Source organism: Nerophis ophidion, linkage group LG11 (assembly GCF_033978795.1).
Source record: "Nerophis ophidion isolate RoL-2023_Sa linkage group LG11, RoL_Noph_v1.0, whole genome shotgun sequence".
NCBI lineage: Eukaryota > Metazoa > Chordata > Actinopteri > Syngnathiformes > Syngnathidae > Nerophis > Nerophis ophidion.
This window is the reverse complement of record NC_084621.1, coordinates 38856978-38979477: the sequence shown is the minus strand read 5'-3', so window position 1 is coordinate 38979477 and position 122500 is coordinate 38856978. Positions and strand designations below refer to the sequence as shown.

General features: G+C 39.1%; 2 protein-coding genes and 1 non-coding gene across 5 annotated transcripts in view; 1 reads left to right on the top strand and 2 right to left on the bottom strand.

Moving 5' to 3' along the window:
* deptor (DEP domain containing MTOR-interacting protein) overlaps positions 1-41526 on the bottom strand; it is a 90420-nt gene extending 48894 nt beyond the window's left edge. The window contains exons 1-5 of one of the 2 annotated variants that reach the window (XM_061915886.1): positions 41230-41526; positions 41064-41153; positions 21210-21388; positions 15249-15372; positions 3123-3301 (exon numbers count right to left, since the gene is read on the bottom strand). In XM_061915886.1, the coding sequence (XP_061771870.1) occupies positions 3123-3301; positions 15249-15372; positions 21210-21388; positions 41064-41153; positions 41230-41243 (586 nt within the window). In that variant the 5' untranslated portion in view covers positions 41244-41526. Of the gene's footprint in view, positions 1-3122; positions 3302-15248; positions 15373-21209; positions 21389-41063 lie in introns of both variants that reach the window. The other variant, XM_061915885.1, reaches the window with a different exon arrangement.
* A 5477-nt stretch (positions 41527-47003) lies between these two features.
* On the top strand, positions 47004-47076 carry trnar-acg (transfer RNA arginine (anticodon ACG)). The gene has a single exon. It is a non-coding gene; the product is annotated as a tRNA-Arg (tRNA).
* A 2555-nt stretch (positions 47077-49631) lies between these two features.
* limd1a (LIM domains containing 1a) lies at positions 49632-107303 on the bottom strand. Of its 2 annotated transcripts, none has more exons than XM_061915879.1 (8): positions 105835-107303; positions 84345-84446; positions 64162-64229; positions 62149-62211; positions 61904-62034; positions 58172-58223; positions 51179-51250; positions 49632-50914 (listed from the first exon to the last, which is right to left on the bottom strand). In XM_061915879.1, exons 1-8 carry the CDS (start codon positions 106832-106834, stop codon positions 50777-50779), a joined length of 1626 nt encoding a protein of 541 aa, XP_061771863.1. In that variant the 5' UTR covers positions 106835-107303; the 3' UTR covers positions 49632-50776. The 2 variants fall into 2 exon arrangements, with proteins under 2 accessions (XP_061771863.1, XP_061771864.1); XM_061915880.1 differs by having other exon boundaries at positions 51179-51247; positions 105835-107302.
* Between the last annotated feature and the right edge of the window lie 15197 nt (positions 107304-122500).

Here is a 122500-nt window from a genome sequence, read left to right as displayed (position 1 = left end):
GTTCTTCCCGTGACTGCGTGGGTTCCCTCCGGGTACTCCGGCTTCCTCCCACCTCCAAAGACCCTAACACACCTTAACCACGCCTGCCCAACCCCGCCCACTTCAACTTCCTCATGTTCTCTCAGGAAGAGCATGTCCCAAATTCCAAGCTGCTGTTTTGAAGCATGTTAAAAAAAACAATGCACTTTGTGACTTCAATAATAAATATGACAGTGCCATGTTAGCATTTTTTTCCCATAACTTGAGTTGATTTATTTTGGAAAACCTTATTACATTGTTTAATGCATCCAGCGGGGCATCACAACAAAATTAGGCATAATAATATGTTAATTCCATGACTGTATATGTCAGTATCGGTTGATATCGGAATCGGTAATTAAGAGTCGGGAAAAAAGCCATTACCGGACATCTCTATTTCATACATTACAATTCAATTCATCCAACGTGATTTTGTCATTACTAATTTGTGTTTATCCTGTGTTTGCTTATTTTTCTGTTCTTCTCTTTCTCTTCTAAGTTGCCATTTCCTGTGTTGTATTTTCCAGCCTTGCTTCTAAGACGAGGTTGGTGCATTGTTTTGCATTGCTTGAATGCACATTGGCAGCGTTGCGTTTTGTTTAGGCCTTTAGTCGCGTTCACGCCGTGTGCATGTTTTTCACCCGACTACAAGTTTTCTGTATTTACCTGTGGTCTCTTGCTGAGCCACATTGGTGCTCCCTTCTTTTTGGACCATTTAACCACATTTTACCTGCACGTCGCCTGCTGTCTCTGCATCTTGGGGTCACGCCAACAGCCAGCATACGGCACTGTGACAGTTGCCTCGGTTTAGATGAACAATTGTACTTTGAAGTATCCAAACAAGACTGAAGCACAGAGGACCACTGTGAAGCCGTTACCATAGACTCAGTCACGACACACACAGCATTGCGATGTGTGTTGTAACACACACACGCACACACGCACGCGCGCACGCACACACGCACGCACGCACACACGCACACACACGCACACACACACACACACACACACACACACACACACACACACACATTCCATGGCCTTGGAGATATTTGGCTCTTTCATAGCTCATGAAAGATGGGACACACAGACAGAAAGAGAAATAGTTCTTTGCCTTCATTCTCTCCCCCGGAAAAGGAACATACAGTATGAACACTGCACAGTCACTTAGTGTACAAGCTATGGAAGACATCAACAAGATGTGAAGGCCAGACTAACTTAATGTTGAGTAGATGTGCATCTCTAACATCTGCGACAAATTCAATTTGATGTCATGTGCAGACCTGACTGGAAGTCATCCAGGCCACAAATTGCCTAATTCAATAAACTGTACAATCAGAACAGTGGATTTCATGTTAAACATAGTTCTTCTTTTTTAGTGGTTTTAAAATCATGTTATTATGTTCTGGTCCCTATTTGATCTGCTTTTTTTGGCCACAACATTAGGTACTAGGGGTGCTCAATTCAAATTCCAAATCTTGTTTTTTTTATTCCAATTATAAACAGATTCATAATTTTCAAGAATCAATAAAAAAATAAAAACATTTTTTAAATGTTGTGCACTTTTTTTTGCATTTTTTCTTAAAGAAAAATTTTTGGGAGAAAAAACATTAGACAACTATCATTAGATAACATTATAATTTATACTGTTGATTTTATCCATTTTTTTTTTTTTTGTCTTGTTTTTAATAAATATTAAATTTTATGTTCTTTTAATTCAGTTTATAGCCTATGTATTGTAAAACTGAGATTGGGTTGTGGTTGTGCTGTTTTATTTTATTAGTTTAACATTCTGTGATTTTTGTAATTACAATTTTTTTTAAATACATTTTCAAAATGTTGTTTTTAGACCAACAACCAACGTGTGATAAGTCGTACATAGGCAGCCAAGAAGAGCTTTTTTTAACCTGTAACTATTTTTTAAAATGGTTTTGTTATACCGTATTTTTCGGACTATAATTCGCAGTTTTTTTCATAGTTTGGACATATACCCTGGAGCGACTTATGTGTGAAATGATTAAAACGTAACCGTAAAATATCAAATAATATTATTTATCTCATTCGCGGAAGAGACGAAGAAAATGTCAGCAATCCTCACACACACATCAGCCAATAAGAATTTGGCGGGGGAGGGTCATGGCAGAAGTGCATTGTGGGTCATGGAATGCTAACTGCTATATGCTATATGCTAATGCCGTAGCTATTAAAATGGATCATTTCAACGTTGGCGGTAACTTATAAAAACTGAGAAGGGCTGAACAAAAATGGCACCGAAAGGGAAATCATGTACTGCAGATTACAAACTGGATGTCGTGAAATATGCAGCAGAAAACGACAAGAGGAGGCGGCACATACCTTTGGAGTTGGCAGAGTTGTTTAGAAGCGACATCGAGGAAGAATATTTCATCGGATTTATCGATTAGAAGTGACAGATTGTTTGGTAAACATATTGCCTGTTCTATATGTTATAGTTATTTGAATGACTCTTACCATAATATGTTACGTTAACATACCAGGCACCTTCTCAGTTGGTTATTTATGCGTCATATAACATACACTTATTCAGCATGTTGTTCACTATTCTTTATTTATTTTAAATTGCCTTTCAAATGTCTATTCTTGGTGTTGGATTTTATCAAAAAAATTTCCCCCAAAAATGCGATTTATACTCCAGTGCGATGTATGTATGTTTTTTTCCTTCTTTATTATGCATTTTCGGCTGGTGCGACGTACACTCCGGAGCGATGTATAATCCCAAAAATACGGTACTCAATTTTATATGACAAGAATCATAGAATGGCCACATCAAGAATTGGAATTGAATCGAATCGTGAGGTGCCCTAAGATTCCCACCTCTATTAGGTACACTTGCACCATCTAATGAGATCCATTAGAAGATTGGGCCTTTATTAATATAATAAGATGTATTGTAAGGAATAAAACTTTAATAGCCACTCCCCATTGCCAATTATGTAAATGGGGATTTTTGAGCGCTATTTCCTCAATCTGTTATAATTTTGTGCATATTTGTTTGTGTAGTAACAGCTTTGAATTAAAAACAACTCACAAAAATGAGATGAAATCAATGCCCCCTGCCCCCTCACCATGCTGGATGATGCCATGCTCGAGGAGGCGTCGTCCCAGCTGCTCCGTCTCCTCCCTGGTCGCCATCTCGCCCTCTTGGACCAGCCAGTCAATGAACTCGGCGGCCACCAGCGTCCGCTCGAAGGTCCCGCCTTCCTCCTCCCTGGTCTGCAACAGGCTGTTCTCTGTGTTCATCAACCTGGACAACATTGAGGGGACTTTAGTGATGGAAGAAGCAGTTATTATATAACACCTGAAATGCAACATTTGCAAAAACAATGTTAAAGGTGACTGCCACTCAAAAGAATGGTGTAGCAGATTTACAAGTCAGTATTTTTGTTGAGTGTTGAAATTATAAATGCATGCAAAATGTGACGGAGCAGCAGCTCAGACACATTCCGGAGATTATAATCTGAATAATTGGAAATGCTTTGAATCTAAAATGTTATTCTGCTAAACTCTCAAATCTTTTAAGATGCTGATTAACATAACTCAATGTGTTTCAGCCATGTGTATAAAATATTGTAAAATAAATATAGAAATGTTACATCATATTTTTAACAGTCTAATTAAATGTATTCCTATTTTTTAAAATAATACATCACAATTTATGTTTTGTCTTTACAGAGTGTTGATTGATGCTGTCAGAGGTGTTAATGTAACAATAACAGGTTTATTATTGCATTACAGCACACTTGGGATGTAACTATATGAAAATGTAATTTCGCTATTATTGTGAACTGAGAGAGGCACCAGCGCCCCCCGCAACCCCAAAGGGAATAAGGTGTAGAAAAATGGATGGATGGATGGATAATCACATTGTTTTTATTTTCATGGTATTGTTGAACATGCTACTACAGACACTGAAAACTTACGTGTTTCATTGAAAACGTCTTCATGTCTTGTATTCATGCTAGCATTTAAGCCAGCAAGCGATTAGCGCACTCGCTGCTTCTGTACGAAATGAGCAGCATCACTGCAAGTTTTGCGATGATGAAAATTTTAAACGGTTAATAATAAAGTGATTTAATGAAGGTCGAAACACATCATTTACATATATTATAAAAACATTTTCTTCCTCAGAACTGTACAGCGTGTGTAATTTACTTGCATTTGCAACTAAAAATAGGCTGTGCCAATACAAAAAAAAGGGGTGCATGTGCAAATACTGATTTTAACCCCTCAATTTGCATTTTGCTCTTAATATAAATCTATTCAAATTGGACTAAACTAAAGTAAAACCTTTGCACATTTCTATATAATGTTTGAAACTACCTCAAACATAACCAAATGGACAAGTGATTGACGCGGAAGTGTCACTAACTACTGCAGTGAAGTGTGTGTCCCTCCTTCTCCTCTTCCTCCTCCATGCACAGAAGGGATGGGGGATTTCACACACTCAGAGTTTTCAAACACGGAAGAAACATCTTAGTTGGAGGAACAGTTCAGTAAAAGCAGCGTTAATTTTGTTCACTAATAATTTTTGTCCTTTCTTATCGTCAACGACCCATTTTCCTTTGAAGAAATTAGGACGATAACGAATGAAAACAAAAGTACGATTTTTATATTTTTACCCGTTAAATCAAGACTCCTTACAAGACATCAATACAATATGTCTTTTTCACCAGAAAGAAAGACAAGCGAATACACAATTCACTTTTCCCGCAGTAGACAAGAAAACATCTTGTGAACCCCCTGGCTCATTTTCTCCCGTAAAAATAGAACCAACTTGAAGTACAGTCTGCAGACTAACCATCGGGACGTTTACGCAACAGTAAGTAGGCCAAAGCTAATATTTGGAAATGACCCACATTGTACTTAATTACTGATACTATGAGAGCTGGTAGAATAAAAGCAACACCGCTTTCTTTACCAAAAATCAATACTGACTTCAAAACAAATTGCTTTTGTCGTGGAGCATGATGCTGTGATCAGCTGAGCCGAGGAGGCCTAAGTATTTATTAAAAACAAGGCAGAGGTTTTATTCAACAATTACATTCCATATTTTTGGCCACTGTAACATATGTACACAGTTAAAACAGTAACACAGTGTTTGAATATAGGAAAATAAAACCCTGTACTTTCATCAAGTGACTCTTTAAATGGAGCCATTGTACCACTACCATGGCTTGAGTCACTGGTCTAAATAAATAGTACATGTTCCATCATTAAAATTACATTTTAATGATGGAACAGAAAATAGTTACAGTGTTATTGAGCATAATAGTTAAAATATGATTCATGTAAGTTATGCACTCCGAATTTCATGTATAAAATATTTATGTAAATAATGTAACACTGTACTATAGCACTTCTCACTACATTTTTAATGCTAGGATTTGAGCGTCAAATACATGTTTATGTTCCATTTTCATTATTTCCTGTTAAATAATTTAATTACAAGTGTACGCAATGCGCATAATTATATTATATACTTCGGTCAGAGCAAGTGAATATGTTGTACTCCATCATGCACCTACAGTAGCTCTATTAGTGTTAGTTTAGTGGTGTTCTCGGCGTTTAATTGAGTGTTGCAGTAAGCCTTATGATGGCATTCTGTTTATATGTATGAATAAGGTGTTAAGAATGAAATTGGGATATTTGAGACATTTCACATTACTCCTAAATATCATCTGTGCTGGTATTGTTTTCAAATTAGTACCACCGGTGCTACTGGTGAAAAAGCAAAGCATACAGCTCTGATTCTGACATTTTCTGCAAATATGTGCAATGCAATGCAGATACATATCTTGTTTAATTTTTTTCCATTTTATTTTTATTTTCAACACGACTCCATGGCCTTTGAGCTCCCCTTCAATTAGCTGAATGTTGAAGAGACTGTGTTGGTGATCCTGAACCTTTCTCTGTTGTTTATTGTTAATGTTATTGTTAATTGGTTTTCTATGTATACACCAACCTGTCTTGGGACTACAGACAGAAACCAGCCTTGGGCTAAAACCTGACATATTTACATATAGTAGATACTGTATTATCATCAATATGTGCTGTCCTTATTTTAAATAAAGAATAAACCAAACCAACAGCACACGGATATATTTATCATGTTATGACCTTTTGTTGAAGCTGTAAAAGGAAATTAGGTGCAGCTCTACACTACTGCAAGTGGGTCAGTGTGTGTGTGTGTTTGTGTATGTGTCAAGGAAAAGTACCGTCCATAGTTAGGACATAAATCATGGTCCCAATAAGGAAAACTATTGCATCTAATAGAGAATGTCTCTTTTGAACCGTTGGTGGTGAAATTATCAAAATTAGGGTGGTCACAAAAAGGAGGGATTTTTCAAATTGACTTTGTGTTGGTTTGAAAAGTGCTCCCCCAATGGTCAAGATATGAAATAATAAGTGTGTGTAAAAATTTGAAGTGCTCCCCCTCTGGCCAACATATGTAATAACAAGTAATAACAAGTGTGTGTAAGAAATTGGAATGTCAATTAATCAATCAATGATTATTTATTTAGCCCTAAATCACTAGTGTCTCAAAGGGCTGCACAAACCACAACACAAACCACAACGACATCCTCGGTAGAGCCCACATAAGGGCAAGGAAAACTCACACCCAATGGGACGTCGGTGACAATGATGACTATGAGAAACCTTGGATGTGTCCCCTTTGGCCAAAATTAATACAAAAAATAAATAAATATGTATATAGAGACATGCTGTAATAACTTTAAGTAAATAATGAAGATTAAAAACCAGTTAAAAACAAAAAAATAATTTAAAAAATACTAAAAGCTCCCCTTTCTTCTATTTGCGTGGTATGTACGTATTATTAATGTCGTAAATACAAATCTTTATATATCTAGAAAGGGTGGTCCTAAAAAGGTAGGCATTTTTCAGAGGTCCCAAGAAGGTAAGAAATACAAGAATGTATGTGTGTGTGTGTGTCAAGGAAAAGTACCGTCCATAGTTAGGACATAAATCATGGTCCCAATAAGGAAAACCACTAACTAACTAGAGAATGTCTCATTTGCACCCTTGGTGGTGAAATTATCAAAATTAGGGTGGTCCCAAAATGGAGGGATTTTTCAAATGTACTTTGTGTTGGTTTTAAAAGTGTTCCCCCTCTGGTCAACATTCGGAAATAACAAGAATGTGTAAACATTTAAAGTGCTCCCCCTCTGGCCAACATATATAAAAACAAGGGTGTGTAAGAAATTGAAATGCGTCCCTTTTGGCCAAAATTAATTAAAGCAATAAAATAAATATGTATGTAGAGACATGCTGTAATAACTTGAAGTAAATAATAAAGATTAAAAACCAACTAAAAACTAAACATTATACAAAAAATATTAAAAGCTTACCTTTTTTATATTTGCGTAGTATGTACATATTATTAATGTTGTAAATAGAAATCTTTATATATCTAGAAAGGGTGGTCGTAAAGAGGTAGGCATTTTTAGGAGGTCCCAAGAAGGTAAGAAATACAAGAAAGTATGTATTTGTGTGTGTGTGTGTGTGTGTGTGCAAGTGTGTGCATGAGCGTGTGTGTGTGTGTGTGCGTGCGTGTGCGTGCGTGTGTGAGTGCGTTTCCTTGAATCGGCAATAAATGTGATAGGACGTTGCCGGTGTGAAACATGCACAACAAAAGCTACACACAAACTAACAACAGACCAGACAAGTACACACATGCACAAAGCAGAACTGCTGACTGCTGTCACTGTCTCAACCCTGCACAACACACACACACACACACACACACACACACACACACACACACGCACAAACGTCATTTAACACCAGTGGCCAAGTCGGTGAGACAATGTCCCATGCAGACACACCGCGCTGGTACGGATCAGCCACCTTTGAATGGGTTCATGTCTCAACATGTCAGTAAAGTGCACTAAACCTGGGAGTATCTTGACAGGCCATTGATCACACACTAGAACTGTCACTGTTGACTGACATGCCTAAATCCGAAGCAACTGCAAGCCATTTATCTGACACATGTTACAGCTAACCATCAGTCAAATTAGGATGGGAAAGCAGAGAGAATAACGTCAATGAAAATATTGCTGCTAATCGCCAGCAAGTGTTCAATAAATGTAAAAGTGATGTTAAATGTTAATGTGTCCATTCCATTCGTCAATTCTATGTATTTTGCAATGTTTTCTGCATACTAAACTATAAAATGTGTTGTATGTTCATATTTTTGGGTGTCTGGACTGATTAGATTTGTATGAATTGTTAAGTGAAAATTTGCTTCAATTTTTGTACGATTCCGTTTTTTAATCGAAAAACCAAGTAAACTGAGTTGTGGCCTCATAGAGACTTCCACTCGTAATCATGAAGCATAAAATGGCTAAATTAATTTAAAATATCAATACTACAGTAGTATTGCCCACTAGATTTGACCAACCAATCACGCACATTGTTCAGTATTGTGGCCACTGATTGGCTCAGCCTCAGTCAACATTACTATATCGGAATAAACAAGTGTAAATATAACTATGTGGGTGTTATTTCATGATTGGAGTGCTCTCCTAATGTTACAAATTGTGTTTAGAAGTGTGTGTTTTGAAAAAGGTGCCGAGGGTCTCGTGGCTTGTGCAGCCCTTTGAGACACTCGTGATTTAGTGCTATATAAGTAAACTTTGATTGATTGATTGAAAACGGTACTATACCAGCTTTGAAAAATACCGGTACCGTTTATGCTGCTATGCGGCCGTGACTACCGAGCCGAGACGCATGATGTTGAGTGCATCAAAACGCACACACAAAGAGCATACAAGCAATAACATCGCGGGGAGGAAGAATTGCAAAAAAACGGCATTAATACTAGTTACCAAAATGGGTGCATGAAACGAAACATGGAGGTATTTGGGCTTAAAAACAAATGATAAAGGTGTTCACACCCAAATGGAGATTCATATTTTTTTTAATTTTATACAAGTTTTTTAAAATTTTATTTCTGCTTGTATTTTATTTATTTTATTTTTGTATTTTTCTGTGATATTCTGGGTCTGAAATAAAATGACTACTAGTACTACTACTACTATTCTAAATTGATTCATGATTTAAAAAAATGGGGAAAAAAAAGTATATATAATATATATATATTTTTTAAGAATCTTTTTTTTTTTCATTTTAGGCTATCTCCATGCAACCAAAAGTTGCATTTGTAACATGTAACCTGTTTTGAAAGTGTCAGTATAAGAAAATAAACAAAATAAAAGTTTCAGTATAATTCTTATAAAATCGTGTTGAATCGAGATTCAATTCTGAATCAAATTGTCACACCAGGAATCTGAATTGGATCTAATCATAGAGTACTATCTGGATAACAGTTTTTGTTATGTTTTAAATAGGGGTGTAACGGTACGTGTATTTGTATTGAACTGTTTCGGTACGGGGGTTTCGGTTCGGAGGTGTACCGAACGAGTACACATGCTAGCAGCAACCGGGCTAGGACAACATGTTAAAGCCAGAGCTGGAAGACCCTCCTGCCTCGTTAAGATCTCCCGTTTGGGAACACTTTGGCTGTGCGATTAAACAATGGAGGACGGAGGTTTGCCAATATTGTTTAGCAGCTGCTTCTGACAACACGTCAAACATGTGTTGCACCTTTCCTGCTTCCGGCTCCCAGACCGTAGTCGAGGTCTTGCACACAGCCAATCCAACAAAACACCAGCCACTCCCCGCACTCACGCTACCGCTCCCTCACCCCACTCGCCCACACACTCACCTCACATGCTGTCACATATTAAAGGGCCACACACACACATACGCTACTCTCATAACACATGCTAACCCATTTGAAGCGTCACCACCCCATTCAAGCAGCCTCTCCTCGGCGAGTCAGGCAGGGCTAAAGCAATAACAAATGTTTTTATCGCAGCAGATTTAAGTCCATTTTGCATTAAAAAATTGATTTTGACCCACTTCTATGGTGGAAGAACAATGAGCCCATATATCCTCTTACTGCCAAGTTAGCCAGGCTGGGGGCGGGAAGAAAAGTTCATCTGAGGCTGCGTTGACTTGAAACTGTTTAATGTTGCACTTTTTATATGTAGAAGAAAAGTTTTGTCATCTTATTTACCGTATTTCCTTGAATTGCCGCCGGGGCGCTAATTAATTTAAAACCTCTTCTAACTCTTGCGCTTACCAAAGGCATGCGGTAAAAGTAAGCATGCGCTAATTATTTAAAACTTCTTTTCACTCCGGCACTTACCAAAGGTATGCAGTAAAAATTTGAGTGTGATGTAAGTTTGGACCTTAAATCCTACTGAATAGCTCTTAATCTTCTTCCCTTTATGCGATTTCAAATTACCGGTATTGAAATCAGCCTCCTCCGTTTTGAAAATGATGACAGGGGAAGTGTCACTCGTGATGTCACGAGTTTGACCAGGCGGTAATACTAAGCATGCGCTAATTATTTTGGGAAGCAACAACTTGAGGCAGTTTAACGTTGATTAACGTGGACGCCGACTTAAACAAGTTAAAAAACTTATTGGGGTGTTACCATTTATTGGTCAGTTGTACGGAATATGTACTGTGCTTTGCAATTTACTAATAAAAGTCTCAATCAATCAATAAAAAAAAGCACCTTATATGTAGAAAGAGTTTGTTAAGAACCCATTTTGAGCCTTATCTTATTTAGTTTTTATTTTATATATGTTGACCACATTAACCCTGTCAATGGACCCTGTGTGTATATGTATGTTATGCCATTGTTTACAAATTTGGTAAATAAATAACCAAAAAGTGTATATTTTGTTGTTTTCTTACTTTACCGAAAATGAACCGAACCGTGACCTCTGAACCGAGGTATGTACATAACCGAAATTTCTGTGCACCGTTACACCCCTAGTTTTAAGTGATTTTGTTCTCTCTTGAGAAAATTAAAAGGAAGAGTGTAGAAAGCAGTGGAGAAAAAAGGTATGGGTTGTATTATTAGGGCTACTGTCTGCCTGCAGCATCCTCCCAGAGGGGTTCATTAATATCAAAACTCTGTTGTTCTGTTTAATCCCAGTGGTGATGCACTGAAGACACACAACTTGTTTGAACGTCATATTGAGATAGATTACAACTCTAAGTGGTAAAGCCTTTCTGCCCAATAATGCAGGTACAAATTGAGGATGCAATATTCCATGAACGCTGACTGTGTGTGTGTGCACAGTGTCATCCAGGTTGGTTTAAGTCAACAGCACATGTTAGCTCAAGCACAGTGGTTTCAGCAATAGCACCTCCAGGGTTGTGTAAGACATACACACCGTATGTATGGCTAACAAAGCAAATGGCTGTGACCTGAATATGCAGTGTGCATTATTAAGTCTCTGCAAATAACACACTGGACTCCATCTGGGTGCACATTTGCATGTGTACCAAATTAAACTAACAGTATCTGTTTTAGTGTTTCCCCTATATTCATTTAGATTTATAATGTGGTGGGTCGCCACAAGTAAATGCACAGCAAGGATAAATTCGGACATCCTCACTTGGCAATGATGTAAAGTGAAGGTAAAAAAAGAGTACGACGGAAACAGCACGAACAAAGATAGTGTGTCTGTACGTTTGTCCTAAGCATAAAGAATTACATAAAGCTGATGATTTGAGAGCAGAGACAACAGTTGTTCTGCCTGGGACTCTTATGCAACTATGAGGACAGTCTGTGTGTATTCTTAGTCTGTGTGGTGTCTAGAAACACATGAAAACCAGGGCGTGTGTTTGGAGCTGGGTGTTCATAGAGGTGCAAAACTGTAAATTTGTAGTGTAAATGCATTTCAGTACGTCTAATGAAAGGACTTGATAAACCAGCCAAGAGAGAGGTGGAGAAAGTAAACCATTCTAGGAAAAAAATCAACAGCTGAGGACAAACAAAAGCAGTTCCATTAGTGATGTTCCAGTCAGCCCTAATTGGACAAATACTCTTAATTGAACTTCCAATAATCTCTCATTCCCCCCAAACTGAAAAGCTTCTAAAATAATTAATTTTAAAACAAGCTACTGTCCGATTTAGCAGCAGAATTATGTTTGAAACATTCATGGTTTTGGTGCGTTAGATTGCAGAGGCCATCGTGTCTCCTCAGAGAAACAACAGGAAACTGTAGGCTACACATTGTAATGTAATGCACCACCTCAAGCTGCACCATGTAATGCACCACATAAAGCTACACAACATTATGTAATGCACCACTTGAAGCCAAACAAAGTAATGCAATGCACCATAAAAAGATACACATTGTACCGTATTTTTCAAATTATAAATCGCTCCGGAGTATACGTCACAACTGCCGAAAATGCATAATAAAGAAGGAAAAAAACATACAAACCCCGTTTCCATATGAGTTGGGAAAATGTGTTAGATGTAAATATACATGGAATACCAATGATTTGCAAATCTTTTTCAACCCATATTCAGTAGAATGCACAACAAAGACAATATATTTGATGTTCAAACTCATAAACTTTATTTTTTTTTGCAAATAATAATTAACTTATAATTTCATGGCTGCAACACGTGCCAAAGTAGTTGGGAAAGGGCATGTTCACCACTGTGTTATATCACCTTTTCTTTGAACAACACTCAATAAACGTTTGGGAACTGAGCAAACTAATTGTTGAAGCTATGAAAGTGGAATTCTTTCTCATTCTTGTTTTATGAAGACCTTTAGTCGTTCAACAGTCCGGGGTTTCCTGTGTCATATTTTACGCTTCATAATGGGCCACACATTTTCAATGGGAGACAGGTCTGGACTGCAGGCGAGCCAGGAAAGTACCCGCACTCTTTTACTACGAAACCACGCTGTTGTAACACGTGGCCTGGCACTGTCTTGCTGAAATAAGGAGGGGCGTCCATGATAATGTTGCTTGGATGACGACATATGTTGCTCTAAAACCTGTATGGATCATTCAGCATTAATGGTGCCTTCACAGATGTGTAAGTTACGCATGCCTTGGGCACTAATACACCCCCATACCATCACAGATGCTGGCTTTTGAACTTTGCGCCTATAACAATCCGGATGGTTGTTTTCCTTTTTGTTCCGGTAGACACCACGTCCAGTTTCCGAATATAATTTTAAATGTAGACTCGTCAGACCACAGAACAATTTTCCACTTTGCATCAGTCCATCTTAGATGAGCTCGGGCCCAGCAAAGCCAGCTGCGTTCCTTGGTGTTGTTGATAAATGGGTTTTGCTTTGCATAGAACAGTTTTAACTTGCACTTACAAATGTAGCAATCAACTGTAGTTACTGACAGTGGTTTTATGAAGTGTTCCTGAGACCATGTGGTGATATCCTTTACACACTGATGTCGGTTTTTGATGCAATACCGCCTGAGGGATCAAAAGTCCGTAATACCATCGCTTATGTGCAGGGATTTCTCCAAATTCTCTGAACCTTTTGATGATTTTACAGACAGTAAATGGTAAAATCCCTAAATTCCTTGCAATAGCTCGTTGAGAAATGTGGTTCTAAAACTGTTCGACAATTTGCTTACTAATTGGTGACCCTCACCCCATCCTTGTTTGTGAATTACTTAGCATTTCATGGAAGCTGCTTTTATACCCAATCATGGGACCCACCTGTTCCCAATTAGCCTGCACACCTGTGGGATGTTCCAAATAAGTGTTTGATGAGTATTTCTCAACTTTATCAGTATTTATTGCCACTTTTCCCAACTTCTTTGTCATGTGTTGATGGCATCAAATTCTAAAGTTAATGATTACTTGCAAAAAAAAAAATGTTTATCAGTTTGAACATCAAATATGTTGTCTTTGTAGCATATTCAACTGAATATGGGTTGAAAATGATTTACAAATCGTTGTATTCCGTTTATATTTACATTTAACACAATTTCCCAACTCATTTGGAAACAGGGTTTATACATACGTCGCACTGGAGTATAAATTTCATTTTTGGGGGAAATTTATTTGATAAAATCCAACACCAAGAATAGACATGTGAAAGGCAATTTAAAATAAATAAAGAATAGTGAACAACAGGCTGAATAAGTGTACGTTATATGACGCATAAATAACCAACAGAGAACTTGCCTGGTATGTTAACGTAACATATTATGGTAAGAGTCATTCAAATAACTATAACATATAGAACATGCTATACGTTTACCGAACAATCCGTCACTCCTAATCGCTAAATCAGATGATATCTTCTTCCTCGATGTCGCTTCTAAACAACTCTGCCAACTCCAAAGGTATGCGCCGCTTCCTCTTGTCGTTTTCTGCTGCATATTTTACTACGTCCAGCTTGTAATCTGCAGTATGTGATTTCCCTTTCGGTGCCATTTTTGTTCAGCCCTTCTCAGTTTTTATAAGTTACCGCCAACGATGAAATGATCCATTTTAATAGCTATGGCAGTAGCATTTAGCATATAGCATTCCATGACCCACAATGTACTTCTGTCATGACCCTCCCCCGCCGAATTCTTATTGGTTGACGTGTGTGTGACGATTGCTGACATTTTCTTCGTCTCTTCCGCGAATGAGATAAATAATATTATTTGATATTTTACGGTAATTTGTTAAAAATTTCACACATAAGTCGCTCCGGAGTATATGTCGCACCCCCGGCCAAACTATAAAAAAAACTGCGATTTATAGTCCGAAAAATGCGGTAATGCACCTTAAAATTTACACAACATAATGTAATGCACTACAAAAAGCTACACAATGTAATGCACCATGTAAAGCTACAGCCTATTGGTTAGAGTGTCCGCCCTGAGATCGGTAGGTTGTGAGTTCAAACTCCGGCCGAGTCATACCCAAGAATATAAAAATGGGATTCCCGGGCGCGGCACTGCTGCTGCCCACTGCTCCCCTCATCTCCAAGGGGGTGATCAAGGGATGGGTCAAATGCAGAGGACAAATTTCACCATACCTAGTGTGTGTGAGAATCATTGGTACTTGGACTTTAACAAGTAATGCACCACATAAAGCTACACAATATAATGTACCACATAGGCTACACAATGTCATGTAATGCACCACGGAAAGCTACGCAATGTAATACACCAAGTGAAGCTACACAATCTAATGTAATACACTACTTACACAATGTAATGTAATGTACCACATAAGGCTACACAATGTAATTTAATGTACGATGTACTGTAAAGCCCCATAATGTAATGCTATGTACAATAACACTGCTTTTGCGACATACTTCTCATAGATCCTTTGCCCCCTCATGAACACTTTGGCCTCGTTGTCCAGCGGAAAGGTGCCGTCGTCTTTGCGGAAGCGGTAGAACAACTTCATGTCTTTGAACTCCCGGTGCTCATCACACACTGGCAACATATGAACACAAACAAAACATACAGTTTAGCTTCAACCTTAAAAAATGTGAATTGTGTGTAGCAAACACAAAACAATTGAAGAAATGCTGCTACGGTGGAACTTCCAAAACAATAACACAATCTCAAAATCGTATTTGTTTTGCATTTAAAACCAATTTTTCAGGGAATATTGCGGTGAGCCCTGTCAGGTTCACTGCAAAAACTGAAATCCAAGTAAGATTAAATATCTCAAACAAGGGTGATATTTGCTTATTTTCTGTCTGATAAAAATAATCCCTCTCACTAAGCAGATTTTATGATATAGAGTGTTTTACTTGTTTTAAAGGTTTTGGTCCAAATATATCTCAGAAAGATATTACACCTTGTTGCTGAGATGTTATGTCCTATATTGAGTAAAACATGCTTGAAACTAAACTATCAACTGATGCAAAGGTGTGTCATTAACACTCACAAGTATAAAACTACTTTTTTAAAGTAATAATTTCTTACTTCAAGCATGAAAAAAAAAATCACGATGCCGAGCACATATCATTATGTAAAAATAATGGCACTAGGATTTAGACTTAGACTTAGACTTAATTTTTATTGTCATTCCAATTTGAACTTTACAGTACAGATAAGAACGAAATTGTGTTGCAATAGCTCATGGTAGTGCAGGATAAAAAAAAGCAATAATGTGAATATATAAATAAATAGATTACTGTACAGATAATGATATTGCACTTTTTCATAAGCATCCACGTTTATGGATGTATGTTATGTTGTCTTTTTATTCCAGTGAGTTAATCCATTTTGGGGGAAATTGAGGGGATTATGATACGTCCAAGAGTCTTATAGCCAGAGGGAAGAAGATGTTACACAACCTGGTGGTTCTGCTTTGGAGGCTGCAGAACCTTTTTCTAGAGTCCAGCAGTGAAAACAGTCCTTGGTGGGGGTGGGAGGAGTCTCTACTGATTTTCTGAGCCCTGGTCAGGCAGCAGTTTTTTGCGATCTCCTGGATTTACTTAATTTAAGAATATTTTTCAACATATTGAGCAAAAATGTCTCTTTTTTTTCTACCAAAAAACGTGCACTTGTTATTAGTGAGGATATACTTATTTTAAGGTATTTTTGGGTTCATTGAAGTTAGCTAATTTTACTTGTTTTGGAATGTCTTGACAAGCCAAATTCTCTTGTTCTATTGGCAGATAATTTTGCTTAGTTCAAATAAAATACCCGTAATGTGTGTAGTTTTTTTTCTTGTTTTTGAACAATGACTTTTTGCAACGTTGACAAGGGCCTCTCACAGCAGTCCCAGCTGCAGTCAGAGCACTAATGAGACTGCAAATTTGAAATGTGCATGTTGCTAAGCTGCAACTGTTTCTGCCTTAGTTTGAGTGAGATGTAAATGTCAAAAATAAATCACTGCAACGTCCAATCCCGTTGTTTATGTTAATGAGCCAGGTATTATTCAGTTTGTTCATGAAGGTCACAACTCTCCAGTCTTTTGATACTTTAGCATTTGACAATGCATATTTAAAACAAAGAAAAGTTCATTTTCAGTTCTGATTATACATATATATTTTTTTTAACTCACTTTTTATCTCTTGCACTACCGTGTTATTTCTCTCCTACGGCATCCATTGCAATTAATTATGTAGATGGTGATGTCGTCTTGTAAGGAGGTTATTTTGTGTCTTTTTTTAGAAAACCTTATTTTTTACACAAAATTTATGTAACTGATTTTTTTGCGTTAGAATTTTGTGAATTAAATTTCTTTACATCAAATTACGCAGACAATTTCATTGAAAAAAATTCAGGGTTTTAAAGTTCAATGTAAAAAAATCAGTTAATCAAAATTAGGTGTAAAAAAATCAGACAGGATCGATTGCTTCAGTCTCAATCAGCTGAAGAGAATCAATAACTCCACGGTTACCAAGAATGCCAGTGTAAGTTAATAATAACACAGACATTTGTAAAAGTTTTAGCATATTCACTATTGCCAACAACCGTAGCTTAATTACATTACGATAGCACGTACTAATATCCGAGAAAATACTCCTACAGACATCACAAAGGGACAGTTTAAAGTAAAGTTAAAGTACCAATGATTGTCACACACACACTAACTGTTGTGAAATTTGTCCTCTGCATCTCTCTGTGTGGAGTTTGCATGTCCTCCCCATGAATGCGTGGGTTCCCTCCGGGTACTCCGGCTTCCTCCCACCTCCAAAGACATGCACCTGGGGATAGGTTGATTGGCAACACTAAATTGGCCCTAGTGTGTGAATGTGAGTGTGAATATTGTCTGTCTATCTGTGTTGGCCCTGCGATGAGGTAGCGACTTGTCCAGGGTGTACCGCGCCTTCCGCCCGATTGTAGCTGAGATAGACGCCAGCACCCCCCGCGTCCCCAAAAGTGAATAAGCGGTAGAAAAATGGATGGATGGATGGATATTGTAACACTTACAAATGTTACTTGGACTGATGAAAGAAGAAACTTATCGAGCAGAAAATTAATGGACATATATACTTTCGGCACAAAACGCAAGTATATTGTCAATGCGTAGCACTTGTAGTGAAAGATCTTGTCCAAAAGATGGCAACATAGCACAAACCTTTAACACATCTTTTCAGTATCTCTTTTGGTGTAATATGAAAAAAAACTATTTGTGGAATACAAAACACTATGGCCTTTAGCGAAGAAAAATCCATAAATTAGCTGCACCATTTTATAAGCCGCATAGTTCAGAGTAGGGCTGGGCGATATATCGAATATACTCGATATATCGCGGGTTTGTCTCTGTACGATATAGAAAATGACTATATCATGATATTCAAGTATACCTTCTCACGCAGTTGTTTTAGCTGCGAGCATTACACTACAGGTGTTTCTCACTTTTTCTAGTCTCTATTTCTTACTAAGACATAAAACAAGCGCACCTTCTTACATACGTCACATACTGTCACGCGTGCAACGTTATACGCCCTCCCCGAGCTGAGAGGTAACGACATGGGTAACATTAGCTGTGATGCTAGCAGTGCGGTGCGAGTGGTAATAAGAGAGAAAGAAGGTGCCGATCTGGTAACAAAATGAAGGAAGAATTAATTTACAAGAAATACAGCAGAGGGTCCATTGCTAGCTGTGGTTTGGCTTCAAGCGGGAACATGTTGAACAGACAACCGTAATATGTCAAGTATGCGGCTAAAGCGTTGCTACAAAAAGTAGCAGCACTACTAATGTGTAGCAATATTTGAAAAGTCACCCGCTTGAAGAGTGCTTGAAACTCTGCATGTCAACATCTCTGTTCGGTGCCACAGCCAACAAAAGGCCGAAGCAACTATTTCCAGATTATCACCATATGAAAAAATAGTCAACAACAGAAGGAGATAACGTACGCAGAAACCTACCACATAGCGAAGAACATTCACTATTTGATTTCCTAAAATGCAGTTTATTTTTATTTGACAGTTAATGAAATATCTTGTGTGACTTCTTGCACAAAAGTGCCCTTTATTTGTTTTAAACTATTTTAATAGTGTTCTGTACAAAAAGTACACTTTAACGTTGTGTTGTTTTGATATCATCATCTTAGTGACATCATGCACAAAAGTGCACTAATAGCTTGTTTTAAAATGTCTCTGACAATCTTGAAATTTCTGTTTTGAAATGAGATGAATGTTTGTGCCACTGCTTAATAACTGTTTAATAAATACAGTATTGGTAAATTTACTTAATTGTGGTTTCCCTCTCTGCATGAAACTTTAAAATGAGCATATATTAATGCAGTATGAAGAAGAATGTTTTAATGTAGACACATAGAATCATCATACTGCTGTGATTATATGCATCAAGTGTTCATTCAAGGCTAAGGCAAAATTTCGAAATATATATTGTGAATCATGACAAGGCCTAAAAATATCGAGATATTGATAAAAGGCCGTATCACCCAGCCCTAGTTCAGAGTGTTGGAAAAACATAGCGGAAAATACGGTATTATTTTGTATAGAATAAATTGTTAATCTTTCATTGTAGTCACCTATCATTATTTTAGACAGCCTTAGAACTAAAGAATCTGGGTGGACTCATACCTACTAAAGCAGACCTGGACAAATTAAGGCCCGGAGGCCACATGCGGCCTGTTAAGCTTTTCAATCTGGCCCGCCGGACATTCCCAAATAATTTTTATCAATGCTTAAAATGGAAAGTGTAGTTGCCATTATGATGTGCAGTCATGTTTTCTAATTACCATAAGTCTTGAACTGCACAAATATTTCAATGGCTGGAATCTGCGCTTTTGCATGAATACTAGTTACTATGGTCATCTAATTAGTTGCTATGGTAATCTAATTAGTTGCTATGGTAATCTAATTAATTGCTATGGTAATCTACGACACAGATGGGATTTTTTTTAGTAAGTAAGTAAGTAAGTAGTAAGTAGGTAAATGTTATTTATAAAGCGCTTTCCACAGATACAATCACAAAGCTCTGTACAAACCATAGGTGAAGTAAAACAACAATTCAATTTAAAACAACAGGGGCAACATCATAAAAAAGGATACGAAGTGGATTAAAATGAGGTGGTTCGGGCATCTGGTCAGGATGCCACCCGAACGCCTCCCTAGGGAGGCGTTTGGGGCACGTCCAACCAGTAGGAGGCCACGGGGAAGACCCAGGACACGTTGGGAAGACTATGTCTGCCTGCTGGCCTGGGAACGCCTTGGGATCCCCCGGGAAGAGCTGGACAAAGTGGCTGGGGAGAGAGAAGTCTGGGCTTCCCTGTTTAGGCTGCTGCCCCCGTGACCCGACCTCGGATAAGCGGAAGAAGATGGACGGATGGACTTAAAAGGTGTATAAACTTAAAGCTTTACTAAAAGGAGAAGTTTTCAAATGAAAGTTTCAACACAATCAAGACCACTGAGGGACTGGTGCAAGTTGTTCCAGGGTCTGGGAGCTATAGCCTGGAATGCCAGGTCTCCCCGGGTTTTAAAACAAGTTTTCGGGATCTTTAGAAGACCCTGGCCTGAAGACCGGAGGCTGTGCCCTGAAGAGTAGGGGCATAACAAGTTAGTGAAGTACTGAGGGCCCCCATCATGCAACGCACAGAATGTCAGGACTAAAATGTTAAAACTCAATGCGGAATTTAACTGAAAGCCAGTGAAGACCCTTTGTGTTCATATTTTGTGGTGCTTGTTGTGGTTCGCTTGATTGTAAAATATGTTGATGGAGAGGGGGTGTGATGGTTCATATGTTATCAATATTCAGTGTTTTATGTTTCATAGTTAATATTGTAAATGCCACATTCTGTACATTCTAGGTTGCTCATTCATTAAGTTTTTTTTTAAATGGCATTAGTTTTTAAGGCGGTCTGTCATAATGTTTCTAGCATTCAATGAGACATTATTGTGAGGTTGTGTATTAGTGTTCATAAAAATAGATATACCGGCCCCCAGACACATTTGTTTCTCTAAATGTGGCCCTCGAGTCCAAATAATTGCCCAGGCCTGTACTAAAGGGAGAATCTCAACACATTCAATGTTCACAGTTTCTTAATATACAACTTTAAAGTGCCTGCCCAGCTTAGACAAGTTTGGAGTTTGCAGCAAAAAAGATTAGGTGGTGCTTTTTTGCCAACATGATATTTCATTAGGTTTTTAGGGGATTTTGGATTGTTTGCAAAAGCACAGCCTGCTGTCTCTCCCTGCCTCCAAACTTCTCAAAAGGGATCAGGGAGTGAGTTGGAGCCAAATTGGCTAAGAAGCATAAAGAAATACTTCTGCAGGGGCAACGAGCTCTTCCTGGGAAATTGAGGGAGAGAAAACACAGAAACATGTCTGAAACAAGCTCACCATGATGGATGATGCTCTGGTCAAGAAGCTTCTGCATGATCTTGATGGCCGTCTCTCTCTCTGAGGCCTCTTTGTGCTCGATTAGCCAATCAATGAGCTCTTTGGCCACAAAACAGTTTGGGTACGTTCGCAAGTGATGGCGCCGATCTTTAATGACTTTCCCCTCGTGGAGCCGCAACCTGCAACAGAAGAGTAGCTTTAGTCTTTTTCTATTAGTTAGAATATTCTAGCGATAGCGGGTTACTAAAATGTAGGAAATATTTATATTCCAAATTAAAAGGGGGACATGTACTCAAAAATAGTTAGCACATTATTGCAATGCGTAAACTGTTGCAGTAGTTTGCAATAAACTAACAAAGCAAGAATAATTTAACAGTTCAACGAGTTCACTATATTCCAATCAGGGTTTTATGCTGAAGATACCGATCATCCATCGGTAGATACTAATCACACACTATAATAACCGTACATTTTTTTATGTATCGTATTTTTCGGTCTATAAGGCACACTTAAAATGATTTAGTTTTCTCAAAAATCGACAGTGCACCTTATTACCCGGTGCGCCTAATGAACGGAATAATTCTGGTTGTGCTTACCGATTTCGAAGCAATTTTATTTGGTACATGGTGTAATGATAAGTGTAACCAGTAGATGGTAGTCACATATAAGAGATACGTGTCGACTGCAATATGACGCCAGTAAACAACACCAAAACGTTAAATGTTCCATTGAAAATAAAGAACATTACACACGGCACTGAAAAATCTGTCAAAATGTTTTTGTATGACTTTGAAGCTGCACCACTTGATGGATTATTGGCCCATTACGGCTACCGTAGTCAGAGATACTAGTATTACTATAGTGTGTGTGTAAGGACAGCAAAATGGCACCTGTTAGCGGACACATTATTTGGCGTTTTGTTTCACCATATTATGCAAAACCAACTTTTCTTAATTTCTGGTACCTGCTGATGGTAAATGGTAAATGGGTTGTACTTGTATAGTTCTTTTCTACCCCTTTTTAAGGAGCCCAAAGCGCTTTGACAGTATTTCCACATTCGCCCATTCACACACACATTCACACACTGACGGTGGGAGCTGCCATTCAAGGCGCTCACCAGGACCCATCAGGAGCAAGGGTGAAGTGTCTTGCCCAAAGACACAATGGACGTGACTAGGATGGTAGAATGTGGGGATTGAACAAGTAACTCTCAGATTGCTGGCACAGCCACTCTACCAACTTCGCCACGCCGTCCCCTGTGAATCTGAGATCTGCATAAGTCCTAAAAATTTGCGCAAGTCCGCCACTGTAGTCTGTGCCGATTCCGTACTCGATAAGCTTCTTCTTTTTTCACTATCTTCTTGTTATGGGGCATTCATCCTCTGATGTTGCCATTTCTAATATAAAGTAGCGTAAAGTTCTAACTTGTACTGTATCTCACTATGGAAGCACTAAAAACTACCGGTGTAGTGAGTTTACATTATTCACCAAAGGAACTTTAGTTATTAGGGAGTTCCTGTCGGACGTTTTTTCACGGGACACATTTCCAGCGTTGTTGTTGCATTAATGAGCCACGGAGGAGATGCTGCACCGTTGTTGATTGAAGTAAAGTCTGAATGTCATTAAAACAGTTAGCTGCATCTTTTGACACTTCTTCTACACCCGTCCTTGCACGCTACACCGCTACAAAAAAGATGACGGGGATAAGACACTGCCGAAGGTGAGCCACGTTAATAAGGCCGCCCACAAAACGACGTATCTTGAAGCGATTGTCAGAAAGTGGCTTGAAAATTATCTGTAAAACATAATCTGTGGAACATTTTAACCAAATAACTACCATTACATGTTATGTAGATTTAGAAAAAATATATAATAGACTTTTACTTATGTACACACTGAAATCTTTTGATTAACTTTTTTTTCTTAATTAACTAAAAATGAAATCTATTATTATTATCAAATATTTCTGGCGGGCATTGTAGTGCCCTCCTCTGCTTAGCGGTTCTTGAACGCACCATAACAAGCCCTCTGTGTCGTATTCCTCTGAGTAGTGAAATGTGAAATGAAGGGAATTATATTTATATAGCGCATTTTTTCTAGAGACTCAAAGCACTTTACATATTGAAACTCATTATCTACATCTAAACTGGTGTGGGTGGCACTGGGAGCAGGTGGGTAAGGTGTCTTGCCCAAGAACACGACAGTGACTAGGATGGCGGAGGCGGAAATCGAACCTGGAACCGTCCTAGTTGCTCGCACAGCCGCTACACCAACCGAACCAAAAAACAATCACTCTGTTCTAAGAGAGCCCAGCTTGTATGTTCACTATGCACAATTGAATATCTTACTTGCTCAGACAGTAGTGTTTATATACGGCTAGATTGGGGTATGTCGTTTTGATGTTAATGTCTCTTGTTTTCATGTTAGCCTTTAAGCGAGCTCGCTGGCGCAAGTCAAGCCTTGAGTTAATCAAAGTGCAGTTATCAATCATGGTTTTTTTTTTTTCAATCATTTTAATTTAAAATAGTAGTACTAACCGTTGGGAGTTTTACTTAGACTTAGACTTGTACTTAGACTTCCTTTTACTGTCGTTCAAATTTGAACTTTACAGTACAGAAAAGAACGAAATGTTGTTGCATTACCTCGTGGTAGTGCAGGATAAAAGAGTAATAAGGTGCAGATATAAATAAATAAATTACTGTACAAATAAATATATTGAACTTTTGCATATGCATCCACGTTTATGAATAGCGTTTATCGTTCCATCACTACTTTTCAGTTTTTAGGCTCAGATGCATCATGTGCCATGATCCCACATGACAGTTTGGATTTTACTCTCTTCTATATTTTGTATAACTTCCTGTTCCTGTGTGTTCTTGTTTTGGTAAGATTTCTTTGATTTGTGTTTAACAGCACTTTTACTTTCCATTCCCTGTCCTGCCAGTACACCTACTGTATTCCTCATTGTTAATTAGCTTTTTTAGTTCCACCTTATTCTCTCCTTCAGTGCACAGTCAATATCTAGTGCAGTGGTTCTCAAATGGGGATACGCGTACCCCTGGGGGTACTTGAAGGTATGCCAAGGGGTACGTGAGATTTTTTTAAAATATTCTAAAAATAGCAACAATTCAAAAATCCTTTATAAATATATTTATTGAATAATACTTCAACAAAAGATTAATGTAAGTTCATAAACTGTGAAAAGAAATGCAACAATGCAATATTCAGTGTTGACGGCTCAATTTTTTTGTGGACATGTTCCATAAATATTGATGTTAAAGATTTCTTTTTTTGTGAAGAAATGTTTAGAATGAAGTTGATGAATCCAGATGGATCTCTATTACAATCCCCAAAGAGGGCACTTTAAGTTGATGATTACTTCTATGTGTAGAAATCTTTATTTATAATTTAATCACTTGTTTATTTTTCAACAAGTTTTTAGTTATTTTCATATTTTTCTTTCCAAATAGTTCAAGAAAGACCACTACAAATGAGCAATATTTTGCACTGTTATACAATTTAATAAATCAGAAACTGATGACATAGTGCTGTATTTTACCTCTTTAGCTCTTTTTTTCAACCAAAAATGCTTTGCTCTGATTAGGGGGTACTTGAATTTAAAAAAATGTTCACAGGGGCTACATCACTGAAAAAAGGTTGAGAACCATGTATCTAGTGGATGCCACAGTGTTCTGTTAAAACCTTATTTCCTGTTCCACCTGGACTACTTTTCTTCTACCTGCTACCTAATTAAACAACCTTCTGCCTGCACGTCGCTTGCCTTCCCTGCGTCCTGGGATCACGTCATCGTCCCATCATGACCAATGATGAAAATCAGACAACCTCTCCCTACAGATGTATTAATAACAATGCACATGGTGACTTCCATATTCTCCCACCTTGTCCTATGTGACTTCTTTCTGAACTGTGAGAGGGCTGACAACACATCTTGCCTGCTGCCAGCTCCTCTTTGTGCATCTAGCTCGCATCCTGCAGGATTAGAGATCACAGTCCAAAGTCTGCCCAGCACACTATCGCCTGCCAAGAGTCTCGATGAGGAAACAACCTGCAGCTGAAAGCCTTCCGTCTTTATCCCCTTTTCTCTAACAGTAGAATTCAGACCACACGTTTCCCGCTGAGATATGTTCAGGAAAGTCTCTTCGGTGGCTTTCGCTATGCCCGACTTGAGTCTGAACTTGCATTTATAGATGCTGAGAGTACACAGCTTGTTTATGCCAGTTGTTTTACAAACTGTTCCCACGCCCAAAACAAGGCCACACCCGTTTCAACGCAGCGCTGAGGCCCTCTATACCCACAGAGTGAGTCAACCTCTGTTTGTCCTTGTGTCGCCTAGTACCAAATGTGCCTATTTATGATGCCCCATTACATAAGTCCATAATAAGAGCGATTGCTATACTTCTATGTGGTCATCCAGACCGGTTAATTACCTGAACATTAGCAGCAAAGACTGTAAAATAGTTTTATTGGTCATAAAGGTAGAATTTGAAATGATAGGTGGGGTTATTACGGTGAGTATTCATGCATGAACATGATATGTATCTTGTAATTATTGCCAAGTATTGTCATAGAAGGTCGTTATGCAGCATTGTTGAGCAAGAATCATATTCTTTTCTTTTTATGATTATTTGAGTGGGCCCTGCAATGAGGTGGAGACTTGTCCAGTGTGTACACCGCTTTCCGCCGGAATGCAGCTGAGATAGGCTCCAGCACCCCCCACGACCCCCAAAAGAACAAGCGGTAGAAAATGGATGGATGGATGAATGGATGGATTATTTGAGTGTTGGGGCAGGACATTATAAGCCTTTGCTTCTTCCTGCTCCTTTTTCGGACAAACACACTGGTTCTTTGTATTATTTGTTTTCTTTTAATATTACAATTGTTTTTTTCAGAACAATATTGTATTGGAGATGCCACATTTGGTTTTTTTTGTGTTTGAAATAAATCAATTAAAAAAAATTAAAAACCAAAATACAATATTATATTTCACTTTAGGTGTCAGTAATACAATTACCAGATTAGTAAAACTCATAAAACTGATTATGACTTTCCACCAGTGACTGTTGTCAGGGGAGGCAAGTGAGGCAGAGCCTCACCTGCCACCAGGTGGCTTAACCATGAGATGTTCAAAAAAGAAGTAATAAAATAAAATAAGTTTGAATATTTCTCTTTTGGTTTATGCTTTCTATGTGATTTTGGTGTGGTTCCTGTGTATTTTGATCATTTTCATGGTCAAAATCGCGGAAATTCCATGTTTCCTGATCAAAACAATGCGGCAGATGAGAAGTGAGGCAGACACAGGCGGTGCCTCCACGGCTACACACAGTGTGTATTGAGCTTGTGCGTGTTAGGGGGCGCATGCTAGTTGCCACGTGGAAAAGGCAGGTCATGAGGCAGCAAGCATCACTGCCTCGAGGTAGGGGGCGATATATTGTCAACTTGCAGTTCAATGCCTCAGGAGTACTCTGACTCGCCACACTGGAAGAAGTGAGGGCGCTTAAGCTAGCAGACACAGGTCGCTCCAGTGAAAGCTAGCATGTTTTTCTTTTCTTTTCTTTTTTAACTGTATTTAAAACAAACATGGCATTTTTATTGGAGTAAGCCAGCGTTTGTGGGTGTTTTTTGTCAGATGCAAAAATATAGTTTAATTTCTTGAAATGAAATTAAATTAAATGAATGTTTCTGCCAATATGGAGGATTATATACTGTATCCAAGATGAAATATTTATCTAAACTGGACTTAAAGACAAAATGAATGCGATCATACAAAGTACGTTTTCAAAGTACGGATAGCTATTGCTGCTTCAGATACAAACACAGAAAGGTAATATACACTCACAATACTTGATTTATTTTGTTAAAAGCAAATGTGACCATAAAAGTATTTAATAACAACTTTATTAAATAGTTTTTGGACCCATTTATCATATCATAATATCATTATGATAACGTTTTTATAAAAGCGAATAACTCCCTTTTTTTCTTGTAACTTTAATGTGGAACCTAAATCAACAATGACTAGAGCTGCACATATGAATTTAAGTAAAAAAAAAAAAGAAGAAAAAAAAGTATGTATGCCTCACCTGGTGTTTAGTTCACCGCACGTCACTGCTTTCCACAACGTGATATCAGAAAAAATATTTTAATAAATAAAAAAATATATATGAGGGATGGGCGATATTTCCTAAAATCTATATAGCGATATATATTGTAGCTTCCTGCAACAACAATGCATATCATGATATATTCTTTGGTATACAAATAATGACAGCTCCTAATTTGGCTGCTGACATATGCAGTAACATATTGCATCAGTTCCAGTTTTAATCCAATCCAATCCACTTTATTTATATAGCACATTTAAACAACAAGAACGTTTCCAAAGTGCTGCACAGCCATGTTAAAAACAATATTAAAAACAATATTATGCCCCAACAATGACTGAATAAAAACAAAAAATAAATAAATATAAAACAAATAAAAAAAAAAAATAGAAATAAATATGATTAAAAAACATTTTAAAGGGTAAAAGCAATTAAAACAGCAAAATAGAAATCAAAAAGTATAAAAAAACACAGAAGACAACAGAGGCCAGAGGACCACAAAAAAAAGCCAAAGAATAAACGTGGGTCTTAAGACGAGACTTAAAACACTCCACTGTGTAAGCAGTTTGAACATGGAGGGGCAGAGTGTTCCAGAGTTTAGGGCCGACCACAGAGAAGGCCCTGTCTCCCCTGGTCTTAAGTCTGGTCTTGGGCACCACGAGCTGGAACTGGCTCTCGGACCTCAGAGCGCGCGCAGGAATGTAAATTTGGATGAGGTCCGAGATATACTGAGGTGCCAGTCCATGTAAAGATTTAAAAACAAACAGCAATGTTTTAAAATCAATTCTAAAATGAACAGGGAGCCAGTGCAAACTCTGAAGAATTGGGGTTATATGCTGGCGTTTCCTGGCCCCTGTTAAAAGTCGTGCTGCCGTGTTCTGGACTAACTGCAACCGGGAGAGAGCTTTTTGGCTAATGCGAGCATAATTTTCATAATTTTTTTAATTTTCCTGAAGGAACTCTCCTGAAGGAATAAATAAAGTACTATCTATCTATCTATCTATCTATCTATAAAGTGCATTGCAGTAGTCCAGGCGACTTGAAATAAAAGCATGCACGACTTGTTCAAAAAGGTTAAAAGATAAAAACGGTTTAACCTTTACTAAAAGACGAAGGTGATAAAAACACGATTTTAAAACGCGATTTGACTTGTTTGTCTAGTTTAAAATCGCTGTCTATAGTGATGCCAAGGCTGGTGACTTTGGGACGCACATCATTTTGCAATGGTCCCAAGTCAGTGAGGGCCAGACCAAAAACTGAAATTTCCGTTTTTCCCTCATTCATTATTAAAAAATTCTGGGCTAACCAAGCCTTGACGTCGCATAGACAGTTAAGAAGGGGTGTCAGGGGGTCGTGGCCTTTTGAAATTGGCATATAAATTTGGCAGTCATCTGCATAAAAGTGATAGAACACTCCATGTTTCTTAAAAATCTCTCCAAGAGGGAGAATGTATAAGGAAAACAGGATGGGGCCTAAAATAGATCTGTGGGGGACACCACAGTAAAGCGGCGCAGAAGAAGAAGTGGCGTCCCCCAGCCTGACAGAGAAGGACCTCTCTGACAGGTAAGATCTGAACCACTGTAATGCAGTCCCCCTGACACCCACACAGTCTCTCAGGCGGTCTAAAAGAATTGTGTGGTCGACTGTGTCAAAGGCAGCTGTAAGATCTAAAAGCACTAAAATGGCAAAGCTGCCAGAATCAGACATTAAAAGCAAGTCATTAGAAACATTTAAAAGTGCAAATTCAGTACTGTGCAAAGCTTTGTATCCAGACTGAAATGGATCTAAAGTGCTATTTTCATCTAAAAAAAAAAGGCTGCAGTTGTGCCAGAACACATTTCTCCAAAATTTTGATCACAAAAGGTGATTTGGAAATGGGCCAATTATTTGACAAACTTGTCCGATCAAGACCTGTTTTTTTAATCAAAGGCTCAACAACAGTTCTTTTACAAAAAGAGGGCACACCGCAAGAAATCAAGCTGCTGTTGATGATGTTCCTAACAGACAAGTCAATAGTGTCCCAGATTTCTTTAAAAAAGCGAGGGGGGACTGGGTCTGTGGGACATGACGAGGGTTTTAGCTTGTCGACTATTCCTGTAAGCTCAGGCATGGACACAGGCTCAAAGTGACAAAACATAGCCGAGCACTGAGTGGCTACTTTAAAACTCAACGGAGAACGAGAAAGATTTGCCCGAATGGAAGCAACCTTGTCGTTAAAAAGGGAGAGAATTTTCTCACAAGTTTCACTTGTCATCTCCAGTGAAGTGGCTGGATTCGGATTAAGAACATCCATCCATCCATCCATTTTCTGCCGCTTATTCCCGTTCGGGGTCGCGGGGGGCGCTGGCGCCTATCTCAGCTACAATCGGGCGGAAGGCGGGGTACACCCTGGACAAGTCGCCACCTCATCGCAGGGATTAAGAACATAACTAATAGTATTAAAAAGAACACGTGGCTTGCTGATACTATTTAAAATTAATTCTGACAAATATTTTGTTTTCTCAGCTTTAACCACACTTTGATCATTTCGACAGTTTTCTTTTAAAATTTGATAGGAGACTTCCAAGTGATCCCCTTTCCACTTGCGCTCCGCCTTTCGCCACTCACGCCGAGCTGTGCGTGTGGTTTCATTGAGCCAAGGTTCCTGTTTTGGTTTGGGACGTATAGCTCTGATGGGCGCTATACTATCCAGAATCTTAGAACATGTCGAAAGAAAAGAGCACATCAATTGTTCAGTGTCTGCAGGGTGTGCTAAACTCTGCATGGACTCAGTAAACAAAGGAGAAAAGGCGGCTGCAGTGTTAGACCTAATAACACGCCCATGACGCACGACAAGCGGTTTTACATCAGGTTCAAAACTTAAATTAAACATAACAGGACTGTGATCTACAACAACATTGTCAACATTAAAACCATAAGACAGTACGAGGTCTAGTGTATGCCCGTGTTCATGTGTAGAACCACACACAGACTTTAAATGAATGTCAATGACATTCAGGAAGCTCCTAGATAAAGGTTCGTCTGGGCATCAGGTGTGAATATTAAAACCACCAACAATTAGGACACGATCATATTTGGGGAGGATTTCGGCCAGAAATTCAGAAAAGTCATTTATAAAGTCTTTGTGGTACTTGGGTGGTCGATATACGACGGCACACAGGACAACATCAGAAAGACCCAGTTCAAACATGCATAGTTCGAAGCTTATAAAAAAAAGGATTGCAGGCCGATTTGACAGCATTTAAAGTCATTTTTAAAAACGAATGCTAATACTCCTCTTTTCAGCCGGACGACCGTGGAGAATTAAAATACAAGCACTCCGGTGATGAAAGTTCATTAAGAGGAGCGGACTCACTGGCTCTCAGCCATGTCTCCGTCACACAGAGGAAGTCCAGTCCGCGTATAAATCCTTCAGGATAATGTTATATTACTTTGTCAAAACTATTATTAATCAACTTGTTAATTTACTGCTAATATCTGGTTACTTTCTGTTGTAACAGGTTTCTATCTACACTTACCGTATTTCCTTGAATTGCCGCAGGGTATATAGTATGTGCCTGCCTTGATTTACTGCCGGGTCAAACTCACTTCCCAAAATAATTAGCGCGTGCTTAGTGCCTGGTCAAACTTGTGACGTCACAAGTGACACTTCCCCTGTCATCATTTTCAAAATGGAGGAGGCTAATTTCAATACCGGTAATTTGAAATCGCATAAAGGGAAGAAGATTTGAAATCGCATAAAGGGAAGAAGATTAAGAGCTATTCAGTAGGATTTAAGGTCCAAGCTTACATCACACTCAAATTTTTACTGCATACCTTTGGTAAGTGCCGGAGTGAGAAGAGGTTTTAAAATAATTAGCACATTCTTACTTTTACCGCATGCCTTTGGTAAGCGCAGGAGTGAGAAGAGGTTTTCAATTAATTAGCGCCCCGGCGGCAATTCAAGGAAATACAGTATGTTAAAATGTAACAAGCACTTATCCTTCTGTTGTTTGGATATTTTTTTATTAGTTTTGGGCGATACTACAAATGTGTGTAGGTTCCAACACCAAGTAATAATTACAGGGGCAGTATTGGTCGTATAATGTTGATACTGATACATAAACATTTTCAAGATAATTGGAATATTACATGTTTGTTATTTAATTATAAACAGAAAAAAAACACAGGATGGTGGTGTAACAATATCGCCAAAATTTGGAAATTATTTTCGATTTCAGTTTTAATACGTGTAATATTTGAAGCTAAATAAAGTCAGTAATGCACAATAACAAAACATAAGCAAAAACTACTATTGGCTCTGATTTAAAAAAAAAATGTTTTCTTCTAGACTTTCTGTGTCAAGGGACTTATTTTGTAAGTTTGTAAACAAAAAGGGGACGGCGTGGCGAAGTTGGGAGAGTGGCCGTGCCAGCAACTTGAGGGTTCCTGGTTCGATCCCCACCTTCTACCAACCACGTCACGTCCGTTGGGTCCTTGAGCAAGACACTTCACCCTTGCTCCTGATGGGTGCTGGTTAGTGCCTTGCATGGCAGATTCAGTCATTAGTGTGTGAATGGGTGTGTGTGAATGGGTGATTGTGGAAATTGTGTCAAAGCGCTTTGAGTTCCTTAAAAAAAAAAAAAAAAAGGTAAAAAACCGCTAAACAAGTAGAACAAATTTACCAAGACCGAAAAAAAACAATTCTAATAATAGAAAATGCTGAACTAATCACTGTATTATCGACCATATACTGATAAAATACTTGGTATCATTGCTGTCGATATTTGTATCGATCCGCCCACCTCTGTTTACATTCAAGAAGTGTAGCCTTGACGTCAGCATGGATTCTTGTATCCTTTGATGGTGTGTGGCGCAGCATGTTCAGCTATTCCTCGTCCTCCAGTGATATTATACTTGAAAGAAGGGTTGTTTATTCACTGCCACGGAAGCAAGATGACTGACTGACTTAGAAACAGCTTTGCACTAAAGAGGGACGTTAACCACAAGCAAGGTTCCTAATTGACATTGTTTATATTGTATATCTACATCGAGCAATGTCTACATTTCTCACAGTTTGAAGTCAGCAAGTAGGTAGGCAAACAATTAGGCTGTTTATCTGTGGAATGTTCCAGAGAAAGTGCTGTCCTGTACATTCCGGTCTCCGCCATTGTATGGAATGTACAGTGTGGTGTTAAAGCAAACAATAGGGACAATAACTAATATGACTGCATTTATGACTGTAATATACAGATATTTAACTGTCGTCAGGTGTCGCCACAAAAGTGAAAAATGATTTATAAATGACTTAATTATGTGTTATTCACAATTTATATACAATGATATATTTAAATAAGTACATTTATTTTTTATCAGCCTGTCATTTGTGATATTATGATTGGCGTGTGATAATGTGCACAAATAAAGGTGTGTATTGAGTCAACTTTAATTACAAGCTGTGTTTCAGGTGTTGGGTTTTACTCGAAACTAAACCAGGAGAGGCAGGAAATGGAGGTCAAACAAAAGAAGTGTGTCAATAATTAAACTGCACCATCATCCACAATCACTCTGAGACAACAACACGTTTTACCCTTTTCTGTGTGGTATAAATAGTAAAAAACTGCCAGCATGAGGCGGCTAACAATGATACAGATTCTATTTTTTTCCTCAATGAACCGCAGTTGCCTGATGTCAGCAGCACTCATGCAGCCTCAAACCATGGCGCTATCACACAGCATGCTTGACTGCGGGCCAGAACACAGATGTCTGGCTACTCACATGTGTGTCAGTGACTTCAACAATCACGTGCTAATGCCCCAAATGTCAACTATCATTTCTTACACAAAGAAATACTTTTCTTTGTTTTTAGAGCTGCGGGAGTCTCTGGATTGCCAACGAGTGAAGTTTTGCTTTAGTGACCTTACAAGGCCAGCTGGCAGCCTCCACATCCAGCTGTGTCAGTCAGGACACACTTTAGCAACCATAGACACACACTTTAGCAACCATAGACACACACTTTGGCAACCATAGACACACACTTTAGCAAACATAGACACACACTTTAGCAACCATAGACACACACTTTAGCAACCATAGACACACACTATAGCAACCATAGACACACACTTTGGCAACCATAGACACACACTTTGGCAACCATAGACACACACTTTAGCAACCATAGACACACACTTTAGCAACCATAGATACACACTTTAGCAACCATAGACACACACTTTGGCAACCATAGACACACACTTTAGCAAGCATAGACACACACTTTAGCAACCATAGACACACACTTTGGCAACCATAGACACACACTTTAGCAATCATAGACACACACTTTAGCAATCATAGACACACACTTTAGCAACCATAGACACACACTTTAGCAACCATAGACACACACTTTAGCAATCATAGACACACACTTTGGCAACCAAAGACACACACTTTAGCAACCATATACACCCACTTTAGCAACCATAGACACACACTATAGCAACCATAGACACACACTTTGGCAACCATAGACACACACTTTGGCAACCATAGACACACACTTTAGCAACCATAGACACACACTTTAGCAACCATAGATACACACTTTAGCAACCATAGACACACACTTTGGCAACCATAGACACACACTTTAGCAAGCATAGACACACACTTTAGCAACCATAGACACACACTTTGGCAACCATAGACACACACTTTAGCAATCATAGACACACACTTTAGCAATCATAGACACACACTTTAGCAACCATAGACACACACTTTAGCAACCATAGACACACACTTTAGCAATCATAGACACACACTTTGGCAACCAAAGACACACACTTTAGCAACCATAGACACCCACTTTAGCAACCATAGACACACACTTTGGCAACCAAAGACACACACTTTAGCAACCATAGACACCCACTTTAGCAACCATAGACACACACTTTGGCAACCATAGACACACACTTTAGCAATCATAGACACACACTTTGGCAAACATAGACACACACTTTAGAAACCATAGACACACACTTTAGCAACCATAGACACACACTTTAGCAATCATAGACACACACTTTGGCAACCATAGACACACACTTTGGCAACCATAGACGCACACTTTAGTAATCATAGACACACATTTTGGCAACCATAGACACCCACTTTAGCAACCATAGACACACTCTTTAGCAACCATAGACACACACTTTAGTAATCATAGACACACACTTTGGCAACCATAGAAACACACTTTAGCAATCATAGACACACTCTTTAGCAACCATAGACACACTCTTTAGTAATCATAGACACACACTTTGGCAACCATAAACACACACTTTAGCAATCATAGACACACTCTTTAGCAACCATAGACACACACTTTAGTAATCATAGACACACACTTTGGCAACCATAGACACACACTTTGGCAACCATAGACACACTTTAGTAATCATAGACACACACTTTGGCAACCATAGACACACACTTTGGCAACCATAGACACACTTTAGTAATCATAGACACACACTTTCACAACCATAGACACACACTTTGGCAACCATAGACACACACTTTAGCAACCATAGACACACACTTTAGCAATCATAGACACACTTTAGCATTCATAAACACGTTTTAGCATTCATAGACGCACACTTTAGCATTCACAGACGTAGGCATTCATAGACACACACTTTAGCATTCAAGAAAACACACTTTAGCATTCATGGACAAACAATTTAGCATTAACGGACCCAAACCTGAGCATTATAGGACACATACTTTGGCAATCACATACATACAATTTAGCATTCACAGACACACTCTTTGGCATTCAGAGACACACACTCTTACATCCACAAATGTTAGCATTCATAGACACACACTTTAGCATTCACAAATGTTAGCATTTATTGATTCACACTTTAGCATTCAAGAAAACACACTTTAGCATTAATGGACAAACAATTTAGCATTCAAGGACCCACACCCAAGCATTAACGGACACACACTTTGGCAATCATATACATACAATTTAGCATTCACGGACACACACTTTGGCATTCAGAGACAAACACTCTTGCATCCATAAATGTTAGCATTCATAGACACACACTTTATCATTCAAGAAAACACACTTCTTAGCATTCACGGACACACACTCTAGCAATCACGGACACAATATTTAGAATTCACAGACACACATTTTAGCATTCATGAACACACACTTTAGCATTAATTGACAGACAATGTAGCATCCACACACACACACTTTAGCATTCACAGACGCACACTTTAGCATCCACAAACGTTAGCATTCATAGACACACACTTAAGCATTAAAGGAAAAACACTTTTGCATTCACGGACACAAACTTTTGTATTCCATAGACACACACTTTATCATTCAGGAAAACACACTTTTTAGCATTCACGGACACACACTCCAGCAATCACGGACACAATATTTAGAATTCACAGACACACATTTTAGCATTCATGAACACACACTTTAGCATAAATTGACAGACAACGTAGCATTCAAAGACACACACTTTAGCATTCACAAATGTACGCATTCATAGACACATACTTTAGTATTCAAGAAAACACTTTAGCCTTCATGGACACACACTTTAGTATTTATGGACACACACTTTAGCGCTTATGGACACACACTTTAGCATTTACAGACACATACTTTAGCATTTACGGACACATACTTTGGCATTCACAGACACACACTTTAATGTTTACAGACACACACTTTACCATTCACGGACAAACTTTTGCATCCACGGACACACACTTTTGCATCCACAGACACACACTTTAGCATTCATCGATGCACACTTTAGCATCAATAGACACACGCTTTAGCAACCATAGACACATGCTTTAGCATTCATAGACACACACTTTGGCATCCATAGACGCACACTTTAGCATCCACAAACGGTAGCATTTATAGACACACACTTAAGCATTCAAGGAAACACTTTTGCATTCAAGGACACACACTTTAGCATTCATTGACACACACGTTAGCATTCACGGACACATACTTCAGCATTCACGGACAAACATTTCGGCATCCATAAAAACACACTGTATCATTCACAGAAACACATTTTTGCATTTACGGATCCACACTTTAGCATTCATGGACACACATTTCGGTATTTACAGACTGCAACTTTAGCATTCTCAAACTCAAACTTTAGCATTCACAGACACACACTTTGGCATTCACGGACACACACACTTTAGCCTTTACGAACACACACTTTAGCCTTCACGAACACACAATTTAGCCTTCACGAACACACAATTTAGCCTTCACAGACACACACACACACATGGTCAGTGACAGCATACTGAAAACGTTGTGCTGACACAAGCTGTTCCTCTCTGACAGCAATGAATGGTGGTGTTGTCACACACAGCAAACGCACTAAATTGGAAACAATTACTTGTGCAGGGGAAAGAGGAGGAAATTCCAGACATTATCTTCCTTTCAGCCTCTCTTCAGCGCTGGGACCACCACCACGGTGAAGGGAACCACACAGCAAGGTCAAAGAGCAACAACAACAGTGCCAGGCCATAACTTCTGTTATGTGATTTTTTTAGGTTATTAAAATCAACTGCAGCTCCCTGGTTCGGTTAGCACTCATGCAGCCTAAGATCGCGATGGTGCCTGACTGTGGACAGAACACAATTATCTTGCTACTCACTTGGGTTGCCAGTTATTCAGGCAAAAAAATGTATGTTTCTTCTTTTAAATTGGCCACAATTATTACAATAAACAGCAGCTCGCCCGTGCTGGCAGCATTCATGTAGCCTAAGACCATGACGCTGCCACCAACATGCATGCTTGACTGTTGACAGGACACAATATTCTTGCAACCTCCTTGCCATTCATTAAGACACAAATACCTATGTCTTAAGTCAAATAAGCTACAATGATTAAAATTAACTGAAGCTCCCTGATGCTGGAAGCACTCATGCAGCCCAAGACCATAACATTTTCACTACAGTGCTTGTCCACAGGCAAGACCCAATTATCATGCTAGTCACTTGGATTGACAACTTAGTTAGACAAAATTTTGTGCGTGTGGAGTCAAATTAACCGCGATGATTACAATGAACCGCAGTTCCCCAGTACTATTAACACTCGTGCAGCATAAGACAATGACGCTGTTACCACCATGCCTGACAGTCAACAGGTCACAAATTGCCTGTGACTCATTTTCCATGTATTTTGACAAAAATGCCTGTGTTTTGAGTCAAATTAACCGTAATCATTACTGCAGCTCCACGGCAGCACTCATGCAGCCCCAGACCATAACGTTATCCCCACGCTCGGGCCTAGGCAAGACATAATCAGCTCGTTGGTCATTCGGGCGGCCAGCTAGTTAGAAAAGAACACCGACATGTTGAATAAAATCAGCTGCAACGATTACTATAAACCACAGCTCCTCGGTGCAAGCAGCACTCATGCAGCTTTAGACAATGACCCAATAACCACCATGCCTGACTGTCAACAGGACACAATTTGCCTGTGACTCATTTGCCATGTATTTAGACCAAATACCCGTGCTTTGAATGAAATGATATATCATTATTACAATAAACTGCAGCTCCGCAGTGCCGAGAGCACTCATGCAGCCCCAGGCCCTTAACGTAATCACCATGCTTGGCCCTTGGCAAGACATAATTATCTTGTTAGTCTTTCTGGTGGCCAGCTAGTTAGATTAGAACACCTGCATGTTGAATCAAATCAGCTGCAACGATTACTATAAACCACAGCTTTAGACAATGACACTATAACCACCAGGCCTGACTCAACAGGACATAATTTGCCTGTGATTCATTTGCCATGTATTTAGACCATGGGTGTCAAACTCTGGCCCGCGGGCCAAATTTAGCCCGGAGTGTAATTTCATTTGGCCCTTGAGGCAATATCAAATTAACATTAGAGCTGGCCTGCCGCTGTAACACCACATTCACCGCTAATACTCATACTCGTCAACCCTCCCAATTTTCCCGGGAGACTCCCGAAGTTCAGTGACCCTCCCGAATTTCTCCTGATTTCCACCCTGACAATAATATTGGGGGCAGGTCGTAATATACATAATATATACGGCTCATACACACACACAAGTGTATCCAAGGCATACTTGGCCAACAGCCATACAGGTCACACTGAGGGTGGCCGTGTAAACAAGGTTAACACTGTTACAAATATGCGCCACACTGTGAACCCACAGCAAACAAGAATGACACCCACATTTTGGGAAAACATCCGCACCGTAACACAACATAAACACAACGGGACAAATACCCAGAAATCCTTGCATCACTAACTCTTCCGGGACGCTACAATATACACCCCCGCTACCACCAAACCCCGCCCCAACTCAAACCCGCCGCCGAAAAAAAGGCATTAAATTTGTGTTTTTATTTTATTTGATATGCCAATGATATTTTTAAATTATTATTATTTGAAACTGTATTTTGTATGTCACTATAAAGTTATATAAGCCTTGCTTGGTCAATATTCAATGCAAAACTTGTTTGGGTCGCTATTAAAGGGTTAACTTGTTCAACCTCGGCCCACGGCTTTGTTCAATTTTAAATTTGAGTTTGACACCACTGATTTAGACCAAATACCCGTGCTTTGAGTGAAATGACATATTATTATTACAATAAACTGCAGCTCCGCTGTGCCGGGAGCACTCATGCAGCCCCAGGCCCTTAACGTAATCACCACACTTGGCCCTTGGCAAAACATAATTATCTTGTTAGTCATTCGGGTGGCCAGTTAGTTAGAAAAGAACACCTGCATGTTGAATCAAATCAGCTGCAACGACAACTATAAACCACAGCTCCTCGGTGCAAGCATCACTCATGCAGCTTTGGACAATGACACAATAACCACCAGGCCTGACTGTCAACAGGACACAATTTGCCTGTGACTCATTTGCCATGTATTTAAACCAGATGTCGGTGTTTTGAGTGAAACTGTATATCATTAATACAATAAACCGCAGCTCCGGGAGCACTCATGCAGCCCCAGGCCCTTGACGTAATCACCACGCTCGGCCCTAGGCGAGACGTAATTATCTTGTTAGTCATTCGGGTGGCCAGCTAGTTAGAAAAGAACACCTGCTTGTTAAAGGCCTACTGAAACCCACTACTACCCACCACGCAGTCTGATAGTTTATATATCAATGATGAAATATTAACATTGCAACACATGCCAATACGGCCTTTTTAGTTTACTAAATTACAATTTTAAATTTCCCGGGAGTTTCTTCTTGAAAACGTCGCGTAATGATGACGTGTACGCTTGATGTCACGGGCTGTTAGGAAATATGAGCGCTGCACACAAACACAGCTAAAAGTCGTCTGCTTTAACCGCATAATTACACAGTATTTTGGACATCTGTGTTGCTGAATCTTTTGCAATTTGTTCAATTAATATTGGAGAAGTCAAAGTAGAAAGATTGAGTTGGGAAGCTTTAGCCTTTAGCCACACAAACACACGGTGATTCCTTGTTCAAAATTGCCAGAGGTGAAACCTTACTATGGATCAGAGAGCGGTCAAGCCAACATGGTTCCCGATCGAATGTCAACCAGCAGGTTTCGGTGAGAAAATTGTGGTAAAAAGTCGCTTCTTACTGGAGAAAAGCTGAGCTTGTGCAATCCATAGCTGCCATCGACTTCCCTGAGACATTGGCGTCAACACACCCGTGGAGACACACCTCCGACTATCAGGTACTGTTAAACTCACTAAAACACTAGCAACACAATAGAAAGATAAGGGATTTCCCAAAATTATCCTAGTAAATGTGTCTAAAAACATCAGAATCCGTCCCAATGCAATCGCGTTTTTTTTAACCTGTTATTTTTTTTGTTTTGTTTTTTGTAGTCCGTCGCTATAAATATCCCCAAACACGAATCTTTCATCCTCACTCAAATTAATGGGGAAATTGTCGTTTTCTCGGTCCGAATAGCACTTTTTGTTGGAGGCTCCCATTAAAAACAATGTGAATATGTGAGGAGCCATCAAACATGTGACGTCATCGTCTGCGACTTCCGGTAGAGGCAGGGCTTTTCTGTTAGCGACCGAAAGTTGCGAATTTTATCGTGGATGTTCTCTACTAAATCCTTTCAGCAAAAATATGGCAATATCCCGAAATGATCAAGTATGACACATAGAATGGACCTGCTATCCCCGTTTAAATAATAAAATCTCATTTCAGTAGGCCTTTAAGTCAAATCTGCTGTAATATTTACAATAAACCGCAGCTCCCCGCGGACTGGAAGCACTCATGCAACCTAACGTGCTTGACTGTCCACAGGACATAATCGGCTTGCTACTCATTTGCCAGCTATATAGACGCAGATGTGTGTTGAGTCAAATTAGTCACAATGGTTGCAATGAACCGCAGCTCCTTGTTGCCAGGAGCACTCATGCAGCCCCCGGGCTATGATGCAACATTCTACCACCCCTATGATTGACAATTATCTTTATCCTGTGGGATGAAATCAATACTGCATGTTGTAAATATTCTTTGTGATTCACACAGCGGATGTAATCATCCTCTCATGCGGCCTGTGTCACCCGACATATTTCCACGCGCGTCGTGGCTCAACATCATGTGCGTTGCGGTGGGACCGCATGATCTTCCCCACTGAGCGAGACGAGGGCGAGTGGATCTACCTGAGCTGCTCCCCGGTGACGAGCACCTCCGCCAGGCGCTCCAGCTCGGCAGCCTTGGTCTGCATGCTGATGCCGATACCGTCCATGTCTCTGTCGACACACAGCGAGATATCACGTGGTGCTGCAACAGTGCGATGCGATGCCGGCCTCGGAGGTGCATGCATACCTTGCAAACACCATGAAGAAGGAGAGTCGTTGACGTTTAAATCGTCCCAGTGGGTGAAAGATCAAATGTGTGACCGTGAAGCAGCTCCATCAGCTGCAGACTTTTTTTTTTTTTTCCCCTCCTCCAAGATGTTTCCACACGTTAAATCATGTCTCCGTCATCGTGCACCGCGGCCGTCCTCTTCATCGATTAATCCTCGATTAGCTGCCGTTGATGTTCGGGTGTGATCGTCGCGCATAAACATTGAAAAGGACCGCACATTTTCCTCCATACAGTCTCCCGCATGGGGAGGGGCGGGGTGACATCACTGGGGGCGTTAACGAAGGGGGCGGGGTTATAAAAGCATTTGCGTTCGCTCGTTTTTACTCACGATCGGTCCAAGGAAAAAAGTCGCATACACTTATGAGTGCAATGTAACCGAGTAACTAAATCTGTATTGACGCATAACTGTATATAATGTCAGTCTAAACGTTGATCATGTATACATCTTTAGCGTATGGACTTAATATTGGTTGATTTTCCAACTTTACGAGGTTATTTGAAGGCATCACCATGCAGTACGAGACATGAAGAAACCGGACTATTGTTCGCTTCCAGTTCGTTCCTTTTTATATAGTTTCAATATAGATACCTTTAATCGGCATGGGCTGCATAATGCACAGTATTGTCTTACCATACAGAGTAACAGTATTGTCTTACCATACATGTTGGGGACGAATTGAGGGGAGGGAAAAAGACGAAGAGGACAGGGTTCGAATTCCCGGACCCGGCGAAGTCATAAATAACGTTATATTTGTTTCGTTCTTTTTTCCTTTCCTGCAACAAGTGTGACGCGTTACAACATTTACAACATATTCGTGTTACTATAGGTCAATCAATTGTTATACTAACTTGCATTTTACATACTCTAAACCAGGGGTCACCAACGCGGTGCCCGCGGGCACCAGGTAGCCCGTGAAGACCAGATGAGTCGCCCTGGCCTGTTCTAAAAATAGCTCAAATAGCAGCACTTACCAGTGAGCTGCTTCTATTCTTTAAATTTGATTTATTTTCTAGCAAGTTAGTCTCGCTTTGCTCAACATTTTTAATTCTAAGAGAGACAAAACTCAAATAGAATTTAAAAATCCAGGAAAATATTTTTAAAGACTTGGTCTTCACTTGTTTAAATAAATTCATTTAATTGTTTACTTTGCTTCTTATAACTTTCACAAAAACAATTTTAGAGAAAAAAATACAACCTTAAAAATAATTTTAGGATTTTTAAACACATATACCTTTTTACCTTTTAATTTCCTTCCTCTTCTTTCCTGACAATTTAAATCAATGTTTATTGTAAAGAATAATAAATACATTTAAATTTAATTCTTCATTTTAGCTTCTGTTTTTTCGACAAAGAATATTTGTGAAATATTTCTTCAAACTTATTATGATTAAAATAAAATAAAAATATTATGGCAAATCTAGAAAATCTGTAGAATCAAATTTAAATCTTATTTCAAAGTCTTTTGAATTTCTTTAAAACATTTTTTGTTCAGGAAAATCTAGAAGAAAATCAATCAATCAATCAATCAATGTTTATTTATATAGCCCCAAATCACAAATGTCTCAAAGGACTGCACAAATCATTACGACTACAACATCCTCGGAAGAACCCACAAAAAGGCAAGGAAAACTCACACCCAGTGGGCAGGGAGAATTCACATCCAGTGGGACGCCAGTGACAATGCTGACTATGAGAAACCTTGGAGAGGACCTCAGATGTGGGCAACCCCCCCCCCCCTCTAGGGGACCGAAAGCAATGGATATCGAGCGGGTCTAACATGATACTGTGAAAGTTCAATCCATAGTGGCTCCAAGACAGCAGTGAGAGTCCCGTCCACAGGAAACCATCTCAAGCGGATCAGCAGCGTAGAGATGTCCGCAACCGATACAGGCGAGCGGTCCATCCTGGGTCCCGACGAGCGGTCCATCCTGGGTCTCGACTCTGGACAGTCAGTACTTCATCCATGGTCATCGGACCGGACCCCCTCCACAAGGGAGGGGGGGACATAGGAGAAAGAAAAGAAGCGGCAGATCAACTGGTCTAAAAAGGAGGTCTATTTAAAGGCTAGAGTGTACAGATGAGTTTTAAGATGAGACTTAAATGCTTCTACTGAGGTAGCATCTCGAACTGTTACCGGGAGGGCATTCCAGAGTACTGGAGCCCGAACGGAAAACGCTCTATAGCCCGCAGACTTTTTTTGAGCTCTAGGAATCACTAATAAGCCGGAGTCTTTTGAACGCAGATTTCTTGCCGGGACATACGGTACAATACAATCGGCAAGATAGGCTGGAGCTAGACCGTGTAGTATTTTATACGTAAGTAGTAAAACCTTAAAGTCACATCTTAAGTGCACAGGAAGCCAGTGCAGGTGAGCCAGTACAGGCGTAATATGATCAAACGTTCTTGTTCTTGTCAAAAGTCTAGCAGCCGCATTTTGTACCAACTGTAATCTTTTAATGCTAGACATGGGGAGACCCGAAAATAATACGTTACAGTAATCGAGACGAGACGTAACAAACGCATGGATAATGATCTCGGCGTCTTTAGTGGACAAAATGGAGCGAATTTTAGCGATATTACGGGGATGAAAGAAGGCCGTTTTAGTAACGCTTTTAATGTGTGACTCAAAGGAGAGAGTTGGGTCGAAGATAATACCCAGATTTTTTACAGAGTCACCTTGTTTTATTATTTGGTTGTCAAATGTTAAAGTTGTATTATTAAATAGAGGTCGGTGTCTAGCAGGACCGATAATCAGCATTTCCGTTTTTTTGGCATTAAGTTGCAAAAAGTTAGCGGACATCCATTGTTTAATTTCATTAAGACACGCTTCCAACTGACTACAGTCCGGCGTGTTGGTCAGCTTTAGGGGCATGTAAAGTTGGGTGTCATCAGCATAACAGTGAAAGCTAATACCGTATTTGCGTATGACGTCACCTAGCGGCAGCATGTAGATGCTGAAGAGTACAGGGCCAAGGACCGAACCCTGGGGAACTCCACACGTTACCTTAACATAGTCCGAGGTCACACTGTTATAGGAGACGCACTGCATCCTATCAGTAAGATAAGAGTTAAACCATGACAGGGCTGAGTCTGACATACCAATTCGTATTTTGATACGCTCTAATAAAATATTATGATCGACGGTATCGAAAGCAGCGCTAAGATCGAGGAGCAGCAACATAGATGACGCATCAGAGTCCATCGTTAGCAATAGATCATTAGTCAATTTTGCGAGGGCTGTCTCCGTCGAGTGATTTGCCCTGAAACCGGATTGAAAGGTTTCACATAGATTGTTAAACGCTAAGTGCTCATTTAGCTGCTCTGCAACAATTTTTTCGAGGATTTTCGAAATAAAGGGAAGGTGAGACACCGGTCGGTAGTTTACCATGAGGTCAGGATCGAGGTTAGGTCTTTTAAGGAGAAGATGAATAACCGCTTTTTTGAATGCTAGGAGAACAGTGCCCGAGGAAAGTGATAAGTTTATAATATTTAGCACTGATGGACCTAATAATACAAAAAGCTCCTTGATAAGTTTCCCAGGAAGTGGGTCAAGTAAACATGTTGTTTGTTTTATTCCATTTACACGTTGTAACAATCCTTCTAATGTTATTTCATCAAAACGAGAGAAACTATTTTGGATATTTGCAGTATCCACCGTATATACAGTCGTATCTGTGTTAATATAAAAAAATATTTGTTTTTGTTAGAAATATAGCTTGGTCCAATTTGTTATATATTCTAACAAAATGCAGATTGGATTTTAACCTATTTAAAACATGTCATCAAAATTCTAAAATTAATCTTAATCAGGAAAAATTATTAGCAAACTGGTCTCACTTTGGTCGACGTTTTTAATTCTATTTTAGTTTTGTACTCAAATAGAATTTGAAAATCAAAGAAAATATTTTAAAGACTTTGTCTTCACTTGTTTAAATAAATGTATTTATTTTTTTACTTTGCTTCTTGTAACTTTCACAAAGACAATTTTAGAGAAAAAATACGACCTAAAAAATGATTTTAGGATTTTTAAACACTTATACCTTTTTACCTTTTAAATTCCTTCCTCTTCTTTCCTGACAATTTAAATCAGTAAATTTATTTTTTATTGTAAAGAATAATGAATAGATTTTAATTTAATTCTTAATTTTAGCTTCTGTTTTTTCAACGAAGAATATTTGTGAAATATTTCTTCAAACTTATTATGATTAAAATTCAAAAAAATATTCTGGCAAATCTAGAAAATCTGTAGAATCAAATTTAAATCTTATTTCAAAGTGGATTTTAACCTATTTAAAACATGTCATCAAATTCTAAAATTAATCTTAATTAGGAAAAATTCACGGTGGGAGAGGGGTTAGTGCGTCTGCCTCACAATACGAAGGTCCTGCAGTCCTGGGTTCAAATCCAGGCTCGGGTTCTTTCTGTGTGGAGTTTGCATGTTCTCCCCGTGAATGCGTGGGTTCCCTCCGGGTACTCCGGCTTCCTCCCACTTCCAAAGACATGCACCTGGGGATAGGTTGATTGCAACACTAAATTGGCCCTAGTGTGTGAATGTGAGTGTGAATGTTGTCTGTCTATCTGTGTTGGCCCTGCGATGAGCTGGCGATTTGTACCCCGCCTTCCGCCCGATTGTAGCTGAGATAGGCGCCAGCGCCCCCCGTGACCCCGAAAGGGAATAAGCGGTAGAAAATGGATGGAAAATGGATAGGAAAAATTACTATGGATGTTCCATAATTTTTTTTTTTTTTTTTCCAAAAGATTTGAATTAGCTAGTTTTTCTCTTCATTTTTTTCGGTCAAATTTTGAATATTAAAGAGTCGAAATTTAAGATAAACTATGTTTCAAAATTTAATTTAAATTTTTTTCGTGTTTTCTCCTCTTTTATATCGTTCAATTAAGTGTTTTTGCATCATTTATTCTCTACAAAAAACCTTCCGTAAAAGGAAAAAAAAAATGTACGACGGAATGACAGACAGAAATACCCATTTTTATATATATATGTAGATTTATTTATTAAAGGTAAATTGAGCTAATTGGCTATTTCTGGCAATTTATTTAAGTGTTAGCCCTTGGCATTAATCAGTACCCAAGAAGTAGCTCTTGGTTTCAAAAAGGTTGGTGACCCCTGCTCTAAACGATATATATACTTATGTAATTTGGACCGCAGGCATTTTATCTCGCAAGTAGCTTCATATGAATATATTGTATGTGTTTTACTTACACTTAAAAAACATTCCGTTTGATGAGGACATTTTTTTCAAGAACATATATGATGAGATGGCGACTTGTCCAGGGTGTACACCGCCTTCCGCCCGATTGTAGCTGAGATAGGCACCAGCGCTTCCCGCCACCCTAAAAGGGAATAACCGGTAGGAAATGAATGGATGGATATATCAGTCCTCCAAACATGTACTGCAAACCGAAAAGAAAAATGGAAAAGTTTTTACACCGGGTTGGGCAAGATGGGCTCGTGGAGACAATTGGCTGTCACGTGCTGCGCGTTTTCCAGCGTGAAATGTGATTGGCTCTCCAGTCAAGCTGGTGACGTAACTGGGCACGAGCCTCCATCTACCCAGCTAAAATGTGTTTACTTGCTAAATGACTAAAACACATACTGGTAATTGTTTTGAAACAATTTTTCGTGTTGCTTTACGCATATAATGTGTCACTCTGAGACACTGAACATGTCTGGAATTGTATAAGATTATATTTTATTCCTGGCCGTATCGACGGGCCAGTGGCGCAATGGATAACGCGTCTGACTACGGATCAGAAGATTCCAGGTTCGACTCCTGGCTGGCTCGAAACATTTTGCCTTTCGACGATTGGTCAAGGATTTTATTTCATGTTAAACCAAAAATAGTCAATCAATAACAGTACTGCTTTCTAACCAGTATTTGTGTCTTAGCATACATACATGGCCGCAAAGTAATGCATGACTGCCTCCTGCTGGTTACCCTGCATCATGAATGAAGTACATATTTATTTAAAAAAAAAGTAAATTTTCACTGCTTGCTTATGTATAAACATGGAACGAACTAACATTAGTGTGACAAAAACAGCGAAAAACAGCAAAAATTAGCAAAGATCAGAAATGTTGTGAGCAAATATGTTAAAACTGGAAATGTATCTGAAAAACTATGTTAGTAAATCAAAAAGGAAATATCACACTGATATTGGTTTATTAATTGTCATTATGTTAAGTCACACAGCATAGAAAAGGTGAAAAAAAAAGAAAAAAAAAGTTTGTTTAAAAATGGAAGTGTATTCTCTGGATAGCTGGGGGTGGGTCAGTGAGAAAATCATTGAAGAATATGGCTCAGTGGTTGGACAGAATGATGGTCGGAATACAGCTCAGTGATTTGTTAAAACACTACATGATCAATGATCAGAATCAGTTGTCCTAATCACTTGGCGGGAGCTCAGTGATTTCCAGCTGGATTTGTTGCACAGGTGGCATCCTATGACAATAAGATGCCACCTGTGCAACAAATCCAGTCGTGAAATGTCCTCGCTCCTAAATATTCCAAAGTCAACTGTCTGCTTTATTATAAGAAAATGGAAAAGTTTGGGGAACAACAGCAACTCAGCCACAAAGTGGTAGGCCACGTAAACTGACAGCGAGGGTTCAGCGGATGCTGAAGCGCATAGTGCAAAGAGGTCGCCGACTTTCTGCACAGCCAGTTGCTACGGAGCTCCAAACTTCATGTGACCTTCCAATTAGCCCACATACAGTACGCAGAGAGCTTCATAGAATGGGTTTCCATGGCAGTGCAGCTGCATCTAAGCCATACATCACCAAGTCCAATGCAAAGCGTCGGATGCAGTGGTGTAAAGCACATTGCCACTAGACTCTAGAGCAGTGGAAACGAAATATCAAGAGTGATGAATCACAGTTTTCCATCTGGCAACCTGATGGACGGGTCTGGGTTTGGAGGTTGCCAGGAGAACGCTACATTTTGAACTGCATCGTGCCGAGTTTGAAATTTGGTAGAGGAGGAATTATAGTTTGGGTTTGTTTTTCAGGAGTTGGGTCCTTAGTTTCAGTGAAATGAACTTTGAATGCTCTAGGACAGTGGTTCTCAAATGGGGGTACGCATACCCCTGGGGGTACATGAAGGTATGCCAAGGGGTACATGAGATTTTTTAAATCTATTCTAAAAATAGCAACAATTCAAAAACCCTTTATAAATATATTTATTGAATAATACGTCAACAAAATATGACTGTAAGTTCATAAACTGTGGAAAAAAAATACAACAATACAATATTCAGTGTTGTCAGCCAGATTTTTTTGTGGACATGTTCCATAAATATTGATGTTAAAGATTTCTTTTTTTGTGTAGAAATGTTTAGAATGAAGTTCATGAATCCAGATGGATCTCTATTACAATCCCCAAAGAGGGCACTTTAAGTTGATGATTACTTCTATGTGTAGAAATCTTTATTTATAATTGAATCACTTGTTTATTTTATAACAAGTTTTTAGTTATTTTTATATATATATATATATATATGTATATATATAGATATATTCCAAATAGTTCAAGAAAGACCACTACCAATGAGCATTATTTTGCACTGTTATACAATTTAATAAATCAGAAACTGATGACATAGTGCTGCATTTTACTTCTTTATCTCTGTTTTTTCCAACCAAACATGCTTTGCTCTGATTAGGGGGTACTTGAATTAAAAAAATGTTCACAGGGGGTACATCACTGAAAAAAGGTTGAGAACCACTGCTCTAGGATACCAAACATTTTGGACAATTCCATGCTCCAAACCTTGTGGAAACAGTTTGGAGCGGGCCACTTCCTTTTCCAACTCGACTGTGAACCAGTGCACATAGCAAGGTCCATAAAGACTTAAATGATAGAGTCTAATGTGGATGAACTTGACTGGCCTGCACAGAGTCCTGACTTAAACCCGATAGAATACATTTGGGATGACTTAAAACAGAGACTGACAGCCAGGCCTTCTCGACCAACATCGGTGTGTGACCTCACCAATGCGCTTTTGGAAGAATGGTGGAACATTCCTATAAACACACTCCGCAACCTGGTGGACAGCCTTCCCAGAAGAGTTGAAAGTGTAATAGCTGCAAAAGGAGGACCCACATCATATTGAACCCTATGGGTCCGGAATGGGATGAGAATTCAAGTTCATGTGTGAGTCAAGGCAGGTGGCCAAATACTTTTGGCAATATAGTGTACGTAAAGGCTGTCTCAGTCACCCAATGTTTCGTCCATAGTGGAAAAAAAAACAAAAACACAAAAGGATTTTAAAGAACACATTTTCTTTGATCAATATCAGTGAGTACATACACACTTCGAAAGAAAACACATGTAAGCTTGGCCAAGAGCACAGAATGTATTTAATATAATGATTTAATAGAGCACACACATGTTGTCTGATCATTATAAACTACAAATGTAAGGTATGACATGATGAATCAAACTACATACTATAGGCATGTTCCACAGCAATCAATTAATATCCATGAGGCTGCTGTTGTACAAGGTTAAATACAGGAAACTGGTGGTATACATATGAATATAGGCCCAAAACATACACATCCTAAAAATATAGCATTCTTGCCAATACATTAGAAATTCCAACAGGTGCCTAGAAAATAAACAATCTGAATATCTAAGTGCTTTTCAAGAGTGATGCCATACTAACCTACTGTCGCTATCCTGTCCTCTGCATTCTTTACATGATATACCATTTGGAATATTGCAAACACTTTTGCACGAGGAAGACAAATTCTGCTTTTGTGCAGCTCGACCCAGTCTGCTCAGGAGTCAAGGGGAAGCCTGATCCTATCCCAGGCCGTGGACTTGTCACCACAAAGAAGCACGTAAAGTTACACCGAAAGGCGATGTAGAGTCTGCGTCCAAGTTATTACACCAAGAATGGTGAATAAATAATAGCTAATCTGTTTGTTACTTTTTGCACTTGACCCAAGTCTACTGTTACGCTTGTGTGTACTGCATATAAAATAAATACTTGCTCATTGTTTTCAGCATGTTATTCCAAAAAGTAATGCATATTTTAGCGGGTTGGAGCAGCGGGGTAAAGTGGAAGCAGAAGAGTGAAAGGGGTGCAAAGTATAAACGCTGACAATTTTAACACTGTTATTACAGTATACCTTATCAAGGGACAATAGTGCAGAAATGCAGCATGGGTGTACTTAAGAGCAGCGGTTGCTTGCTGTACAAGCTGCACACTGTTATATGTTATGTTCAAGTGTCATTTCTGCACTGTTGTCCCTTGAGAAGAAAACAAAATAAGTTTGCTTCTTTTTTTGTTTTTTTAAATATGTTTGCTGCAATATTACTTCATTACCAGGTCTCTTAAATGCTTTACAAAACCAACTCTCACAACACCAGACATCAATCAACCAATCCTCTACAACAAGAATTGTGCACCACCCACCACTTGCGACAGTTCCCCAAAACGTCCACCAGGTGTCTCTCTTCCCCCACGCGACAGTGCGTGTTAATAGGAGGTGCTGCTGGCCATAGAGGAGGAGCTGCCTGGCTCGATGTGCTTGAGATGGCAGGAGTGGCAGAGAAGGTGTCCGTTCAGAGGGTAGCAGCGGTGACCCTCCTCGTCATTCAGCTCCATTGTGCAGTCCTGAAAAACCAAAGTCGTATCCACTGAACTTTGGAATATGGTTCTATTATATTATATAAAGACAGTTGACTTGCGGCATGGAGCTAAAAGATGTAGTCAGGTAAAATTAACGAGAGTGCTGATGAGTCTTTGCACACATGCTGCTCAGCTCAGTGGCACAATTACTGTCAAGGCTGTAATTAAGACGGGGGATCATTATGACGTCTAATCAGGAGTGTCGGTGCCAGCTGATGATGCAGAGGAGTGTGCCGAGTTGCTACCCACCTCACAGTGATAGCATTCCACGTGATAGTCTTTGTCCATGGACACAACACGCACTGTTTCATCAGAGCCCTGCTGGGACATTAACAGAATGTTGATATCAGGGGTGTCCTCACCTGTATCTGCCTTTTTTCTTCTCAGCCTGACAAAGTCTGCACACGCACTTTTTGCAACCTTAAAGCGTCACGAGTGTTTATTTGACTTTTGAGCAGAGTCGCTTCAAGCTGCGACATCATTCTTTCGTATTTCCTTGCAGTTTCTGGAGCAGAGGTCTTCAACAGGGGCTTCGTCAACCTCACAGTTGTTGTGACCAAAATGATTACGGTTATTGTTATCGCGCTCGTGTTGAATGCACTCAAAAAGTACTCATAAACACATTGAAATATTTTGACTATGCACTCAAAAAGTACTCATGAACACATTGAAATATTTTGTCTTTGTTATTTTTTTAATAACTAAACTAAATAGACACACTGGGCATCACAGTGGAACAGGGGTTAGTGCATTTGCCTCACAATACGAAAGTCCTGAGTTAAATCCCGGGCTCGGGATCTTTCTGTGTGGAGTTTGCATGTTCTCCCCGGGACTGCGTGGGTTCCCTCCGGGTACTCTGGCTTCCTCCACTTCCAAAGACATGCACCTGGGGATAGGTTGATTGGCAACACTAAATTGGCCCTAGTGTGTGAATGTGAGTGTGAATGTTGTCTGTCTATCTGTGTTGGCCCTGCGATGAGGTGGCGACTTGTCCAAGGTGTACACCGCCTTCCACCTGAATGCAGCTGAGATAGGCTCCAGCACCCCCCGTGACCCCTTAAGGGACAAGCGGTAGAAAATGGATGGATGGAAATAGACAAACTGTTAGAAAAGCCACTATTTTGCATGTTTTGTGTTTTTTATGCTTCACTGAGAGTGTGTAAGTCTTAGTAATTGCTAACTTTTATAGTTAGAAATACTGTTCTTTTACTGTAGCACTTTAAGATTCATTTAAATGAAAAGTGCGTAACAAATAAAACCCGTTATTATTATTTATTATTTCTGTCAGGCGTTATGGCGTCTTATTCTCCTCAGCAGTCCTTGACCGCACCATAAAAACACCTCCGGCTCAGAAAGCACAGCCTGTAGGTTCAATGTACACAATTGAATATCTTAGTTGCTCAGTCAGTAATGTGTTTATATAAATTTCAATTGGGGTATGTCCTTTCTTAATGGGGAAATACGTTAATGCTTCTTGTTTTCATGTTAGGATTTAAGGTAGCATTTAAGATGTATTTATCAAAGTGCAGTTACTAATTACGTCCATCCATCCATTTTCTACCGCTTATTCCCTTTGGGGTCGTGGGGGGGGGGGGTGCTAGTGCCTATCTCAGCTACAATCGGGCGGAAGGCGGGGTACACCGTGGACAAGTAGCCACCTCATCGCAGGGCCAACACAGATAGACAGACAACATTCACACTCACATTCACACACTAGGGACCATTTAGTGTTGCCAATCAACCTATCCCCAGGTGCATGTCTTTGGAGGTGGGAGGAAGCCGCAGTACCCGGAGGGAACCCACACATTCACGGGGAGGACATGCAAACTCCACATAGAAAAATCCCGAGCCCAGGATTAAATCCCTGACTACTCAGGGCCTTCGTATTGTGAGGCAGACGCACTAACCCATCTGCCACCGTGAAGCCCTGAATTTTTTATTCGAAACGTTTATATTAACCATCAGGAGTTTTACCGTGGTTATCATTAATACTGTTTATAATTACATCCCTACTTCCAGTAGACTTTTTTAAAACTAGATTTTTCCATGTTCTCACTACAATTTTTTCCACAAATTTAAATACCGTATATTTAAATACATATTATCACTGATACAACACAATATATATTAGACATTGCACCCTAATCACTGTACATTAAAATATGAATACAAATATGATATTAAGATAGCTATTAATTAGCGCTCCAAATAAAGCATTTTCAAGCATAAAATGGCTAACTGAACAACAATATCATACTACAGTAGTATTGCCCACTAGATGAGATCCAACCAATCAGTGTGCTGTTCAGAATTGTGTTCACTGACTGGCTGAGTTTTACTATATTGTCTTAAAGTAGTGTAAAGGTGACTATCTGGGTGTTATTTCATGTCTAGAGAGCTCTCATATTCTTGTTAAATGATTTTGATAGGTCGTAAAGAGGTTGTTTATGCTCTATATATAGAAATATTTGATGTATATCTAATGATTCCTACTTTGCAGAAACATATTTACCTCAGAACCGTATTATTGTATTATTTTAGTATTGCACAATAACAAAATTTGGTGGTCTTATTCCCGGACAACGTTCAAGACCCCTGCTACATAGTAAAAACCTAAAGAACTACTCAATGGGTTATGTAAGTGTGCACACACACACACGCACGCACGCACGCACGCACGCACGCACGCACGCACGCACGCACACACACACACACACACACACACACACACACGCACACGCACACGCACACGCAGACGCACACACACGCACAAACACACGCACGATTACAACCTCTACCCAACAATAAAAGCCTCACGAAAAAGGGTCAGAGGGCACATTCCAACAAAGTCAGTGCTAATTTGGGACATTTGGTTGATTTTTCCAGCTTGTCATGCACCTTCCTTCCTAAGAAAACTTGTGTTTTGTGACACATGCATTAAGTCCCACTGACAGTCTCATTGTTGACTTAAAGTGGTCGCATCCTGTTCATTTTAGGGCTTTGGATCCTAGTGGAGAGGTACAGTATGTTTATTTTAATAAAATACTCCATGAATCTCAAAGTTGTGTTAACAGGTTAAATCTGCACAATAACTGGATATTTCATATAATTGTACGAATATCGGCAAACCTCGGCGTTGAACTGTGCTTTGTTCTCATAACACGGACAGCGTGGCACAGTTGGGAGAGTGGACGTGCCAGCAACCTGAGGGTTACTAGTTCGATCCCCACCTTCTACCAACCTCGTCATGTCCGTTGTGTCCTTGAGCAAGACACTTCACCCTTGCTCCTGATGGGTCGTGATTAGCACTTAGCATGGCAGCTCCCGCATCAGCGCGTGAAAGTGTGTGTGAATGGGTAAATGTGGAAATAGTGTCAAAATGCGGCTGCTAGACTTTTGACAAGAACAAGAAAGTTTGATCACATTACGCCTGTACTGGCTCACCTGCACTGGTGTCCTGTGCACTTAAGATGTGACTTTAAGGTTTTACTACTTACGTATAAAATACTACACGGTCTAGCTCCAGCCTATCTTGCCGATTGTACTGTACCATATGTCCCGGAAAGAAATCTGCGTTCAAAGGACTCCGGCTTATTAGTGATTCCCAAAGCCCAAAAAAAGTCTGCGGGCTATAGAGCGTTTTCCGTTTGGGCTCCAGTACTCTGGAATGCCCTCCCGGTAACAGTTTGAGATGTTACCTCAGTAGAAGCATTTAAGTCTCACCTTAAAACTCATTTGTATACTCTAGCCCAGTGGTCCCCAACCTTTTTGTATCCGCGGACCGGTCAACGCTTAATAATTTGTCCCGCGGCCCGGCGGTGGTGGATCCTTTTCTTTTTTTTTTTTTGAAAAAGGGACGTTTTTGTCATGAAAAAGGGAGGTTTTTGTGGTTGGTGCACTAATTGTAAGTGTATATTGTGTTTTTTATGTTGATTTAATAAAAAAAAAATTCATAAAAAATTCTTCTGCGGCCCGGTACCAATCGGGCCACAGCTCGGTGGTTGGGGACCACTGCTCTAGCCTTTAAACAGACCGTCTTTTTAGACCAGTTGATCTGCCGTTTCTTTTCTTTTTCTCCTCTGTCCCACTCTCCCTTGTGGAGGGGTTCCGGTCCGGTGGCCATAGATGAAGTACTGGCTGTCCAGAGTCGGGACCCAGGATAGACCGCTCGCCTGTGTATCGGCTGGGGACATCTCTGCGCTGCTGATCCGCCTCCGCTTGGGATGGTTTCCTGTTGGCTCCACTATGGACGGGACTCTTGCTACTGTGTTGGATCCACTTTGGACTGGACTCTCACGGTTGTGTTGGATCCACAATGGATTGAACTTTCACAGTATTATGTTAGACCCACTCGACATCCATTGCTTTCGGTCCCCTGGGGGGGTGTGGGGGGGGGGGTTCCCCACATATGCGGTCCTCTCCAAGGTTTCTCATAGTCACCGACGTCCCACTGGGTGTGAGTTTTCCTTGCCCTTACGTGGGCTCTACCGAGGATGTCGTTGTGGTTTGTTTTGTGGTTTGTGCAGCCCTTTGAGACACTAGTGATTTAGGGCTATATAAATAAACATTGATTGACTGATTGATCTGAGTACCTTGAAGGTAGACAAGCGTTATACAAGTATAACCCATTTACCATTGACCATAACAGAGAAGCGCTGACCCTAAAGTAGGTCTTTAGCTCCCTGGAAAACAAATTTTTCCACCTGAAAAAACACTATAGCTGCCATTTTCAAGAAAAGGTGACAAGTTGTACCGAACAGAGGTTGCCATTTACTGCCGAATGTACACTTTCGGGTTTGGTACAGCTGCATACCGACCCAAATAGGAATGTATGTATTCATCACCTTCCTAGTGGATGAACACACAGTGAGGGACCCGTTGTACCATTTGAGCTGAAGTATTTGTGGAAGTTACTCACATTTTTCTTATTCGTATTATTATTCCATCCAGCCTGTGGACACGCCCCCTCCGAATAAATTAGACAGAAGTGCTTAAGTCGCAAATGAAGGTGGGTCCATTACAAACTAAACCTTTTTTCTTGGTAGTGTGAAAATGGTGGAACATGGAGTTTTACCAACACTTGTGAATGTCATTGAAATCCATGAAAGCAATATCACTTAAAATTTGAAAAGTAATAATCGATCCAGGCAGTGCTTGTCATGTGTATGTGTGTCGTCATGGTGATGTAGTGTGTGAATGTACGCTTCTTCTTCCTGGCTGGACGGAAATAATAATCCATAGAAGAAACCTTGTTTTACTTGTTACTATAACCACGCTGAGGTTGTTTGTGATGTTCTCTTTCATACAAATGTTTGTGAAGACAAGACACGTAAGAAGAGCTAGGAGACAGCTGTGTGTGTGTGTGTGTGTGTGTGTGTGTGTGTGTGTGTGTGTGCGTGCGTGCGTGTGCAGGGGAGATTGACAGTTTAATATTACTCGTCAAAAAATCTATGTAATTAATTGATAGACACTACATTATGAATTTTCAACATCCATTAGTACCAGGATGTTCAAACGCGACTGATATACGGGTGGTCCTCCTCCGCTGTGGTCACTTTTGGGTAGTTAATACAGATCGGCAATATGGTGCTTTTATTCTCATCTCAATGGATGTTTGCAGGTGTCTCGATTGAAGCGTTCGGTAAAGAATTGATAATTTTTTGGAAGCTTCTTTCACATATTGTTACGTGTGGTGTCCACTGCATCCGAACCTCAAGTGCAATATAACGTTTCACCTTCCAGAACTGGACTTGTTCCAGCCTCAGAAGCGTGTAAGAACAAAAGTACTTAAGTCAACGGGAATATACACAGAAGGCCAGGTTTGAAGAGGGAACGCCCACATTTAAAGATCGCTTCACCCATAGTCGGCATCTTGGATGTTGGTGCGCACTGACAGACTTGAGTAGAGGGGAAGAATGCCACACGGCCAGAATCAAATTTTTGTTTCTTATGATTCACTGATAGTGTTTTAGTCTTAGTATTTTTGTATCTTTTTAATGGCTAATATTTTATTGTTTTAAATATTGGTTTGTACTGCAGCACTATTAGATTTATTCAAATGAAGTGTGTAAAAAATAAAATCTATAATTATTACTCATTTTTTTGGCAGGCGTTATGACATCCTACTCTGTTCAACGGTTAATGAACGCACTGTGAAAACACCTCTGTAAAGAACAAAAGAACACAGCTTACAGGTTCAATGTGCACAATTTAATATTTTAGTTAGACAGTAATGTGTTTATAAAAATTTAGATTGGGGTTTTTCCTTTTTCAATGGAAAATTATGTATTTTGTATTCATGTGGACCCCGACTTAAACAAGTTGAAAAACTTATTCGGGTGTTACTATTTAGTGGTCAATTGTACCGAATACGTACTGTACTGTGTAATCTACTAATAAAAGTGTCAATCAATTAATCAATGTTAGCATTCAAGCTAGTGAGCTGGCGCAAGTCAGTCCTAGAGTTTATCAATGGGACTGACTCAATCGCATTTTTTTGAAAAGTTAAATTTGAAACGGTAATCGTAACCGTCAGAAGTTTTACCGTCGGTATCATTGATACCGTTTATCGTTACATTTAACATTGTATGAGTAAAAACCTTGCAACAAAATGTCCTCGCACAGAACAGACCAATTGAAAGCCAAATCTACTATTGACAAACATTGCCAGCTGCCAAAACAACTCAAGAAGAGTTTGGCTGTTTGTGGTTTTGGAATCTGACCAGCAAAAATCAACACTTCCAAAAAAGTAACATGCTTCTTTTAACTGCATGTGCCAAGATCTTTGCCGAAAACTCCAAGAAAGAAACACAAGCACACACAGACACACAACAACATACTTTACAAGTAGTGCAGAATGTTCCTCCGTGTTTGAAGTGAAGAAAAAAGAGCTTCGGAAAATAAAATATATTTGTAACAAAATTGATTTATCTCTTACTATAATTTCGATGTCATATGACCATTTGTCAGCTGCCAAGTCACAATTTTTAATAGAAATCGTAAAAAGTGAATTGGCCAGTATTAAATCAGCTTTAAGACTGGTTTAAATAAGACAGAATATACTCATCTTCAGAAGGCCTCTTACTTTGAAGTTGTGCTGTAGCTTGAGATTTGAGAATTTATTGCTCAAAGCCATAGAGATGAAGAGAGATTTATAACTTATTGGCTTATTTATAACTTATTGACTTATTGGCTTAAATGAAGCCTTGACATGATTTTAATTTCAACATTTGACATCATTACCTCCGAAGGAAGGATGGGCTGGTTGCATGCAGCACATTTAGGCGCCAGGACCCTGTGGGAGGAAGTGAAGAACAAAATAGTTATTGTAGATTTACATGATAGACACTGAAATGCTCACACTTGTTATTCCAAATATATAAATAAATGTACACTTCCTTCTGTGCTTTATGTCTCTCCCAGCCTTTAAAGTTGAGCCTCAGTGTTTTTCTCTTAGGTTGGGATTTTGATTTGACTAAGCAGATGCCAGTTGTGCAGATGTGTTGGCGCCACCACAAACGTGATGGAGACAAAACTTCCAAGTGTACACAGGCCAGAGTTCTAACCAAAGGTCAAACTTAGTACGTTGTACCTCAAACCGAGTCAACAGACAGAAATGCAGCCGGATCCCCTGCGATATCTGAGACTGTCTTAGCCAAACTGTGGCCTATTCACACCTGCTCCATAAATCTGACTAAAATATTTACGTGTAAAGTGCTGCCTCAGTTTTTGTTAGTCATCCGTTTCAAAGGGTTTTAATCTAACAAAGACCAAATCGTACAAAAACCAAAGCAGTTTCCACTAGTGCTGTTAAAGCTAACACGTGATCAATCACAAAAAATATTATCATGTTATTCACGGCGGTGCGGGTTGTTATACGGTCAGTGATCAGGTCAATGCAAGGAGATTAAGGAGACTCCAACAAGTGTGCTCGGTTGCCCATTTCACTTCAAAATACATCCTGACAAAACCTAAGATAAAACTGTTGCCACATTTTGAGCACATTAATGAAAAACATTCAAGTAAAACATTCAAAATTGTTTGTGTACGAAATTCTGACAAAATGTATGTGTCAAAGTTAATTTAAATTATCTAATTAAGTAATTTGTTGCAATTAATCATGATAAATCAAAGGTGTAACTAATCTAATTGAAGAAATGAATAGTTTGACAGTACAAATGTTCCCATAAGAAACAATCTTAAAACAAGTCATCAGAACATTTGATACCTAAACCTTGGAATTTAAAAACGTAATAGTGTTATTCTGTGTTCAACATGTGTTGAATGTGTTTCTTAATTTTCGCCTTAATTTTCCAATTGATGGAAATTAGCCATTAGCTAAAAGCTCATATATTTGCATGTCAGAAGTTCATTATTATGCATTGTTTAAAAACATAAACTAACTCTACAGGTAAATCTGAAAAATATAAACATAAAACTAATTTTATACAGAAAAACTATAGTTTCACACAAAGAAAAAATATCAAACCCCGTTTCCATATGAGTTGGGAAATTGTGTTAGATGTAAATATAAACGGAATACAATGATTTGCAAATCCTTTTCAACCCATTCAACCCATATTCAATTGAATGCACTACAAAGACAAGATATTTGATGTTCAAACTCAAACTTTATTTTTTTTTTTGCAAATAATAATTAACTTAGAATTACATGGCCCCAACACGTGCCAAAGTAGTTGGGAAAGGGCATGTTCACCACTGTTACATCACCTTTTCTTTTAACAACACTCAACAAACGTTTGGGAACTAAAGAAACTAATTGTTGAAGCTTTGAAAGTGGAATTCTTTACCATTCTTGCTTGATGTACAGCTTAAGTTGTTCAACAATCCGGGGTCTTGTTGTCGTATTTTACGCTTCATAATGCGCCACACATTTTCGATGGGAGACATATCTGGACTGCAGGCGGCCAGGAAAGTACCCGCACTCTTTTAATATGGAGCCACGCTGTTTTAACATGTGGCTTGGCTTTGTTTTGCTGAAATAAGCAGGGGCGTCCATGATAACGTTGCTTGGATGACAAAATATGTTGCTCCAAAACCTGTATGGACCATTCAGCATTAATGGTGCCTTTACAGATGTGTAAGTTACCCATGTCTTGGCCACTAATACACCCCCATACCATCACACATGCTGGCTTTTGAACTTTGTGCCTATAACAATCCGGATGGTTATTTTCCTGTTTGTTCCCAAGGACACCACGTCCAGAGTTTCCAAATATAATTTTAAATGTGGACTCGTCAGACCACAGAACACTTTTCCACTTTGCATCAGTCCATCTTAGATGATCATGCTCGGGCCCAGCGAAGCCGGCGGCGTTCCTCGGTGTTGTTGATAAATGGCTTTGGCTTTGCATAGTAGAGTTTTAACTTGCACTTACAGATGTAGCGACCAACTGTAGTTACTGACAGTGGTTTTATGAAGTGTTCCTGAGCCCATGTGGTGATATCCTTTCTTGGTGTTTGATGCAGTACTGCCTGAGGGATCAAAGGTCCGTAATATCATCGCTTACATGCAGTGATTTCTCCAGATTCTCTGAACCTATTGACGATTTTATAGACCGTAGATGGTAAAATCCCTAAATTCCTTGCAATAGCTCGTTGAGAAATGTTGTTCTAAAACTGTTCGACAATTTGCTTACAAATTGGTGACCCTCGCCCCAGCCTTGTTAGTGAATTACTTAACATTTCCTGGAAGCTGCCTTTATACTCAATCACGGCACCCACCTGTTCCCAATTAGCCTGCACACCTGCGGGATGTTCCAAATAAGTGTTTGATGAGCATTCATAAACTTTATCAGTATTTGTTGCCACCTTTCCCAACTTCTTTGTCACGTGTTGCTGGCATCAAACTCTAAAGTTAATGATTATTTGCAAAAAAAAATGTTTATCAGTTTTAACATCAAATATGTTGTCTTTGTAGCATATTCAGCTGAATATGGGTTGAAAATGATTTGCAATTCATTGTATTCCGTTAATTTTTTTACATCTAACACAATTTCCCAACTCATATGGAAACGGGGTTTGTATAAAATCCAAACAAATGATGGATAAATGAACATTTAACATAACTTTTAACTTAATTGAAGACTTAATGGCGAATATACTGATGAGCAAAAAAGGGTGAGGTGTACCTATACTCTTTTTTTAATTCAACAGTGTTTCTCACCTTCTTTATCAACGTGCTTTGATGTGTTTTGTGGCAGATGCACTAAAGGTCACTGACAGTCTCATTGTTAATTTTATTTGGCCCCATGGTGGTTTATTTTGCAATAGTACTCAATAAAACAACCCCACAAAGACTAAATCCCAGCATGTGGTATTTTTTGTTTGGGCACTTGACTCGGTAGAATGATTCGAAGGCAAACAGACTAGTTTCTTATGGGCAATGTTTGGCCATACGATAACTGAAACTGTGTGTGAAAAACCGGGGCAATATTTTCATTGAACACTGAATCATTCGCCAAGTAGTGGGTAAGAAAACGAAGGTACCACTGTATTGTGAAATATTGCAGTCTTAGTGGTTAAAGTTATCCAAGGGGGTGTATCCCAACACATACACACGAATTCCACTAACAATCTGTGCACTTCAGCGCAATTCCAAGTGGATTAACGAAGTGCTGGATAACAATGGTGCTTACACTAAGCATTCACACCATGCACACACCTTCGATGATCACTGAGAAGTGTACTCATTAGACACAAATGCCATTTTTGTAGAATCGTAAATCAACAAGCTGTAGACTGACTACACTAAAATATATCCAAATTTCATTTCTATAGTATTGTCCCAAGGGAAATGGTTGCTGAAATGTGGTGTGTAAGTAAGCACTTTTATAAGAGTTTACGTTTCACATGCTGTGTTTGCAGTTCAAGTGTCTACAGCATCACACAAAACATTGATTTTTGTTTCCCTCAGAGCAAACTCAAACTGTGAGTGGAAAGAGTGATGCTCACCTGTGGTAATCTTTAACACAGTATATCTTATTCTCAGTGTCCACAGTAAAGGGAACGCCGTCAAGACTCTCATTACAGATAACACAACGAAAACAGCCCGGGTGATATGACCTCCCGAGGGCCTGCAGGATCTGGAGAGACAGAATTAGTGAAGGATATTATTTTACACATTTTGCATTGACAATAATGTATTGTATAACACATACGGAAAAACCACCTGTTGTGTGTTCTCGCCAAACACTTACCATGTCCATTATCAGGTGACCACATGCGTTGCACTTGTCTGCTGACTGCTGGAAACCTGAATACTTTAAGCAGAGACAAGATGACGGTCAGGGCTTCCAAGACCAAGAACCAAAGTAGTGTGTGGTTTAGCCAACGTGGTTGTTGCATAACTCCTGCCATAAAATCCCTTGTATTCTGAGGGACACATTTATTAAAAGACATTCTCCCAGTCAGTGCGGTGAGGTTTCTGGGAATTAACTAGCACAAAATCTCTGAATGTCAGTGCATGTCCATAGTGTCCATCTGGCAGCGCCTTGATAACAAGTTTGGTATTACAATAATAAATCAAAATGCAACAATGTTGTAAATTCAAGCGTGTGGTAACTCGGGATGGTTATAAAATTCTGTAGGCACTACCGGGTACAGATTCATGTAAAATCAAACAGTACCATATTTCGCTACCGATGTTGCACATGACGTCACGCCTGGCTGCAAACACTTGGCAGTGAGACATGCAGTCAGAGTGGACTCAGCCGGACTGCCTCGAGGTAATGTAACAATTTTTCATGCCAACAAAGCAAGAATAAGTCGCTCAAAAGTACAGGAAGTTTCCACTTTTGAAAATGCGCTATGTCGATGATAATTTACATGCAATACACCATAAACATGCTACCGATTAGCAATTTTAAAATGGCGATTTCAACACCTTGAAATTTGGTCATGAAAACTACAACTACGATGCTTGTTAAAATCAAACAGCAAGTGTGTAATAAATACAATACTTTTTGTTTAAACATGTCGGACTCAGCAACAACAAAAAGACAGACCCGTTCAGCTTAAAGGCAAAGACTACTTTCTGGCTAAGGCAACACACCAGAGTCGATACACTATTGCCATCGAGGGATGTAATTATATGAAAATTTCACATAATGGTTATAGTGACCAAAATTATAACGGTTATCATCAATATTGTCACAAAATCGTTTTATTGAGTTTCATAAAACAATATTTAATAAACAAATAAATAGGCAACAGACACACACACACAATATACTTTACAAGGCAGAATAAACGTTAAATATTGTTCTGGCTTCTAAGAGTGTTTATTTCAATGGTGAAGGTAAAACAGGGGTTGTTTGTCATGAGGAAAGACACCCTGGGTCTTGTATTCGCATTATCATTCAAGAAAGGCATCGACTACCGCGCAAGCTGTTTCTCAAGGAAATGAATAAAATCACAGTGTCGTAAGTTTTTCAAAGTGCGGTAATCAATCACGCCTTTTCGATAATTAAAAGTTGAAACGATAATACTGAATGTAAGGAATTTTACCGCAGTTCATCATTGTAACAGTAATCTTTACTTCCTTTGAAATTGCATCTGCATGCAAATTCTACTAAGAAACCTTGCGAATGAGACTCAGAGGAGTAAGAAAACAAGATTTAACAACTGAACAGCACAGTTATCATAATCAGCTCAGTGATAAATGCCAAATGATTTTTTACAATATTTATTATAAAACATTTCACATTCATTAAGACATGAACACACACAAAAGTACCAAAAATTGGTACCTGAAGTACCTGAATCGATTCCCATTTAGTGGGATTTAGAACGGTATCCATTGAGTGTGACATGTAGCCATTTAAAGTGGTAACACGGGTAGAATTTTCGGATGCAACTCAACAATGACTATAGTGCATTCTAACGGGCTTGGAGACATGTATTTCAAAGGTTCCTCATACAGTTTGGCTGCACTAATTTGAGGACTTTGGCACCCCTCCTAACACCCAATTAAATTTAGCAGCTCCTCAAGTTACTGACCTCATTCCAACCTCTCAAAAGGACGCTGAATCAGAGGCAGTAGATAGTGAAAACTGTGCCATGAGGTCAAAATGTGTAATTTTAAAGTCTAGACCTGACATATTAGGATGCGTCCTTGACGGGATAATTTAAAGTTCATCTCATTATTTAATTATTATTGATAGGGGATCTTATTTAGTTCTATTGCTAGGACAAGTACCATAATGACTCACCAGAAAGTCTTCTTCACAGAAAACCTTCCCTCCGACGAAGTAGAAGGCCTTTCCTCTCAGCCTTCGACCTGCAAACAGTATCGAAATGTTTGGATGTTTCACTCAAACAGGGACAAGAATGAAAACGTGTCAAAACAGCACTGAACAGCCCTGAAAACCCTGCTGATTAATTGTAGCATTCAAAAATAATAGACCTTCTTGCAATATTCCGCAGATCAGGCTGTAGATTTATCAAATGGTGATAAAGTGCTTTAGCTGAGGAACAGGGCAAGTTGGAGACAAAAGGAGCACATCTGGGTCTCACGTGTAAGGAACATAATCACTGAATCAAATCACTGGACAGGTGCAATAAGAAAACAATGCGCTACTTTGGAATTCCCTGCAACAATGAGCCAGGACGTTGAACAACCTAGTGTACGTCTTGTCTCCTATGCTCTCCTCACATGCTGGGTGTACCCACTTCTCTGTCTGCAGGCTGGCTCCCACTTTTAAACACACTCCAAAGCCTGCACACTGCGCCTTCACATGGCGAGTCCAGCGTGAGCCCCACAGGAAGAGGGAACATTCTTTACATTTTCTGCATGGGGAGGTGCAAGGAGGGGCGTCAGGAGAGAGGAGGGCCGAATCTGAGTGAACTTTATACGCATTATTTGCTCCAGTTCATCCTGTGTTTACAGAGAGCTATCAAATTGAATGGTCTGCACCTCCTTAAGAAAGACCGTAACATTAGCCCCGTTTACAGTGTCTATTCAAGCCGGGATTTATTTACCATTTTTCCAGGCCACTGTTTTAATGGCACTAGCACATAGAGTGCAGAATGTCCGGGTACTGAATGCTATCATCCATCCATCCATCCACTTTCTACCGCTTATTCCCTACGGGGTCGCGGGGGGCGCTGGCGCCTATCTCAGCTACAATCGGGCAGAAGGCAGGGTACACCCCGGACAAAATGCAATAAGCTTACAGTAATGATATATACTGTAAATATGGCCATGCAGGGATGGGCGATATGGCCTAAAATCTATATTGTGATATGTATCGCAGCCTCCTGCTCTACATATCATATATAAATGATAATATAATTATTTCAAAACAAAGGTTCTTAATATGGCTGCTGACATATGCACTAACATCTTGAGTCATTTCCAGTTGTTTTATTTTTTCAAAACTATTATTATTCTATGTTTTTATTTACTGTTTATAGCTGGTTAGTTTCCTTTGTTCCATGGTTCGATCTACATTTCTGTTCAAATGTAGTTAGCATTTATTCTTATGTTGTTTCAATACTTACGTTTTGGTTGAAACTACTATATAGTAGTCTACTACCAAGTAGGTAATGGGGCAGTATTGGTCAGACAAATGCAGATTACAATACTTCATATTTTCAAGATAATTAAATGATTCAATTTTTTAACACAATTATAATCAGACAGGATGGTGGTGTTACAAAATCCATTATAATAATACTTTAATAATAATAATAATTTCCCCTCAGGAATTAATAAAGTACTTGTGATTCGAATTCTGATTCTGATTACAAATGTATATGATGGCCTACTGTTGACTTTGATTTAAATTCTTTGGTGTTTGCCCTTGAAGTTCTCCTGTCCCTGCGATCCCAAAAGAAACAAGCAGTAAAAAATGGATGGATGGAAGTTCTCCTGTGACCAGGAACATATTTCCCGAATTTGTAAACAATAACATAAGTGACAAAAGTTATTTGCTAAATAAAAATATTGATACTTGGTATTGTTACTATCCATATTTGTATCGATCCGCCCACATTTGTACCGTAAATTCCGGACTGCAAGACGCTACCTTTTTCCTACAAGTTTAACCCTACAGCTTATAAAATCGTGCAGCTAATTTATTTAAATATTTAACCTTAATAAAAATGGTTTAACCAAAAAAACAAATACAAGGAAGTACACTTAAAAGGTCTTTTATTGTTTGCGCTATGGCGCCATCTTTTGGACATGTATGCTCACTGCAGGGGGTGCAATGTCCTTCCATTTAGTGCTTTCAAACTGCAAGTAGAGTGACATTCTGTCATCTAGCCGTCCATAGCATTTATACTCTTATAGATTCTTTATTCATCACTCCAAGAAACGTTTGTAAGTTTTACAGTATAACTAAAACTGTTTATACTTACTAAACCGTCCCATGCGTGATGTCTGTAGGAGTGTTTCCACGCATATTCGTATGTACTATTGTAATGTATTGAAGCTACGGTCGTTAGCATGAGCTAATATGATACGACGTTTACAAGAGTCTGTGTTAGTATTATTAACTTACAACGGCATCATTTTTGTATTTGTTGTATTTTTTCATTTTGACAAATTCCTCAGTAAACTCACCAAGACTTCACTGTGGTCTTAATGAGTGTATTAGCTGGTTGCAGAGCTAGCTTCCGCAGCTAGTGGGTCCATGACGATGACCGGTTGTGTTTGAATAGCCCTTTCACTGACGTGTTACAGGCACCGTTTGGAAACAATTAAGGTATGTAAAAAAACCTTTACAGAATCTTTCTGTGTAATAACTCGTTTCATCCATCCATCCATATTCTACCGCTTGTCCCTTTTGGGGTCGCGGGGGGTGCTGGAGCATTTCACAACGTATATATCTGCAGCTTATAGTCCTGTGCGGCTAATATATGGAACAATGTTTTTTTCTTCTACAATGTAGTGGGTGCAGCTTATATAGCGGTGCACTCTATAGTCTGGAAAATACAGTACATTTAAGAGCTTTAACCCAGTGTGTAGTGTAGTGTAGCATGTCCTCCACTGATGATACTTGTAAGTAGAAGTGGGAATCTTTGGCCATCTCACGATTCCCATACAATTACGATTCAGGAGCTACGATTCGATTAAAAATCAATTATTGAAGCATCTTTAAATTTATGTACATACAGTAAATGCAGTTTTACATTTCTTTTCTTTTCACCAAATAAGTGTTTACGAATTTGCAACTTTTAATAAAACAGTGCATTTGTAATAAGAAATTCCCAACACATTTATTCAGATCATGAAAATGTGTGCAAAACTGGAAAATAAGTGTCCTGTAATAAAGGAGCTGGTCGGATCTCTCGGTGAGGTGGCTCGCTGCAGTCAGCCACATTTTAGAACTGTCTGCATTACTTTTACAATAAATAAATCGATTATCGATTAGACATGTACTTATCATTTTTATATTTGTCCATGTCCGAATTGCGATGCATCCAAAAATCTATTATTTCCCCCACCTCTACTTGTAAGAAACATAGTTTTTTTGCCCCCACGAAGGGAAGTTATCCACTAAATGCTACATTGCGTTGAGAACGTGTTTGTTTGCTTGTCACTATTGGATTTGCGGGACACAGCTAGAATGTGTCATTATTATCACTAACAATAGTATTAAAAACGCTATATTGTGGGCCAAATTGATCTAATTTATATCGCACGGCATATCGTCTGTATCGCACAACCCTAAGGCTATGCTGTGACAGGGTTGAAACACCCCAACCCCTCAAAAATGAATAAAAACAGGTAATCAAATCAATTCTGTTATATTTATACTGACAATAGTTTATTCTTTGTACAGTATGCTTTCTTCCTGTCACTTTCAGACAACGCGTCTGAAAAAAACTAATTCAATATTGTTTTTCAACATAACTTTTTCAAGATAGGAGTAGTTGCATAAGTAGGGTCATGAGTTCTCCTCATTCAGCAGCTTTATCCACTGCTGCATGCAGTTTAAAATGTCAGATGGGTACTCAGGTGTGCAACTGAAGTGTGTTACACTTTCAGTACTGTTTTTTTTTTGTACAATTAACTGAAATGTATTTGTCATGCTGACTGAGCCGTTTGTTTTTCACCGCTATTACCACATTGGTTCTGTTGCTGCTGTGTTCTGCCATGTCCTTGTTCATGACTTCATACACATTGAGTTTCAAATGTCATCTTTAACATATTTTTCAAAGCATATGCTATATGTTTTGGGCCTAAAGTTAGTGTTGAGTTTGGTTTTATTCATATATAGTATGTATTAAACCGCAGTATTATTCTTATTTTCGATTAGCATTATGTTGTGGCAGTGGCGATGGACAATTATTTACCAAGCACAACTTCCGTTTCCGTGACAATCTCAACTGACCGCCTTTTGGCAGTACATCTTTGATGGACTTCATCTTCAATTCCTGCCTCATTAACAACACATTTGCATATTGGTGAGACTTTGACGCGAGCGATGTCGAACAACAACAGCTGTGACCTAGCATCGGAGTCGGCGCAACACTTCCGGCTAACAAGACTTCTATAAAATATCAGCAAGTTTGGCTTGACTGATGTGGAACGACCACGCATACACGCAATGCTAACACGGAATTCTAACATCACAGCTAATGATCTTAGCCCAAATGTCAAGTTATTGCAAATCAAGACACCCTGGTGGTTTAAGGAGCTGGACGTCCCGTTGTAACCTAGAGGAATTACCCAGGATTTGATGAAGTAATTCCATGTCATGGCCGTGTTTTAGTGGCCGGGCTACGGCCACAGCAATTAGGCTAAGAGGATCTTTTGGGCTACCCATGACTACTGTAATCCACAGTTGAACAAACTCAAAGCTACTATATTGAGTGAAATGAGTGTAAAGGTGATTGTATGGGTATTACTTCATGTTTCGAGGGCTCTGATTATGTTTCCAAACATATTTAAAAGTTGGAGACAGAAATGCGTTAATCGTGTGGGTTCTAATTAACCGCAAAAAACGAAAGCCGACTGTATGACCATGTGATCAATGAGAGCTAGATTTCCCACTGTTGGCGTTAACACACTTTTTGTGTCTTTTTACGCATTAAAACCAGGGACGCAGATTTAAAAAACTAAAGTTTTATCGACTATGGCTTTCCGCCTGTGTTTTGTTTTGTTTATATTTGCCGAGTCAAATTTACGTCCCCGTGTATTGCGTTTTTATTGGTCGTCTTCAAAGTAATTAACTTTCTGGTACAATTTCTTAAATTTTGATCCGCTGAAAGTTTTATCAATCACTTATTTTGCACTGGACAACTTTACCGCGAGGAGCCGTCAAAAGAAGGACTTCATGGTAAACACTAAGGTGAGTGTAAAGTCAACCTTTTTAACTTAATCCAGTGCCAAATCTCAATGATTAAATGATTTAGTCTTTGTGAGTCCATGGAAACGTCACTTTTTTCTCCCGCTGACTCGACATCGTTTGAGGATGGAGACAGGTTAGCTGTTAGCTTCAAGCAAACCACCACCCGACCATATTCTTCCACCCCAAAAACAGACTTTGCAAGTCAACAAATAGGGCAAATACGAGTGTGGAGAGACTGAGCCGATGAGCCGTATGGCGGCGAGAGGGCGGAGCGTGCCGCGAGACGGAGAGGCGAGGCACGCCTGGAGCGAGACTGCAGCAATCAGAGTCAGGTGCGTACACGATACACCTGTGCTCAATCCCTGCATCTTCTCCTGCAGCACAAAAGGGGCGAAGGAGGAACGATCGTGGCAAAGGTAGGAGAGGAACAACCCGGCACGAACGACCACGAGAGCGACGACAGAGACCAGACCGAAGATGAGTCCCCGCCACAGACGCAGCAAGCGAACACCGAAAGGTGTACCGCGACCAGCAGAAGGTGTCGGCGCACTAGAAATGGGCGCGCCCGACTGGCCAGAAGAGAGGTTTATTGAAACAATAAATCAGAATCAAACCTGCTACGATGCGTTGTGTATCCAATGTCACAGCAACCCACACACGGACGGCAGGAAATCTGTCACATTGGCACCCAACTGGGAGACATCATTGGAAGCGGAGGACGAGTTACACCAGGCTCCTCGAAGAGAAGCGCTGGGAGACTCAGAGACTGGAAGCGCTGTTGGAGCAGGCCGACCACCAGAGCGGGCTGTCGGCCAAGAGGAAGGAGGACGAGTGCCCCACCCCGAAGAAAAAGTCGATGAAGACGGAACGAAGACGCTCCGCCTCGGGGGCGGAGCCAGGCGGGCGGAGCCAGGCAGGCCGCGGTGGCATCCGCAGGCCACCAGGGCGAGCTGTGGGCCAAGAAGAGAGAGGATGAAGGCGCCCGGCCAGACAGTAAGAACGGCAATGCAGAAGAGGCGCCACCTGCTGACAATAAAAAGGCAGCAGAGAAAGTAGCAACTAAGGAAGAACCAGAAAACAAGAAGCTGGAAGATGTAGTGGACAAGATGGATGAAGAGGAAGAAGAGGTTTATGATAAAGAAATGTACGTTGAGTTTATTTTGAGGATGACATTTACGTTGACGATGAAGATTATGACGATGAGGAAGATTATGATGAGGATAAAATGTATGTTAAAGAAGAAGAAATCATTGAAGAAATTTTGGAAGAGGATGAAGATTATGACGATGGGGAAGATTATGATGAGGATAAAATTTATGTTAAAGAAGAAATAATTGAAGAAATTTTGGAAGAGGATGGAGATGAAGAAGATGAAGGAATTGAAGATGAAGACGAAGTTGAAGAAACCCATGAAGTTGAGAAAGAAGAAGACATTCAGAAAAATGATGAAGATAAAGAAGAAGTTGAGGATGAAGAAGAATTTGAAGAAACTCAAAACATTGAGACAGAATAAGAAATAATTGAAGAAATTCTGTAAGATGATGAAAATGAAAACGAAGAAGAAACTGAAGACGAAGAGGAAGTTGAAAAATCTCGAGAAATCGAGAAAGAAATACTTAGAGAAATGCAAGAAAAGGAAGAAGAATTACTTGGAAAAATGCAAGAAGAAATTCAGGAGAAGGATGAAGATGAAGAAAAAGTCAAAGAGGACAAAGAAAAAGTCAAAGAGAACAAAGAAAAAGTCAAAGCGGACAAAGAAAAAGAAAGAAGACAAAGAGAAAGTTAAACAAGAAGAAGTGGAAGGAACTCAAGAAATTGAGGAAGAAGAAGATAATGGTGAAGAAGAAGAGGAAAATGATAATGAGGAGGATGAAGAGGACAAGGAAGACAAAGACAAAGAAAGGGATGAAGGAGAGGATGAAGGAAAATACAAAGAAAAAGTCGAAAAGGGCGAGGATGAGGAAGTACAACCACAAATCGAAGAGGGGTCAGAGGAAGAGGACAAGCTCGCCTCGGTGAAGCTGATGATAGAGGAAGAGAAGACAGGTGGCCGCAGCAATTTTGTTTCCCGCTCCTTAAAGAGAAGGGGGGGGGAGTAGGCTCAGCCGGACTGAGGCCCGGCTTCGAACTGGCGGTGGAGGAATGTGGAGAGACTGAGCTGATGAGCCGACAGCAGGCTCGGACAAATGATGGTCCATACCAAGATGACGGCGAGAGGGCGGAGCGTGCGGCGAGACGGAGAGGCGGGGCACGCCTGGAGCGAGACTGCAGCAATCAGAGTCAGGTGCGTACATGACACATCTGTGCTCAATCCCTGCATATTCTCCTGCAGCACAAAAGGGGCGAAGGAGGAACGATCGTGGCAGAGGTAGGAGAGGAACAACCCGGCACGAACGACCACGAGAGCGACGACAGAGACCAGACCGAAGATGAGTCCCCGCTACAGATGCAGCAAGCGAACACCGTAAGGTGTACCGTGACCAGCAGGAGGTGCCGGCGCACTAGAAATGGGCGCGCCCGACTGGCCAGAGGAGAGGTTTATTGAAACAATAAATCAGAATCAAACCTGCTACGATGCGTCGTGTATCCAATGTCACAGCAACCCACACACGGATGGCAGGAAGTCAATCACAATGAGCCTTTTGAAAGGCACATATTTAAAAAAAAAAAAAAAAAAAAAAAAAAATTAAATTGATGGATGGATCGGAAGTTAATGTAGACTCTAGGGATTTAAGCGTTAAAAAAATAATGTATGTATGTATGCCCTGGCACACGATTATCATAATTCTGTGATCGAAGCAAAACATTTTTTACACTTTTTTACTGAAATAAATATACCTACCTACAACGTATCAAATAAAAATATAAGAATCTACCGGGAGCTGTAAAGTTTAGATCCATGAAGGACAGAAGAAAGTGAATAAATGTTTATAACTGAATACATTTTCATATGCATAAAAATGTATTTTCTTTTGTAATACTTTTTCAATGAATCAAGTAACGTTTATGACATCCTTTTTCCAAAACACGATATAGAATGTGAGACATAACAGGATAATGAATAAATGTATAATTTGTTTTCAAAACGTTTCCAAAAGTGTGACACAAAAATTTACTGCGGGACCCCGTTTTTATGACTTGATGGGGTCCCTGAGCCCCATTTTTAAAATTCCTAGCGCCAACACTCTTTCCGTTTCACCTTTAATGCACTCCATACCATTATTAAAATAAAAGTGTACAAGCTTTCAAATATCATAAATAAAAGCCTCTCCATACCCTAAATGTAAAATGCCCTTTTCTTACTTTATATTTTATAAAAATGTTTAGTTTTGCAGGTATAATGACCGGGCTTTTATTACTTTGTCTTCTACTTCCCCATTTATTTCCTCCCAGTGATTTCTCGCAGGAAGGCACTGAGCTTTTTGAAACGATAAGAGCATTATTAAATTCAGACGTTAGGACTTTAAAAGAGCTACGTTGAACTGCGTGTTCATAAAAATGTAAATGACGTGACTGACAGAACAAAACACAAGGACTTTTTCTCATTAAGACCTTCTATGTAATCCTATTCAGAAATGAAAGCAATTTAGTGACCCCCTTCACAGCAATATCCCCCATGCCAATGGCGGCAGTAGATTATGCTTCCCAGAGAAGATCTGACTATCGGAGACACGTAAATCATCACGCTACTTTACACTAGTTCTCTGTTTGTACACCTAGCTAGCTCCACGTATGCCTGTTCAAGGCAGTTGGGAAGTGTTCAAAGTCGGAGTAAACCCTTGGGTGTTATTTCCCATTGCTCCTGAATACATTACACTCTTTTGTTTGTCTGGCTCTCGGTCACCTTGACTGAAGTGCGGCGCTCATGCTAATCGACAAGACTTGTTACAAGCCAGCGAGCGTGAAAATTGAGATTGAGATTTTGGAACAAGATAAGATGGAATGTCTAAGGGGGGGAAGCACCACAAATAATATTTGTGTCTTTCAACATGGAACTGCATCTAGCAGCTGTTAACATTAATACATATAGATCAGGGGTGTCCAAACTTTTTCCAGCGAGGGCCGCATTCGTTTTCCTTTGTTTCTTGCATTGAACCAAGAGAGCATAGTCTACCAAGCCAAATTTCTTGTGTGTTAAACATATTTGCCCAATAAAGCTACTTCTGATTTGAATAATGGAAAGTAATAGTATGCAGGGGCCATTTAGATATGTGTCTATTTTGTAAAAAATAAATGCTGAAAACAGACATTACATTATGTTTGGAGACAAAACTTAGTGTCAGCTTTGTGTTATAGATGACAAAGTGTACTATAACTAGTTAACGGTATTTCAGGGTGTCTAAATTGCGGCCAATGAGCCATTTGCGGATAGCAGCTCGGGTTTTGTAGCCCTTCCACGTATTGTTGGAAAAATTGTCAATATGGGTTCCAACAAAATAGGTCAACTTCATTAGCTCTAATTGATTAAATAGAGAACATTACTAATGGTATTGAGAAGAATACATTTGTTATAGGACTTTTTATTGACTTACAAAAGGCTTTCGATACCATTGACCACCAGATTTTGGTAAATAGACTGGAAAACTATGGCATAAGGGGATTGGCAGGGAAATGGCTGGAGAGCTACTAAAATGAGAGACAACAGATTGTTCAGATCGACCAACATCAATCGACACTCATGAACATAACCTGTGGAGTCCCCCAGGGCTCGATACCGCGACCCACACTATTTATAATATATATCAACGAAATATGTAAAGTATCAACGCTGTTGAATATCATCTTCTTTGCTGATGATACAACAATCACATGTGCAGGTGATGACGTGAAGCAACTTCTGGCCTCTGTAACTGAGGAGATGATAAAGTTAAAAACTTAGTTTAATACGAACAAATTGTCTTGGAATTTAAAGAAGACCAAAATAATGGTCTTTAGCAATCGCAAAAGTAATATACCGATCAGGATTGTTATTGATGATACACCAATAGAATATGTTCAACACAATTCTTTCTTAGGAGTGGTAATAGATGAAAATATCTCATGGAAGCCTCATATAAGTTACCTGAGGACAAAAGTTGCTAAATGTGTTGGAATGATGAGGAGAATATGTCATTTATTGAACACCAATGCTCTGCTGTTATTGTAACATTCATTTATTTTGTCATATTCAAACCATTGTGTTGAAGTCTGGGGAAATTATTATAAATCACATTTATATACTGCAGAAAAAGTCTATCAGGATGGTGTCCAATGTTCACTACAAACATCATTCAAATTCACTATTTATGGACTTAAAGCAACTCAAACTAAACGATGTGATTAACTTTAAAACTGCTCAAATTATGTTTAGGGCATCCCAAAACTCTCTACCATCCAATATACAGAACCTATTCCATGACAGAGATGATCACCATAGTTACAGTTTAAGAGGAAACAACAAATGATATTTGCCTGAATTTAGAACCACTTTAAAATCAATGTGCATTTCAGTGCGTGGAGTCAGTCTGTGGAACAACTTAGGGGTCAAGTTAAAAATATGTTCTAACATGATTCAATTTAAAACACTGTTTAAAAAAGAAGTACTGAAGAAGTACGAGGAGGAAAGAGAGTGATGCCCTCAGCACAGAGCGATGGGAGAGAGGTGTATGGTCAGAGAGTGTTTGGGCGTGTGTGTGTGTGTGTGTGTGTGTGTTTTGTGTCATCTTGTCTTGTCTCATAGTATCAGTGGTACTATCGTATTGTTAGTGTACAAGAGTTTTTCTTGTTTTTGTTTATATAGTATTGTTCTTGTATTATATTGCTTATGTTAAATGTGGAATGAGTGAGAGGGGTTGGGATATTATAAGCATCTGCCTCATCCAAACCCTTTTCAAGCCTTGTATGATTATCTCTGCCAAAATGTAAAAAATAAAAAAAAAAGTGTGTTGTTGTAGTGTGCAGGTTTGAAATAAATATTTCAATCAATCAAAATAAACAATAAAAATGTAAGAAAAAAAGAGCAAAAAGATATAATGTAATGACAAAAACCTGACATTTTGATACAAATATAATAAGACATTTTCCACTTTTGATATATAATGTCTGTTTGCAAAGGGATATCAAAATATCCCTGTTCATACATACTTCAACTGTATACATTTTTCAGCTTTGTTCTCATTATATCTTTTTGCTCTTTTTAAAATATTTTTACTGTTTTCCCCCCGACAACATTTTGCAGGCCACAAATGGCCCCCAGGTCGCTCAATGGACACCTCTGATATGGATGTTAATGAATATGTACTGCATACCGCTGTAGGTGGCACACTCTCATTCGATAGAGTCCCTGTTCCACACTGTACTCCTGTTGTGGTTGCCTGAAATAACAGCATCTAGTATGCTCCTGGAACACAGCCTCCTGAGGGCCCCCCATGCTTGCATTCATCCCAAATCCGAGATGCTATTCTTTAGGGCAGTGGTTCTCAAATGGGGGTACGTGTACCCCTGGGGGTACTTGAAGGTATGCCAAGGGGTATGTGAGATTTTTTTTAAATATTCTTAAAAATGGCAACAATTCAAAAATCCTTTATAAATATAATTATTGAATAATACTTCAACAAAATATGAATGCAAGTTCATAAACTGTGAAAAAAAAATACAACAATGCAATATTCAGTGTTGACAGTTAGATTTGTTGTGGACATGTTCCATAAATATTGATGTTAAAGATTTCTTTTATGTGAAGAAATGTTTAGAACTAAGTTCATGAATCCAGATGGATCTCTATTACAATCCCCAAAGAGGGCACTTTAAGTTGATGATTACTTCTATGTGTAGAAATCGTTATTTATAATTGAATCACTTAAAGTTTATTTTTCAACAAGTTTTTAGTTATTTTTATATCTTTTTTTCCAAATAAGTCAAGAACGACAACTACAAAGGAGCAATATTTTGCACTGTTATACAATTTAAAAAATCAGAAACTGATGACATAGTGCTGTATTCACTTCTTTATCTCTTTTTTTCAACCAAAAAAGCCTTGCTCTGATTAGGTGGTACTTGAATAAAAAAAATGTTCACATGGGGTACAACACTGAAAAAAGGTTGAGAACCACTGCTTTAGGGGTACCTCATGGCAAGCACAGTCCTTGTACTCTCACATGGAGCCAGCTATGAAAGGTATGTGGTGTGTAAACTCTTCTCAGCCCCATTTTAGCCACCAGCCTGACTATGCCCCCAACCCCCCACAACGCCAGGCTTGCTTTTCATCTCTAGTGCGAACAGCAACACACACGCACACACACACGCTGACAAGGGAGGGTAAAATAGTAGATGTTAATCATACTCATGGGGTTGTAGCCAGATAGGTCAAGGGTGTTTCAGAATTAGAGGTTCGAGTGGCGGGTAGGTCACCACAGTGCCACAAATACTGCACATACCCACCCTCAGATAAAAGGAACAGCAATTTAATTGACCTGAAAAGGCTACGCTACAGTAAAAAGCAACAACAGTCTCAAATTTCAAACAGGTTTTTTCGACCATGTACTGTACAACAGGATTACTGTACATGCAAAAAGCTATTCACAGATCATAGAGTAGCAATGGGGCTTGTACAAATACATTTATATTTAGATTGAGCAGATTAGCGTGCCTGACGATTGCACAATTTTGACACGTATTTTTTCCTTTAAAAACTTGTTGATAAGAAGTATTATATGAAAAACAACATTTTGGAATGTACAACTAACAACTACAGTAGGTAATGAAGTAATGTAATAATAATGTACAGCATTTACCCTGGAGAGTAAACTCTTAATGTATTTTGTGTTATGTTGTTGGCATTTGTGGGTGTTTTAAGAGCACTTTATTGGTGGAAAAAGATCAATCCAATTACCTGTATTGCTAGCCACCTCTTGCTAGCAGCTTTTCACTATTTACAAAACACATACTAGAGAAAATCATGTGTGTTGATGTTTCACATATGGATTGTGGATGATGGACAAATTTCCCCAAAAAATGCAGTTCCTCATTAATGATGTTACATACTGTATATTTATAAAGTGTAAATATTGTTTCTTTTTTTGCAAGTTTCTTTGATCATGTAAAATGAAACAAAATTAATAAATTAAAAATGTAAATTTAATTGTCCATCCATCCATTTTCTACCGCTTGTCCCTTTCGGGCTCGCAGGGGGTGCTGGAGTCTATCTCAGCTGCATTCGGGCGGAAGACAGTGTACACCCTGGACAAGTCGCCACCTCATCACAGGGCCAACACTGATAGACAGACAACATTCACACTCACACATTAGGGACCATTTTAGTGTTGCCAATCAACATATCCCCAGGAATATTGAATTGTGATTAATTGAAATTAATCTACCTGTGATTAATCTGATTTAGGAAAGTATTTTTTGACAGTTGTGAGTTTAAATTGTATTGATAAAAGTTGTATGATGTTGACAGGAACAAGTGCATTCACATTAAATTACGTACTTGGTAAAACAACTTGGAAATCGATTAGTATCAGACAAAAAAAATGTGCTCAACTACTGTAATTTGTTTAGTTTTTTTAGGAAATCTATGTTTACATCAAATACAGCGGCCTTAAAGTAGAATTACCCAAACCACAATGACAGTGTCCAAAAAATGAGTGCCCATTAGTATACCGAATGAGGTTTGACAAAAGTGCAGAGCAAGACAAAATCGGTCCACAGACTGCCAAAGTACTCTTGTACAGTTGGACTTACTAGATAAAAACCATGCCGCCACAAAGTATCTACCGTTTGCAATAATGTGGTTCAGCTTTCATTGACTCACAGTACAAGCGAGGGGGGCACGTTTCAGTAATGTCTTTTCTAAAATTGTGCAGCAGCAGCACAAGGTATCTGTATATCTTAGTACAAGTCACATTTTGCAATCAGTCAGTCGCATGAACAGATTTAACTTCCACAAATTGTGTGTTCTTATGCAGGGACATTTCGACCAGGGTTTTTTGTTTAATTCCAAACTTTGAATATTGTGTAAAAAAAAAAAGTTCAACTAATTTTCCAGCGTTAAATTCAACACTTTTCAAGCAATAACAAAACTTGAACTATTTCTACTTTTTCAACTGTGGTCATTAACATTTCTATTTTGGTTAAGGGACAAGCGGTAGAAAATAGATGGATGGATGATTCGTCACACGTTCTTTAGGCTGGGAGTGTGCTCATACTGCTACACTCAAGACCTGTCTGATGTTTGTGTGCCTTATATGTTGTGCGCGTAATTCACCCATCTGAAGTGATGAATGACTCTGAAGCCCTGAAATGTCTCTGGCAACGCCTTTTGAGTGGTTAGTCCAAGTAGTGTTAGAATTGAATGGGTAATTTCTAATCTATGACCTGTTTAAGTTGTGTGTGATAACTAATCGATTGTATGATTTATGATTGGTAACTATGATGATTGGTGGCTAACCATGATGCGTGCAGTTTATCAAAGCAACAATCAAACAATCGGAAAATTCCTGTCGTATCAATTCCTAGATATGGTCGTAACTATACTAAATGCACTGGGCATAATAAACACAACATTATTAATATTGCTACTACGGATAATTTGATCAAAAATTCCCTGAAACAGCCCACTACCTATAATATAGGTTTTTTAAACATAAGATCATTGTCTCCTAAAACGTTGTTAGTTAATGATATTATCAGAGACAACAATCTTAACGTCATCGGTCTCAGCGAAACCTGGCTTAAACCAAACGACTTTTTTGCGCTAAATGAGGCATGTCCTCCTAACTTTACACATGCGCATATTGCCCGTCCGCTCAAAAGGGGTGGGGGGGTCGCACTAATATACAACGAAAACTTTAACCTTAGTCCTAACATAAATAATAAATATAAATCGTTTGAGGTGCTTACTATGAGGTCTGTCACACCGCTGCCTCTACACCTGGCTGTTATCTACCGCCCCCCAGGGCCCTATTCGGACTTTATTAATGAATTCTCAGAGTTCGTTGCTGATCTAGTGACACACGCCGATAATATAATCATAATGGGGGACTTTAATATCCATATGAATACCCCATCGGACCCACCGTGCGTAGCGCTCCAGACTGTAATTGATAGCTGTGGTCTCACACAAATAATAAATGAACCCACGCATCGCAACGGTAATACGATAGACCTAGTGCTTGTCAGGGGCATCACCGTTTCCAAAGTTACGATACTCCCGTATACTAAAGTATTGTCCGATCATTACCTTATAAAATTCGAGGTTCAGACGCATGTTCGTCAAACTAATAATAATAATAACTGCTATAGCAGCCGCAACATTAATACAGCCACAACGACAACTCTTGCTGACCTACTGCCCTCGGTAATGGCACCATTCCCAAAGTATGTGGGCTCTATTGATAACCTCACTAACAACTTTAACGACGCCCTGCGCGAAACCATTGATAACATAGCACCGCTAAAGTTAAAAAAGGCTCCAAAAAAGCGCACCCCGTGGTTTACAGAAGAAACTAGAGCTCAGAAATTATTATGTAGAAAGCTGGAACGCAAATGGCGCACGACTAAACTTGAGGTGCACCATCAAGCATGGAGTGATGGTTTAATAACTTATAAACGCATGCTTACCTTAGCTAAAGCTAAATATTACTCAAATCTCATCCACCGTAATAAAAACGATCCTAAATTTTTGTTTAGTACGGTAGCATCGCTAACCCAACAAGGGACTCCTTCCAGTAGCTCAACCCACTCAGCTGATGACTTTATGCAATTCTTTAGTAAGAAAATTGAAGTCATTAGAAAGGAGATTAAAGACAATGCGTCCCAGCTACAACGGGGTTCTATTAACACTGACACGATTGTATATACGGCGGATACTGCCCTCCAAAATAGTTTCTCTCGTTTTGAGGAAATAACATTAGAGGAATTGTTACAACGTGTAAATGGAATAAAACAGACAACATGTTTACTTGACCCTCTTCCTGGGAAACTGATCAAGGAGCTCTTTGTATTATTAGGTCCATCAGTGCTAAATATTATAAACTTATCACTCTCCTCGGGCACTGTTCCCCTAGCATTCAAAAAAGCGGTTATTCATCCTCTTCTTAAAAGACCTAACCTCGATCCTGACCTCATGGTAAATTACCGACCGGTGTCTCACCTTCCCTTTATTTCAAAAATCCTTGAAAAAATTGTTGCGGAGCAGTTAAATGAACACTTAGCGTCTAACAATCTATGTGAAACCTTTCAATCCGGCAAGAAATCTGCGTTCAAAGGACTCCGGCTTATTAGTGATTCCCAAAGCCCAAAAAAAGTCTGCGGGCTATAGAGCATTTTCCGTTCGGGCTCCAGTACTCTGGAATACCCTCCCGGTAACAGTTCGCGATGCCACCTCAGTAGAAGCATTTAAGTCTCACCTTAAAACTCATTTGTATACTCTAGCCTTTAAATAGACTCCCTTTTTAGACCAGTTGATCTGCCGTTTCTTTTCTTTTTTTTCTATGTCCCACTCTCCCGTGTGGAGGGGGTCCGGTCCGATCCGGTGGCCATGTACTGCTCGCCTGTGTATCGGCTGGGGACATCTCTGCGCTGCTGGTCCGCCTACGCTTGGGATGGTTTCCTGCTGGCTCCGCTGTGAACGGGACTCTCGCTGCTGTGTCTTGGATCCTCTTTGGACTGGACTCTCGCGACTGTGTTGTATCCATTGTGGATTGAACTTTCACAGTATCCTGTTAGACCCGCTCGACATCCATTGCTTTCCTCCTCTCTAAGGTTCTCATAGTCATCATTGTCACCGACGTCCCACTGGGTCATTATTGTCACCAATGTCCCACTGGGTGTGAGTTTTCCTTGCCCTTATGTGGGCCTACCGAGGATGTCGTGGTGGTTTGTGCAGCCCTTTGAGACACTAGTGATTTAGGGCTATATAAGTAAACATTGATTGATTGATTGAAATACATTGTGTTCCCTCAAACTAAAGTTTGAGGGAACACAATGTATTATCATCACTACTTGGACTAACCACTCAAAAGGCGTTGCCAGAGACGTTTCAGGGATTCGGAGTCATTCATCACTTCAGATGGGTGAATTAGGTAAAACATTTAATCAGATAAATAATGATAATTCATTAATTTAATTGATCAAGTTAATTTTGACAGATGTATAATAAACACATCAGAAGGTTAAAGGAATTTAAAGTAAATGTTCCCCAATACGTAGAGGGTTGAAACTACTTTACAGTAGTACCTCAGTGTACAAGTCGAATTGGTTCTGTGACGGAGCCCTTAATTCAATGCCCTTAATGTCGACCATTGAAATTACTTCAAATAAATTTAATAGGTTCTTGTAACATGAAACATGTCTTTCAAGAAGAAAAACAAACTTTTAGATAATAAATATTGTCTAAAAACAATACAATAGAATGTACTACAAACGACTAAAGTAGTTTTATGAAGTAATGCAATAATAATGGATAGCATTTACTTTGAAGACTGGACTTATACAGTATCTTCTTCCAGCAGTTTCTTTGTCACACAATCAGCAGCTTTTTGTTAGACAATTTCATGGATAAATGTCCGACGTTTGGATAATTTTCTAACATTCTTGGCCGGCGTCCTTTTGCTTCTGCATGGTGCAGACTAACAGTGACACGCTTCAATTTCTTTGCCAAGTTGGCGACACGCTCGGTCATAATTTTGATGATTTCTTTCTTGAATATCATCCACTTCTTCTCAACACTGACTTCCACACTCACTCTCTTCCATCCCAAGCTTGGAAAACAAAGCCATGTCGATTTCCAGCCATCAGCTAATGCTAGTGAGTAATACCAGATGTTTTTGCGGATCTTACCGAGTTTACTATGCCATTTGCCACGCAAACTATTGGCAGGGATGCTTGTAACTAAAACTTTGCTTGCAACTTAAAACATAACAATTACCTGAGAGAAACCTCTTTTCTCAAAGCTCTCTTAAGTTGTGGCACCTTTAAGATGAGATACCACTGTACAAGGTTTGCACAATATACGATATGAATTATATAAACTTGGTCTATGATAAAGCTTTTAATTTATCCATCCATTTCCTACCGCATGTTCTTTACAGGGTTGCAGGGGAGCTGGAGTCTGTCCCAGCTGCACTCCGTTGGAAAGCATGGTACACCCTGGACAAATTGCCAATTCATCGCAGGGCCAATGCAGACAAAGCCACGTCCTCGCTAGCGAGTTCCCGGCTAATGTCCCTCCACAGTGCAAAGCTGCTTCTCAGTCAGCAATCCTTGCCTCCATAGCAGCAAATAAACAATTTTTCTTTCAAGGAGGACAAGGAATACCTAAACATGCTACACTACACACCAAAGGAATATATGCTTACCGCAAGCTAGCGCTTTTGAATGTAAATACAAGTAGACAGATTGATACAAATACAGTAACGATACCAAACACAGTATGAATATATGTTCGATGCTACAGTGGTTAGATCGATATTTTTCATTATCAAAAAATATTTTCTCGTTTTGTTATTGTTTAAAAACTCGGAAATAAGTCCTTGGACACAGGAGGGCTTTAAAGTAGGGCTGGGCGATATATCGATATAAACGATATATCGCAGGTTTGTCTCTGTGCAATATAGAAAATGACTATATCGTAATATTCGATTATATGTTCTCACACAGTTGCTTTTAGCTGCGGGCATTACATTACTGGCGTTTCTCACTCATTCTCGTCTCTCCTTCTCACAGACGTAAAACAAGCCCGCCTTCTTACATATGTCATACTGTCGCGCATCTAGCGTCATACGCCCTCGCCGAGCAGAGAAGCAGCAGCATGGCTAACGTTAGCTGATGCAGGGCGAGCGGAGTGGAGCGTGTGACAATACAAGAGAGAGAAGGTGTGAAATTGATCACAAATGGAGGAAGAACTATAAATGCCCAAAATAAAGAGCAGGGGATCCATCATCTGGCAGTGGTTTGGCTTTTCAAGTGGGAAGATATTCAGCAGACAACAGCACTATGCAAAGTATCAAGCAGAAGTGTTACTACAAAAAAGTAGCAACACTATTAATTTGTTCTTTCATTTAAAAATTCACCCGTGAGAGAATGAAGAGTATTTAAAAAATACAGTTTTGGTCGATTGACTTAGTTGTGATTTCCCTCTCTGCATGAACGTTTAAAAGTAGCATATATTAATGCAGTATGAAGAAGAATGTTTTAATGTAGACACATAGAATCATCATACTGCTGTGATAATATGCATGAAGTGTTCATTCAAGGCCAAGGCAAAATATCGTAATATATATCGTATATCGCAATATGGCATAAAAATATTGTGATATTAATAAAAGCCAATATCGCCCAGCCCTATTTTAAAGGATAAAACCAAAGGCATCAGAGCCAGTAGAAGAAAAATAATGTATATATTTAGGTATTGTAACATCGCCATCCTGTTTTTTTTGTCTGATTATCATCATTTAATTATATTAAAAACTTTAAGTATCATTATCAGCATTGGTATGACCAATACTGCCCCTGTAACTACTCGGTAATGAATCACTGTCCTAATTTGTAGTATTGCCCAAAACTAATGTAAAGAAACAGAAGTGTAGATAGAACCATAGTACAACAGAAAGTAACAAGCTTTCAACAGTAAATTTGGGAGTAGATTAATTATGATTTTGAAAAAAATAATACTACTGAAAAAAACAATATGTTACCACATATGTCAACAATTCACAGAAGCATTCCAACACAGGTTTATCATTTATATACCAAATATTCTATTGTGATTTATATCGTTATCGCAGGAAGCTGCAATACATATCGTGATATAGATGTTAGACCGTATTGCCCATCCCTACACTTTACTGTATGATTTAACTGACTGAATGTGTGGTTGGGTTTGGCAAATCAAGCCTGCTTAGCGCGTTTCTGTGGGAGCTACAGGAGTAAATGACACACTCAGAACCAAACACCACCAGGAAAGGACAGCGAATCTTAAAATAGTTGTGAGTTTTTACTCAGACTCCAGCGGTCAGTTAGCGAGGGGTCATCATTAGGTTTACATTAACCTTATTAACTAGAGAGGAGCTGTTTTGTATGGGAGTCAAGGTGAAGGAACATGTACTTACTGCAGGCGCTGCAGGTGAAGCAGTTGTCATGGTAGAGGCTCCCCATTGCCTGGCAGGCCTGATTGGCTCCATACACCGCCTTGTTGCACTTTACGCACACCCCTAAGAATTAAGAAATAAGACAATTTAGCTGAAGATTAGAGCAGAAGATAACTCAAAATAATTAGCTTTGAATGCTCAGCGATAGTTTGATGAAAACTCCTTACATTCTTTTCGTTTTAGGTATCTTTTAGGTAGATTAACAAGACAGACAATGGAAACAAAAATTTGATATAAGTCAGACTAAGCATGCTGTGTCATTACAATGAAAGAACTACTACCCTATTTGCTTTTTTGATGGATGGATAGGTTTGGCTTGGAGGCTGAGAAGTCAGTTAATGAAAGACTGATAAAGATCAAAGGGTGCCGTCTCTCAGCATTACACAACGCCTCTGCCCGCAAGATACGCTTCTGTCCGATATGCAAAGCAAATGACAAATGTGAAAAATTGAAGATGCAAATGACATTTTGTTTGGTATAAAAAAGCAAATGACGTGCAAGCATGCCAACGATTACATAACACTTCATGTGACTGTGGTTGAATATTTTGCTCTCAACTGTGGCTGCATTCAGTTGGAGCTGACATGACTACTAGGGATTCAAAGGTACACTGCAAAAAAAAAGGAGCATTCGGTCTGCCCTTCATGGGACAGCCGCCCTTATGGATCGCGTCTTTTTGGTTTTGTGTGTGTGCCTGTGCCGGTAGTGAAAAGCCTTTCCTGCAACGTAAAGACCAAAAATCCTTGTGCCTCGAGCCATGCCTCCCCTCTCACACTGTTTTATGTATGTGATGAGACTCCTTAGATACCTTATACTGAACACCTCTACAGACAAAATGAGTTATTATCTTCAATTTGTGGACAAAAACGTGGTTTAGAAATGGTCATTAAACTTGTTTTATGTTGGCACACTTTATTTTGCACTAGCTTAATTTTAAACTTCACTATAATGTCATTTTATGAAATATAAGCGATTTGAGTTCATAAATGTCGACAAAATTCGGTCACCGCTTGCCATTAAGATGAAGGTGCATCCTTCTGTCAAACCACTGGTAAGAAGCGCTGGTGTAAGTACGGAATAAGTGGAAGTTTACCACTTGAAAGTGTTTAGTTCAGTTACATGACCTTTAATTACACCAGGTGAGGCATAGATGCCTTTGGAGGTTTTTCTTTCTTTCAATAACTTAAAGTCATATGCTCTAATCATTATTAATACAGGTTGCACATCAAGTTACCATGAAAAAGATAAGAGCAATTGATTTTCATTAAAACTTTATGATAAGAATCACAATCAGAATAGTTTGATTGCCATTGTTTGAGAACGTAATATCATATCATAATAATATTATGATATGATAAATGGGACCAAAAAGGATTTGATAAGATTGTTTTCAAATACTTTGACAACAACACTTTGATAACAAAACTTTGATAACGTTATCACAACGTTCTTGGTCCCATTTGCTTTAATAAAATAAATAAAACATTTGGAGTCTTTTCTTAGCTTTCTGTATGTATCTGAAGCAGCATTATCTATTGCATATGAAAATTTACTGTTGTGTGATCACATTTGTTTTGTCTTAAAGTCCGGTTTAGATAAGTATTTGGTCTTAGATACATAATCCTCCATACTGATGGACACATTCTTTCATTCAATCAATTTAATTTCATTTTATTAAATTCCATTCCATTTTAGTCAAAGCACTAAAACAATGTTTTGCATTTGACAAAAAAACACAAATGCAGGCTTCCTTTATTACAAATGCCATGTTTGTTATAAATAAAGTTAGAAAAAAAAACATGGTTTCCTCGCTGGTAAACTTAACAGAGACTTGCGTCTGCTAGTTTGATCGCCCCAAATTCTCCCAGTGTGGCGTGTCAGAGTACTGCTTAGGCATTGGAGGATCTGAGCGTCTAGCTTAATTTCCCGATTTTAAAGTACAATTATCAAGAAAAATCACACACGCACAAGTATGTAGGTGAAGTGGCAACACATGCATGAGCCTTATAATCGATTTCTGTGCAAATGTTGTGATTTTTCTTTAATCATTCAGAAAATACATTTATAACACAGTTTAATAGACAAATATTTGTTTTTATTTTATTGATTTAATTTTATTGTTTTATTATTTGTTTTTTGGGTTTGTCTTTTTTCTTATCATGACAAGTGAGGCTCTGCCTACCCTGACCACATGTGCCTGCTTTTTGTCCAAAAACCAAGGTGTACCGTGGGCTACTTATACCAGCTGCACCTCTAATGACTACAACTCCATTCACCAGTTTACCTCTCCTGGTCTTAAGCACATATTAGCCAATATGTTCTGGAATATGACAGCTGTGTTAACATTACAAAGAAAGAGAAAAAGTTTCAGCTGCCATTATCTGCAGCCACCAGCAAGCCACTAACTAAATACCCTATAAGTGGACAATTCAATCATGAGGTCTAAAACAGTACCGATGGCAAGACAGCAAGCGCTCATGTGACTCTTCCATTCTGTGCATGAGTTTGTTTGTGACGTGAGTGAGTGTTTTTTTTTAGAAAAACTCCCTGGTGACTCGGCAGCGGGGCCAGGCCAGGCCGGGCTCTAGTACTCATCTGACACACACAAAGAAACTTCTGTTTCCACAGTATATGCCACACACACACACACGATGCACAAGCCTCCGCAAGAAAACATGCTGTTACATTTAACATACATTTTTCATGCCTGCCACAAGCACAATATACAATAAGACTATACTTTATGTAGCCCTTTCCTGGTGCCAAGAGAGAACTCATAATCAGGTGTCTCAATGGCTAGAAAGAAGATTTAGAGATAACAGAGGGTATTATTAGAGAGCAGAGGAATTTTGCGCTTATGTAAGCTAGTTTGTTTACATAAAAACATTGTACGGTGTCTAAACTTCAAAATAATGAACTTAAAATTTCTCAAGTCTAATAACTTTAGGCAGGCAACATGGAAAAAAATGGTAGCCCCTTTCAGACAGTCCCATACTGTTTATGTCACACCAAATGCTGGCATGGACATTATCACACATCTACAATGTTAATTCCAAGATGCCGTGTTGCTGTGTTAATGCGCAAATAGTTGCGACATTATTTGCGACGAATCGATTAATTCAATTCAAAAAAAGAATTTTTCTATATTCTGTTGTTAAGAGAAATTGTTTAATGAGTGTAACTAATAATATTTGGTACAATCCGGACCATATGGCGTACCCAAAACTTCAAAAAATATTGTGAATTATTTATAAAACTCCCAAAAAAATGCTGTTCTCCTTTAAAAAGTTAGTAAAAAGAATGAAAGTTAAGACAAGCAGAACACTTTTTATTTACGTTTATTTTGAATATTGTCCCTAAAAGTGTGTTTTATCCGATTACTCCATTCATTAAACAAACTAATCGGTTGATTACTTTGTTAATAAAATAATCTTTCCTTCTTATCCATAAATAATCGATTAACATTAAACCACATCACAATATTCTGTGTGATTGTTTTGAAATGCAGAGTCATTTGCAGCAGCTTTGACAAAGCATCTTGTGGTTTGGTGATAGGTGCGTTTTTTCCACAGGTTGTGTCAAAATCTCACGCCAAAAATGGAATGACCCCATCCGTTCCTTATCCCGATTCCTCACTAAGCTATAATGAGTAAGCTGGAGCCAATCCTGGCTGCCTGCAGGTGAGAGGAGGGGTACACGCCACATTAGTCGCCAGCCAATCACAGTGCACACAGAGACAAACAGTGCCTTAAATTAACTTAACGTGGATATTTTTGGAATGGGGAAGGAAGCCGGAGTACCCAAAGAAAATCCACGCACACACGGCAACATCATGCAAACGCCACACAGAGATCCAAACCCAGATCTCCTGACTGTGTGGCCTACATAGTAAACACCAGGCCACCGTGCGGAATGGGATGAAGTCATAATGGCAATATTGTGTGAAATAAGTGTGAAAGTTCTACACTTATCACTCATTTGTCCTGCCTTGTTGTGTTGGAACTTGGAAGCAAGTACTGCTGTCGGTTGAGGCATGGGCATCGTCACACATCTAGGGCTATGTTCATACTGCAGGTAAATTCTGATTGTTTTGCCCTTATGTGACATGTATCGGATTGTGTTGTGTCAGTGTTGACAGTTAAATTCCGATGTTCTTATTTATTTTTTTCGGCCAGGATGCAGTCTGAACGATCAGGTAGGGCTGGGCGATATATCGATATACACGATATATCGTGGGTTTGTGTCTGTGCGATATGGAAAATGACTATTGTGAAATTCGAGAATACGTTCTCACGCAGTTGCTTTTAGCTGCGGGCATTACATTACAGGCTCTTGTTACTCTTTTCTGTCTTTCCTTTTCACAGACAGCATTCACACTTTCTTACATACAGTACATCACATACTGTCATGTCATACGTCACATACGTATACGCCCTCGCGGAGCAAAGAGGTAGCAGACTGGGTAACGTTAGCTATGATGCTAGCGGAGCCATGCGAGTGGTTATACGAGAAAGAAGTTACGAATGAAGGAAGAATTAATTCACAAGAAAAACAGTGGAAAAAAAAAGGTGCCCATCATCTGGCGGTGGTTTGGCTTCAAGTGGGAATATGTCGAACAGACAACCGTAATTTGTCAAGTGTGGTGCTGAAGCGTTGCTATAAAAAGTAGCATTACTGCTAATATGTAGCATCATTTGAAAAGTCACCTGCTCGAGAATGGAGAGTGCTTGAAACTCCGCATGTCAACATCTCCTTTCGGTGTCACACGGCCACACCATCAAAATGCAGAGGCAAACATTTCCAGATCAACACCGTATGAAAAAAATAGTCAACAACAGAATTTAAAAACATCCGTAGTAACCTACCACATAGCGAAGGACAAATACTATTTGATTTTCCTATTATGCAGCTCATTGTTATTTGACACTTAAAATGTCTCTTACAGCCCTGCGATGAGGTGGCGACTTGTCCAGGGTGTACCCCGCCTTCCGCCCGATTGTAGCTGAGATAGGCGCCAGCGCCCCCCGCGACCCCAAAAGGGAATAAGCGGTAGAAAATGGATGGATGGATGTCTCTTACAATCTTGCACTTTCTATTTTGGAAATGACATGAATGTTTGTGCCACTGCTTAAAAGCTGTTTAATAAACACACTTTTGGTCAATTGACTTAGTTGTGATATCCTTCTCTGCATAAAAGTTTAAAAAGGAGCATATATTAATGCAGTATGAACAAGAATGTTTTAATGTAGACACATAGAATCATCATACTGCTGGGATTATATGCATCAAGTGTTCATTCAAGGCTAAGGCAAAATATTGAGATATATATTATGTATCGCGACATGGCCTAAAAATATCGAGATATTAAAAAAAGCCCATATCGCACAGTCCTACAATCAGGTCACATCCATCTGACTTATACGTCACCAAAAGGTGACAAACGACACTTTTCTATTCAAAAACCCACAAGTGCAAAAGTGAATGGTGGACAAAAGAGCAGAAAACAGTCAGTGGCGCAAATATGTTTTAGAATTTATTAAAATATAGGAGGACAAACATCAATATCCCACATCACTGCCTCCTCACCCACACACTCCTCGGTACAGACAAGTGTCCCACAAACTACCATAGCTAAAACTATTTCCCTCTTCCTTGATTTCCTACCTGAAATCATAAATGTTGACTCTGGTGGCACAAAATCTCTGAAACTGCCATAAGTGTGTCAGGACTGACAACAACACGATTCAGAGCCACAGGGTGTGACATAAAAGGCTCGATATTCTATGCTATGGCTCTGATTTCCTCATTTTGAGTATTTGACGATGATTTTACATCCACTATAACAGGACCGTTTGACTGAGATTCAGGACCATGTCCTTAAAGTGTGCATAACTAAGATTTTTAAAATCCTTGCAAGTGCAATGATGTCGTAAAGCTCCTGTTGCTCTTTTACTCTCAAAACCTCCCTGTAGGCTGGTTCACTAAAAACCTACTATTGGCCAGTGGCCCATGTTCCAAAACAGAGAGATTATTCATGGCACTAGCTGTTTTCTCCAACTGGGGGAGGTTAAACAAAACATTAACCCAAGAACACCTTCCCCCTAACCTCCTTGCTTACCTATCCTAGATGGCCGAGCTCTCGAAGGACAGTGATTGAACTTTCCAAAGTAGACCTACTGTCCACACACACCGCAGCAGATTGCGAGAGGTATTCCTTACCGGTCTACAGTATATCCATGGTACTGTACTACTTGTTATTTGTAGTAACAAGATGAAGTAGCAAGAGAGAGAGCATCCCACACTACTGCAGTGTTATGTGGTGTTTACCAGCAAACCCTGGCATAATTTTCCGACTACTGGTGCACAAAGCACCCACATACAGAAATACCTGACATCTTAAAACCTAAAATTCACTCAGACTTCATTACCAAAAGTCCAGAGGGGAATCCAAACAGTCATACAAACAAACACATTAATAAAACCATGGGATTATAACAAACACTTACCAGTCTACAATATATTCAGACAAAGTGACATGCATGGGAGGAACCCATATAAATATTTTAAAAGTCAGTCCCACTAAAAGCAGAAGAGGCCAAGAAACTCTGGGAAGTGTTCCACTCAACAGCTGGATGGGATAAATCAATCATCTCTCTTAACCCAACAAAATAGTCAACTAAGTTAGTGTGGTAAGTATGTGTGGAAAAAGAGAAGGATGCCCATAGTCTATAAATCTCTTGTCTTTCAGACTCTTGAGGCCAAAGACAAAAAAGCACCAACCAACATGTATGTCTGCATATGTCTCGTAACTTTCACTTGCACTGCAGGCACCTCTAAAATGCCTTTCTCCTTAATATCTGGAACCCTCACTTCTAAAATGCCCTGCGCTCAATCTCCAGACATTCCCCTTTGCTCGTCTGGTGCAGCCGTTTGGCGCTGGGCTCACTTTCTCAGGATTTCCAGCTGCAGTTATGTCAGGGTATGGATTAGCAGATGAGTCAGACAGAAATATTTCTATTTACTAGTGTATTGCTTCAATACACCAGGAAACACCATCCGCCAGTGACAGAATATTAGTGGAAATACACTCTGGGGAGTACATATATCCAATTTTCCATGATGCTATATGGACCACAATACTTTAGATACTCAAAGAGTGGCACCGTGCCGTAATAAATCACTGGGTAATGTAGCTAGGTAGCTATAATATCAGTCTATATAGCCTCGTTTACACAAAGTGTTATTATTAGAGTATTCTTTTTTATTTGAACTATTTTCACCAAAATACGCATTAAGGTTATGAAGTGTGGTTTATACTTGACTAACCGAACAAACTAATCAATACAACTCCATCCATCCATTCATTTTACTACCGCTTTTCCCTCTTGGATTCGCAGGGGGTAAAGGGTTGTAACCTATTCCAGCTGCATTCGAGCCTGAACACCTCACCACCTCATCATAGGACACAGATAGATAACATCCCCACTCACATTTACTCACTATAGGTCCAATTAAGTGTTGCCAATCAGCCTATCCCCAGTTGCATGTTTTTGGAGGTGCAAGGAAGACGGAGTATGATTACTAAAATAATCGATAGCTGAAGCCCCCATGTACCTCCCCAGTTCATTCAACAAAGTACAGGGAGCATTGCAGCATCAACTGTGTTTATGTTTCATCCGTCATTCTGTACGGTCTCAAAATAGCATCCAAGTCAGCAGGTTGCGTTTAAAAATCAGGGCTGGGAAAAAACAGTTTCTGTTTATTTCAAACATTTATTCAATGTCATTATGTTACATCACATACTACACATTGTCATTTCCCATTACGATATGTCCTTAAAGGAGTAGGAAGAAACAAAGCTTTTTTTTTTTTATTCTACTCTAACTAACTCACTTAATTCACACAAAGACATACAGCATGGTCTTGCAGTCGTGCACAGGTACAGACACAAACAGACGCAACTTTGCCAGTAAAGACAACCAACGACACAAACACATGGACACACACAGAGTAACTGAGTCATACAAAACCGTGATACCTTTCACAATAGAAAGACTCCACAATCAAGTCAAGCCGCATGGCACTTTATATAAAAAATAATTGGATAAAACAAACTTGACCTGTAAAAACACACAGGCACTGGCAATCCCGTAATCAGATCTGTTCTGATACTACCTCTGAAAGAACACTACCCACGTGTCCAATCCTGTGTCAAGACTGTTTATACAGAACAGCATCCGAAAAATAGTTGCTTTCACAAGCTGTGTAAAAGGGACAATTGATAGGGACCAATAATAAAAGCACAACCAGAAACCGCTAATATGAGGCAGATATTAGGGCTGTGTGATAAAACGATATCAATATACATCGCCATAGACACGTAATCAATATCAATTAAAATGCGTTCGATAAACCATTCGATATTTTTTGTGTCTTCTTCGGGAGAAAACGAATGTTGCAAAGCAAGGTTGGTTGTATGAACAAAGGCACTCGCTCTCTGGTAATCGTGCAATGCAGGAAGTGATCAGTGATCAGTGGGAGTGACACACTAATAGCCAATCAGCCATCACAATTAACTATCAGTTAGACTACGCCATCTTGTTGTCTCGCGGTTGATTCTTTACATGGACTGAGAAGATAAACTAAAGCAGAGCTGCAGAGAGTGAAGAAATTGTCGATTAAACAGGAAAAGTCACTTCGACACTATGGCAGTTTTTTGGATGTTTTAAAACAGACTGCATAGTCAGACTAATGTGGTCTTTAAATTATGCAAGGCGCTCGTTCCCACACCACCTTAGCCGCCCTCACCCTTTGGACCAGAGGTGACGAAAGTCGTGGCCTGGGGGGGCATTTGCGGCCTGCGGCTAATTGTTTAACAGCTCACGGCACATTTTAAAAATACTATAACAAAAAAAACATTAAAAAGTGTAAAATGTAATGAGAAAAATTGGCAATTTTGACTCTACTTACACAAACATACCATGGAGGCTTTTTTCTTTCTTTAAAACTATCTTTGCTCAAAGAATATTAATGAATCGAAATCAATGATATTATGAATTATCGACCTCTTAAAGGCTCCAGTTACTTCACATCAAATATTGCACTTTGAAATTTTTTGGGGAAAAAACAGCTTATTTAGAATTTGCCATAAAAAAAAAACTAAGTTTTCCATGACAAAAAGGGCATTAAACAATCAACAATGAAAACTTATAATTGACGGCTAAATCTTAAAGTTGGTCGAGATCAGGGGTCAGTAAGCTTCAGCATACTTGGAGCCATTTGAGCAATTTCCCACCAAATAAAACCTACCCACAGCCGCAAGCTCTTTTTGATCCCTAAAATGACAATAACATTACTTAAGGTTTCATTACACTTATGCTATACCATTTATGAACACAAAGACAAACACTAGGCAAAAATCGACAGATCTGTTTTTTACTGCAATTCCAAAACTGATCTTTTTCAGTCATCTTCAGCAAGGGATTTTTCCACAAATGCTGTGTATTTTTCTGAGAAATATTTTTTTAAATTTGATTTTTTTGTTTGTTTGCTTTTCTCTCCCCACATATGAAGCCCACAGATGAACCAACCTACAGGGGATTGACTGCTAAAAACAATACAATTGCGTGGAAGCAAAATATGACGCATAGAAGGGGGGCAAAAAAATACTACAATAGGTTTAATTTATATATTACAAGATCACTGAACTCTCAGAAATAACAACTGTCACATCTAAATAAACAAATTAAATGAAATAAAATGAATGTTAATTAAATAGCTATTATTTACTGACATTTTGTTTTAAAGGCAAGCCAAAGGGAGCCAGGGCAGAGGCATGAGAGAGCCACATGTGGCTCCAGACCCACGGGTTGCAGACATCTGATTTTATAAATCCCAGCATTAAAATTAAAATAATATTTAATGTCTCATTTTAACACTTTTGGATCCCAGAGAATTTTTGTGGGATTTTTTTAAAACTGTCATTGCTCAAAAATAAAAATGAATCAATATTGCTTTTGTTACGAATTATTGACCTCTTGAAGGCTACAATTACGTCACATCAAATATTCCACTTTGGAAATTTTGGAAGGAGAAAATGATACATATTTTGTGTTTTAACAATAAAAACATGTTTTTCTTTAACAAAAAGGGCATAAAACATTTTAAAATGTTTAATTTTGGATCGAGATAGATTTAAAGTATTTTATTATATATATATATATATATATATATATATATATATATATATATATATATATATATATATATATATATATATATATATATATATATATATATATATATATATATATATATATATATATATATATATATATATACACACACAGTGGGGCAAAAGAGTATTTAGTCAGCCAAAATGGATACATTGATGATACAGCAGAGGATTGGGTGAATGTCATGTGGTCATATGAAACCAAAATAGAACTTTTTGGTATAAACTCAACTCGTGGTGTTTGAGGGAAGAAGAATACTGCGTTGCATCCCAAGAACACCACACCTACTGTGAAGCATGGGGGTGGAAACATCATGCTTTGGGGCTGTTTTTCTGCTAAGGGGACAGGACGATTGATCCGTGTTAAGGAAAGAATGAATGGGGCCATGTATCGTGAGATTTTGAGCCAAAACCTCCTTCCATCAGTGAGAACTTTGAATGGTTGACCAAATACTTATTTTAGACCATAATTTACAAATAAATTCTTTAAAATTCCTACAAGGTGAATTCCTGGATTGGATTTTTTTCCACATGCTGTCTCTCACAGTTGAAGTGTACCTATAATGAAAATTACAGACCTCTGTCATCATTTTAAGTGGGAGAACTTGCACAATCGGTGGCTGACTAAATACTTTCTTGCCCAACTGTGTGTGTGTGTGTGTGTATATATATATATATATATATATATATATATATATATATATATGTCTATCTGTGTTGGCCCTGCGATGAGATGGCGACTTGTCCAGGGTGTACCCTGCCTTCCGCCCGATTGTAGCTGAGATAGGCGCCAGCGCCCCCCGCGACCCCGAAAGGGAATAAGCGGTAGAAAATGGATGGATGGATGGATATATATATATATATATATATATATATATATATACATATAGTTTTTAACGCCTAAATCTCTAGATCAGGGGTCTGCAATCTGCGGCTCTGGAGCCACATGCGGCTCTTTCATGCCCTTTGGCTTTGAAAAAAAAAGTCAACGAATAATGGTTACTTAAATTTAGTTATTTCGAATCTAACAGTTGTTATTTTGGAGAGTTCTGGTATTTTATCATATCATAATAAAACATTTTGACATATTGTCGATCAAAGTTAGGTAGGTCTTTATTGTCATTGCACAAGTACAATGAAACTTTGTTTTCAGCACAAACCAGTTTAAGATTAGACAAACAAACAGTGTACAGGGAACACTGATGGGTTGCCACAAGGTGCCCCGTAACAGATGGATTAAAATTTAAACGCTGGGGCAGGATGAGTAAAAAAATACAATCTAGACTGGGCTCTAAGAGTGCCCAGTCTAGATTGGGAAAAAACCTCCATAGCAAAGCACATATACATATTTCAACAGACATCTCGAGACTTGCAACAAAGGGGAGGGAGTTGGGGCTACGGTGGCAGGCTGCAGCTCCTCTGGCACTGCCCAGTTGTCCATCACCCCTAAGGGATTCGCTTATGTCACAGCCCATGTGTGTCATCTCTTGCTTCCAAGCAATTGTATTGTTTTTAGCGGCCAACCCCCCGGTAAGCTCAAAAAAGAGAAACATTTCTGATGAAAATAGAACATTTAATCCTTCATGGACAGATTAATTTGCTTTCATTGATGACCAAGTTGTTCTTTTCCCTTTTTAACTCAAATAAAATATGCCACAGTTGTATGCCTTCAGAATATTGGTGCGACTTGATTTTTTCCAAATTCATTAATTAAGGGAAGGACCAGTGTATTTTTTTTCGAATGTTCAAATTAATTTGGTGATTTGCTTATACCCAGAAAAAAAATGTGGATTGTTGTCAAATGTTTGATTTCATAAAATCTATAGCATACGTGTAACGAAACTATAAGTGGTGTTATCGTCATTTTAGGAATCAAACAGAGTTTGCGGCTCTAGTTGGGTTTTGTTTGGGGGGAAATGGGCTCAAATGGCTCTTTGTCTGCTGAAGGTTGCCGACCCCTGCTCTAGATCAACTTTAGATCTACCTTGATCTCGAGTTTAAACATTTTTAAAAGTTAAAATATTGTATGCCCTTTTTATAAATGATAAATATATATAAATATTAGGGGTGTCAAAATGATAGATTTTCGAATTAATCGCGATTCTTTAACGATTTTTAGTCATTTCAAAAAATTCTAATTTTAAAATCAATGTGATTTTAGAATTTTGTTCACATTCATTGTTTTAGTGTTTTCCATGGTTGTGTTGGCATTTCCTTTCCTTTCTGCCTTGATAGCTAATAGGATTATAATCAGAGGAAGGTTACATTTTGAATAAAAATGTTTAGATTTTATATATTTTTCTCCGAGTCCTTATTTTCGATAAGTCAGTACAAAGTAAACTTCAATAATTGTCAATATCGACTGATATAAAACTCTTATTCCTGATACAGTTTTCAGCCCTATCGTCCAGCTCTAATCTGTACTGTAAATTACGTTATGAAGTCTAACATGCTTCTTTTTGCACATGGCGCAGCAAGAAGCAGTTCCACAAAGATGATCGACCTACACAACTTGCTGATGACGCATGACAGCATGACTCAGAGGATGAGCCACGGTCTAGTTAGAAGCTAAGGACTGTGCATGGATGGCAACGTGGAAACCAAAAAAGCATATACATAGAGTACACTCCTGTAAAACCCCTTTCTACCACATGTGTATTGGCAGAGCTCAGCTTTTTGTGAGCCATGTTGTGACAGTGACGTACGACAAAACATCCCCCTGTGCACACCAGCGTATGCACAATGGGGGGCTAGGAGTTCCAACCACGATGACATTCCACCAGGAAATCACAGCGGTGTAGAGGGGCTTTTAACAAGATACCATCGATATCACCAAGATGTCATGCCCTTCCGTATTTCAACTCATTTTCGTCAAGGGCCTTAGTTACAATCATCTGGAAAACAGATGAGCAAAATGTTTACTGGATGACATACAACCATGCCTGCCATGAGTCGTGCCAGCATATTTGTCACTAAAGAGTATGCATGCACAATAATTCCCCAGGACAGTTTTGGCCGAAACAAATGCACGCCACATTTTAACAAAACCAACACGAACTGTTGGCCAGATGGCTGAGTTAGCTACTTAAATGAGGTGACATCATAGCAGCGATTAAATTCAATATGGCTGGATTAACACTACATGGTTCAACTGACCTCATTCTGAGTTTTTTCTCTCTCATATGGTTTAGTGACGACATTTTGTCAGGGCTACATAAGCTGAAGGAAATCCGTAGAATGACATAAGCTGAAAAGAGTAAAATATCAACCAATGTCACTGAACTGTAATCCAACATATCACATATGCCCCAGTGTAGTCAATCAATTCTGGAGCACCTAACATTTACAGCAGCATTTTATTAATATTTCCCTGTAAAGAAAATGATAAAAATGATTGGACAGTCTTTGTACTGCGAGTGTGACAAAAGTCAAACTTTCAAAACATAAATGCTGCATGCTGAGTTACTCACACTTGGTGTTTTGATATATTTGTATTTTCAACCATCAAGGTGTCACAACAAGCTTCAAAAACGTATTGTTAAAAGCAAAAAGAGCTGCCTTGACAGGACAAACGGCAATATTACAAAAATAAAACCTGTATCCTGATCCAACAAGTCAACACAATAAACACTATAAACAGCTATAACTCACCTGGCTTAGCCCTGCAGAAGATCCCCTTATGACTATCTGTAGGCTTCCCAATGGACTCCAACATTATCTATTCATTTAGCAATTTAATAATTATACACAATCAACTGATCACCGATCACCCTGGAAGTGGGGGTCCCTGTATCTGTGGTCCCTTCTCAATTTTTCTTCTTTCCCCCAGCTGGGGTTTTTGAATTTCCCTTGCTCGGATGTGGGTTTAGATAAAGAGATTCCGTTATACGTGTGTAAAGACCCTTTGAGACCCTTAAGTTTTGATTGATTGAGAGGTGGGAATCTTTAGCACCTCACGATGTGATTATGATTACGATTCAGGAGCTATGATTCGATTAAAAATCAATTATTAATGAATCTTTAATTTATGTATATTGATGCAATTTTACATTTCATTTAATTAAATAAGTGTTATCATTCACAACTTGAAAAAAACAGTCCATTTGGAATAAGAAACCGTTAAATTAATTCCCACATTTGTTAAATTAATGTAAATGTGTGCAAAACTACAACATGAATGCACTATAATAAAGAAGCCTGTTGGATCTCTCTGTGAGGTGGCTCGCAGTAAGCCAAATTTTAGAACTGTCTGCATTACTTTATTTACAATAAATTAATCCATCATCTACAATAAATGTATCTATTATCTATATTTATCATTGTAAAATAATTGATTTTATAATTGTCCATGTCAGAATTGCATCTCAAAATCTATTATTTCCCCCACCTCTATTGATAACATACAGGAGTAACAAAATAATATTGTCTAGCCTACAGCTAAGCATGACAGTGGTAGTAGCCTCAAGGCCTAGGGCTGCATGAGCGCTGCATGAGCGCTGTCAGCACTGGGGAGCTGCGGTTCATTGAGTGAAACATGAAACTCTGTGAAGCAGATCATGGACGTCCCTTTTTAGGAAACATGATGTTTTCTTATCTGACAATGAACCAAAACACCTCCAAAATGCCATGTTTGTTTAATGTGATCGACAGTCAACAATTAGATATACACTAAACTTGGCAGTGGGAATTAAAACATGCAGCACAAGACTTTAGTCCTATTCTTTCCTAAAGACAATAAGCTTTTTTTGAGGAAAAGAAGTGTTGTGTCTTTGGATTCCATTCCCGCTGTCACATGGAAGTGACAATTTCTTGACAATAGAAAAACTACAGACTACACAGAAAAACTACAGACTACACAGAAAAACTACAGACTACACGGTACCAAGTATGATGCTAGTGATAAGTTGTGCCATACTGAGAAGCAAGTAGGTTGCAATCAAGGTTTAATGCTGCCGATTCTGATAATTATCGATGAGTGAGAACAGCTATTACCAATACCGATCACATGTATTAATTGTACATTTTAGAATGTGTTTATTGTGAGTCCTAACAACAATTTAACAATATCAACACCATATTTAAACCAGTTACTTATTATATTTTATTACATACAAACAAAGTAAATGGTACACAAAAAACTAAACAAAATTCAAAAACTATTATCAACTACTCATTTTAAAAAATGTTTGCCCACAATGTCCTACTAAGTCCAGGGAATTATTCCCTGAGTTTGTAAAAGTTAACAACATCAACAAATAAATGATTTTGAAAAAAATTAACATATTGATCTCGTCACTGTAGTATTGCTCATATACTGATGGTACACTTAATATCGACACCGCTAGTGTATATATCAATCCAATTCGCCTCCTCCGTGTGGTGTACTGACTGTGACAATGCTGCCACATCAACAGTTGTTATATCATCCTCTCTTTAACTTTTATTGATCTACTTATTAATTTCCTATTGCTTGTAGTCCGACACGGGACTTCTTCTCGGAAGTGAAAAAATGTGGTGGTCAACCAAGCTAAGATGGCTGTTGTGCAGCAAGCAGCGCGCAAACTCTCCGAGTACGCAAAGGCCCTAGATTTTCCTGCAAAATGCAAATACCAGCAAAAAATCTAACTATGCAATGGAATAGATCCCTATGCTTTAACAAGAAAATATTTGTGAAGTGATATCAAGGATTATCTGTCAGAGGAGTTCCCAGACATATCGAACAATTGCGGTCATCATTCTACACGACGAAACAAATGAGAACTCGGAAAAGCCACTTTGTGTGTCTGGCTGGGTCGAGGAAATTGGTATCAAGACTCTCCCAGATAATTATGCATAGTTTTTACTCGGGTCGGGTTGCATTTCATGATTCAACTTTGCGTCTTGCATCCATTTAATCAAACTAGCATCCGACGGCTGACACCCGTGACTGTATATCCATTTAACAAGATGACAATTACTGACTCGTCACCATATTATATTTCTGTATTGTTATCATATGTACTCTGACACATTTATGTAGAAAATAAAACAGAGGGGAGATGTAGAAGTACATTTCCTTACAAAGTATGACTCTGACTTTCTGGTTTTGGTTATTAAAATGTTAAATATAAATAATATGAAGAGAATACTTCAACCCTTGTACTGGAGTGTGTGCCACTTTTCACGTCGTCTTTTGTAAAATCTTCCACTCTTATACCCTTCTAGAATACCTCTCAAGGAACTCTGAGGAAACGTTGATCTTATTTGTGATTCAAACAGTACGTACAGCAGAAAAAAAATGCAAGCATATGACATTTATTTTCAAGAAAGACTAAATGGCACTTAGTACCCATTGAGAACAGACGCTACTTGACCACCACGCATATTCAATGAGCCGGACCTGACGTCATTAAAATTCAAGCAATTAAGGAACTTGTATTAATTTTTTTTACATTTAAAATACTTCCTTGTGGTCTACATAGCGTAATGATAGTTCTTTGGTCAAAATGTTGCATGGATTATGTTTTAAAAACCATCTTCAAGCCACTTTCTGACTGTTTTTTTTAGGATGTTTTGTTTTGTGGGAGATCTTATTCACGTGCCTCCACTGTGTCTTTTCCCCGTCAGCCATGTTGTAGTTTTGTAGCGCTTCCATATGAAGTCTACTGACAGATATAAGTTAGAACTATACGCTACTTTGTCTTAGAAATGGCGACAGTGTAGGATGCATGCGCTTGTAACAGCCAGTCTGCCCCACAACAAGAAGATTGCGAAAAAGAATCTTACTGACTACAGCGCAGACTATAATGGCTGACTTGCGCAAAGCGCTTTGGGTATATTTATACCATATATGAATAATCTGCTGACATCACAGGTGTGAAAACAGTCACAGGACAGAGCAAATTCTAAACGGCTTGTTTGGAGGAAGTAAGTAGGAAGGCGAGATTGTTTTATACATTTTCAATGTTTGATTTCAAATATTTGAGACTTATGCAGATCCCAAATACACAAAAACAGGTACTAAAAAGTAAGAAAAGTTGGTTTTGCATAATAGATCCCCTTTCATAACTGCTTACTTTCTGCTGTAACACGGTTACATCTACACTTTCTAAACTCTACTAAGAACTTATTTTGTTGTTGTTGTTGTTTCAAGTTAGCTTAGCGGGCAGCTTAGTTATTAGCGTGCCTGCTCCTGACTTGCTCTCGATGAGTAACATGGTTTAGCTCAACCTGCAGTGATAATGGTACCTGATAATGATACTAATAAATGCAGTTTATTTGCCGTTATGGGGGTGAATATAATTAGTTGAGGGGAGCGCTCCACACTGTGAGACACATAGTTTGCTGCCAGCTGCTTGTCAACCAGAGAAGATCAACAGTGTTTTTAATCAGCATTAAAATGTATTAATCAGCAGTAGCAGATCACATACTTTTTCATGAAGATCCACATATCCCTGGAATCAACTACAGTAGACATTTGTGTTTTGCACAACAGGGCTATTATTTCTAAAAAAGAAAAAAAAAAAAAATTGGCCAAGTTGAAGTATCCACTGCAGAGGACACTGGCTTTCAGGAGGACATCAAAATCCAACTATGTTTTAAACATGGGAAACTTAGAAAAAAAAGTTATTGATGAGGCCTCAAGGAAATCTTATCTTAGCTTCCCTTTTTCTTATCACAATCAATGTTGCTTCTTCAATGTAAATCATGAAAAAAGATATACTTTCAGCAACAAATAATAAAAAGGATTCCGTCTGCATTCCGCAGAGGCATATTTTAGCTCTGATGTCTGTCTGATGGATTGAAGCTATTTTCTTGGCAAAGAAATTGGACAAGTAGTTCAGTTCAGTTCAGTTTCAGTAGGACTAACAAGTTATGAAACGCAGCACAGAATGATGCTCAGCTTGATAATTGTGTACGTCAATAATACATAAAAAGCAAGTGGAGTTTTGAGTGAGTAACTTCATCTTCATATTAGGTTTAAAAGGCCTATTGCACTTAATTTGTGTCTATTGCAACAGCTTTTATCGACGATTATTTATGATACAACATTTTTTGCATTTCAATTTTGTGAACCGAATTTGTTGTCTGTCTATCTGTGTTGGCCCTGCGATGAGGTGGCGACTGGTCCAGGGTGTACCCCGCATTCCGCCCGATTGTAGCTGAGATAGGCGCCAGCGCCCCCCGCGACCCCAAAAGGGAATAAGCGGTAGAAAATGGATGGATGGATGGATGGAATTTAGTTACATAAATTCAGTGACCTTTATTATGACGACTACACTTTTTAATAATGTTTTAATGGTAATAAGTGTCACTACAGCCTGATTATGAGCGCCAAACGTGAGAAACCGCTATCATCTCTCACTTGTTTGTATAGAGAATCGATACTGAATGGAATCGAATTGAATCGTGAGTTGTAAGATTCACAACTCCACGTTTAATAGATTAGGAACTCAATTGGTCGCTTTTGAAGTTACGTGTGTTAATATTAGGGACACCACTTCTTAATCTCTATTAGCTAGAGGAGGCCACCCCGTGTATACACGCACCATTTCACAAGTTGTCAAAAAAAAGGCTTCGCTATACATCTTTAAAAAAAAGCCGAGGGTTCTGGCAAGCATCCATTACTCAGCTACAGACAGGGGAGCTGTACATTTGATTATTTTGATGTTATGAAATGTTAGCACTATAGCTCAGATAGCTGTGCTCGTGTTCCAAACATTTGTGTCCTCCTGCCCAATCATATATATTTTACATTTGCTTATTTCATGTTATGTGGACAAGTTACAATGTATATGTAAAAAGTGGATAAGGTGTATAAAGCCCTTCTTGAAGACACACTGTTGGAAAAACAGTTCATTAGCAACAAAGCTCTGGCGTGTTCCCCGTAGGGCTTACTAAAATCCTGTTTAAACAGACGAAATTGTGGCATCAAGGCTAGATTTTGGCCAACACACTGAGACTTAAAGGGGTCATATTATAATTGTTTTCCTACATTTAAAGTTGACATAACATGTACCGGTGGTTCTTTTGTCAACACGTTGCATAGATGATGTCTTCAAGCTGCTTTCTGACCGTCTCTTCAGGTTTTATTTACATGCTTCCACTTTGCATATTCTCCCCGTCCACCATGTTGTAATTTTTAGCGCTTCCATATGGAGTCTACTGACAAATATTAGTCAGGACTACAACAGGCCTGGGCAATTATTTTGCCTCCAGTGTGTCTGTGGCCCGGTATATCTATTTTTAGGAACACTAATAAAAAACCTCACAATAATGTCTGAATGCTAAAAACGTGATGACAGACCGCCTTAAAAAAATTGATTTTTTTTTTTTTAACTGAATGAGACACCCAGAATGTACATGTAATAAAGAATGTGGGATTTACAATATTACCTATATACGATAAAACCCTGAATATTGACAACATATGAACATCACACCCATCTCCATCAACATATTTGACAATCAAGCGAAACGCAACAAAAATGCAACAAACAGCCAAATATGAACGGGGAGGGTAAAAATACCCCACCTCCAATCTGATATATCACTAAGCTTTAGAACTTTATTGTAAAAATCTCCTTCCGCATCGGTCCCTGACACCCGCATTTCAGGGTGACACTCTGTGGAAACGCTCTCCACCCACACTTAGGGGTGTAACAGTACACAAAAATTTCAGTTCAGTACGTATCTCGTTTTAGAGGTCATGGTTCGGTTCATTATCGGTACAGTAAGAAAACAACAAAATATACATTTTTTGGTTACTTTTTTTACCAAATTTGTAAACAATGGCATAACATACATGTACACAAAGGGTCCATTGCCAAGGTTAAAGTGGTCAACATATATCAAATAAAAACTAAATAAGATAAGGCTCAGGATGGTTTCTTAACAAAACCTTTCTAAATATAAAGTGCTTTTTTTTTTGATTGATTGATGGAAACTTTTATTAGTTGATTGCACAGTACAGTACATATTCCGTGCAATTGACCACTGAATGCAAACACCCCAATAAGTTTTTCAACTTGTTTAAGTCGGGGTCCAAGTTAATCAACACCCCCCCTTCTCCCCAGCCTGGCTAACATGGCTGCTATAAAAAATATTTGTTATTTCTTCAGCCCTGCCTGACTCGCCGAGGAGAGGCTGCTTGAATGCGGTGGTGACGCTTCAAAGGAGTTAGCATGTTTGACGTGTTGGCAGAAGCATATCCTACAGCTGCTGAACAATGTCGGCAAACCTCCGTCCTCCATTGTTGTATCGCGTAACCAAATGTTCCCAAACGGGAGATCTTAACGAGGCAGGAGGGTCTTATAGCTCTGGCTTTTACAAGTTGGCATAGCCCAGTCGCTGCTAGCCTATCTCGCTCTGCATTGTTTACACAATGTGCGGTGCGCTACCTAATACTGTATGTCCGTGTGGAAACTTGTTCGATACACCTCCGAACCGAACCGAAACCCCCGTACCGAAACGGTTCGATACAAATACACGTACCTTTACACCCCTACCCACAGTGCTTGGTGCCGCGTCTGAGCTGCTGTCACTTAGACTACCATAGTAACTAATTGGATTACCATAGTAACTAGTATGTCATGCAAAAGCGCTGATTCCTGCAATTGAAATACTTTGGACAGTTCAAGTTTTACAGTCATTTGAAAACATCACCGCACATCATAATGGCAGCTACAGTTTCCATCTTAAATATATAAAAAAGTTATTTGGGAAGGTTTGGCGGGCCAGGATGAAAAGCTTAACGATCCGCATGCAGCCCCCGGGCCTTAATTTGCCCAGGTCTGGACGATACCCTGGTTTGTATTTGAAATGGCAATAGCGGAGGATGCATGTGTACTGTATGTATGAGCCAGTCTTCCCCACAAGAAGAGGAAAGAGAAAAAGAAGGAACTTATTGACTACAGTGTCGGACTGCAATGGCGGACTCGCGCAAAGCTCTTTGGTTAAATTTAAACCACATATAACATACCCGCTGATGTCACACTTGGGGGAAAAAAGTCACTAATTAGGTCAATTCCAAACGGCTGATTTGGAATAAGTATGAAGATTGTTGTTTTAAAAATATCTCCACCATGCCTCCATGGTTTGGTTTCAAAATTTTCGGGACTTAAGCAGATCCCAAAGAACCAAAAACAGGTACCATTGGGGAATAAAACTGGGTTTTGCACAGTAGGTCCCTTTTAGTGTTTAAACGTATACCATAATATGAGATCTTTAGGATCTTACCAAAATAGTCAGCCTTGGATTGAGTATTCATGTCCTTCTCCAGGTTTTTAGTGAGGGCCTCTAGTTGTGCTTCAGCTGCTGAGAAGCCCTCATCTGCAGGCTTGAAGGAAGATGCTTCAGCACCAACAGCCTTCCCAAAGCTGGCAATATGGCTCGGGGCTTGACTCTGGCTGAAGCTTTTGGAGACATTACTGGGGTTTATGGCCGCAGATGTGACCTGGACTTTGGTCTGAGGTGTTTCACAAGCGACCACAGGACCATTCTGGCTGGTTCTTGAAGATGGGGAAGGTGACGCTGCATAGTGAGTAGAAGACTGAATGGCGGTTCCAGTGAAGGCGCTGAGAGGCAGCGAAGGAATCAGGTCTGGTGGACTCCGGTTAATGGACAGGAGGACATCCTGGCTCTGCAGAGGACTGATGATGGTCGGAGATGGAGACCGGCGCCGGTGTGAAGACGCACCACTGCCCTCGGACAAAGATGGGGAACCTTCTCTGGATGAGGCCCAAGGAGCACTATGAAAAGAGTTTCCTGGGCTGATAGCAGGAGGGGAGTTGTTCTGGTACAAATGTGGCTCCGAGCGCTCCTTGGTATCGTAATTGTTTCCGTAGCCATATGGCCTGCAGGCTGGAGGTTCAGACTGGTTCTTCTGACTCTCAAACAGTGGAGGCGAAGGCAAAGGAGCAGACAACATAGGCGGCTTTGCAGCAGCTTCCCCAGGCTGCCTGGAGCTATTGATAGGAGGCCTGTCTTTGGTGTAGTATGTGTTGTTTGGACCCCCGTTCATTCTTAGAGCCTGGCTGCTTTTAGCCATTTCCTCTTGGTGCTTCTGCATGTGGATTTTAGTCATTTTGGAAGCAAAAACTTTCCTGGTCTCCTCAAAATCAGGGTTGTTCCCTGCATCCCTCCTCATCCTGAATAAACCATCTCTGGATGCTTCATACATGTTTAAATCCTCGATGAACTTACTTGCCTCCAGTCCTAAATCTTCGTATTTATCCATTTTGAAAAGGAAAAAAAAAGTTGTTGTTTTAAAAAAAAAAAAAAGTCCGATTGAAGTCCAGCAGCTAGCGTCCACGTTCAAACTTTTCCTTCGTTATATCTAATTCCCCTTGTTTCAGGAATGAACCAACAAGCTTGCTTCTCTTTCGGCGAGTCCAACTAAGGTCTGCCGCCAACAAGCCGCCGTCCGTCTGCTGGGAGATGAGATTCGATCCTTGTCCTTTCCGAAAGTCCAGGACCGTGGAGTCCACTCATGTCCCCGCCTCCCGCCTCGCGCTTCCAGCTACACTCACTGTAAGCCGCCTCCTCCTCCTTCAAAGTCCTCCAAAGTCCTTGAAACAGCAGTAAAGTTGCAACAAAGTGGTTATATTTGGCTAAAAGAAGCAATGCCGGTAGCTAGTCGCCTCCCGTACGTGGCTGCCAGTGAACGGTTAGGACTGGAAACAGCAGCAGATTGCTTTTTAAAGGGGCGGTACTGCTTTTTACTGGCGACCCCAAACGCAGCATATGTGCAACGTTTGCGCGGGCGCATGTCAGTTATAGGAAAAAAGCAACAATATTCATATATTTTCCTCTATTCTTTCAAAACTGTCTAACTGTGTCAGTGACACTTACACGTTTACTCTAAATCAACACATTTAAGTGTTTTTTTTTCAAACCATATTTACCATGTTAAATGTTTTAAAATTTTTAAACATATTAAAGTCCGGTAAAATGGCCTTTTTACACATAATTCTAACCAATTTTAACTTAAACTGATGTTATCTTTTTTATAGCTAATATATTTTTCAATAATTAGCTCACTTTTTTATATAGTATTTTACTTTTTTCTACATTTATGTAGACATATATAAATTGATATAAATGTTAAATCTGAAAAATGTTACAACTGAATTTCAATTCTAAATTTTGCATCTAAATGTTAAATACAAATGTTTATGTGTATATAACAACAGTATTTGAAAATAAGCCAACACCCCCAATGTTCCACACCATTCAGAGAAGTTTGATCTTAGATTTATCATTTTGGTTTAACATATAGATTAAACGTGTAACATTCAGATTTAAATTAAAATTGAAAATTTAGATTTATTATTTACATTTACATTTAGATTCAACATTTAGATTAAACATTGATATTTAACTCTTAATTTCAACATTTAGATTCATAATTTTGGTTTAACATATAGATTAAACGCGCAACATTCAGATTTAAAATAAAATTGAACATTTAGATTTATATCCATCCATTTTCTACTGCCTATTCCCTTTTGGGGTCGCGGGGGCGCTGGCGCCCATCTCATGGATTCAACATTTAGATTTAACATTTAACTCTTAATTTCAACATTTAGATGTAACATTGATATTTAACAATGAGATTTAAATTAAACAATATTTTTTAACATTTATTATTTAGATTGTGCATTAACATTTAGATTTAGCTTTAACATCTAAATTAGATTTAACATTTATATCAAGCAATCATATTTAAAATTCACCATTTAGAGTTAACATGAGATAGGCTCCAGCACCCCCCAACGAGACAAGCGGTAGAAAATGGATGGATAGAGGGACGGCGTGGCGCAGTGAAGAGTGGCCGTGCGCAACCCGAGGGTACCTGGTTCAAATCCCACCTAGTACCAACCTCGTCACGTCCGTTGTGTCCTGAGCAAGACACTTCACCCTTGCTCCTGATGGGTGCTGGTTAGCGCCTTGCATGGCAGCTCCCTCCATCAGTGTGTGAATGTGTGTGTGAATGGGTAAATGTGGAAGTAGTGTCAAAGCGCTTTGAGTACCTTGAAGGTAGAAAAGCGCTATACAAGTACAACCCATTTATCATTTTATGTATATTAAACATTTAACATTTAGATTTAGATTCAACAATTATTGTTTGGATTTGGCATTAACATTTAGACTTGGCTTTAACATTTAGATAAGGTTTAACACTTATTTACATTCATATTTAATATTTAAAATTCATATTTAAAATGTATGTTTAGATTCACCATTTAATTTCTACATCAAATATGCTAACTGTAAAAAAAGTGAGACAAATAGTCAAAATATATCAGCTAGAGAAGTACGGTTAAATTTTAAGATTCGGCACCCCAGAACTGGGGTCATTTTCGGCCTAACTTTTGTTTTGTTTTTCTTTACATGAAATGTACGAAAATGGCCTCCATATCCAAAAACTTTCTGTGCGACAATATATAAGCATAATTATCATTACATTTTTGGATTACTTCCTTTCATAATTAATATATAATGTCTTCTACTTTTAACATTATTTTGTGTTCTTATGGTAACTTTGATGAGGTGGCAACTTGTCCAGGGTGTACACGCCTTCCACCCGAATGCAGCTGAGATAGACAACAGCACCCCACCGCTACCCCGAAAGGGACAAGCGGTAAGAAATGGATGGATGGATGGTAACTTTTGGAAGTGGTTTGATGGTGCAATCTATATACAGCGAAAAAAAGTGATGCAGCTATGAAACCAGCAGAGGGTGCTGTTTCTCAAGTCAATTCACCCAACATACTCCAGCAGGCTGCGATGAGGTGGCGACTTGTCCAGGGTGTACCCCGCCTTCCGCCCGATTGTAGCTGAGATAGGCGCCAGCGCCCCCCGCGACCCCGTAAGGGAATAAGCGGTAGAAAATGGATGGATGGATGGATGGATACTCCAGCAGGAAGATGCTTTGATAAGACTTGATGTTACGCAACTACACTTTCTGTAAGTAAAATGCTTTATACTGTACGTCTAAAATTGTTTCCTAATATGTAAACAGGCTTTAAAATGCATTTACTGTACTAGCTTTCAATCTTTCATTTTATCTTTGTCCACCAGATGGTGCCCCCATTTTCCTATTCCAAGCATGCAGCACAGTTTCCTTGCTCTCTTGCTTCTGAAAGGATAGGTGTGTCTAGACTGATGGATGGAAAAAAGGGTGTATATGTGGTGTTTTTCTTTAGCTTATTATTATTTTTTGAAACCTAGTAGAGTTGTCCAAATATTCTGTCTTTTAAAGGGTTGCATCTCCAAAATCTAATAAGGGATACTTTATGTATGTCTTGGTCATAAACAGATTTTTTTTTTAATTGATGTGTACAAAAATTTTACAGTAGTTTTGGGAAGCTGACTTTTTATGCCAGTCAAATGTCAAACTAATGTTACTAACAAATGTTGATTTTATGTGTTGGATCAGTTTACTAAACCTTTGAAGACAGACAGTATAGTGTTTGGATTAAAATGTTAAACTTTACTGTACAATATACAATACAATCAAAATACTTATGCAAAATTATGTCACAAAAGTAAAGAAATTATTTTTTTTTCTACTTTTTTTTGGTACTGCCACCACAGAAGTGTACCGGTGGGAGAAAAGTGTGATGATAACCATATAACCAGAATAGGGAACTCACCGTGAAATACGCTATCAGGACACCACTTGCATTTTGCCATCAATTTTAGCTACAGTACAAACAGTAAATTCTCAGATAACAAAACTTTGATACGCTTCAGAGTAGTCAGTGTACAGCTATCAGTGGATTTACTATATCCATTTAAAATACACAGCCTATTGTGTAAAGAGCTGGTTAACACGTGAGTACTAAGATAAATAAGATAAACCTGCTCAGTGGCCTAGTGGTTAGAGTGTCCGCCCTGAGATCGGCCGAGTCATACCAAAGACAATAAAAACGGGACCCATTACCTCCCTGCTTGGCACTCAACGTCTAGGGGTGGAATTGGGGGTTAAATCACCAAAATGATTCCCAAGCGTGGCCACTGCTGCTGCTCACTGCTCTCCTCACCTCCCAGGGGGTGAACAAAGGGATGGTTCATGTGCAGAGGACACATTTCTTCACACCTTGTGTGTGTGTGTGTGTGACAATCATTGGTACTTTAACTTTAATAAATGTGTCTTCCCCACAAGCATGGTGGTAGTGATGTCCAGGTCTGAGAATGCATGAGTGCTCCTCAGCACCAAGGAGCTGCGGTTCATTGAGGGAAACACAAAGTTTCATTTCTGTTGTATTGTCCCCTAAGACGATATAAAGTGGGTTGCCCTTGTGAGATTGTGTAGATATTGTGTAATTGTGTCTGCATCATTAACCAGCATTGCTGTACATAATGATGCATGGGCGGGGTTGACATGTGGCGGAGTTGGACTATTAAGTCTATTAAGTCTGTTATGGTTGAGTGATGTCACACATTCCATGCCACAGAACCTCTGGTGGACTCTTTGTCCGCAAACTACACCATGTCGGTGTCATACCTTGGAATATTCCACCTGATATTATGACATGCATGTACTTCAATTAAAACAAGGTTTATGTTTTTATGGAGGAGAAGCAAGCAGCACTGTGCAACTTCACCTTCCAGCTACAAACTAACGTCAACAAGGAAGGATGTGTTTATAAAAGCAGAGTTATTAGCCAAGACAAGATGTGTCCATCCAAACAAAAATATATACGGTATATATGAGAGGTTATATACCCAATACAGGCAAAACGTTTGGACACATCTTCTCATTCAATGTGTTTTCTTTATTTTCATGACTATTTAAATGAGTGGTCCACAAACTACGGCCCGCGGGCTGGATACCGCCCGCCTGCGTCCAAAATCCGGCCCGTGGGACGTCCCGAGTTAAAAGAAATGAAAAAATAACAAAAATTTATTTTTATTTTTATTTTTTTGAAATCTGTCTTATCTAATCCATTTTACTGTTTTTACCTGTTGTTACTCCTAGCCGCTCAGTCAAATCATATTGTTGTAAAATGCATTTTCCCATCAATAACGTGACATCAGTGGCAAGTGCGCGCTCTTTCAGTCAATTAGTGCGCGAGGAATATATATATATATATATCTATATATATATATATATATATATATATATATATATATATATATATATATATATATATATATATAAACAGTACAACTTATTATATTTTCCTTTGTTTGTTTTTTAATGTAGCAACATGGTGGTTAACGTTTTGAAGACTTGTGTATGCGTGTACATGTTAGTATACATATACATCCATCCATTCATTTTCTACTGCTTGTCCCGTTCAAGGTCACGGGTCTCAGCTGCATTCCGGCAGAGGGTGTATAAATATATATATATAAATAAATATATATATACATATATATGTATATATATATATACATATATATATATATGTATATATATATATATATATATATATATATATATATACATATATATATATATAAAAATATATATATATATACATATATATATATATATATATATATATATATATATATATATATATATATATATATATATATATATATATATATATATTTACAAATCCCGTTTCCATACGAGTTGGGAAGTTGTGTTAGAAGTAAATATAAACGGAATACAATGATTTGCAAATCCATTTCAACCCATATTCAATTGAATGCACTACAAAGACAAGATATTTGATGTTCAAACACATAAACTTTATTTTATTTTATAAATAATAATTAACTTAGAATTTCATGGCTGCAACACGTGCCAAATTAGTTGGGAAAGGGCATGTTCACCACTGTGTTACATCACCCTTTCTTTTTACAACACTCATTAAACGTTTGGGAACTGAGGAAACTAATAGTCGAAGCGTTGAAAGTGGAATTCTTTCCCATTCTTGTTTTATGTAGAGCTTCAGCCGTTCAACAGTCAGGGGTCTCCGCTCTCGTATTTTACGCGTAATAATACACCACACATTCTCGATGGGAGACAGGTCTGGACTGCAGGCGGGCCAGGAAAATACCCGCACTCTTTTACTACGAAACCACGCTGTTGTAACACGTGCAGAATGTGGCTTGGCATTGTCTTGCTGAATTAAGCAGGGCCGTCCATGAAAAAGACGGCGCTTAGATGGCAGCATATGTTGTTCCAAAAGCTGTATGTACCTTTCTGTATTATTGGTGCCTTCACAGATGTGTAAGTTAGCAATGTCTTGGACACTAATGCCCCCCTTTACCATCACAGATGCTGGCTTTTGAACTTTGCGTCGATAACAGTCTGGATGGTTCGCTTACCCTTTGGTCCGGATGACACAATGTCGAATATTTCCCAAAACAATTTGAAATGTGGACTTATCAGACCACAGAAAACTTTTCCACTTTGCATCAGTCCATCTTAGATGATCTCGGGCCCAGAGAAGCCGGCGGCGTTTCTGGATGTTGTTGATAAATGGCTTTCGCTTTGCATAGTAGAGCTTTAACTTGCACTTACAGATTTAGCGGCGAACTGTTTAGTGACAGTGGTTTTCGGAAGTGATCCTGAGCCCATGTGGTGATATCCTTTAGAGATTGACGTCGGTTTTTGATACAGTGCCGTCTGAGGGATCGAAGGTCACGGTCATTCAATGCCGCTTACGTGCAGTGGTTTCTCCAGATTCTCTGAACCTTTTGATGATATTACGGACTGTAGATGTTGAAATCCCTAAATTCTTGCAATTGTGGACAAAGGGAGGTACCTCGCCCCATCCTTTCTTGTGAAAGACTGAGCATTTTTTGGGAAGCTGTTTTTATACCCAATCATGGCACCCACCTGTTCCCAATTAGCCTGCACACTTGTGGGATGTTCCAAATAAGTGTTTGATGAGCATTCCTCAACGTTATCAGTATTTATTGCCACCATTCCCAACTTCTTTGTCATGTGTTGCTGGCATTAAATTCTAAAGTTAATGATTATTTGAAAAAAAAAAAAAAAGTTTATCAGTTTGAACATCAAATATGTTGTCTTTGCAGTGCATTCAATTGAATATGGGTTGAAAAGGATTTGCAAATCATTGTATTCTGTTCATATTTACAGCCAACACAACACAATTTCCCAAATCATATGGAAATGGGGTTTGAACACACACACACACACACACACACACACACACACACACACACACACACACACACACACACACACACACACACACACACACACACACACACACACACACACACATATATATATGTATATATATATATATATATATATATATGTGTATATATATATATATATATATATACAGTATATGTATATATATATATATATATATATATACACACAGTGAGGCATAAAAGTATTTAGTCAGCCACCGACTGTGCAAGTTCTCCCATTTAAAATGATGACAGAGGTCTGTAATTTTCATCATAGGTACACTTCAACGGTGAGATAGAATGTGAAAAAAAATCCAGGAATTCACATTGTAGGAATTTTAAAGAATTTATTTGTAAATTATGGTGGAAAATAAGTATTTGGTCAACCATTCAAAGCTCTCATTGATGGAAGGAGGTTTTGGCTCAAAATCTAACGATACATGGCCCCATTCATTCTTTCCTTAACATGGATCAATCGTCCTGTCCCCTTAGCAGAAGAAACAGCCCCAAAGCATGATGTTTCCACCCCCATGCTTCACAGTAGGTTTGGTGTTCTTGGGATGCAACTCAGTATTCTTCTTCCTCCAAACACGACAAGTTGAGTTTATACCAAAAAGTTCTATTTTGGTTTCATCTGACCACATGACATTCTCCCAATCCTCTGCTGTATCATCCATGTATCCATTTTGGTATAAACTCAACTCGTCGTGTTTGGAGGAAGAAGAATACTGAGTTGCATCCCAAGAACACCACACCTATTGTGAAGCATGGGGGTGGAAACATCATGCTTTGGGGCTGTTTCTTCTGCTAAGGGGACAGGACGATTGATCTGTGTTGAGGAAAGAATGAATGGGGCCATGTATCGTGAGATTTTGAGCCAAAACCTCCTTCCATCAGTGAGAGATTTGAATGGTTGACCGAAATACTTATTTTCCACCATAATTTACAAATAAATTATTTAAAATTCCTACAATGTGAATTCCTGGATTTTTTTTCACATTCTGTCTCTCACAGTTGAAGTGTATCTATGATGAAAATTACAGACCTCTGTCATCATTTTAAGTGGGAGAACTTGGACAATCGGTGGCTGACTAAATACTTTTTTGCCCCACTGTGTATATATATATATATATATATACACTAGCTGCCGGGGCGCTAATTAATTTAAAACTTCTTCTCACCCCTGCGCTTACCAAAGGCATGCAGTAAAAATTTGAGTGTGATGTAAGGATACCATCATGAAAAGCACATTTAATAAAAAAAACGTTATTATGGTCTTACCTTTATGTAACGCATGTTTCAAATACATACATAAATTTGTGGAGACTATTAGGCTCTTGCCTTTCTATTTACTCTTTGCGCGCTTCCTAGTCACGTGACCGCCACAGTCCAGTCAGCTGTAGTTGTATGCCGGTAGCAGGAATTGACTGGTATGCTCTTGCTCTATTTACTCTTTGGGAACTCGGTGCTCTCCCCTGTCACGTGACGAGGGAGTTCCCCAACTCCAGCGTGCCCTGCCTGTCTGTCTGGCCTTCGGCTCCACAGGTATATTAATAAAACATAGCCGCTTACTGTTCTTTTTAGCATACCGGGATTCAATAGCTTGGACCTTAAATCCTACTGAATAGCTCTTAATCTTCTTCCCTTTATGCGATTTCAAATTACCGGTATTGAAATCAGCCTCCTCCATTTTGAAAATGAGGACAGAGGAAGTGTCACTCGTGATGTCACGAGTTTGACCAGGCGGTAATACTAAGCATGCGCTAATTATTTTGCGATGCGAGTTTGACCCGGCAGTAATTCAAGGCAGGCGCATACTATATGCCCTGCGGAAATTCAAGGAAACACGATATATATATATATATATATATATATATATATATAGGGAGGGGGGGTTTCCCACATTTGTTGTCCTCTCCAAGGTTCTCATAGTCATCATTGTCACCGACGTCCCACTAGGTCTGAGTTTTCCTTGCCCATATGTGGGTTCTTCCGAGGATGTCGTAGTGGTTTGTGCAGTCCTTTGAGACATTTGTGATTTAGAGCTACATAAATAAAGATTGATTGATTGATATATACATATATATATATATACATAAATATATATCCATATATACATATATTTATATATATATATATATATATATATACATATATACACATTCTCTGGAGCCTATCTCAGCTACATTTGTGCATTTGGGCGGAAGGCGGGGTACACCCTGGACAAGTCGCCACCTCATCGCAGGGCCAACACAGATAGACAGACAACATTCACACTCACATTCACACACTAGGGACCATTTAGTGTTATCAATCAATATTTATTCATATAGCCCTAAACCACAAGTGTCTCAAAGGGCTGCACAAGCCAATCAACCTATCCAAAGGTGCGTGTCTTTAGAGGTGGGAATCCACGCAGTGACTGGGAGAACATGCAAACTCCACGCAGAAAGACCCCGAGCCTGAGGATCGAACCCAGGACCTTCCTATTGCGAGGCACATGCACTAACCCGTGTGCCACTGTGCTGCCAGAAGAAGTCATACATTGAATCAATGAAATAAATCATCTAACAACAGGACAATATGTCGCAAACTTGGCAAAGCAATTGGAGCGTCTGCACCCTGCTACTACAGAATGAGTCTACAGCCAGACAAGAATGTTAAAACAGTATTTAAATGGTGGACATTTATTCTTGAAAATACGTAGAAGCTGCTGATGGTGTGTTTGACAGAGAAGCAGCTGGAAGGAGGTACATGGTAAATGGGTTCCTCGGACCACCAATGGCGGACATGACAGGCTTGACAGTTCGGAGATTTCATTTTTCAATAAACTTCCTTCTCTGGTTGCTTTTCAATACTCGGCTCTTCTCTCCGTCTCGCTCTTCCGGTCGCTTTGCAGCCTTCCGCGTCTTCGTCTCCATCTCGCTTCGGGCTCGGGTTCGTTTTCAGCCATCCACTCCGACTTCACCACCCCCCTCCTTCCCGGCTGCTGCCCTTTCATACAGTGACAGGTGATGAGACAATTGCGCCCAGGTGGGCCATTTACGCACCTGTCGCCCATCTCGGAGCCGGCCCCGCCGCGGCCCCACCTCGCTGCAGGCCCGCAGGCCACGTCTCCTCACAAAGGTTTATACTTGTATAGCGCTTTTCTACCTTCAAGGTACTCAAAGCGCTTTAACACTATTTCCACATTCACACACTGATTGCGGGAGCTGCCATGCAAGGCCCTAACCACGACCCATCAGGAGCAAGGGTGAGGTGTCTTGCTCAAGGACACAACGGACGTGACTAGGTTGGTCGAAGCTGGGGATCTAACCAGGAACCCTCAGGTTGCTGGGACGCCCACTCTCCCAACCGCACAACACAGTCCCCACGAAGTCCTCTCTCCAAGGTAAATGCTGTACACTTTAATTACATCATGCTTCAAAAACTATTGTAGTTATAGTTTTGTTTGTATAAAATAATTATTGAAACATTTGAAGTAGTTTTTTTTAAGGCTTGTTACATGTCAAAAATGTGCTGTTTTTGGTGGGACAAGAACCAATTACATCTATTTCAATTGATTTCAAGGATAGACAGTGATTTGAGGTACAAGTGTTGTGAGTTAAGAGCTCCGTCACAGTTCAACCAAGCTCACAAATTGAGGTGCTAGTGTAAATCAAATCAAATCAACTTTATTTATAAAGCACATTTCAGATTTACCACAGAGGTAGCCAAAGAGCTGTACAATAGGCAGGTTGGAAGATAACACAAGAAAAACGAGCAAACAACACAAACTGAGCACGATAAAAAATAAAAAAATAGATAAATAAAACATAGAAACAGGTTCACAGCAGGTGCATGATGGGATGCCATAATGTATGGTAATATATGGGATGTACAGTAATATATTGTATTTGTACCATTAGTGGTACACGGGGTACATCAAGAGGTACGGCAAAGAATTAAATATTCAAACAGTCCATCCATCCTACCATTTTCTACCGCTTGTCTCTTTCAGGGTCGCAGGGGTAGCTGGAGCCTAATCCAGTAGCACTCGGGTCAAAGGTGCCATACAGCCTGGACAAGTCGCCACCTCATCACAGGGCCAACACGGATAGACAGACAACATCCACACTCACATTCACACACTACAGTGTTACTGTTCAAACTGAGTGTAATGTTAAGGTGGCCAAAATATTAAATCTAATTGTTTAATAAAACCTGTGCCTTGTTTTTAATGAATATTTAGCCCTATTACGCTGCTGTATTTTAATGTTGGTCATTATGCTGGTACTTGCAGAGCCAAGTCTTTTCTCAGGTGGTTTGAGAACCAATTATTTAAACAATAAAAATAATCACAATAGAGCAGTGGTTCTTAACCAGGGTTCGATCGAACCCTAGGGGTCCGTCGGAGCCAGTCAAGACACACCTGACTCATCCATACTTGCCAACCTTGAGACCTCCGAATTCAGGAGATGGGGGGTGGCCTGGTTGAGGTGGGCAGGGTTTGGTGGTAGCAGGGGTGTATATTGTAAATCCCGAGTTAGTGCTGCAAGAGATCTGGGTATTTGTTCTGTTGTGTTACGGTGAGAATGTTCTGCCGAAATGTGTTTGCCATTCTTGTTTGGTGGGGGTTCACAGTGTGGCGCATATTTGTAACAGTGTGTATGGCCACCCTCAGTGTGACCTGTATAGTTGTTGACCAAGTATGCATTGCATTCACTTATGTTTCTGTAAAAGCCACATAAATGATGTGAATGCGCCGACACGCCATTTGTATGGAGGAAAAGTGGACGTGACGACAGGTTGGAGAGGACACTAAAGGCACTGCCATTAGGCACGCCCCCAATATCGGGAGAAATCCGGGGGAATGGTTGCCCCGGGAGATTTTCAGGAGAGGCACAGAAATTCGGGATTCTCCCGGAAAAATCAGGAGGTTTGGCAAGTATTGACTCATCGTGTAACTAAAAACTTCTTCGTATCGGCGTATCGTGGATACGGAAACAGCAGAAGTCACACTGATTTGCAGGTGTGTAATTTGTTGTGTTCATGCGCGGTTAATTTTGTACACCAGGGAAAAAAAAAACATAACTTTGTTTTGAAATAGGCTTCACGGTGGCAGAGGGGTTAGTGCGTCTGCCTCACAATACGAAGTTCCTGCTGTCCTGGGTTCAAATCCAGGCTCGGGATCTTTCTGTGTGGAGTTTGCATGTTCTCCCCGTGAATGCGTGGGTTCCCTCCGGGTACTCCGGCTTCCTCCCACTTCCAAAGACATGCACCTGGGGATAGGTTGATTGGCAACATTAAATTGGCCCTAGTGTGTGAATGTGAGTGTGAATGTTGTCTGTCTATCTGTGTTGGCCCTGCGATGAGGTGGCGACTTGTCCAGGGTGTACCCTGCCTTCCGCCCGATTGTAGCTGAGATAGGCGCCAGCGCCCCCCGCGACCCCGAAAGGGAATAAGCGGTAGAAAATGGATGGGATGGATGTTTTGAAATAAAAAAAAACAACATTTTTTTTCACAAAAGAAGGGTTCGGTGAATGCGCGTTTGAAACTGGTGGGGTTCGGAACCTCCAACAAGGTTAAGAACCACTGCAGCAGAGAATTCACAAGAAAATAACCACAAATTGAACACAGAGAGAATGCTCATTGAAGACAAATTAACAGTTTTCAAAGCGTGTTTTGAGTTGTGATTTAAAAATGTAGGACCGGTTTCAGAAGTACAGAAAATATAAATTAAAGGACAAATTGTTTGCTACTGATTTAATGCAAAATGTTATCAGTTTCCCTACTAGGGAAATAAAAAGTCAAGTAGTCCTTTCATAAAAGGCTACATATTAAAAAGTCAAGGTTGATGAAAGGTATTTAGAAGATGTGTTTCTTTCAAACTTTGCAAATTGGATTTTTTTTATACATGAATATACCATACTTGAAACTAGATTGGTTTGATGAAGGACACACTTTTTGCTCTGTGGTTCCTCCGCGGGAAGACTTTAAGAGGAAATGAAAGGATTTTGCAATTCATCACGGACAATTCATGCTGTACATTTCAAAAATAAACAGAACTGAATGAGTCACACCACGTGCTGTATACTGTAGAGTTGTTAGCTTATGATGCTGGTCGTCACGGCAACTGCAGAGCTGACAAAAAATTGTAAAAAAGAAAAAAAAAAAAAGGAGACAAATGTGAAGCAGTGTCACCCCTCTCTCCCCCAAAAAATCTTTATTCGAAAACAAGTTTTACGTATAAGGAAACTATACTCAGAGTAGAACATGGTTTAATCATTTCCACGTCTAAGAGAGGTCAAGTGCAGTTTTCATAAGAGAAGTAACCGCAAGATACGTGTATGACCCCGGATTTACTAGTGATGGGTCGGATGATACTGAAACAACGGTGGACTATGAAACACAAGGACTGACACTGTTGCCCCGATGGATATATCACTTTAAGAAAACGTTATGTGCCCGATACAGCTGCTGTATAGTTTGACTGGGAGGTATCATACAAAACCATCTATCTCTTTTTTCCCCAATGTCATATGTTATTTTGCACTCTTTTCTTTTGTTGTATTTTATATATATATATACAGTATATATATATATATATATGTATATATATATACTTTTTGATTGATTGGTTGAAACTTGTATTAGTAGATTGCACAGTTCAGTACATATTCCGTACAATTGACCACTAAATGGTAACACCAGAATAGGTCATTCAACTTGTTTAAGTCGGGGTCCACGTTAATCAATTCATGGTAATACATACATACAGTACATATAGATACATATACTGTACATGCATACATATATACACATATATATGATAAATGGGTTGTACTTGTATAGCGCTTTTCTACCTTCAAGGTACTCAAAGCGCTTTGACATTACTTCCACATTTACCCATTCACACACACATTCACACACTGATGGAGGGAGCTGCCATGCAAGGCGCCAACCAGCACTCATCAGGAGCAAGGGTGAAGTGTCTTGCTCAGGACACAACGGACGTGACGAGGTTGGTACTAGGTGGGATTTGAACCAGGGACCCTCGGGTTGCGCACGGCCACTCTCCCACTGCGCCACGCCGTCATACATACATATATGTATATACATACATACATACATACATATATATATATATATATATATATATATACATACATACATATATATACAAATTATATATATATATATATATATATATATATATAATATATATATATACATACATATATACGTATATGCAAATAATATATATACATACATACATATATATACAAATAATATATATATATGTATATATATATATATATATATATATATATATATATATATACACACAGTTGTGGTCAAAAGTTAACACTTACACTTGTAAAGAACATAATGTCATGGCTGTTTTGAGTTTCCAGTAATTTCTACAACACTTATTTTTCTGTGATAGAGTGATTGGAGCACATACTTGTTTGTCACAAAAACATTCATGAAGTTTAGTTGTTTTTTTAAATTTATTATGAGTCTACTGAAAATGTGACCAAATCTGCTGGGTCAAAAGTATACATACAAAAATGGTAGTATTTGGTTGCATGTGCCTTGGCAAGTTTCACTGCAATAAAGCGCTTTTGATAGCCATCCACAAGCTTCTGGTTGAACTTTTGACCACTCTTCTTGACAGAATTGGTGCAGTTCAGCTAAATGGGTTGGTTTTCTGACATGGACTTGTTTCATCAGCATTGTCCACATGTTTAAGTCGGGACTTTTGGAAGGCCACTCTAAAACCTTAATTATAGCCTGATTTAGCCATTCATTCACCACTTTTGACATGTGCTTGGGGTCATTGTCCTGTTGGAACACCCAACTGCGCCCAAGACCCAACCTCCTACAATACATATAGTATTTTACATACATTTATGTAATTACTGTGGAGACGTTTTAGTTTTAAAGTGGTGTTATTGTCATATATGAATGTCCTTTCTCCTTAATTTTATGTCAAAATTAACAAGTTAACTCATGTGACTAATCACAAAAAAATATCGCATTAATCATGTACCCACTTTTTAAAAAATCATCTAGTTTATTTTGACCGTGCAAGCTCTTTTACCTTAATCATGATCAGGTCAATGCAAACATTAGTACAAAAATGTTTTGTGGAAATAAATGACATGCATTCAAGTAAAATGTTTAAAAACGTTCCTGGATGACATTCTGACAATAAAATTGCATTAGTGTACAAATACTTTCCTCAGCAAATATGAATTATGCAAGAGAGTAATGGCCTGTGATTTAGTCATGATTAATTCAAATTCCAAAATGTGATAAATCGGATTAAAATGTTTCAACATTTGATAGGCCTTTTTATAGTGTATCAGAGCATTGTTTCTATGTTAAACCCCATATCGCCTCTGCTATTACAGCAGATAACAGGGTTCATTATAAACAAGCCAACTATTAGTTTTATTTGCAGGTCAAATGTAGTGACCAGCGTCCTCTACAATAGACATTTGATTTTGGTTCATTGATTTTCTCAGCTGTACAGCAGGAACTTCTGCAAAAAAGCTAGTCAAAGATTATCTCTATGACAGCACTCGAGTGTTTTTAGGAATCTGTCGCAAAAATGCGAGTCTCTCACGTTTTTTTTTTTTAGGTTAACCAGTTGAATATCTCAAATAAAGAAAATGTTACGACCTAAAATGAAACCTTGAGGAAGACCTCAAGTACAACTAAATAAGTTGAGAAAAATGACTACTGACTGCAACTGAAGTAAACAAGCCAAAGCAACACCTTA

Excerpts from the sequence above, each read along its gene's own strand:
- limd1a (XM_061915879.1), bottom strand. The coding sequence starts at position 106,834 with ATGGATAAATACGAAGATTTAGGACTGGAGGCAAGTAAGTTCATCGAG. Across the intron at positions 62,212-64,161 it reads TCTGTGAAGAAGACTTTCTG|TATTCAGGTTTCCAGCAGTC; the intron begins GTGAGTCATTAT and ends CTCTGCTTAAAG. Across the intron at positions 58,224-61,903 it reads TGTGTTAAAGATTACCACAG|GGTCCTGGCGCCTAAATGTG; the intron begins GTGAGCATCACT and ends TTCCTCCCACAG.